The sequence below is a fragment of the Eublepharis macularius genome, chromosome 3, assembly GCF_028583425.1.
Source record: "Eublepharis macularius isolate TG4126 chromosome 3, MPM_Emac_v1.0, whole genome shotgun sequence".
NCBI classification, from domain to species: domain Eukaryota; kingdom Metazoa; phylum Chordata; class Lepidosauria; order Squamata; family Eublepharidae; genus Eublepharis; species Eublepharis macularius.
The window spans coordinates 142,074,001-142,193,526 of record NC_072792.1 but is presented as its reverse complement, the minus strand read 5'-3'; the positions used below and the strand labels follow the sequence as shown (position 1 = coordinate 142,193,526).

Below are 119,526 nucleotides of genomic sequence, written 5' to 3'. Positions count from 1 at the left end.
GATGTGTGTGTATAAACTGCCATCAAGTCACAGCCCATTTATGGTGACCCCTGCTGGTGTTTTCAAGACAAGAGACTTCAGAAGTGATTTGCCTTTGCCTGTCTCTGCCTAGCAACTCTGGTCTTCCTTGGTGGTTTCTCATTTGAGTACTAACCAGGGCTTCTGAGATCTGACAAGATTAGGCTAGCCTGGGCTCTTCAGGTAGATGTGTGTGGCATGATAGATGTGCATGCTCATTTATAAAGGAGAATATACAGTTATGCAGTCACATGAAAATAGCTTTGGTTGAAACTGGAATCTTAGCAGAACTCAGGTTTGTGGAGGAGAAAAAAAGATAGTCATCCATACAGACATATATATAATATATAATCCAAACAAATTGTGTATTTCTTTGGATATACCATGTCAATCCTTAAGAGTTTTTTTTCTGCCTGTACAGAAGACCTGGTTGTCTCTAAATATTCAGTATTCCCCCAAATCGTATAGGGTTGCCAATCTCCAGGTGAAACTTGGAGATCTCATGGAATTACAACTAGTCGTCAGACTACAAAAATTAGTTCCCCAGGAGAAAATGGCTTCTTTGGAGAGTGGATTCTATGGCATTATACCACACTGAGGTTCCTCCCCTCTCCAATTTCTGCCCTCCCAAGGCTCCACCCCCAAATTTCCAGGAATTTTCCAACCCAGAGTTGGCAACCATATTTATAAATGAAATTGCAGTATATTAAAGTCCTATTTAAGTCCTACACAAGTTTACTGATTCCATCGGAACACAATGGGGTGGACCACCCATTCTTCAAGTAGCCTTCCTCCAGCCTACGGAAAATTCCCCCAACTTAAGTGGTTCTTCTTCCAACAGAAGAAGAAACTTGCAAGAAGAAGCCTTGCAGGAAGCCTTTTAGCAAAAGAGAAAAGTAGGGGTATAGAGTAGGGGGTTTAACGAAACAAATAAACTTTGCTCAGTGAAGTGGTAGGATTGGGATAGGATCTACCACAGTGCCTTACACGGTCATCCCCCCCTTCCCCACCACCACTATGGCTCTATTATTTCATTCTCATCTTTGCTTCTTTATTCCTTTTCTTGTACCTCCCCCCTCGGAACTAGTACACACTCCCACTGTTATTAGTCTCTTTCACTACCTTATCCCTTTCCATCCCAGTAATACTTTTTCAAAATTCACATATTCTTAGGCCTACACTAGATGAAATCTACATCTTTAAGAATAGGTCTGCCTGCCATACCTCTTGCAGCCATTCCCTTCAGACACTGTTCTCCCATCCCCTTTTCATGCATCAGTGGGACTATGAGACTACCATGGTCACATGTAGTTGGACCTTATAATCATTAACTAATTTCTGTTCTCATCTTACCAGCATGTTGTTATAACCTAAAGATGTTTTCCATAATTCTAGATGACCATGGCACTAAGCCCACAATGAAACCAGAGTGCTGATTCCCATATAGGGAAGAAAGTCATCACCCTTAACCATCTTCTTATAGATTCAAGTACTGTGATAAAAGCTCAATCAACTAGATTTTCAACAGCAGCTGGCAAACAGTCATAGAGAAGAAGAAAGACTGATAATGAGATTGCGTGAATGTCCTAAAGGTGCTTCTCCATTATTTTCATTCTCCTATTTGTCATTTTAAAATACATTTTATTTTAAAGTAGAAACGTGGTGTAATCATTATCTTCTCAGAAAGATTATTTTAAAAATAAATATATTATTCTGTTTAGTAAGATTATTTTTGTTTTGAAGAGTGATAAAGTGGTAAGTTTCTTAGCAAAGCGCTTTGGTAGCTTCTGTGTATGCATTTTCACATTTACATGATATATTTCAATTTTAATAAACAGTTTAAAAATTAAATGTGCCGTATCAAATTCCAGCTGTCATGGTAGATTATTTAATTAAATTGATTTTAGTACAAAGATTTTCAAAGGAATTTTAGAAAGGAAGATGCATATTTGAAGCACCTTTACCTGGCAGTTTTTTTCAATGGAACTTATAATTAAATAGCCTGGGATCACAATCAGGGTTTCATAACAGATTCCAGGTTCCACTTTTTATGGATTAACTTCTGTCTTTGTAGGATTACAAACTTTCAAGGTACATAAAACATTGCGTTAGACTTATTGGAAAGGTGGCTAATTATGAGTTATATAGAATCATAGTATCATAGAATTGGAAGGGGCCATACAGACCATCTAGTCCAACCTCCTGCCCAGTACAGGATCAGCCTAAAGCATCTCTGACAAATATTCATCCAGCCTCTTCTTGAAAACTGTCAGTGAAGTCAAAAAGAGTCCAGTAGCACCTTTAAGACTAACCAATTTTATTGCAGCATAAGCTTTCGAGAATCAAGTTCTCTTCGTCAGATGAAGGGGAGCTCACCACCTCCCTAGGCAGCTGATTCCACTTTTGAACTACTCTGATGGTGAAAAAGTTTTTCCTAATATCCAGTCGGTACCTTTGTGCATGTAGTTTTAGCCCATTGCTTCGCGTCCTACCATCTGCTGCCAACTGGAACAGCTCTTTGCCCTCCTCCAAATGACAGCCTTTCAAATATTTAAAGAGAGCAATCATGTCCCCCTTCAACCTCCTCTTCTCCAAACTAAACATTCCCAAGGCCCTCAGCCTTTCCTCGTAGGACTCAGTCTCCAGACCCCTGCTCATCCTCGTCGCTCTCCTCTGCACCCTCTCGATTTTGTCCACATCCTTTTTGAAGTGAGGCCTCCAGAACTGCACACAATACTCCAGGTGTGGCTTGACCAAGGCAGTAAAGAGAGGGGCTATGACCTCCTGCGATTTCAACGCTATGGCCCCTTTGATACAACCCAGGATTGAATTGGCCTTTTTTGCCACCGCATCACACTGGCTGCTCATATTTAGTTTACAGTCCACTCTTACCCCAAGATCTCTTTCACATATACTACTGCCCAGAAGTGTATCCCCCATCCAGTATTTGTGCTTCCTATTTTTGTGGCCCAGATGTAATACTGTGCCATTATCTATGTTGAATTGCATCCTGTTCACAACCGCCCACTTCTCCAGAGTATGCAGGTCTTATAGATATTCAGGTCTATATAGATAACAGAGTTGAGAAGAAAATACAAATATTTGAAGTACTTCAAATTCACACAACAATTGAATCACAAATAAATCATGCACTGAAAAGTATGTAGTTTTTTCCCCCCATGATCCTTCATGGGATCCTCAAAGCACTGAATTTTATTTCCCAAGAATGGCTGTTACTAGCATTATGTAAGGTTTCTTCTTAAGGTAAGGGACCAAAGGTTTAGCAATGGATTGATTATCTTGGGGAAAATGCTAGCCCACATACATCAACGTATTCTGCCTCTATTAATTTCTACTAGTCTTCCAGTGATGAGTTGTTCATATAAATGCTTCATCTCAACAAATGTAATTCTTAATGAGGAGAAGCCAGCAGTGTGAAGTAAATGAAGACAACATCATCAGTGAGATAAGGTATAGATATCCCCGTGTCATGCTTTTCGTCTTGATCCCTACACATTCCAAACCAAGTCTGAGCACTAGGGACTCTCTAATTGTGCATATGTATGCAGCCTTCTCCCACTCCAAGTTTTCTGCATTATATCCACATACTTTATAGTATATAAATGAATCACAGCCTTCACAATGTAGCATTCAAATAAATTAGGCTGAGAACATGTGACTGGCCCTAGTCATCCAGCAAACTTCCCTGGCAGAGTGAGGATGCAAACCTGGTCTCCCAGATCCTAGTCTATCACTATTATGAATATTAAGTATTTCATTTAAATATTATGAGGCACTATGGTAGTATGTATGCCTTGATTCAAAGGCTAATTTTTTTAACTCTAATCAGCAAGGATAAAACTGTTGTGCAAAATGAGGTCACAAGGACCTTCCTTAAGCACTTCTCCAAAGTTCTATTTAACTTACAGAAGATAAAAAAAAGCAGGGAAATGTTTCAAAGCCTTCTGTTAGTGGCTACAATCTGGCTCCAACAAGCATAGCTATCCAATCTGGAAATCAATATTAGAAATCAACAATGGCTAAAAATATCTAAACTGCCCTGCATTTACATCCTTGCAATGCAGCATGCAGAAAAAAGGAAGAAAAAATATTGGTTTTCCAAATGTAAACAGTTGCACACTTAATATAAAATGTATCTAATTTATTTGTGTTGAATGGATAAGATAGTAATTGTGTGCTCTAAGCACATTTTAAAGTGCACCCTGAGAAAATCCATACATTAAGCAAAGCTTTGGAATGAAATTGATGATCAGTGTAAATAAATAGAAACTTGGGTCAGCTGACATGCCCAATAAAGTCCAGCAGCAATTCTCTCAGTCAGTGCTTGCCTTTCTTTCCCATTCAGTGACTTTGTTTAGATAAGAAATGCAAGTCAGTTGACTGAGCTGCAGAACTAAATATGCAGCGGCAAAGCATCTGGAGTGGTTTATTTTTTAACCGTAAGGAATTTCAAGAAAGTGTATTGGCAATACTATTCCTTTAGCAGCTGCCTGTCACTTCAGCTATAGGCCTTCACCAACTCTCCTCTGCTTATCAAAAAACAATCAACAGTCTTTGATGGGCTGCTCAGTTTGTACCCCACCATTCATGCCCCCTGCAGAGAAGCACATTATAAAGTTGACTTGTGCTAAACTGTAGGACCAAGCATTTTTTTTCCTAATGGGATGAAGATGGCATCCTAACAATGTGAAGAGGAATGGAAAGAAACAGTATTTTTACCTTATGATATTATCAAAACTACAGATGGGCACAAATAGCAATACGCACAAAAAAAGCCACAAACAACCAAATCTGCTGTCTGAGAACAAGCTGTTCATGAGGCCCCATTCTAAATGAACAGGTGGACATTGCAAGCCTCGTTCGTTGCTGTTCGTCAAGTCAGACTGTCTGGCACTTGCAATCAATTCCCTTGGCAACGTAGGCAGGGATTGTCCGAACTCCTGCTGTTGCCCTGAAATCCCCAATCTAAGCCCAATTTAGCTTGATAGTAGAAAAAAACAGTGTGTAGACCACCCAGAAATCGTACAACAATAAATATACTGCCTCTCAAATCACATTAGAAAAATTCATGAAAAGGTGTATTCCAATAAATTGTGCAAACAGTGCAATAACAATATCAATCCATACACTCATATGTCTAATGCAGACAAAAAATTCCTGTACAGAATATTCTATAGAACCCCCACTAAGGTACAGAAACCCCAAGGACACTACACTCTATATCATTATTTTGTAGCAAGACAAAAATTCTACAGAGTATTCCATTGTGTCTTCTAGCCAGGAAAAAATTTCATAAAGAGTCTCTCATTGCTTCAAAAGACCATTCAGTAATACAACGTCTCTCATGAATTCAATAATTATAGGGGACCACAGACCCCCACCAGGTTTCTTTTTCAGTGTTGTTCCTTTAAATCAAGGTATGTACTCCATGGGCTATGAGGATGGTAAAAGCCTTCCAACAATTAGTTCTTCTGTTGTTCTAAATGCAGATCTCTCCAAGAATCTTCAGTTGGAACCCTTTCTCCGAGGAGATCAGCTACTCACAGTCCTAACTGCAGCCAGCTAAATGGCAGCTTTCGTCAGGACAGCTTCCTCTGGGACCGGTGGCTTGCTTGTTGTAGGTTCATTTAGGTAAACCCAAGGAGTGACATCGTTGGGGTTTCTGTACCTTAGGGGGGTTCTATAGAATATTCTGTACAGGAATTTTTTGTCTGCATTAGACATATGAGTGTATGGATTGATATTGTTATTGCACTGTTTGCACAATTTATTGGAATACACCTTTTCATGAATTTTTCTAATGTGATTTGAGAGGCAGTATATTTATTGTTGTACGATATCTGGGTGGTCTACACACTGTTTTTTTCTACTGCTTGCTGGATATTGAGCCTGTTTTTTGTCAATTTAGCTTGACAGGCAGGTCTTCCTTCCAAGTGTGGAGCTCCAAATTTGTTACAAGAGAGCAAAGACCATGGGGGAGGGGGGCTCCCAGCTCTGGCTAGTCTTTGCAGACAGTGGAGAGGGAGAGACAGCTCCCAGCTGTTGGCATTTTGATAGAGAGACAGGGGAGAGTGCTTTGGAGCTTGAATTTTCTTTGTGTGTGGTGGGATATGGATCTACCCCTTCAGGTTCCAGGGCTGCTGCCAGGCTCTGGGGCCAAGCTATTATTTATTATTGGTACCTTTCCTGGTACCTGCTCAGGTCAGGTTTCTGGGAGTGGTGCAGTAGGGATCCTGACCAAATTTGGATGATGGCTGAAGGAGAGCCTGCTGGCCCCTACGAACAGCCAACCACGAACATGTTCGTGAACAGGGTCATGTTCGTGGTTGTTCGTGAGTCCCTGTTCGTGGATGGCAATGAACAATGAACATCATGTTTGTTTTTTTTCTGTTTGTGCCCATCTCTAATCAAAACATGAATTTAAATATACTTTAGACCATCTGTATAAATGAAAGTGTGTAAAATGTACTAGGTGTCTATTTTTTAAACACCAATTCAGGTTTATCAAGCTTGCAACATCTGAGAAAGTGCATTACCAAAGACTCCTGGATAACCTTAATAGTCATGGGATAAGAGGACAAGTTCTCTTATGGATTAAAAATTGGTTAACCAACAAAAAGCGAAAAATAGGAATAAAATAGAGAGTTCTTGCAATGGAGGGAAGTAAGTAGTGGGGTCCTACAAGGATCAGTACTGGGACCAGTGTTATTTAATTTGCTCATAAATGATCTGGAACTTGGGTTGAACAGTACAGTGGCCAAGTCTGCGGATTACATGAAACTATTAAGGAAGGTGAAAACTAAGGCTGACTGTGAAGAGCTCCAGGAGGATCACAACAAATACAGTGAGTGGGCAACAATGTAGCCAATGAAGTGTAGGTAAGTGTAAGGAGATGCACACTGGAATGTGTGCATCTCCTTACACTGAATGGATGAACAAATTGTATGAATCCACATCAATGGCTATATTAACTTCATATGTGCATATTAGACTAATCAAAAAATTTCAGAAAAAAACTGAAAGCTTTTTTTATTATGATTACTGCTGGGTAGGTAAGTGGGGTTGAGGGGGAGGAGGTAGGAACAGAGGATCCCCCACCCTGGGCGAGGGATTGGCAGTCCTACATAAAGTTCATTATTAAATGCTTCATACAAAATGTTCGATGTAAAGTAATGAAGGAGAGAAAGGAGAAGTATGTAGTTTAAGTACTTGGTTATATAGTCTGTCTTGGTTACTTTATGTATTGTTTACTTTTTATTCCTTTTTTCTTTTATTCCTATTTTTCTCGTTTAATAAAATATATAGTAAAAATAAATAAATAAAAAGGTGCAATATTATAATGCCCCTGTATAGATTCATAATGCAGCCTCATTGGAATGCTAAGTACAGTTCTGATCATCGTATCTCCAAAAGGATGTTGTGGAGCTGGAAAAAGTACAGTACAGGGCAAACAAGAAGATTAAGAAGTTGTCACACTTTTCATATGATTAATGGCTGAAAGTTTGGGACTTTTCAATTTAGAAAAGAGACAACTAAAGGGGAACATGGTAGAAGTTTATACATGTGATGGAGAGAGTGGACAAAGAGAATTCTTTTTCCCTCTCTACAAACACTGAATCTGAGGGCCTCCAATGAATTTGATGGGCAGTACATTCAAGACAGAAAATGGAAATACTTCTTTATACAACAAGTGATTAAAATACGGAATTTGCTGCCAAATATGGTTGCCAACATCCAGGTGATGGCTAGAGATCTCCTGAAATTACAACTGATCTCCAGGACACAGAGATCAGTTTCCCTGGAGCAAATGACTACTTTGGAGGGTAGACTCTATGGCATTACATCCTGCTGAGATCCCTCCCCTGCCCACACCCCACTTTATCCAGGCTCCACCTCCAAAACCTCCAGGAACCCAACTTGGAGTGGTAACCCTACTGCCAGAAAATGTAATGATGGCCACAGGCATAGATGGCTTTAAACTGGTATTAAACAGATTCATGGAAAATAGGATAGGTCCATTAGTGGCTACTAGCCATGGTTACTAAAAGGAACCTCTACATTAAGAAGAAGCAAACCTCTGAATACCAGTGTCAGGAGGCAACTTCAGGGGAACCTTGTTGGTCCTCCATAGTAACTGGTTGGCCACTGTGTATGATAGGATGCTGGACTAGGTGGACCACTGTCCTGATCCACCAGGGCTCTTACTATATTTTTATGAAATAAATGTGGCTTTTTTGGTTGATGGTAACTGCGAGTTTGACTTTTTGTGAACTGCAGAGTGACTACCACTGTTGTAGAACCTAAGCAGCAGCTCCTTTAGACCAGGAGTAGGAGGTGGTGGAGGGGAAGTTTCTTACACTCAGCTTATTTTAATTTGTATTTAGGCCACATTCCTAATGGCATGTTAGTTACATGTCTCCTTACCATCCACAGTAGCAATACCTTTTCTTATTTTGTACAAGTTAAAATAATTGCTTTAAGAGATCAGGCATATTTCTTTTACCAAAGCAACATCTTTTAGTTGGTCAAATGTTGTCTTCAGAACCAACTGAGTATATTTGTTAACTCTTTTTAAATAAAGACCATTTTTCTACCTGAGGCTCCAGTTTCTGTATTGGCTGCTTAGTAGGTCTCTCCATCATCGGTAAGAATGGGTTGCATTGGCGTTTTGAATTTCAGATATTTCAGATTTACTCCACTACCATTTGTTGAAAGTATTCATTGTCTGCTTTCTCTTTAATCATGGTGTCCTTCCTTTTAAGAACTAAGTGAAACAGGCATTATGTTTTGTAAAGAAAAAAAAAGAAAACCAAAGATCAGAAAGCACATATTATTACTGAAACAGCTTGCTTCCAAAAAATATGAAAAAATGAGAGAAACAAAGAATGTATTTCAGAAAAAATGGCAATAAATGTGAAGTATATAGTGCGCTTAGAAGGACTGCTGACCACATACCATTTAAATAAGAAAAATAATAATCAGATAAAGCCGCTTCCTTCCATAATTCAGTAATTCATAATGCTAATGTATTGTAACACATTTTTTAAAAAATTGATAAACATTCTGGAATTACTTTTAAAATGAATCTATATTTCAAACGGTGTGTATGTGGGTAGATGGGTGTATACAAATATACACACACCATTTGTGAGACCATACAAAATCACTAAGCAATGCTAGCATGAGCCGTCTTATCCAGGAGTGGCTTCATCATTCTTCAAAGTGTTAAGGATGTCTTTAACACATATCAAAATAACCTATGTAAAATTCTATGGTTGCTTTCATATGGAGGTTTTGTTCTGCTCTCCCCCTCCTCTCCAATAGCAGCAAGGTTTTGGGGGGTGGAGTGGGGGGATTTCTGGATGACATCTCTGTGCAGTCACCCACCATTCAGGTTTTCCTCAGCTTCATTGAATTGTTCCCCAAATTACTTTGATATGATCTTCCTGAAAGATCATACTCAACATGGTTTGGGGAGGGTGTAGATGGGAAGATTTCTGCACTTCCACACCCACATCTGATGCCATTTCTTCTTGCATTTCCCCTTATGCCCACCATTTTCTATCTGTTACTTGTGGACTTTTTGCCATTTTTAAAATCAGCAGTTGGTATATATTGTTATAGAAGTGTAACACTGTATGTAATATTTTTGCTTATCTTTTGATTTAAACCCTGTAATGGTTCGCTTGTTTTTAAATCTTTGAAACTTCGTACCTTTGGCTTTGGACCTTAAATTCAGCTCCTCTTTACATTACCTTAAATTTACCTCAGAAAGGCTCTGTTCATAGCCAACACACTTTTTAATTCTGCTCACACAGATCCTAGGTGTTCTCTACTTTACTTCAAGCCTTTACCTCGAGGATACCTTCCCTTTTATTTGTGTGACTTATATATTGCTGCCTCTCCAAAAAGTTTTCACTGCCACCAAAGGCTTTCACCTTAGATCTCTTCCACTTAACTGGTTTTACGAGAAGGCTTTATTAGAGATAGTAGCTTGACAGAATGGTCAGCACCATTCTAGTGAGGGTGGCTGTGAAGTAAAAAAGGATGTTTTTTCCTTCAATAAAGTAGAATTTATTTGTAGGTACATAAGCTTGATGGTTGCATAGTTTGATTTCAGGTTAGTTCTTAAGCTTGGCGGTTTAAACAGAGTTATCTCTTCTTAATGTAGTTTCACAGACAAAATCACACAAAATAATAAGTTCCACATAGATTCATATAGGCCTTTCCACACAGCTTACTTGACTTACAGGGAAATCCTAAGCAGAGTAACTCTACTGCATAGGATTTCACTGTTAATTAGATCAGTCTCTCACTCAGATATCTCAGACTTTCTCTCTCAGGCATATACACAGTTTGCCTGACTTAGAATTCAGATATACATAGACTGCCCAAGCTCACATACAGTTTGCCTGTCTTAGAATAGGTTCTCTCTCAGAAATAAAGTTTCTTTGCACTTGGCAGAATAAATACTTTCTCTCAGAACCACACAGACATAAGTTACACACAGCTTGCCTGTTTTCACCAGAATCAAATGAAAGTTCAGGTTTCCACCCAGGTTGCCTGCTTTCCCCAAAATAAATATTTTTCTCAAAAACAGATAGTTCAGGCATCTCACAGCTCACCCATCACCCAAAAAACACTTAGCACAGTAACTAAAAAAAATAAGTTTACTCTGCCTGCTGGGTACAGCTACTGTTCAATCAGATTTCACTCCACTCACCCATCCAGCCCCTCTTCTTTGCTCAGAGGCCTGCATTTTAACTAACAGCAACAACTTCAAAAACTCCACATTAGCAAGCAGAAATAAAATCTTAACACTATAGCTGTAGCAGATCTATCTACTACCATTTTATATCTGCTATAGCAGATAGATCTACTACCAATTTTTTAAAAATCAGCAAAAGCAGTGAGCAGAAAAATGGTGGACATGAAGGGAAATAGAGAAAAGAACAGAGAACTCGTTTATGTGTAGACTCCACTGCAGTCACTGTGGCAATGAGAGTGTAACCCCCTCCCCCTCCCCGAGCTAGTTAGTTTAGCCAAGCAGGACAAAGTGAGTGTCTGTGTTACCCAAATATGCAGTCTCCTAAATAGTTGGGGGAATTAGCTTAAAAGAAACAAAGCAAGAGGAGGTAACTGGGATTCTCCTAGGGTTGCCAGCTCCAGGTTGGGAAATTCCTGGAGATTTGTGGGGGTGGAGTCTGGAGAGAGTGGGGTTTGGGGAGGGGCCTCAACTGGGTATAATGCCATAGAATCTACCTTGCAAGGCAGCCATTTTTCCAGGGAACTGAGTTCTGTCATCTGGCGATGAGTTGTAATTCCAGTTGCCAGCCACCAACTGGCAACTAGGCTGACAACCCTAGGTTCTCCACCTATTACAGGGATTTTCCCTTAGAGAACTAAATACACCAGCCAGATGTTCAACCAGAAAGATTTTTATTAAAAAAGAAAGGAATTTCAGGGAAGACAGTCTCAAAGACGGAGGTCTACGGAGGCAGCAGTGAAACAACCACTGTTTTACGGAGAGAAGAAGAGGACAAACGGGGATTTATGGGCGTGTGTACAGATCCAAAATGCATGTACACATGCAAACACACTCACACTGTCTCTTTCTTTCTGGTGGTTAGGGACTCCAGATATAGGGCAAAATGCTCCCTGTGGCAAGCGGACACCTTTGTCCCCAAAACAATGACTTAATGGATTTCTGGAGCTGGTTAACGAATTGAGAGAGGCTTGACTCCACCAGAGGTGGACTATAGGTGTAAATGGTTCTTGATGAATAGCTATCAGTTTTGGTGAATAGCATTAGGTGGTGCTTAATCAGGATAAATGGGTGAGGGGAAGTAAGACCAAGTGTGGAGGAGCTTAGTCAGGAGTTTCTTGGGATACTTCATTGTCCTAAATTATGCATCTCTTCAGGGTGTGGAGGGGGCTGTTAGTCAGCTGCTCTGACTCCCCTTCTAAAATATTTTTCCAGGCTCTTACCTGGCTGGCATCCCTTTTGTGCCAGGCAGTGCTTTGTTTCTGACATATGAGGGAGGGTGTTTATGATTTCATAGCTACAGACTGCCCCTCAGTGGGAGGAGGGGTCTGATGGCTAACATCTGGAGCTGAGCAGCCAAAAAGAAGCAGGCTGGTTGCTGGGGATCTTGGTAAAATTTTATGAGGTCTTATCTCCTTGTATAAGGTAACTGAAAAGACATTGTATGTAAAAATTAATGATTAAAAAGGAGGAGGGACTTAATTTAATTTGTTATTATTATTGGAATCATGTTGTTATTGCAGGGCTGTGGTTCCTAAGCTGAAGACAGAAGCCTGGGATCCAGATTGTTTCTATACTCAAGAGGACTGTAGGAAGGGACTCTGGCACTTGGTGGACCCAGAAAGTTGCACTTTGTTGCACCTATGCATTTGGTTGTAAAAAAATCTAGTTGCATTTTTCTGTCTACTGAAAGGTTTTGATTTAAATAAATTTCTTAACTTACATTTGTCTTGCAAGTTTGGTTCCTGATATAGCCCCATAGCCCCTTCTTGGATACACAGCTTAATATGGTGAGGGGGTTTGAGTGTGTCAGTGAAGCTGAGAGCATCACCACCAGGAGCACAGGCTTGGTCAAGAGTCTAAACTTCTGGAAGAGTCACTCAAGGCGGAATGGTCAAAGCTGAGATACCAGACTAAGATGTATCCACCCCCTTCAAGAATCAACAGCCACATCGGCAGAAGAGAATTGAATGTTCGAATGGTGATGGGAGTGGAAGAATCCTTGAAGGTTAGCTACTGGGCAGCAGCAGTAGTGAAAGGTGACACTGACGAAGGATGTCACTTCAACTAACCCTGGTTAGTACTGTGAAGTGGAAGAAGGCAATGGTAAACCACTTCTGCTAATCTCTTACCTTGAAAATCCTATGATGAGACAGTCCAAAATGAAAAAAAGATATAGTGCTGGAAGACAGGACCCCCAGGTCGGACGGCACTCAATTGGCTACTGGGGAAGAGCCAAGGACAAGTACGAATAGAACTATTCTTAATGATGGGACTGGATTAAAGCCGAAAGGACGTCCAGTTGTGGACGTGAATAGATGCAAAAGGAACAACCAAAGCTGTGTGACACACATAATAGGAACATGGAACATGAGAAGTATGAAAACAGGTAAGCTAGAAATTGTAAAACAAGAAATGGAATGTTTAAACATTGCAGTCCTGGGTGTGAGTGAACTAATGTGGACTGACTCAGGACATTTTCAGACAGAAAATCACACAGTGTTTTACTGCGGAAATGAACTCAAAAGAAACGGTGTTGCTCTAATAGTGAGGCGAGACATAGCACAAGCAGTCAAGAGCTACAACGCAAAGTCTGACTGAGTAATATCAATCAGACTTCAGGGAAAGCCTGTTAACATAACCATCATTCAAGTTTATGCTCCAACTACGGCTGCTGAAGAGGAAGAAATAGAAAACTTTTATGCAAGTGTCCAAGAAGAAATTGACCGCACATCTTAACAAGATATGCTGATAATCATGCAAAAGTAGGCGATAAAGCAGAATCAAACATAGTTGGAAAATTTGGATTAGGATCACAAAATGAAGCAGGAGAGCGGCTCATAGAATTTTATGAAGCCAACAACCTGTTCATTGCTAATACATGCTTCAGGCAACCAAAAAGACGATTGTATATGTGGAAATCACCAGGTAACCAATACAGGAACCAAATAGATTACATAATTGGAAGCAGTAGATGGAGAAGCTCTATTCTCTCAGCTAAAACAAGACTAGGAGCTAATTGCGATACAGATCATGAATTGTTAATATCAAAAATTAGAATAAAGCTGAAGAGAAATACTAAAAGAATCATAGTGCCAAAATACAATCTAAATAATATTCTTGAAGAATTTAAAGACCAGGTAAGGAACAGATTTGCAATACTAAGTTTAATTGATCGTGAGCCAGAAGAATTATGGGCTGAAACTAGAGCTATTATCAAGGAAGAATGTGCAAAGACTATCCCTGTAGCCAAAAGAAAGGAGAGGCCTAAATGGATGTCTGAGGAAACACTTAAATTACTCAAGATAGACAAGAAGCAAAAACAAAAGGCAACAGAAATAGGGTCAAAACTCTAAATGCAGCTTTTCAGTGACTTGCACACAGAGACAATCTATTATAATAACCAGTGCAAAGAAATAGAAGAGAATAACAATAAAGGAAGAACAAGAGATTTGTTCCAAAAGATCCGAGAAATCAAAGGGAAATTCAAGCCATGGCTTGGGATGCTAAAAGATCAACATGGAAATACAGTGTCTGATCAGTACAAAATAAAGGAAAGATGGAAACAATACACTGAGGAACTATACAAAAGAGATGAAAAGATGACAGATACTTTTGACGAAGAATCTTTTGATGAAGAACCAGAAATCCTAGAAAGTGAGGTAAAAGGTGCACTCAAAGCAATTGAGAGAAACAAAGCACCTGGAGTAGGTGGAATATCAATAGAGCTATTTCAAGCCACAGAAATGGAATCCATCAGAATCCTAACAAGAATATGTCAACAAATATGGAAAACAAAACAATGGCCCACTGACTGGAAATGCTCAGCCTACATTCCAATCCCCAAAAAAGGGGACGCCAAGGAATGCGATAACTATCGGACAATTGCGTTAATTTCCCATGCAAGCAAAATGATCCTCAAAATTATACAGCAAAGACGCTTACCATATATGGAACGAGAAATGCCAGATGTTCAAGCTGGATTCAGAAAAGGAAGAGGCACCAGAGATCACATTGCAAATTTACGATGGCTAATGGAACATACCAGGGAATTTCAGAAGAAAATCAGCCTGTGTTTTATAGATTACAGCAAAGCTTTTGACTGTGTAGATCATGAAAAGCTATGGAGAGTCTTAAAAGAAATGGGAGTTCCACAACATCTGATTGCTTTGATGCTCAACCTGTACTCTGGACAAGAGGCTACTATCACAACAGAATATGGGGAAACAGAATGGTTTCCAATTGGCAAGGGTGTCAGACAAGGATGCATATTATCTCCCTACCTGTTCAACCTCTATGCAGAGTATATCATAAGGAAAACTGGATTAGATCTAGAAGAAGGTGGAGTGAAAATTGGTGGGAGGAACATTAACAATTTGAGATATGCAGATGACACCACATTACTAGTCGAAAATGGTGAAGACTTGAAACGACTACTGATGAAGGTTAAAGGAGAAAGCGCCAAAGCAGGATTACAGCTGAACATTAAGAAGACAAAAGTAATGACTACCGAGGAACTACACAATTTTAAAGTTGACAATGAGGAAATTGAAGTTGTTCAAGATTTTCTATTTCTTGGTTCAATCATCAACCAACAGGGAGACTGCAATGAAGAAATCAGAAAATTGAGACTCGGAAGAGCAGCTGTGAGGGAGCTAGATAAGATCCTTAAAGATAAAGATGTCTCTCTGGGAACCAAGATCAAAATAATCCAAACTATGGTATTCCCCATTGCCATGTATGGATGTGAAAGTTGAACAGTAAAGAAAGCTGACAGGAAAAAAATTGATTCATTTGAAATGTGGTGCTGGAGGAGAGTTTTGCAGATACCATGGACAGCCAAAAACACAAATAAGTGGGTACTAGATCAAATCAAGCCAGAATTCTCCTTAGAAGCTAAAATGACAAGACTAAAGCAATCGTACTTTGGTCACATCATGAGAAGACAAGAATCTCTGGAAAAGTCAATAATGCTAGGAAAAGTGGAAGGCAGCAGGAAAAGAGGAAGACCTAAAACGAGGTGGCTTGACTCAATAAAAGAAGCCACGTCCTCCAGTTTGCAGGATCTGAGTAGGTCTGTTAGAGAGAGAACGTTTTGGAGGTCTTTCATTCATAGGGTCGCCATAGGTCGGAAACGACTTGACGGCACGTAACACACACACATAGCCCCATAGAACCCATACAGAAAAGTGGTTTTAAGAGCACAGTGGAGAATTGTCCCATACCAAGCATACATAGCTCAAACAATGTGTAATGACATAATAATAATCTGTAATAACATTTTAGTCACCATGGCTAGTACCTATTGATAGACCTATCCCCCATGACTCTCTAATCCTGTTTTAATGCTGTCTATGCCTTTAGCAGTCACTACATTCTCTGGCAGTGAATTCCACATCTTAATCACTTGTTGTGTAAAGAAGTATTTCCTTTTGTCTGTCCTGAATCTACTGCCCATCAGCTTCTTTTTTATCATATACTTTTTATTAATTTTCAATACAGATACGTACACATAAACATACACATAACATCAAGGGATATTAAACATAACATCATGGGATATCAAAGGAGATAGTATACAACAAAATATTTATTTTCCATCTCTACGATTCATTCCTCTTTATACCTTCTTTTCCTTATTCTAGACCTAGTTTTTCCGTAAGACTACTCTACTTAGTTCTAATAAATATTCTCTCCTATCCTCATATCATATACTTAATTTCTTGTTCCGTATTTTGATTTGACCCATCTATAGAGGGATGTCCATCTTTTCTGCGAGTCATCATGTCTACTTTGTTCTTTTATTAGTTCTGTTAACATGCCCATTTCTGCTGTTTCTAAGATTTTTTTCTATCAGTTCTCCTTTCGTTGGTACCTCTATCTTCTTCCAATATCTCGCATATGTTATTCTTGCTGCCGTAATTATATGAACCATCAAATGCCCATTTTCCTTCTCTACCCCCTCCGGTATAATGTTCAGTAAGAACAGTTCAGGTTTGAAAGGTATGGTCATGCCTAGTACTTCTTGGAGTAACCCATGTATCATCTTCCAGTATTTTGCCACCTTTTCACATGACCACCAAATGTGGTAAAACGTACCTATCTTATCTTTACATTTCCAGCATTTATTGGCCGTGTCCGCATACATTTTAGCCAATTTTTCCAGTCACATACCACCTATAGAACATTTTATACAGATTTTCTTTGAATGTAACTGACTTTGTTATTTTAATATTCATCTTCCATATCTGTGACCATTGTTCTAGATCTATATTATATTATACCCTAAATTTTGTGCCCACTTTATCCTGCAGTCTTTTATTACTTCATCTTCCCTTTTCAACTGCATTAGATATAAGTAGAATTTCTTAATTATTTTTTCCTTTGTCTCAATAGCAATTTATCAAAGGGAGACTGTTCCATACTAAATCCTTGTGGTTTATCTTTGGGGATGCCCTTTAGTATTATGGGAAAGGGAGAAAAAGTTCTCTCTGTCTGCTGTCTACCCCATGCATCATTTAATAAACCTCTACCATGTCCTCCCTTAGTTGTCTCTTTTCTAAACTGAAAAGTTCAAACTCTTCAGTCTTTCTTCATAGGAAAGGTGTTCCAACCACCTAATCATCTTGGTTCTCCCGTTCTGTACTTTTTCCAGCTCTACAACATCCTTTTGGAGATACGGTGTTCAGAACTGCACTTAGTATTCCAAATGAGGTCACACTATAAATCTATACGGGGTTTTTATAATATTGGCCATTTTAATTCGACCTCTTTCCTAATAATCCCCAGTCCAGAGTTTGCCTTTTTCACTGCAGTGGCACACTGAGCTGATACTTTCATTGTGCTGTCCACTATGACCCCAAGGTCTCTTTCCCTCCTCGTCTCAGCAGGTTCAGATTCCATTAGCATATATATGGTTCTCTCCTCCTCCATTAGAAATGTATAAACCACCACCAATGTACACAGTAATATAAACAAGCCAAAAAAAGATTAGTCTATACTCCCAGGTGCTTAACTTCTAGTATAGGAAGAGACACTAAAGGTGGAGAAGGAAGAGAGGAAAAGAGAAAGGTTGTGGTAACCAGGAACAAATGCGAGCAACTGTGGTACCTAAGGAAATACACCAAAGATTTATGCTGACTAGTAGATGTTGTTCATACTCTTCCTGTAGGCAGAATATATTTTTGAAGAACTTCTAAAAAGGATCAGTTTGCCGAAATCTTACACTTCCAAGCATTCCCTATGTCTACCCCCTATGAACTCCCCCCTTCTTCACACACCATTCAAAGTTCCATTTGGGGTGGAATCCATTTGGGGTTATGATCCACCCAGAGCAGGGCCTTTTAAACAGTCATCCCAGCATTGTGGGATTCACTCCCCCATATTGTTTTCTTGTTAGTTTCATTTGGCTATTTTTGGAGGCAGGTTAGAACTAAAAAATTTTTTCCAGTGGACATTTAAGATGTAGGGCTATTAGATCTAGGCCACTTTGCTGCTGAAGTCTGAGGTGTTGATTATTGGGTTGCTGCTTGTACATTGATTTTTATGATATGTTTATGATGATTTTATGGTTCTCCATAAACCACTATAAAAAGTATGACCATATAGTGGTAAAATAATTATGTAAATAAATAATATAATGTCCTATGAGAAAACTATGGCATATTAATATATCTAAAGCAATATGCTGTGATGGTTCTATAAAAGTACAGTTCATAATCTCCATCTGCCTCTCATAAGTAAAGGGATCCCCCTCTTTTAGAGTGTTAACTCTTACAATGGTACAGAAAATACATTGGTTACAAAATAAAAACATCCACAAGTTATTCAGGTATAGCCATTTATACCAAGCTAGTTTGTAAAGCCACCATATGATCTGAAAGCACAAGTTATGGGAACCTCACTTAAGTTAAGGAGGTCTGAGGCTGGTCAGTTCTTGGATGCAATGTTTCCAGGGAACACTGTATTGTATTTGCTGTTCTACAGATGAAAGGTGGAATAAAACTGTAATAAATATCACTTAGAGCACCTTTTTTGTAACATCCAGCCTGATGAAGAGTTCTTCACTGTGAGCCAGTTTGATGTAGTGGTTAAGAGCGGGGGACTCTAATCTGGAGAGCCGGGTTTGATTCCCCACTCTTCCACTTGAAGCCAGCTGGGTGACCTTGGGCTAGTCACAGCTCTCTGGAGTTCTCTCAGCCCCACCCACCTCGCAGGGTGTTTTGTTGTGGGGATAATAATGACATAATTTGTAAATCGCTGAGTGGGCATTAAGTTGTCCTGAAGGGCGGTATATAAATCGAATGTTGTTGTTGTTAGTGGTTAAGAGCGCAGGACTCTAATCTGGAAAACTGGGTTTGATTCCTCACTCCTCTACTTGAAGCCAGCTGGGTGACCTTGGGTCAGTCACAGATTCTATGAGCTCCCTCAGCCCCCCCCCCACCTCAGAGGGTGATTGTTGTAGTGGGGATAATAATGACATACTTTGTAAATCACTCTGAGTGGGTGTTAAGTCATCCTGAAGGGCAGTATACAAATTGAATGTTGTTGTTATTCATTTTATGGGTTATAATAAAAGAAAGCCAATAGTATCGTGGTTCAAGTGTCAGACCAAGATCTGGGAGACCCAGATCTGAACCCCCACTTTACCATGGAAGCAGTTCAGGTGACCTGCCAGTCGCACACTTTCAGCTTAAACTATCTCACAAGGTCATGAGGAGGATAAAATAGAGGAGACGAGGATGATATAAGCCATTTTGGGTTTCTAAAGGGAGAAAGGTCGTGTTCAAGAAATAAATGACCTCTTAGGGCTCAGCAGCATTGAGCCCTAGCTGCTGCATGGCATAGGGGGTATCAGTGGGGCTCAGCACTTCTCTGTACAATTCTGTAATGAAGTATTAAATGTTTTAGACCAGCCTATCTTAAGGTTGCTCATTAGAGACCAACAAGATATTCAGGGTATAAGTATTTGAGAGTCAAACCTTCCTTCTTCAGAAAGTATTTGATAGGATTCCTTTCTGGGGCTCCACAAAATACTCCAATGTTTCCATTGGGAAAAAAAGAAAGAAAAATAAATATGTAATCCCAGAAAGATCCTGATTCCTGATACTTCTTGGGTCCTGCCTATCAGAACCATTTTTACATCTTAGTTTCAAATAACCATTTGATTCATGATATTTTGAAATTTCAGTGGTATTTTAGTAATATATTAGTACAGTCCGTATTTTAGTTTAAGTGTTCTGAGCTAATATAACAGTGTATGCAATTTGTAGAGCTTCCCTCTCTGTTTCAATGAGAAAATAGCCCCTCTTATCGAAAATAAAGTTTACTGGGTGATCTTGCTGGGCTTAGTGAATTCTTTTATTCTCACTCCACTTTCACATACAGGATGTATATAAACAAATGAGATTACCTGAATGACAGTTTTTGTTTGAAGGCTCCTTATCTACTCATCCTCACTGTTAGGTGTTGCTGAAACATTCAAGTTCTTGTAGCATATATGAAAGATCATAGAAGGCCTGCATCAGCAGAATTATTAGCTCAGCAGTGATGTCATCAGACAACACACTTGTGCTAATCTAGTTTTTAGATTAAAGTGTTTTCAGCATTAGGGTGTCATAGTATCATAAATCCAATCTCTTTCTCTTGATTTAAATCTATATACTGACTCTTATGTACATATGTTTCATCGAGAGAAGGACCAAGAGAATATACTAAAAAGCTAGATTGTAGTAATATAGTCTGGATTTCAAGAAGGTCTAAAATAGTGAGGCATTCCTTTCAACATATACTGTAAATATGCACATTCTGACTGGATCATTTATTCTTTTGACTGGCTCATTTTCTTTTGTGGTCTGTGCAATGTAATGTGAGACAGGTATGTCTCGGGAAAGCTGGCCTCCTATCTCATTTCTGCTATTTGTAGCTTTGAGTATCTATCTATCTGTGCTAACAATGTAACATGTCATGAGAACCTAATGAAGTGGGCTCTGGCTCACAATAAATTTATTAAGTCTTTAATGTGTCATGAGACTCTTTGTTATATAAATGGAAAATAAGGTTATTTTTACTCCAGGCATGTATGTGAAGCATATATATATATATACAAATTATCCAAGCACATTAGTGCAAGTAACGATGTATAATTTGGGCTGACTTTTCCTATTCCAACATCCTTACCAGGGGCCTGGATTCTCCCCCCCAACACTTTTAGATAGGATTGTCTTTATGTTAAAAGCTTTTTTAAAATGCAAATTCTTTTCAATAACCTTTTTCAATACATAAAAATAACATATAATCATTGCCTATATGTTTAATCACAGAACCATATAAATGGCACATACTGCCATCTTTATCTGAGCAGAACAGATTTTTGAGCCCTGCTTTTGCCTATTGACCATTATCAGTAGGCATCAACAGTAATTTTTATTTCTTCATGTATTTATGAATTTAAAACTTCTGAGTAGACTTTCAGTGCAATCCTAAACAGTTACTCCAGTCTGAGTAACTCTGTTTAGGATTGCATTGTTTTTCAACTAAAAACACTCAAAGCAATACACTCTTGCTACCTGAGAAGCCAAAGAACTACATTGTGGATTCTTTAGCCAAAACACAGCCATCCTATCCCAAAGTTCTAGCATCATGGGATGAATTAAAGGTTTAGAATCCTTACTACTCTTGAAAGTCACTGCTTGAGATTCCCCCCACCCCCCTTTTTTAATGAGTTTGAATTGATCTAGCTTGGGAAGATGATTTGGCATATCCACGTGAACATATGCTACCACTTTTCTAACTTGTTCTATGTTCCAGGGGCAAACAGCCTCCTCAGTTGGTTCCCTTGGGTGGAGAGAACATTGGAGTCTCACTGGCTTTGTAGTATTTGCTTTATTCCCAAATATACAGGTTGGGCATCGATGGAATCTCACGGAGGCACACTTCTATAACAGTTCTATTACTGTTGTTGTTGTTATCAATTTATAGTCCGCCTTTCTCACTGAGATTCAAGATGGATTACATGCTGCAAGTAAATACAACATAATCAATAGCTAAGACATTCACAGAGCAAAAATACAATATAACCAACAGTTAGGACATTATAGATACAATAGGGTATGATAGCCACACATTTAAAAACTAGCATAAATAGATGAAATCTTTCTAAATTAAAGCGTAAGTAATTAACATGACATCTTCAGCAACAGTGAACTACTCAGTAGGAGTGTACCTACATCACCCCATATCTGATCTCCAGAAAAATGGCAAATGTTTCTTCAGCCAAAACTCTCAGCAATGGTTCCTGCTTGTCTCTTCTCAGTCTGAACATTGTGCCTTCCTTTCATTCTGATCCACATAAGTTTGGTGCGTGCGTGCGTGCGTGCGGGGTCATTCATTCCAATCCTGATGGCTGTTTGGCCAGAGCCATTCAAAGATACTAACACACACCGAGGGGGTGATGTCTCAGTTAAAAAGCGTATTGTCCTTTTCTACATGAATGACCGAGTCACGCTGATCAGAGACCAACTATATTGGACGGAACTCTTCATACGTGCCCTGTTTTAAGTAACAGTTTATTATGGGGAAGTATCAACTTCTTTGTGGCAACAGACCTACTTAGACATAACTACTGCGGAGAAGTTTTTACAAGCAGTTCTCAAGATCATCAAATTAACACCACGAAACATTCAGCTAGCAGTCTGGCTGCTGTAGATCGGCTTAGAAATCATGCATGGTTGAGGTCAACAGCTTTATCTAATGCAGTTCTAGGAGACCTGAACAGGAAACTTACAATTCAAGATGCTTTTGGATAAAGGAAACTATTTCTTTGCTAGAGAAAAAAAGAAACATTTTGGTTTGTAGCATCAGGAGAAATAAAATTTCGCTAGTCTTTCAGGTGTACCTTAAAGACTTCAGCTATCCTTCCAGAAGCGGATTTTGTGTTTCTGATTTTTTGAATCTCATTGTGAATTTTATTAATGCAGGATAAAAAAAATCAGTAGCAAAACTGGAAATAGTTTTGAAATTTTCAAACAGAATCCCCCCACTCTGGTCACTCTGCATTTTTCTTTAGCGCCAAGGGGCACATTAACAAGGTGAAAAGGGCTTTTTCGTTTCTGCCAGGGGGTGCTGCTGGGTCCTGCTGGGCGTCTGCAGCATCTCTGTCTGAAAAGATCTCTTTCATGGCTCTGAGTCCTGACCTGAAACGGCTGGCATACTTTGCTCTGAAAGGTATGCATCCGACAGTGGAGATTTTAGTCTGTGGCGGTAATGGACTCAGAAGGCCGTGTCTCTTTCGCCGGCCGAAGTTAGGAAACTGCTTTTGCAGATGAATCCTAGAGTTTGGATGACTGCTCAGGTCCGAAGAACTGACTTGATCGGAGGAACGAGACGAGAAAAGTCTGCTGTTTATATATTAAATGTTTTTCGTGTGGGGGCTAATTGGTCTCTGCAAAAAAACAAACCAACCCTAAAACGAAAGTCTTTTAGTAACTGGCACCAAATCAGAATTGTTTAAGGAATGTGATGACTAAACAGGAACGCGTCCAGCCGAAGGGAAAGCCGACCGGAGTTTCTTAAAGCCTAGTATGATGTGGTTTCCAGAAGTAAACGGCTCTTTGAAAAGTTCTGAACGGTCAGGCTCTCACTGAAGAGTGCTGCGTGCGGAACGCCTCGTTTGCTTCGGAAGCAGCAAGCCGAGCCTCCTGCCCGTCAAGCGGCGCCCGCTTTTTCCACGAGGGAAAGGCTGGCCGCCACACCCGGGCACTCCCCCCTCCTCACTCCCCTTCGGTGCCACATCACGGCAGCTTCTGCAGCCCTTCTCTCCCCCAGCAGAGGGCGGCAGTCAGCCTCCCGCCTCGGGAACTCTCGGGAAGACTGGCTGCTCCCGGAGCCCATCCGGAGGCCAAGCGAGCCCCGCGCCACCAATGGAAAGCGACGGAAGGCGTGGTGGAGGGCAGCCGCCGGCGTGACTGCCTCAGCCCTGGAGCCAGAGAAGGCGCATCTGGACAGCTGTCGGGAGAGGGATGGGGGAGGAGCCGCGCGGGAGCATCCTTCGCAGGCGCGAGGGGGCTTTCCTTGGGGGTCCCAGCCTGGGCTAGGGGGGAAGAGCAGCCGGGGCGCCTCGACTCCTAGGCTGATGTCAGTGGAAGTTCCCAAGTGCGCGCACGCACGCATACAAAAGTTGCAGAGAAACAGACTGACTGCGGTAAGCCTCTTCCAAAAAGTCCGCTAGAGAACAAATATCTACATTCGTTTTCACTGACTTGCGGCGGCGAAGGAAATTCGAAATGAAGCTCTGCCGCCCCCTCCCCCCCGGGCATAGATGTTTCTCCAGGTCTTTACAACCGGATCCTAAATGTTTCCCCCGAAGCCGAGTGTATTCAGTGGCTGTTTCTTCCCAAGAAGTCGCCTTAGGATCGCAGCCTTGAGAAGCATACGCGCATCTCAATGAGCATGCACGCTGGAGCGTGCGCAGGCCTTTTCGTGTCCTTGTTTGTGCGCGACCCCTCCGAGAAGTGCGCGCGTCCCACGGAGAGGACCCTCGAGCAGTTCCCATTCATTTCAGTGGGAAGTGGGCAGGAGAATTTCCTGGGGGGCGGATGTCCTTTTAGTACCTCTTGGAACGCTGTCTCCTTGGTAGTTTGGACCGGGGTGAAAAGGGGAAGCTCGGAGCGTGTTCTGCAACCAGATAGTCTTCTTTCATTTTCCTTGTTCCTTATTGGGGGCGGGGGGGGGGCGCGGGCGGGCGCTAGAGTGGGAACAGAATGTATTTAAAAATCAGGAAAACATATTCGTTGTTGTCACTTAACATGCTTTATTTGCCCATTTAGTGCATAAGAACAGTGTGTGAAAAGGGTGGACTTGATCATTCTGGAGGGATTACAGATTATTGGGCAACTATTTTCAGAGGGATTCATCCCTAACTAACAATGACATCATGCATCATATGGAGTATTTGTATTTTGTCATACGTGATTAGCTAAGGTCTTGTAATCTGGTTGCTTTTTAAACTGTCTGGCAGTAATGTTCTCCCAAAAAGTTAAACTTGGAAAAACAGCTTTAATTTTCTTTCACTGTAAACATTATACAATAGCTTTACAAAATTGTTTATACTAAAGAATACCTCTGCTATATATAGGATGCATGCACAAAACAAATATAAATATTGTGTGTGTGTGTGTGTGTTAATTGCCAAGAAGTAATGGCTTACTTAAAGTGAACACCAAATCAACTGGCCATAAAACAAGAACCAGGCAACACCTTATGATGAGGACTGTGTCCTTGAATAACCCCCAATAGTTTAGTTTTACACGGAACCTCCAAAAATAGTGGACTCTGTGAAAACTGTAGCAATAAACACAGTATATTTTACTGTGACCCTACCAGCGAGGAAAGAGAAAACAGTTTTAGGGAGATGCAGAGTTCCCTGAAGTTTATGACTAAAAGTTGAAAATGTATAATTTTAATTCTTAATCCAGGTCCATAACATACCTTTGATATTTCTTTTCTAGTAAGTCTAGCAGAGCAGCTTTTAAAAGATGCCTCTTCAGTAAGATTCTGTCATTATTAAAAACTTGCTTAGATGGACAGAAAATGAGAAGGAAAGCCTGGGAGATTTACTGAAGTTATCGGTTCCTTAAAAGCATCTTGGTTGTCTGCAATTTTGAGAATGACATCTTCCAGAATTTACTAAACCACCACAAGGAAGGCAAGCTATATTATGAGACAAAGAAGTTAGTATGCTGCCCTTACTTGAACGGCCCAGGGTAGCCTGATAGTGTAAGATCTCAGAAGTTAAACAGGGTTGGCCTTGGTTAGTAATTGGATGGGAGACCAAAGTCACTATGCAGAGCCAGACAATGGCAAACCATCTCTTGCCTTGAAAACCCCAATAGGGGTTGCCGTAAATTGGCTACAGCTTGTCTGCACTTTCCACCATCAGGTTAAAAAAAACCTCCTTCCATTTGATTGGCACCACAGTCTTTTGTGGAGTTGCCTCAGTCTGCCACTGAAATAAATGGGCTTAGAAGTAACTCTGCATAGGATCGTGCTGTAAAGTATACGTCCCTTCTGGCTTCCCACCTTATTGTTTCTTGTTATGCTGTCCAGCATGTTTTGTGGGGTGTCACTTTACAGGATGTTCATACCTCCTCTTCTTACAACTACTGGGCTGTTCTGGGTGACCTTTTAAAAAACCCATCGCATTTGCACCCATCCAGTTGTATTCTCCTCTTAGACTCTGTGAACCATGATGGAATAATCAAAATTAAACCCTGTGAACCTTGAGACATTGCTGCAGGATCACAGAAGTTTTGATGTGAAAAGCTAGTCTAGTGATTAGGTGGTGATTGTACTTGTACAACATAATTTTTAGAATCATGGTTGTTGTGGGTTTTCCGGGCTGTATTGCCGTGGTCTTGGCATTGTAGTTCCTGACGTTTCGCCAGCAGCTGTGGCTGGCATCTTCAGAGGTGTAGCACCAAAAGACAGAGATCTCTCAGTGTCACAGTGCCCTTACAGTGCCTGTGACACTGAGAGATCTCTGTCTTTTGGTGCTACACCTCTGAAGATGCCAGCCACAGCTGCTGGCGAAACGTCAGGAACTACAATGCCAAGACCACGGCAGTACAGCCCGGGAAACCCACAACAACCATCGTTCTCCGGCTGTGAAAGCCTTCGACAATACATTTTAGAATCATGTTGAAAGTGAGAGATGAAAGGATGGAACAATAGCTAAGACAAAATGTCAAATTCCAAAGGGGTAGCCGTGTTAGATTTTTACAGCAAAACAAAAAGGGAATCTTTTGGAACCTTGAAAACTAGCAGATTTATTGTAGCATTGGATGCTTTTTTACGGGCGTTTGACCGAATTCCTAATATTGAAGTCGTGTTAAGAAACAATAAACCATGGTTAGTATTTTATGAAGAACTAAGGTTACCAACTTAGGAGACTTGGAGATAGGGTTGCCAACTCCAGATCGGGAAATTCCTGGAGATTTTGGGGTGAAGGCTTGGGAGGGAAGAGTTTGGGGATGCCATAAAGTCCACACATTTTCTCCAGGGGAACTGATCTGTGGGAGAGCTCCAACCCCACCTGGTGGTTGGCGCCCTTATTTGGAGGCAATGCCTGGGAAAGGCGGAGGTTGGGGAAGCAGCTTAGTAGCAATGTGATACCATAGAATCCATCCTCTGAAGGTGCCATTTCCTCCAGGGGAGCTGATCTCTGTAATGGAGATCAGTTGTACTTCCACAGGTCCCACCTTTAGGTTGGTAACCAGATGAAAAACGAATATTAGCGCTAAACCCAGCATGAGAGGCAAATCAGGACAGCTTAGGTACCTTCCAAAGCTGCTAATGGCATTTTGCTCTTAAACCTGACCTAGTGTGGATGTGCTCTTTGCTTTGGGTGTCCTGATAGCTTTCTGGGACAATGCAGTAGTTTGGGTAGTTCTTGAGTTTGAGAGAAAAGAGAGAAGTGCCTTTTATTGTTGTTTTATGGAGCAATTAACCCTGCTGTTCAGAACACATAGGGTGCTCAGAGACAGACAAAGCAGTAAGCATACATACAATATGTCAGTGTTCGGGCAGCCGCTGAGTTTGCTCCTTATTTTGTTTGTTTGTTAATCCATTTCTTCAGTTTGCATTCTCTAAAAAAACTGCCTTTTGAATGCAAAAGATGACAGTGATAGGGAAACAGTGCCAGCAGTTCAAATGTTTTATCTAACTCTGATTTTTAAATTGGTTCCTTAAGATTTGTTTTAAATTTATTACCCACTTTAGTCCTGGATGGGGGCAGGCAAACAGTAAACAATAAATATCTCTACATCAGAGCACTTCTATTGGATTTCTTTTTTCCTTATGTCCCTTATTCTTGTCTACTAAACATTGCCACAATGTGCTTCTATGCCCTTTGAAGGTGATGTGCTGCAATCAGAATCACTTCCTGAACACAAAGTCTTTGTAGCCTGAATTTGCATTGCAAGGCAGTTGGCTTGCTTTGATAACTAGACACAGGGGGGAAATTTTCTGTCTAAGCTTTCTGCACCTGTGGCAAGTATTTGTGATAATGAATAAATTAATGCTATTGTTGCAAACCCTTTGCATTCTCTAGCTAGTGCTGACTTTCCCCTACTTTGAGGTAAAATCTTCCTCCCAAAGCATATGAAGCTGCCTCTTGGGCTGGGAAGCCTTCAGTAGCTTGTTTGTGTCTGTAACTTAACTTTCTTTATTGTCCCACTGTAAAGGAATGTACAGGGTGTGATGTCATCCAGCCAAGTTTAAGTAGAAGGAAAAATGGGGGTTTACGGTTCCCTTAGAAATGAAACAGGCACACGAGGCTTATTGAAGTTTAAAAAATAACAGAAGGTTTATTCTCAAGAAGGTTGGATAGGTAGAAGTGTAGGCAAGTACTTTAAAAAGCTTCAGTAAGTAGGTGGGGTGTTTTTTTTGCACATACTACTTCATTCATGTGAGGCACGAAACACTTACTATGGTTGAGTTTCTTATGGTTGCTGACTTAGGTGAGAGAGGTTGGTGTTATCAGACTTGGTCTCTTTAAAGTGCAGTTCCTCCTTTGTCACCGCTTTTCATATCAGGTGCTCCAATGTATGCCCACACAGCACTCCTTCCAGACCTCAAGGTACTCCACTGAGCTAAACCCCTCTCTAGATGCTGAGTAGGAGTTATATCGAAGCTATAACCTTGTTCCTTTGGCCGAAGGGGAGACTCTTTTCTGCCCACTTCCTGGTCCAACTACAAGTTTCCAGATCTCTTGAGTCTCAGTAAAATTTAAGACTGGTCATCCCACTCTAGTACTTAGACTAAAAGTGTGTCATAAACTTTGTGTTTTCACAGGAAAGGTATACCTTTCCCTTTCTTCCTTAGACACAGGACTTTCAGTCTGACCCTCTCGGATCAGATGCCATCCTCCAACTCCCCACCTCTTCAGGTTTTTTTCTAACTGTCAACCACCCCCTTCTGTTATTTTTATGCCGATTCTGTCACAGATACTTTCAGAACACATGGAAAAGAAATGTCTTTAGCAAAAAGATGTTATATAGTATTATTCAGTATTGTAGCCTCTATTTTTAATATACATCCAGCCTGATGAAGAACTCTGGTGAGCTCAAAAGCTTGCACAGTCTTTTGGTTACACCTAGTAAAATGTATGACACAGTTTTTGTTCTAGGAGTATACTGAGACAGTGTTGTATAGTGGTTTGACCAGAACTGGAGAGCTCTGTGGTCAAACTCCTACTTATCCATGAAACTTAATGGGTTATCTTGGACCAGTGAGGTTTCTGAGTGTAATGACGTTTACAGGGTAGGTCTGAGAATAAAATTATTTGGAGTGACCTGTGATTACAGTTTTCCACACAAATACAATTTGTGGATGGATTTAGTAGAAGTGATAGAATACATAGTTTGTATGAAGAAGATCCCAGTTTAAATTCTTGCTATCTCCAATTAAAACTACCTTAGGGAAAACCTCTGACTGACTGAAGGGCTGCTGTCATGTAGAGTAGACCGGGGTAGCCTTAGTGGTTCTGGGACCCTGGGCAGAAGTCCAGGATGGAGTCCCAGAATCATTACTGTCTCCCTGCTGTGCTCCTGTCTTCACCAGGGACAAGCAAGAGGCAGCCCTACCCCTGTGCAAGACAGGAAGAAGTCATTGCTGCTGCTGGAAGCCACCAGCCCATTCCCCCGATGGGCAGAAGCTTCTTTCCCCCCTGCTTCTGGGGATGCTGGTAGGGCTGTGGGGAGCCCACCCCCAGCATAGGGCTCAGAGCAGCTGCCCCCATTGGCTAAGGACACCGATGGAGTAGACAAGGCTAAGCTTGATAGACCTATAATCAAACTATCTGACCTTTGCAGATTCAGTTAAAGCCTAGGGGTTATACTGAGTCCAGTGCTACTACTAGAAAAAACAAGTTAAAACAGCAGGGTACAATGCCATAGAGTCTACTCTCCAGAGCAGCTGTTTTCTCCAGAGAAACTGATCTCTGTCACCTGAAGATCTGTTGTAATTCTGGGCAGTTTTAGAATATTGATAGAAAATAATTAATCATAAGGGTTAACTATAAGGATTGATTAACTAATAATATTTTCTTTTTGATTCCGTACAGTGTACCAAACTGAATATGTTTATTTGAAGTTGTATATGAGTCAAATTGATTGATATCATATATAGACTTATGATTGAAGGGGAATAGAAATACTAATGTAAACAAATATAACTAAAATAGAAAGAAGAAGATAGAATGAATAATATATAGAGTATAAGTTAAACTGGCTGAATTATATGAATGTATGGTTTACATAGTTTATGATATATAGAAATATTTGAAAGTGAAATAATGAAAAATGGGATAAATTGTTTATCCATTATGGAAAAAGGGACTCATAGTCAGGGGACAGAGTATTAAAAATAGTTAAAGAAGTATTGCTTAGAATAAAGGGAGAATATATATTTGCTAGATAGAGGAATATATAAAGAGTAAGGGAAAAGGGATAAAGGGTTGGAAAACTGTTGGAAGTCAACAAAATGGGGGGGGGAAGGGAGGGGGTTAGAAATTGGGAAATGGGAATATTGACTGTAATGTGTAAACATTTGATCCTAACCCAATAAAAATTTTTTCAAAAAAAAAAAAGTAATTCTGGGCAGTTTCCAGACCCTGCCTGGAGGCTGGCAACCCTAAACATTAGGAGAGTTTATTTATATATACTCTCAGGTAGGACTAGTCTAAACATAACTATGTGAACTTTTACTAAAGAACATTGTAAATTGTGCATACTGTTGTGTGAGAACTACTCTTCAAGGCTGATCAAAGAAAATATTTAAAGAAAAATAAAACATACCCTGTATTCATATGATGTTGAACTTCTTACCATACAGCGGGTTTAGAATTGCTGCAGTGTGCAGTATGTATAAGTGTGAATGGTAACATTTATGAAATGGTTATTCTTGGATGAATAACGAGGACGTCCCCATTACTATTTTCAACATAAGGTTAAGCCTCTCTTGCTGGAATCATGGGACAAAAAGGCATTCCTTTCCTGTTTTCAAAAAAATAAATTTCATTTTTCTGTAGTAATGTCCATAACCCCCACCCTCATCGTTTATTCTTATGGGAGAAAACAGATACCTGCAATCTTCATTGTTAATAAAAGTCAAGGCCAAGCATATGGCTTTCTGTTTGTTTGGTTTTCCCTCAGATAATTGGTTTATGCTCCAGAAAAGCAATTATGAACAATCATAATCTGTCTTCTGTCACCCTTGGTTGGTTATATTCCTATATTAGAAATATTTTTATTGAAACAAACTTTATTGGCAGAGGCTTTCATGTTTTGTAGAACTCTACATCAAAGTTTTGGTCCAGAAAATAGAAAAAAGATGTTAGAAATTTCTGGTACCAATATAGCAAGGGTTTGATTTTCCTCTAGAGAAATTTGAATTAAGAGGACAGCAAAAATGCTGCTATATGTAATGCAATGAAATATATATTTAGTATGATTTTCATTGTTACAAAGTTGCTACAGTTTAAACCATAATAATAATACAGTTGACAGAGAGAATGTGTGGACATTAGAGTTGCCAAGGCCTTAGGGACTAAAGTGGGGGTGCAGGGGGCTGGAGAGAAGGTGAACTTATCTCCTGTACTTCTCAGTTGTGACGAAGGGCTGTAGAGTGCATGAAGCCCAGTTTAGTAAAAATCATCTAAAGCGGGTGACATTTACTGAATTGGGCTTCAGCGTGCCTCATGGCTCTCCTCTATCACACTGGAAAATGACAATTTTCCAGCTTACTTCTCCCCTCTGTGCCTCTCCTTCTCACCAGCCAGGTGATCGAGGGTGGCAGGTGGGGGGTTCCAAGCCCCCGGTGGAGGGATAACCAGTCTGCCAGACATAAATCTATTTTTCAACATGGCCAGAACTGTGGATACTTAAATCCAGAAATTGTCATGAACAGACAAGACAGATCTTTCTACAAAACTGAAAAATGCTCCAGGATTTCAGAAAAATATGAAATCTAAAAAACAAAATGTTGAGGGATTAACACCCCCCCCCCATGAATAGAAGCAGTCCCTATAGTTCAAGAAATAAATATCCTCTGTGGAAATTGCTAGGCAACCCTAACAGTATTACCACACTTGAAGCCTTGGTTTCTATCACTAAAAGGCAGGTAGAGGGGGCTGTGACCTTTCCACAGCTGGTTTGGCCTTTGAGAGAGGACTCTTTGAAGTCAGGCCAGATAGCAACCTTTGGGTGACTTACTACTACATGTAGGGTTGCCAGGTCCCCTGACAGTCCTGGTGGGAGGTGGGAGACCTGGCATTCACCTTTTCTCTGTTGCTCCCGGGCTGCATGATGACATCACTTTTGGGGAGTGACATCATCATGTAGGGCATCATGCCGCCCCTGGAAGCACTCCTGTGCTCAGCAGCAGGCCGATTTTGGCCTGTTTGGGCCCAAATCAGGCCCAATTGGGCCTAAATAGGCCCACAGTGAAACACACAAGCTCTCCAGGGCCCTTCTGGGAGTGCCCCCTGGGAGGTGCGTTCCCCCTCTTCCTGCCATGGAAGCTCACTGAGTATCTTTCAACCAGTCACATACTCTCAGCCTAACCCACCTCACAGTTTTTTTGAGGATAAAATGGAGGGGAGGAGGAGGAGGAGGAGGATGTACGCTCCTTTGAGTCCCTATTGTGCAAAAAGATGGGGTACAAATGATGAAGCACTTAAATAATAAATATGGATGAAGATGGGGGGCAGATAAAGGGTAGGTTGGTTATTGGATGGGAGGAGAGAAGTAAGCAGGGAAAGTTGAGGATATAAGCAATGCCAGGCGGGGGAAAGAGGAAATAGTGTGGGGAAAAGGATGCAGGAAAAAGTGATGTGCCCCTTCCACAGATCCTTGCAGGTTCCATGCAACTGGGCCTAGCCCAGCTTGGCTGACACCATGCAACTAAACCCAGCTTGGAAGCTGACATCACATGACTTGGCCAGAATTTTCCCAGGGAGGGGCTGCTAGGCAGAAGGAAGGAGGGAAAGCTGAAGAGAGCAGGGTAGATAGGTTGGCTGGTGGGTGGGGATGAGAAAAGGAAGCAGGAAAAGGGGAGAGACTATGGGGGCTTTCAGGAAAAAGAAAGATGTAATAATGGGAAATCCCTCCCCAGTAATTGCCATTGTTAAAATAAATGTATCATCAAGGGATTTGATATGAACATAAGAAACTGAACTTTGCTGGATTAGACCTGTGGTCCATCTAGGCTAGCATCCTGTTTCACACCTACAGTTACATAGAGACCAAGATGAGGTTGTCAGGTCCCCCCCTGTCAGATCCAGAGGGTCTAGGGGGTGACTGCATATACATCCATATCCCCAGGCGATTGTGTTATAGTGTGACCCCAACGCTTCCAGATCCCATCAAAATGATATTGCTGGGGCATGCAGGTGCTTGAGTGCCCATATTCCCAGCCTACATTGAAACCTGTCCCCGCATTTCTCCTCTGTTTTCTTTGCTGGCCAGGTGAGTGGCAGCAGGGAGCAGCGGCTGGGCATGGGATGGCAACCCTGGACCCCCTCCCCTTATTTTACAGTATTGGCATTTTATTTTCATTCCCTTTCTTAATAATCCCCAGCATAGATTTTGCCTTTTTCACTATTGCCACGCATTGAGTTAGCATTTTCATCAAGCTATTCACTGAAATCCAAAGATCTCTTGTTTCTTTCTCAGTCTCAGCCACTTCAGATCCCATCAGCATATACTGAAAGTTAGGATTTATTTCAGTGGACATCATCGTATTACACTGAACTTCAGTCACCATGTTATTGTCCACTCACCCAGATTTGTGAAGATCCTTCTGTAGCTTTTCATACTTCCCCTTAGTTTTTACCATCCTGAATAATTTCATATCATCAGCAAATTTAGCCACTGCACTGCTCACCTTCAGTTCGAGATAATGTATGGAATAGCACCAGTCCCAACACTAATTCTTGTGGGACCCCCTGCTTACTGGAAATAATAGACATTCCAGAAGAAATGACACAGATGTAAAGCCTGGCTTGGCTTGCCACATAGATCTAGAAATCTAGAAAACAGACTCTGTAATATATGCATTTATATGGCAGCTTTGTAAACCCTGTGACTTGCTTCTTCATAGGGAAAATATATCCAGCTATCAAGGATGAGTGAGGCTACCTAGTGACTGTGAATTAATATAAGTACAAAGTGCAGAAGTTTCCAGACTTCAATTATCTTCTTTATGGGTTAATAGTTAATCTGTAAATTTATGATGGGTAGCCGCGTTAGTCTGTATGTAGCAGTAGAAAAGAGCAAGATTCCAGTAGCACCTATAAGACTAACAAAATTAGTGGTAGGGTATGAGGTTTCGTGAGCCACAGCTCACATTAGATACCTGTATCTGAAGAAATGAGCTGTGGCTCATGAAAGCTCATACCCTACCACTAATTTTGTTAGTCTTATAGGAGCTACTGGACTCCTGCTCTTTTCCAGTGTGAGATTATGAGTATTATTCAGTACAAATTACACACAGTGTTAACAACTCTTTAATACGTCTAGCAATTTTTAAGGATTTTTTCAGTTTATTAGGAGTCAAAAGGAGCAAGCAAAACTGTAGATTGCTTTAGTGAAAATGTCAGAGTTGCATCTATTTATTTAGTTGGAAATACTGTTCTTCATAAAATGGTTACCTATTTAAGTCTATACAATAGGGCTTACTCCCAGGAAAATGTTCTTATGATTGCATTGTAGGTCTCTCTGTAACGTTTCCAAGGCTGCATCTGTCCCACAGAGAAGATCCATGTGGCAAAATACACTAAATTTTTTATCAGCAGCAATTCTCTTCATATGGATAGAAGGGAATGTCAGTTAGAGCTATGATGAGTAATAGATTCTTCCTGGATATACTTTACTTAAGAATGTTCTGTGTCCTTAGATTTTTGCACAGTAGAGAAGGATGGGAAATTTTAAAGGTCACGCTCTTCCAGGGAGTTTTTTCCTCCTCTTTGGCTTGTGGTGGTCTGTGAAATATCCGTTGAAGTACGTTTGTCGAAAGAAAAAGAACACTTCTCCCCTTGGTTCCAAAGCAGGATTTCAGCGCTTAGAATTTACTGAAGGCATCATCAAAGCGGTATTTGCCCTTATTGGTAAGTGAGTTCTTTTGCATATGCTTTCAAATGTTGTTAGATTGAACTGTCTGTCTTTATATTAAAAATAAGCAACAATCTAAGCAGCTCATATGTTTGCTAATTTTTTAAAAAATTGTGTGTTAACAGTAAAGCAAATTATAGTGACAGACGAGGTTATAAATCACTCTTTGTCTTTAGAAATCAGGTTTAAAAGCCAGGCACTTCTTGGGAAATTGTAGAGTGGATTCAGCTTGTGTTGAATTTTGCATCAATTTGGCTGCTTTTTGTAAAAGACTTGAAAAATGTTGTTCATGAAATTGATTGAGTGCAAAAGGTTATTGGCAAACATTATACCTTTTAGTATACTCTTGAAGAAAAAAGTCATCTTAGTTTATCAATATATTCAGGTTTGGGGTGTGGTTTTTTGGTTTTTCTGGTAATGGTACTCACCACCAGTACTGAGCACTGGCAACGTGTCTTAGGGCTTTCCCAAGTACTGAGGGGAAGAATTGATGGAAATTGTCACAACTGTATATATGAGTACTGACACTTTATAAAACAAAAAAAGCACTGAATGTATCTAATTCTCAGTGCGGCCAAATCTATGGATATTTAAATCCAATGTTTGGATCCATGAACAAAAAAGACAGACCTTTCTGCAAACTTAAGAAATATCTTAGGTCTGGTCTGTGTCATTAAAAGGTGGCAGGGGTGGGGTGGGACAGTTCTAGGTCTGTTTTGGCCTTTGTGGGAAGACTCATTGGGGCCATGCCTGGCGGCAACCGCCAAACAACTTGCTGCCATGCAACTGGCATGTCTTATCCTGGGCAGGCTGTTTGCTACTGTTCAATAGCCACCACCCCTTGAAAGCCAGTGTGGTACAGTGGTTAAAGTATTGGACCATGAACCTTGATACCCAGATTTGAATCCCTGTTCTGTCATGGAGTTTTTCTGGGTGACATTGACCAGTAACACACACTCAGCCTAACCTACCTCACAGGATTGTTGTGAAGATAAAGTGGAACAAAAGGATGTAAGTTGCTTTGGGTTCACAGTTGGAGAAAGGCAGGGTACAAATGAAGTAAATAATAAATATAGATGAAGTTGGGGGCAGGTAAAAGGTAGGTTTGTTGGTGGGTGGGAAGGAGACCAAGACACAGGGGAAGAAGATGAGGATATGGGGACTGCTGGAGGAGGAGGAAAGAGTGTGGGGAAGGGGATGCAGAGGAAAAATAGGTGCCCTTGCAAGTCCTTGAGGATTCTCCACAACAAAACTGGACCTGGCCTGGCTACTAGCACTGCACAACTAGGCCATAGTCTTCCCTGGTAGAGAGTGCCCGAGGAGGGAAGGAGGGAAACTGAAGATGAGGTAGATAAAGGTAGTTTGGCTGGTGGATGAGAAGGAGAGAAGGAAACAGAAAAAGAGAAGAGGCTATTGGGGCTTTCAGGGAAGAGAAAGAAGAAATAGGAGGAGGGAAAATGAGATTCCCTACAAAAGTCCTTGTGCGTCCTTCATTGTTCGACTGGGCCGGGGCCATGAATTGATAGAGTTGCAGTGTCATCCCAAGTAGATAGAGTTGCCAGGCTAGACTTGGCAACTGACAGGAGAGTTGGGGATGGGGACATGGTGTGGGGGGCCATTGTAGACATGACAATGCCACATTTGGGGGAAATCCAGAAGTGATGATGGATAGCTGTGGGAATTGCTAGAAAGATGATTCCTACAGTCGCTTCCAGATTTTCCCTGGTAGGAGTGTTGGCACAACCACGACAGCCTTTTTTATTTTTCCCCAGCTGCAGCTTGGAGTAGCAGTTGGCAAGAGGAGCTTGGAACAGGGGAGTCCCTGCCCTATAGGGGGATAGGCAACTCCATAAGCAGAGTTATATCCTTCTAGGCCCATTGACTTATTTATTTCCCACCTTTCTTTCCACCGGGGACCTAAAGCGGCTCATACCATTCTCCCCTCCTGCATTTTAGCCTCATAACAACCTTATGAGGTAAGTTAGGCTGAGACTGTGTGACTGGCCCAAGGTCACCAAGCAAACCTTCATCACAGCCTAGGGATTTGAACCTGGGTGTCTCAGATTCTAGTCCAACACTCTAAATCCTATGCCACACTGGCTTCAATGCCACTGTTGGACTCTCTTTTTAAAAGAGTGTCCACAACTTTGTAAAGTTTCAGGCAAAGAGGCATCTGCACATCCAGCTATTTCATCTAATGTACAAGGACAAAAACATCATACCACATCCAGATGGTAAGATTTAAAGTGATTAATAAGAATCAAGAAGGCCACTGATACACTCATTATTTTACACACAGGTATGATAGCTGAGCAGTTTGTTCCTGATGGACCTCACCTGAAGCTATATAATTATGAAAAGAAACAATGGGATCACCTCATGAACTGGCAGCATGCTACCATGTATCTCTTCTATGGCATCTCAGGGCTGGTGGACATTGTGGCTCACAGCACTAATGTGTTACCAGTAGCCATGGACAGGATGATGCTTTCGCTAGCAGTTTTTGTGGAAGGTGAGTTTAGCATACTGTGTTCATAAGGTTTAGGACTGCAGATGTTATCAAATAGAAGAATGCTTGTCCTACAAAACTTCCATACTGTGAGGTTCAGTTTATTTCTCACTAACTGAATTTTTTACTTAAATGATCAAAACACCAAGTAACGGTTCTGTCTTTTACCACCATACTTTCTTCATACAAGTAATTTAGTCTTTCTCTCTCTAGATGCTTTTACCACAATGGTTATACAACTAGCATGTGTAACTGTCCTTCTTAGCATGAGAGTACTTAACACTGTTATCTCTACTGCAGATGTAAAGACAAGTAGGAAAATAGATTCTCCTCTCCCTTTGAGGTTCTAGGCGCCTGGCATCATTGAAATAGCGTACACACTTGAGCTACTTGACAGCCAGTTTGGTGTAGTGGTTAAGAGCGCAGGACTCTAATCTGGAGAGCCAGGTTTGATTCCCCACTCCTCTACTTGAAGCCAGCTGGGTGACCGTGGGTCAGTCACAGCTTCTAGGAGCTCTCAGCCCCAGCCACCGCACAGGGTGTTTTGTTGTGGGGATAATAGTAACATACATTGTAAACTGCTCTGAGTGGGCATTAAGTTGTCTTGAAGGGAGGTATATAAATCGAATGTTGTTGTTGTTATCGTTATCATCATCATCATCATTATTATTACTTGATACAAAATTCAGATTGCATATGTGACACTCCCCCCTGGCTAGATCCATCCATCCATCCATCCATCCATCCATCCATCCATCCATCCATCCATCCATCCATCCATCTGCTGTTGTGCAAGGTCAGGCATGAGATCCACAGGCCTCAGAATGGTTAGAGGAAGGGGTTGCACCAGCTGGTTCCTCTCTTTCTCTCTCTCCTGAAATTTTCCTCCCACAAGCTTGGAGCACTGAACAGTGCTTTCTCTCCAGCCTTTTGTGAAATCTGCCTTTTATAGGTTGTGTTGGGTTTGGACCCACCTCTTCCCAACCTTCCCCAACTTCTTACTCTCCCCCATTTCCTGGCCTATCAGAGAAGGAAAGCTTTCTTCTCCGTGATAGGGACTCTCTTTGATTTCCTGCTGGCTCCAGTTGGCTACCCCCAGAAGCCGGTTGGATAAAGCCTTCCCACCATTTGGCTTATGCTTGCTTTCTGTGGGCCTACCCTTTTCCCCCAGTAGGGTTGCCAGCCTTCATCTGGTGGGGGGAGCTCTCTCAGAATTATAACTGATCTCAGGCCATAGAGCCAGTTCCCCTGGTGAAAATTGCTGCTTTGAAGGGTGGACTCTATGACATTGTACCCTGATGAGGTCCCTCCACAAACCCTGCCCTCTCCAGGTTCCACCTAAAAAATCTCCAGAACTTTCCCATCCTGGAGCTAGCAACCCTACGTGATGCTGCTGGTTCTCCCTCTGGCCATCTGCTTCTCAGGGCAGTGTGGTGTCATTGTGGCTGCTGCTGCCATCTTTCTGCTGGGCTGGCCTTCTGGGGTTCCTGCTATACCTTGGCCTGCCATGGGAGAATGGGGCTGGAACTCCCATGGCCTCTGTTGGCCTCTTTCCTGTTGGGCAGGGCTCTTAAGGATCCCTGGAGCCCTCTGGCTTTCCTACTTGCCCGCCAGTCACTGACAACCAGCAGGAGGTTTTCAGCCACCTGGAGATTGCTTGCTGCTAGCAGGCACTTTGGGAACACGCGCAGTGCTTGTGCTCCCAGTGAACATGACAATGTCACTTCTGGAAATGACATTGTTGTGCCGGCTGTAGGAGTGCTTTAGCATGGGAGTGCTTCTGCAGTTGGCACAACAGCAGCACTTCCAGAAGTGATGTCATCATGCAAGCACCAGGGAAAAAAGAAACACAGAAGGCACGAGGTAAGTTCCAGGTCCCCCCGCCCTCCCGCTGGGAAGGTATAGGATCTGCCAACCCGACTCCCAAGGCTGGAGGGTGGCCTGGTGATAGGCTAGCATTGCCAGCCTCCAGGTGGTAGCTGGAGATCTCCCAGAATTACAACTGATCTCCAGGCAGCAGAGATCAGTTCCCCTGGAGAAAATGGCTGCTCTGAAGGATGAACTCTATGGCATTATATCCCACTGAGGCTCCTCCCCTCCCCAAACCCTGCCCTCTCCAGGCTCCATCCCCCCAAATCTCCAGGAATTTCCCAACCTGGACCTGGCAACCCTATGATAGGCCTACCAAGCCTCCAGCAGTGGTGAGGGATCCCCTGCCCTCATCTCCTGTTGCCCACCACTGCTGGAAATGGTGGTGGGAGAAAAATTAAAAAGAATAAGACCTCATCTACTTACAGGAAGTTCTTACCATGGAGTTCTGGCAATTTTTAGAGCTACCCAGAAGTCACACAGGATAGCTCTAGGAGACACTGTATGGTAATGCCAGAAGTTCTTATCATACTTCCAGGTAGCTCTAAGAATTGTCAGAATTCTATGATAATAACTTCCTATAAGTAGACAAAGCCTTATTTTTCTTTTTAATTTTTCTCCTGGGATGCTGCCCCCCCTTCAACTGTGCTGCCAATTGCCAGACACTGCCTGGCAACCCTAGGAATCTAGGGATGGGCCCATCACCAGACAGTATGGTTTATAATCAGGGTATCCTGTTTGATAAGCAAATCCAAGAGAAAAAACCTGATCCCTCTCATTTAATTACCAGGTTTTCTGTTTTATTATCATATTCATGGGCGAGTGATGTTGGATTTCCATGTTCATCAGTTACTCCTAGTAGCCATCTTTGGAGCAGCAGTCTGCATATTCCTGGAAATCTTCTTCCGTGGCATTATAGTCCTTGAGATGTTGCGAACAAGCCTCTGCATATTGCAAGGGAGCTGGTTTTGGCAGGTGAGTGTTTAAGCCACTCTACTGAGCAAAGTTAGGAGCCTTCCTCCAACTTAAATGGCTCTTCCTCCAAGTAAATAGCTACTTAAGTTGGCTGCTCTAGCTTAAGGTAGGATTTCATTTATTATGCCTTACTTTGTTAGGACCTTTTCTCATGGAGAACACTGAGGTAGTTAATTGGGAGGAGGGTGCCAAATGGGAGTTCGGGAAACACCATACGTGGGGGAGCAGGCTCAATTATCAGACTTTCAAATATTGGGAAAATAGACAGGCTCTAATACAGACAAATTTGGAGTCACTAATACACCATTCCTTCAAACACAATGCTATAAGTTTGGGTGGCCAAACTTGCTTAATGTAAGAGCCACACAGAATAAAGATCAGATGTTTGAGAGCCGCAAGACATAATGCATTGAAGTGACTTCAGATGAAGAGGTGGGTTTGGGGCAGTGTCCTGAAAGTGGCACCACAAGAAGGGGTGGGGTTTTGCTGCAGTATGCTGGAAGTGACATCATCAGAAGAGGTGAAGCTTGGGAAGAGCCATCACCTGACCTTTGACTTGGAAGTGACAACACAAAAGTGATGTCACATCCTTGCTGGGCTTCACCCTCAAAGTCCCCAGGTATTTTCTGAGTCAGACCTAGCAAGCCCAACATTTTTACTGAAAATATGAAAGACATGGAAAGAAAGAAGGAAATGGAGGAAAATAAACTAAACTAAAATAATATGTATGGCCACGGCGATACTCAGAGACCTCCAGGAGCTATATGTCTAGAAGAGCCACATGTGGCTCCCGACTGCCACAGTTTGGCCACCCCAAAATAACCAGCTCTGCTATCTGATCAAACTGTAACATGCTCTACACTTGTCTGCTCTGGAAATAACACTGGAGATTGTTTGTAACTGCCATGGGCTTCCCTGAGCATGAGAGGCCAAGTCTGAAATAACTTCATTGGCTGCTTGTGTGTTTGTGGGCTCTATTTAAGGTGCTGGTTCTTACCTATACAGCTTTTTGTGACCTGGGTCTGCATATTTGAACAAATGCCTTTTTCTTTTCGGTCCAGTGGTGTGCAAGGGGAAATGCAAACAGGCTCAGTACAGTTCATAGAATCATAGAATCATAGAGTTGGAAGGAGCCATACAGACCATCTAGTCCAACCCCCTGCCCAGTGCAGGATCAGCCTAAAGCATCTCTGACAAATATTCATCCAGCCTCTTCTTGAAAACTGCCAGTGAGGGGGAGCTCACCACCTCCCTAGGCAGCTGATTCCACCTTTGAACTACTCTGACCATGAAAAAGTTCTTCCTAATATCCAGCCGGTACCTTTGTGCATGTAATTTAAGCCCATTGTTTCGGGTCCTACCCTCTGCTGCCAACTGGAACAGCTCCCTGCCCTCTTCCAAATGACAGCCTTTCAAATACTTAAAGAGAACAATCATGTCCCCCCTCAAGCTCCTCTTCTCCAAACTAAACATTCCCAAGACCCTCAGCCTTTCCTCGTAGGGCTCAGTCTCCAGACCCCTGATCATCCTCGTCGCTCTCCTCTGCACCCTTTCGATTTTGTCCACATCCTTTTTGAAATGAGGCCTCCAGAACTGCACACAATACTCCAGGTGCGGCCTGACCAAGGCAGTATAGAGGGGCTATGACCTCCTGCGATTTTGACGCTATGGCCCCTTTGATACAACCCAGGATTGAATTGGCCTTTTTTGCCACCGCATCACACTGACTGCTCATATTTAGTTTACAGTCCACTTTTACCCCAAGATCTCTTTCATATATACTACTGCCTAGAAGTGTATCCCCCATCCAGTATTTGTGCTTCCCATTTTTGTGGCCCAGATGTAATACTATGCACTTGTCTTTGTTGAATTGTGTCCTATTCACAGCTGCCCACTTCTCCAGAGTATTCAGGTCTTGTTTAATTTAATTCTGTCTTCTTGGGTGTTTGCTACTCCTCCCAGTTTGGTATCATCAGCAAATTTAATGAGCAGCCCTTCCACTCCTTCATCCAGATCATTGATAAAAATATTGAAAAGTACCAGGCCCAAAACCGAGCCCTGCGGCACCCCACTGGACACCTCCCTCCAATCTGATGAAATGCCGTTGACCACCACTCCTTGGGTGCGGTCCTCTAACCAGTTCCCTATCCACCGAACTGTCCTATAGTCCAGTCCGCAGTCTTCCAGTTTTCCCATCAGAATGTCATGGGGGATCTTATCAAAAGCTTTACTGAAATCCAGATAAATCACGTCAACAGAGTTTCCTCGATCGAGTAAGCTGGTCACTCGATCAAGAAGGAAACCAGGTTGGTCTGGTAAGATCTGTTAGGGACAAAACCATGCTGACTTCCCCGGATCACTGAGCGGTCCTTCAGATGCTTACAAATTGATCCCTTTAAAATCTGTTCTAATATCTTCCCAGCAACAGAAGTCAGACTGACCGGCCTGTAGTTTCCCAGGTCATCCTTCTTCCCTTTCTTAAAGATTGGGATAACATTCGTTCTTCTCCAATCTTGTGCTGCTTGTGCCGCACCTAGCGTTTTGCTCTCTGGATTTTATAGTGCCCAGAAAGTGCTTGCACAACATCCTTATTTAGCTTAGCACAAGGGGCTAGTGTGAGCTATTTTCATGCCTGCTTATGCAAGGACTCTAGCACATGCAGAAATCTTCCAGTCCATCCAACCCTACTTACTCTGTCAGTGTAAGTGAGAACTCTCTCTCATACATCTGCTATCCAGTTACTAAATGCTTATGTATAAGTTCTAGGTCCATTCATTGTGTTTTCTGTTTGCAAATGTGTTAAGCATCTATGTATATTAGCATTAATGTTTTATTACAGGTGTCTTTTGAGTGTGGAAGTGCACTGTGGCTGTAAGACCAAAATCCGATGTCTATCATAAAGTGCAGGATGATTTGAAATGCAATTTCAAATGTTTTATGATTTTAACTGGTGTTTTAATTGTATATAAATTGTATATAGTTGTAATCTGCCCTGAGCCGGATTTAGTATTGTAATCCGCCCTGAGCCTGCTGATGTGGGGAGGGCGGAATATAAATAAAATAAAATAAAATAAATACATAAATAAATATAAATTAACGTCGCTGCTTAGCTACTGAAAAACTGAAAAATCCAATAGGTGCATTCAAAATGCCTGTTCTCCACTTGTTGGAAACCTAATATATGTGGTTTTAAAATGGCCTTTATGTTTTCTATATGTGCACCAATAGTGGGAGAAGGTCTGATAAAACATTTCAGGTAATGAAAGCTTGGGTTAAGCCTATAGGAAAAGAAAAACGCCACCAACACAAAAGAAAGTGGAGAAGATGGGCTTTTAATTGGAATTATGTTTAAAATTGGCTCTAGATAATTTTGTGTCTTTTGTGTTATATGTTTAAATTGGAATTACGTTTAAAATTGGTTCTAGACTATTTGGGGTCTTTTTTGTTATGTTCCCACAACTGATTTAGTTGATTGAAAAGCTCTCCCCAGAGCCGATCGTGGACACACTCTGCTGGGAAGGTGCGCACAGGAACTGCGCTCTATAGGCTGCTGTGGCTGGCCAGAGGCCCCCTGCAGCGATGGCTGGCATCCCCACACTGGGGCAGACCGCTGTTTTAAATGTTTATTGTGTTTTTAACTTTGTAGTGTTTATTTTGCTTATCTTCATTTCAATACTCCTGTGAGAAGGGGCCATTAATGCACCCACTTTATAGACAAGAAGCATAGACTAAGGGATAACGATTTGTTCAAGACCATGCGTAGTAGAGCTGAATCTTTAGTCTTAGCACCAATTTTCAATCCATGCCACCACAGTGACATGAGATACACATATGAGAACACAGTTCTGCAAACCACAGATACAAAATTAATTTTTCTAAGTAGATTAACACCTTGCCATTTTTAATTTGACAGATTGGATTTGTACTTTATCCTCCAAGTGGGAGTCCAGAGTGGAACCAAATGGATCACAATAACATGATGTTCCTTACAATGTGCTATTGTTGGCATTATGCGTTTGCGCTTCTAATAATGGCCGTGAATTATACGGTCGTGAGCTGGTAAGTTCCAATTACTGTTCTTAAGACGTCCATTTTACTTGCCGCAGTCTACAAGGCTCTAAAATCAATTTGGTTCAACAGAAGAAAAACGGCTCCCAATTACAGGTGTGATGTGAAAGACCTCTACTGGACACCCTAGAGCACCATTGCCAGTCAGAGCAGACTTTGATAGACCAATGCTTTGTCTCGATATAAGATAGTTATGTGTTGATAAGCGTACTTTCATTCAGCCTGTGGCTTTTCAAGCAAGTTACTGGGCTTTGCTGGTAGTCTTTACGGAAAAACAGAGTTTTAAAATTTAAGTTAAAAATGTTTCTCTCATTCTTCCCAGAGTGGTAACAACCCGTTAAACTTTCCTTGAGGTTCTGCTGGGTGCCTCACCTGTTCTCAGAGCTTAAAATAAGCCAAATATTCACCAGAGTTGAGCTCTAGGACCTGTTTGGAACATCAGGACATTACAACAAAGCCCCTGAGAATGCCCAGCATCCCCTTGTATCCCTGAATCATTACAAGCAAACCATACACACGTGAGATTAGGAATATGGGCTGGTGTGGCAAACAGAGGCGTACTGTGAGGCTTTGCACATCTTGGATCTGCAAATCACAGAACCTTCTCTGCCACTACAGAGGCAAGGGACTGTAGCTGTTCTGTTCCTGATCTACACACTGGTCTGGTTAACTAGTATATTAGTTCATTGCATGGCAGGACCAAGGTCTCTGCTCGTATTTCAAATAATGTTGACAGTGGAATGAATTAAACCTAGCTGTGTTATGACTCCACTGAAAAACATCCTCAATTAGCATTCACTGGCAGAGAACTATTATGCCACCTGTTATCAAATGTTGTTCACTGACAAAATGCTCATCAGTACGACAGTGAGGATATATGTAGATAGAAGGTCTGTATACTGCAAAGCCCTTCTCAGCTACCTCATGAGATCCCTGGCACTGGTCCACCCAGCAGTGGGGCTAAAGGGAACAGTGGCCCATTCCTCATGGCACAGTTAAGTCAGCGATGCTGAGCGTTCATGCTGATCGGCGCTGAAATGTCTTGAGGTTCCATCATTCTGCACTGCATGACCTCAAAGCAATTTGGTGTCTGCTGACGAGTTGAGATGTATCTGTTTGAAAACACTTTTTATGGGAGCTGGGCTGACATGATTTTTAAAAAAAAATTTGCATGTGTCGTAACGTTGTATTGTTGGAACCCATCTCCCCCTGTATTAGCTGATTGGGCTGTCCTGTGTCTGCTCAAGAGGCAATTGTTGGTGGAGTTCTGGGGGAAAACATGCACTTTTCATGCTTGTTCCACTCACATTTTTTTAAGCCAAGCCAGGTAAGGGTTAAAATGTTGCTGCTTCATTCCCTCCTGGCAGCCTCTCTGCTGCTTTGTTTCGCAAATGGCTGTGCAAAAGGCTCCCCCCCCCTTTGGCATTAGGAGAAGCCTGAAACACACAGGGAGGGAGGGACGTCAAAGCAGCCATTTAATCCTTTCCTGGCTTTTAAAGCCAGGAGGAATGAGAAGTAACATTACAACTCATTCCTGCTTTGAAAAAAAAAGAGTATGTGCATACCCAGAAGGAAGGAAGTGAATGGAGAAGCATCCTTATGACCCTTACCTCACTTTACTGATACAGACAGCCAAGAGGGTGGGGGTTCTCCTGACCTCTTCAGGCAGGCCGTTCCATAGGGTAGGGGCCACCACAGAGAAAGCCCGCGTATGGGCTGCTATTGATTTCGCCCATGTACAGGCTGGCACCTGCAAAAAAAACAAACCCTGTTCAGATGAGCGAAGCTTCCGTGGAGGGACATAGGGAGAGAGGCGGTCCTGTAGGTAACAAATACACCTGCTTCCCAACAGCTTTGAACCTGGGGCAGATAACCCATGTGAAACCAGTTGGGGCAGCATAAGAGAAAAATGCTTGGGCAGAAACTGCTTATTGACCCTGGGGTTGAGGGCTGTGTTTTCTGCCCCAGTGGCACAGCAACTGATAATCAACTCTGCTGTTTTTATGCATGCCTTCTGTTTTCTTTATCAAAATAGAATGTGACAGAATACTGAGAGAAAAGGATGGAATACTGAGCACCAACTCCAATACATGTTGTTAACATGGCATCCCATGTCAGAATGCTCAGCCCTGTACTTGTGCCAACATTGCGTAACACTCACTCCTCTTGTTTTTCCCTCTTCAGGGTAGTTCGTTCAAAAATGAAACAGGCCCCAACCATGGAAATCGGATTGCTGAAAATGTCTGAGCGTGACCAGGAGTCAGAAGATGAGATCTAGTTTCGCATACATATTTTCTTATAGCTGTGCTTTCTCATTAAGCTGCATTGGCACTCTATGCCAACCCATTTTGGCTTACAGCATCTGTCTGTATACCGTCTATCATGTACTGTAATTCCACTTGATATTATTTTTATATATAGTGAATTTCATGGACATTAATTTATAAAACTACCATTAGTACTTTGTTTGTCCCCTACTTGAAGTGGAAAGAAAACATTCTACTGTTGGGTTGGCCAGGGCTGACGTTGTCAGGTGAAAATCAATTCAGGTCTAGTAACAGAGAATGGGGTAAATGGAGAATTTTGACACATGGTGTTGAACAGAAACCCACAACTGTTGCAGACGACTGATAGTATACCTCTTAAAACCACATAGACTATTGATAAACTGTACAGATCTGTTTTGAAGTGTACCGAAAACGATTCCCTTCTATAACTTTCAAACTGTATATGTTGCAAAACTTGCAGCTATGTTACCTTATCCTGTATTATTTATTACCATGCTCTAACTGCCCAAAGGATAGCAGAAAAAGCCAGTGTGCAGAATCACTGAGCATCACTATTAAGATAATATATTGTAATTCTGGTTTGCCAAATAATTTAGGTGCCATGTGGGCTTTGTTGCTCATCTGCAGCAGATTCATTTACTTGTATATAAAAATTACATATTGCATACTTAATTTAGATGTCTATCTAAAGGCACCTTCTACTCAGAATCCACTCTGTGTTTAGTGGACAGAATGTTGGATTTAGATCAGAGAACCTGAATTAAAATTCCTACTTGACCGAGGCTTGGCAAAAGCTCAGTGGTAGAGACAATGAGACTGATTCAGTATAAGGCAGCTTTGTGTGTTCATGTGAAGCATCATCTGGAAGTGTCCTTATTTGTTTAATAAAATAAATGGTTGTGAAACTACACTCAGGCAAGAGCCCACAGCACTGTGTGTGTTTATGTCAGGAAGGCTATTCTCAGGTAGGAATAGCCAGTTTGGAATATAAAGTGGTATATAAGCATTAGCAAGGCCGAATCCACAAATCTCAAGTTTTCCGCTTTCCCCCCGCCCATTATTCACATCTCAGAGGGCTGTTCACATACTCTTACCTCAATCCCGCCATTCTCTTGCGTCTTTCGCGTTGCGCCTCAGACGAATTTGTCATGCATTCAAACGCTTCTCTTGTGTGGTTCTCACCGTGGATGTGGACAAATAGAAGCGTTTCGCAAGGAGACCGCCCCCTTCAAACCACCCCATTTCCGTGTTTGCAGCCTTTCCAGAACACCATCCCTTTTTGCCGTGCAATTATCAAGCTTTTCCACTCTCTCCACAGCATGCCTGCCTGCCTGCCCTTCCCCCCCTTTTTTTTTTTTAAAAAGGGGACTTTCCCAGCATTGTAGCACAATCCTGGCCATAAATCTTAATTGGGGTGCTCCAAAATCCCCGTGGAGACATCAAGGGGTGGTGTCATTTCCATTTCCGTGTCATTTTTAGGATGCCAAATATTGGTGGCTGTTAAAAAAAAAATTTCTGTTGAAATTACCGTTATAGCGGAAATCTGTCATTTTAACATTACTTTCAAGTACCAAATAATTAGTCTGCCCATTTGGAGAGTTTGGATCACCCTCCACCTTAAATATCAGTTCAAATTAGCCCACCAGAATAATGGTCCAATGGATTTCAAAGAAGGCATAGAATAACATTAACCAATCACAGGCATCATAGGGGTGTGGCCTCACCATAGCAATTTAGCAAAAAAATGCTATAGCGGAAATCTGATGAAAAAATGAAAAAAAAAAAGAACTTGATGTCGTCACCAGCGACGTCGGATCTAAACCCGCCCCATATTGCGCGATTCTACCAGGGATGAGGACGAACTATAGCGCAAGGCAGCGGCAGTAAGAGAAGGGATGTGAACACAGACTGGGAAATTGCGGGATAGAATCCAGTGCGATTAATGCACGTGAAAAGTGGAAGGTAGGGAAGTGTGGATTTGGCCCAAGATTACCAAGGCCACCTGCTGAGCTCATGGAAGTAGTGGGATTTGAACCAGCAGAGTGCTGACTTGCAACCGAACCACTTACAGCAGCTGCTAAGCCCTATTTGAGTAGGATTCTGAGTAGCCCTGTTTAGGATTGCACTGCTAATGCACTGAAGAGATTTCTGGCTGGTAAAGCATCTTTAAAATTATAAATCATGTTTTGCTTTTAAAGACAAGATGGCTATGTTTAAAGTGTTGTCAAGTTGTTTCCAACTTGTGGTGACCCAATCAGATTTTCAAGGCAAGAGATGAACGGAGGTGATTTTTGCCATCGCCTGCCTCTGTAGTGCCTCTACATAGCAACCCTGGACTTTGTTTGTGGTCTACCATCCAAATACTGACCAAGGCCAACATTTCTTAGCTTCTGACATCTTGTGATAGCCTCATCCATCTAGGTTAGAGCACAGTAAGGCTAGAAATAGCATGATATTTTGAAATAAAGTTGCTTTGGTTCCCTTTGAAACAGGAATTATTTGTAACGATGAGTTGCTTTTAGGCTGCAGACCTTTATCCATTTCCACCAATTTACTTGAGCTCAGTCTTTGGTGTAGAGCCTTCCTACTGCTGAGTACCAGTTCAAGTCTCCCCATCTCCCATAGTTGTACTTTATAGAAGTTTAAAGAGGGGAGATCAATTCATGGTGCTCTGATAGCTTGTCTAAACCTGCAGACGTCCATAAACTTCTTTCTACCTGTAAGGAGTGGCTAAATCTCTGGCTCTTTGACTTTTTGGATTGAGTCCAATAAACCTAAATGGAACGAGTACACAGAATGGATCTCCTTCCCCTCTGCACCACCTGAAAAACAGCTTCTGAGAGTTGGGGGAGGGGACCTTGGGAACACTGTGAAGGCTTGTAGCTCAGGTGAAGGGGCAGAAATCATGGCCCTCCCTATCTAGATGAACTCTTTTGCAAACTTAGCAATAGTTCATGTAAAGGAGGCAATATCTGCAAATTTCTCTTTGTTGCACCCCCACGTGCTGCATACCCCTCCATTCCTAAGAGTCCTCCAACCATCAGGAACAGCTCTTCCGTATGCACCAGAGGCGTCAGGGAGAAGGGGAGTACATCTCTTGTGCTACCTTGTTGTGCTCATATCATAATTCATTGGATTCTTTCTGGTGACTTAGACCTAGTTCATTAAGGTGATCCCAATGTGACCTCCTTGGATCTGTAGTGAGCTGCTGGCCAGCTTGTGACCTGTCTGTAATTGGATGGAAGCACTGTTTGTAAAAATGGGAACACTACATTGAGTTATTAACGCAGTTACCGTAATTCATGCAATCAAAACAGTTGAGCCAATAGCCCTGAAGGGGAGGTACCAGCTCTTACCAAATGGCAGGCTGGACCCAGACTAACATGTAAGGATCTAGACTAGACATATCTATAGGCGCAAAGATTTCTTCCTTTGGAGTGTGATTTTCCTGCCTCTTCCCTCCTGTGGCTGCTCAAAATCTCCCCTGAAATCTTGTTCTTGGGATCTCTTCTCTCTTAAAGACCAGAATGCGGGGGGCGGGGGGGGGGGTGCATTTCAAGATGCCCCAAGATAGAAGAGGGAAAATCACATTCTATAGGCAGAAATCCTTGAGCCTAGTTTGGATCCAGGCCATCACTTCTAAGTGAGTGCAGTTTGGCTTCTGGCTTGCTGGGTTTCTCACCTGCTCTCCAGGCACTTTAGCAGAAGTTCCATTATGTATGAGCAAAAGCTCTGAAATGATGGCCTTGGAAAGGCTGCAGCTACAGGGGGCTTCTCTGACATTTCAGTTCAATGCTCTGAAATCTTGGATTGCTTGCCATTTATCCAACAGACAATCTGCTCATGTGAGGGAGAACTGAGTTCGTTCAATATGACCTCTGCAGCTGCAAAGTAATGAGGTAAATGCTATTGCAGGGATTCTGCAGTCCCGAGTCCATCTTTTGAAAGTATTTTTGTGCAGTTTCCAGGTTATCTGTTTGCAGGACAGGGTTAGTACTTGCTTTGAAATGAAGCTCAGTTTTAATACTTTCCTTAATAGCTGGAATGGAACTTGAACATCTTAGGTACAGAAAATTGTGCATCAGTAAAAAGCATTCTGGCTTCCCATTCCTAAACACATCAATTTAGAAGAGTCATTGATTTTAAAATACGTTGATACGGGTTTAAGAGAGCACACATAAGGTTAAACTATACATTATATGGGCGATCTATCATTAGGTTCCCCAGTGCATCCTTGGTGTTAAAATCAGCTGCAGAAAGTCCCAGTTTAGAGCAGGGAGGGTGGCAAGGCTGCTATTAGCCAGAGTTGGGGGGAAAAGACAAATATCTGTGTTGAGCCTGTCTTCTTCACTTACCAGAGCTATGGGAGTTCTAGGAGGACAATTTCTATCAAGCTTAACCCAAACAAACAAAAACCCCAGCAACCCACATTCTTCTCCCCAAGCACCATGGTCTTTCTTGAATATTTTATTCCCTTCCCCATAGCTGCTATTCAGTGATAAAGTATTGAGATACTTTATCACAGATCTCCCATATAGTGTAGCCCAACTCTAAAGCCTTATTTAGATATATGTGTTTTTTTTTCCTTTTAAGAAGATCAGGTGCTTGTAACTCTTTATTTGTGGGAGAAACAAACAAGTCCTCTCACCCAGTAGTACCTCCATTGCTGTGTATCCAATACTCAAGGCCACAATATCATATTGTTGGTTACTTGCAAGTTTCTTTCCTTACTATTTGATAATGCTGGGACTTCAGTGACTACAGAACACAAAGTTCCTCAAGCCATACCTATATAAATAGGGATGGCTTGTTTGCTAGTTGGCCAAGCACTTCCCCATTGTTCTACATGAACAAGCTTAGGGAGCCTTTGAACAAAAGGGTGGCAGGAGAAACAGGGTGAACATGAACAAGACTTCCTATTCTCATACAACCATGACCTCCCATTCCATATTTCTTTTCCTTTGAAGGCATGCTTGATCACAGTCACAGGAACACAGCCTACGTGTTCACACTTTGTACAGACATACTTGGTGATCACAAGTCAGTGATCATGTATAGATGGGGGCAGACCTGGAGACAGTGCAGTCATGCCTCTATGCTCACTGAATTCAACACATGTAAATCCTCCTCTAGAGGGTTAGTATAAGGCAACTTATTGTGTTCGTGTGTACATGGAGACAAGTGCTCCAAGTCTCACATAGGATTGCCATGTTTGGGTTGGGAGATTTGGGGGAGGAGATTGAGGAAGCTGAGGTATGGAGAAGGAAGGAACTTCAGTGGTAGGGATGCCAGCACTGGGTTTGGAATATGGTTGCCAGGTCTCAGCCTCCTGGTGGGAGGGGGGACCTAGCACTCACATTTTCATTCACATGTGCGAGCTTCTCAGCAGGCTGATTTGGGTTCCAAATGGGCCCAATTTGATCCTTTTGGTCCACTGAGAAAAGCAGGGATGCATGATGATATCCCTCCCAGGACTGACATCATGGTGCTGCCCTGGGAGTGCAGCTGGGAGGTATGTTCCCCCTCCTTTCCCCTCTGCTAGCAAGGTGAGTGGTGGCATGGGGCAGTGGATGGGAGTGGGGGATCCCCACCCCCACCAGAGGCCCTGGTACCCTAGTTGAGAAATTCCTAGATATTTGGGGGGTGGAGCCTATACAGGGCAAGGTTTGGGGAGGTAAGGCACCCCAGCTGTGTATAATGCCCTAAACTCCCTCTTCTAAGGCAGCCAATTTCTCCTGTGTAACTGATCTCTTTCAGCTGGAGATCAGCTGTAATTTTGGGAGATCTTCAGGCACCACCTGGAAGTTGGCAACCACATCCAGTGGGTTATAATCCCATTGACCACTGCACCCTCCAAAGCAGCCATTTTCTCCAGGGGAGCATAAAAGGTTCTCAGGACTTAATAGTTTTAAAAATAAGAGGAAAAGGGACTTTCCACATAGTGCAAGCATACAAGGTACTATCATGGCAACATCATGAATTTCATATTATATATTACACTGAAGAGATGCTATTAGCTTGAATGAACTGTCCTAGAGTAAATGGATTAAAATTTCTCTAAAATGGGACAGGAAGGGTTAAATTTCTGTCCTTCAAGGTAAGAAAGGTAGTTAATAGATGATTGATCACAAGGAAATGAACAGGAATGCATTATGTCCCTTGACGGTACACAGGACAACATGCCTTCGCTGCAGCCTTATCTGAAAACACTGATTGGGGGGTTCTGTGTAGCGCTGACCATCGTGCTTTGGGCACTTTGCATTTGGCAGGTTATTCTCAGGTTTGCACCAGGTAAGCAACTTTTTTATATCTAATAACATTTCATATACCAGCTCGAATCATATTTATCTGAAATTTATGTCCTACTCAGTTGAATGGAAGTTATTTTCATTAATGTATCAGTTAAAGTATCATTAAAGTATCAGTTTTACTTGTTAGAACTGGAATTCACTACATTTCAACAAGCGAAGATGATAGACTTCTATACAGAATTAAATGATTGAACTATTAGGAAGAATTATGGTACAATGTGCACTGAAGATTACTCTATATACATACTTTATCTATTATGTGTATTAGAACTGTGTGATATTTTTAATCCATTAGTATCTGGAAAATATTTATTGAACATTTCTATGGTTAATAAGCCAGCTTCAGATCCAGGCTTGAGGTACTCAACCTAAACATAATTAGTGCTGGTGTGGTCAAAATTGGCTATGGTCAGTTTAATTACAACAAAGTTTTTGCATTACAGCTGAACCAGACCCTTTTGAGTCAAAATTCCTCTTGATAAGTGAAGTAACTTTCCCTCATTTTATCTTAAAGCTGGAACTGCTTTATGATGTCAGCAGTATTATGATTGGTCAATATATATATAACAGGATAATTGGGCTTCAGAGCCATCTTTAATAATAAAAGTCTTGTAGCACTTTAAAGACCAACCAATTTATCTTGGCACAGGCTTTTATTGTTGTATCGTAACTAGACATGGGCACGAACCAAAAAAATTTAACGAATCCACGGTTCATGGTTCGGTGCCAATGACGATCCTGAAGTCGCGAACCGCAACAGACATTTCCTGTTGCCGAACCGGTTTGCGGTTCGTGGTGCTCAGCATGGCCCCCGTTGCACTTAGAGAGCCCATATTCACAGGGAGTGTGTAGCAGGCTCTCCTCCAGCCAGCAACCAAGTTTGGTCAAGATTGCAATAGAGATCTTGGAGTTATACCCTCTCCAATCCGAGGCCCCCAGGAAACTCCCACAAAAATCCAAGCTCAATTATACTCTCTCTGTCTCTCTCCAAAGGCTAGCAAGTAGCAAGCAACAGCTCTCACACTCCACTGCTCGCTGAAAGTGAAAGCCAGCCTAGGAACGCAGTGCTTTTTATAAGCTGAGGTCCCATAGAACAAAGCAGGAGGTCTGTGTTTGGCCGTCAGAACTGCCTATCAGGGTTTGCAGGGATGAGATTGGAGTGCCCGTGGCTACAGAACACCCCCTCCCCCAGGTGTCTTCTCCTGACTTGTAACCACTTTGCAGCTCCATGGTTGGAAGGAAGACCTGCCAATCAAGGTAAGCTGGGCTTCGATTCGGGTTTCCAGGGCGACAGAAGGAGGGCAGACAGAATTCAATCATTCCCCCAGCTCCATTTCCAGGGTAATTGATTGATGGCTCCTGACTGTCTGGCTTCCCAAACCATGGCCAAACGCACCGAACCAGGCTTCTTCTGAACGCTGGTTCGTTTGTCGTGGACAATCATGAACTGCCGGATTGCAATTGCGCGATCGCCAATTTCGTGGGTTTTTGAAGTTCATAATACAGTTCGTGCCCATGTCTAATCATAACTACAACAACAACAGTGTCTGTGGAATTATATGTATATATTATTTTTCCTTCCAGACTGACAAAGGAAAGTTCATCTTCATGCAAGTCTTGTAATAACGATTTTCTCTTCCATCATTACATTTTCTTCAAACAGATATGACACCCTCTGAAAAGCCTCCATGCTTCTGCCAACACAATGGAATCTGTCCGGATGGCCTATGCCTTTGTCCAGAGGATTGGATAGGATCCTACTGTGAGATAGGTGGGTTCAACAGTCTTATTTATTGTAGAACTTGCATATTAAGGATTCATAATGAAAAAGAGCTCCAGCTGTGGTCCTTGTGGATTTTCCCCCTCATAATTTTCCTGACCTGAAAGGGCCTTGGTGAACTGTTATTTGCCTTGTTGAACCCAACAAATTTGCCTTCTCCTTTTAAAAGTAATCTCGTGGTCATAGGCTGCTTCCACACACGTTGGATAATCCACTTTCAATACTCTTTAGTGAACATTTGAAACTGATTTTCCATGTGTGGAACAAAAAATCCACTTCCAAAGGATTGCGAAAGTGCATTGAAAGTGCATTATTCAACGTGTGTGGAAATGGCCAAAATCTCCATCATACGGCATTCTTCTCAACAGGCTGGTAACAGAATCTTGTTTTAAAATATGGGATGTCATAACAAGCAATAGTGGGCCTGTCCAAGACCTGTCTTGCAAAGCAGAATGAAGAGTAAATGTCTGTTGAATCCTACCAGATACTGCATGTCCTAAGTTCACATCTGCTGCTTGCCTTGCAGTAATGACAGTATAAACTCTTGTTCTGGGCAAATTCATTTTCCAGTGAACTAGGTAGTTAAATGGAATAGAGTTCAGCATGGAATTGCCATAGAAAAATGCATTTGAAAATTGGATTAGAGGGTTTGGTATATGTGTTACTTTAGATAATCAACTTCCCATTTCCTTTGTGTGCCCTTCTGTAAGCAATGTACTGTGAGTGGTCATTAAATGAAATCATTACAAATGTAGTCAGTTATACATATTCCAAGAAATATTTTGCCTTGTAGGGGGCTTATCTTTCAATAAATGTTCCCATAAATGATGCAGGAGTTATCAAGTTCAGTTTTAAAGTTACCTCTCATTGTTCATTCTTTATCTTACCATTATCAATAAGTGGCTTAAGATTCAGTTCTCATCTACCACAAATTTTGATGAAGAGAGTATCTGTCTTCTCTAGGATTGCCCAATGTAGCTTGTTAATTTCCCCTCTCTACAGAGCCAGAGGGTTTGTGAATTTCCTCTTTGCCTCAGGAGGGCTCTGTCAGTTTCACTCCCCCTTTTAAGAGGCACAGAAGAAATAAACAAACCTTCTGAGCAGCAATCTCCCTGGCTCTGTAGAGAGGGGAAATTGACAAAGCCTTCCAATCCCTTTTAAAACTCAGCTTCCTGGCCAACATTGCCACTCCCTTCACATGCTCCTCATTGTGTAATTCGTCTCTTGTAGCTTATCACTTAGACTCTTGATTTCTGGGATTGCAGTTTTTCACTGTTCACTGACCAGCCCAGTCCATACTAACCTGTTTCTAGGTGGTTATATACTTACAGATACATTTGTGTGCAGGTATTTATTAGCACAAAACAGGCTTTATGTACATATGATTGATCCTGAATCGTAGTAAATAAGATGTCTATTAGAATAGGGTGGTTTTAGAATAATTGTTTTATTCAATTTAATAATTGTTTTATTCAATTTAATTATAAAGCAACAGTGTTTCATTGATTCTTTCCCCAACATGTGTTTTAGGAAGTACACCTAAGATTCCATTATACGTACACTTACAAATTTAAAGTATGAACACTTCAAAACATATTTGCAAATAAGGGTAGATGTAGTTATATAATGTACTATGGAATGTATGTTGAGCCATTCAATAAAAATTGTTTTAATAAAAAAAACATATTTGCAAACAAGTATACCATAAATCCGTTCATCAAATAACTGGGCTTTCCATGTTTTCCTCTCAAAATACATGCAGCAACAAACCTTGGTTATTGGTTGCACAATGAATTTACTGGCCATGAACCATGTCATGAGTCAATAGAAATTTAAATTGTACAGGTGTTACCCATTTTGAAACAATGTCAGAAGGGCAAGGCTGGCTTCATAACAATAAATGTTCTTTTTGGAATGGCACTCCACCCTTCTCTCCCCTTTCATTTGTACATTGGGATCTGCTGAGATGTTTTAGCCACAGCGCAGACTTAGTTTAAGGGTCTCACCACACGAGACAAAATACACTCAAATTACGCAGGTAATTCAAGTGTATTTTGTCTCATGTGGTTTGACCCTAAGTGCAGAGTAATAGACCAACCACCCATGTTTACTATGAGATGGAATGACATCTTACTGTTTTTCAGGTAGATGTCATCAAAAACTGTGTTTTCTACGTTTATATAATATAATGACAATTATCCCCATTTACTATTCTTTGTCTTTCTTGCTGTGACTTACTTTGAACTCCCAGACTCAATCTCCACTTTAGTACTGCAACACAGATATTACAGCAACAGAATACTCATTTTTAAGATGCAAGGGAACACGTTGAAGATTTGCCGTTTCATAATTTTGAAAGAATTAATAAGGAAAGAATTAACACGATTATCTTTTTTTCCTCCTGTACAGTTAACTTCTGTGACAAAAGTACTTATGTAGTCAACGCTTCTCAATATAACCTTGCATTTGAGAAAATTATTGTTGGCAAATACGGATATTCTATGGAGAAGTGTGACAATGGCACTGTGAATGGTGCGTGTAGATTTTTTCATTCTTTCCCCTTCTGTATTACTTTACAGTGAGTTTAAGACAGATTAAAAATGTATATCATGTTAAGTGAGAAAAGTCCCCAGCTGAATGAAAGGTGAATTATTTGTCTCGCATAAACGTAAGAGAGATAGAACAAGATGGTGGTAAGAAAGCGGTTAAATTTTAAAAATCGATTCTTGCATCTTCCACTTATCTAGATTGGAGTTTTAGAGTAAAAAATGATCTGGAGGAACATTGAAGTTGGCTGGAAATTACAAAGTGTGATAACCAACACTCAGTCATGCATACAGCAAGTGATGGATTATTGCACACATGCTGTTGTTTTTACATTTCTTCATAACTGTAACATAACTGTAAATTACTAACAGTGCAATCTTAAGTGGAATTACACCCTTCTAAGTACACTGTGAACCTACTGGGTTTAGGGTGTAGCTTTGCGAAGGATTGTTCTGTAATATTCTGAAAATGATTACTATGATGCTATATATTTCCCCAAAATATTTATGCCTGCAACACTGGAAAACAAGTATGATGAAGACATATTGAACGTCACTCTTAGAAACTGTAATAAACCATAATGGATGCTGCCATTGCAGGCAGGTAGACTGGAAGAAATACTTAGAATTAGAGATCTAGTCGCATAGATCTGAATATTATTTGAAGGTCCTCATACTGAGTGTGCAGGAAAAGTTAAAACATTTTTGAAAGCAGAATCAAAGGAATGATTTATGGGAAAAGAAATAGGATTAAAAATTATTTACAGAATGACATCCATCTTTTCAATCCAGGCATTTTTATTCAGAAAGGAAAATTGAAAATCTTCAAAAATATCACAACTACTTTAAGTCATATGAAAAATAATATATATTTTTTCCAATATATAAAGCTGGTGCTCCCAAAGCAACTCGGATGTGCACTAGAAAAAACGGAGTTCCTGTTCTTGAACCTCCAAGTGCAGTGAATTGCAATGTGACCCTGGTTGGCCTATCAGAAAAGGTAACCCAATATTGGAGCTTGATTTTATAGCCTACAGCATATGATAGGGTTGCCAGGTCCAGGTTGGGAATTCCTGGAGATTCTGGGGGTGGAGCCTGGAGAGGGTGGGGTTTGGGGAGGAGAGGGGCCTCAAAATGGTATAATAAAATAGAGTCTACCCTCCAAATTAGCCATTTTCTCCAGGGGAACTGATCTCTGTCACCTGGAGATCAGCTGTAATTCCGGGAGATCTCCAGCCACCACCTGGATGCTGGCAACCCTAGCATATGAGCATTATTTCTATAGAAGTGATTAATAATTATGACAATGAGCAGAACGGTTTTAGTGATTCTGAGGTCTCAGGCAAAATTCCAGGGTGGCCTCCCACACTCATTGCTACCAACTCCCTCACCTGAGCCCATCCCAGGCTCAAGTAAGGCAGGCCCCAGAATCACCAACCCAAAAGGGGGGTGGTGATGGCCACCAAGCTGGCTGGCAGCTTCCCAAGCCCCTGAGGGGCAGGCAGGTGTGTGCAATGGCCAGCCATTGCCAGAGCCCTGAAGGACATGGGTGGCTGCTTGATCTTCAGCTACTACTTGAGCCGAAGCACAAGGGCACAGCTAAGACAGCAGGCTGCTGCCTGAGCCCTGGAGATGGCAGGTATATGCACGGTAGCCAGCTATTTCTTCCCCCCTCTGTTGGGGGACTGGGACCTGCCCTTCCCAGGGCTCAGGGCAGTTGTCCTTGATGGCTGACCACCTCTGATAATGAGAGAGTCAAACTTTCACAATGTCCAAAAAATTAACTTCATTATAGATTTGCCTTATTTTAGCTATTATATTGATTTAGATTACATTTTAATCCAAGGAGTTTAGAAGAGTTTACATGATTATCCCTCCTCCATTTTATCCTCACAATCACCCTAGGAGGTAGATCAGGCTCAGAACAACTGACAGGCCAAAGGCCGCCCAATCAGAATCAGGACTACAAAAATAGCTCTGTTGGATCAGTTTGTCTGCAATCTCCCTATCTTTCTTCAGCAGTTCTTTCACTCCTTTGGCATAAAAAGCCTCCACCACCTCCATGGCTAGGTTTCTGCTTCTGATGAATTTAAAGAAAATATTTTTGTTTTGTCTCAGTGTCTTGAGAGGCTCTTCAAATTGTTTTCTATTGGCCTCATTGTGAACTTACATTTGTTTTGCTGCAACCTGTGCTTTTTCTCGGTTGCCTCATTTGCTTCCACTTCTAAGAGGAAGCCTTCTCGTCTTTTAAGAATTGACTTTGCTGACTATAGGTTGGATCAGCAACTGCAGTGGATCACACTACAAAAAGAGGAGAGGTATTTAGAGGTTAATTCATTTTTGAAATTTCCAAATAGATTATGTATGCTGTTTAGCAACTGATTGGACCTAGAAGTTTCTCTTCTAGTTTCTGGGTTGCTTAGCCCTGGCTGTTGCTGTACCTGCTGCAGAACAGGAGAGAGCTCTGCATTGTCCCTTCTCCAGAGGTGGACCTATGTAGCTATCTGTCCTCTGTGCTTAAAAGCTAAGTAAAGGTTTTTACTTGTTGAGACGTCGTAATCATTTTTAATGGCCACACCAATCACGATTTACGGCAGCCCCTTTGGTGATATCTTTCATAATCTGAGGCATATGAGTGTCATGGTTGAGCTGGATTGTGGCACCTCCAGCATGTCCCTCTTCCCTCCAGACTTTGATGGTACTCAATCGTCTACATGGGGCTCTGTCTTTGCTTTTGAATGTACCACCTTGTGCACTTTCAGTTTTGTCCTGCAAGTTGATCATACCTTATGCATACAGCCTATCCCTACATAGTCTGTACATGCATCAAGTCTGTAAAACAGGCAAAATCCATGTGAAGTTAGGGGGACAGAGCATTGATCCAGCTCTACACCATCACACCTTGGCTGATTCCACACACATTGGATAATGCACTTTCAATGCACTTTATCAATCGTTTGAGGTGGATTTTTTGTTCCGCACACAAAAAGATCCGTTCCAAATGATCTATAAAGAGTATTGGAAGTGCATTATCCAACGTGTGCAGAATCACTCATGGTTTGCACCAAGATATGAGTCATAGTGCGCAGGGCCCATTTGTGAGGGGGTTTCATGTGCTGCCCCCAGTGTGCACTGCATCTCTGACACCTACCCATTAATCTTTCAGCTGGCCTTGTGGATTCTGTAAGTCAAATTATCAAGTGTTGCCAACTGGCCAGAAAAAAATGCCTTCCCTGTGTCTTTGTTATGCAGGAACCAGAGCATGACACTTTCGTGACATGGTGATATAGACTACTGCCTTCTAATCTCTGCAGATGCACTGGATCTCTAGGAATCCTAGATAGGATTGACATCACTTCTAAGGGAAATCACTCCCCAATTCCCCCTCATCCCCGGTCTCCAGCTGGTTGCCAAAACTGTAACAAAACTGATCAAACTGCCCAAATAAAACACTACTGTCCTTAGGAACGAAGTGTTCCTCATAAGTAACACACAGAAGAACTCTTATGTCCATGTGGACTCGCTGTTCCTACAGGGTAGTTAGTGTGATGAAGCCATTAATATGAGAAATGTCTCGGGAGCTGCAAAAAAGCTTTCACTTCTGGTGATCTGCATACTGGTGCCCTTTATTCCGTGGGGTCCTCCTTATTCATGGTCCCTGAGAGCTGTGTTTATTGGCAGGAGGGTACCTTTGGTTCAGTACTGCATATCTATGTGCACTATGAGGCGATCAGAGGAGAAGAAGCAGAACATTCAGTTCCCTAAATTGGATCTGAAGCAAAAACTACCAACCAGCTTGAACGAGACCACCTAAAAACTGTATCATGGGGCTCCAAGTGGCAAGCTGTTTATCTTATTTATTTTTGTATTCATCTAAAGAGACTTTTTGTATGATATAAGTGTAATTCCGACTCCAAAAGGTCTGTTTGTGTAGGATTTTTTTGTTACTATTTTAAAGCATCCTTTAGTATTTTTTTCTTTGTATGGTGTTACGTGTAACAATTTAATTTCTGGAGCTACACTGCCATCTAGTGAACACTTCAGAAAGTATTTAAAAGGGGTTTGTTTTTTTTTACTGCTGGTAGCATGCTTTTTTTTTTTAAAATGAAAACTGCTACACCAGAAATCATATGTCCTTTCAGAAATATCTGCCTGTGGCATCCATACTCCACACTTTTAACCATTATGTATCTCTTAAAACAACAACAACAACATTCAATTTATATACTGCCCTTCATGCTGACTTAATGCCCACTCAGAGTGGTTTACAAAGTATGTCATTATTATCCCCACAACAACAAACACCCTGTGAGGTGGGTGGGGCTGAGAGAGCTCTGAGAAGCTGTGACTAGCCCAAGGTCACCCAGCTGGCTTCAAGTGGAGGAGTGAGGAATCAAACCCAGTTCTCTAGATTACAGTCCTACTGCTTGTAACCACTATACCAAACTGGCTCATGAAAGCTTATACTGGAATAAAAATAGTAGTCTTCAAGGTGCCACAAGACTCCTTGTTTATTCACAAAGTGGCTAATTGTATCCCATTAAATGTGAGTACCAATGCAGACCATTTCCATCTCTACTGTTCCCCCAAGGGCAACGAGAGTAGAAAAGAGCTGCCTCCCACTTGCAGTTAGCATACACATGCCATCAGGAGAACTAAATTAGTGTAGCGGCTACAGTGTTGAACTAAAATCTGGGAGACCCAGATCTGAATCCCACTGAAACTTGGTGGGCAACTTTGCATCAGTCACATGTTTTCATAGAGGGGTGTGTTTAATGTGGGAAATGAGCCTAAAATATACTCATAAATTGCTGGTTTGGTTTGTTAAAGTGACTTCTGGAATGGTGGAACAGATTCAGGAAATAAGGCTGAAAAGTTTGTGTGTCTTGTTTTGGTTCTTGCTGTGCAATGGCTGTGCAGGCAGACCAGGCAATGGTTGGCCATCTGGCAGCATCTTGTTTTCCTTAATGGCACGTCTGTCTGCTTTCATCATGCAACTAATGGGATCTGAAGGAGACAGCCTAAGAGCTAAGCTTACAAGTGACACCAGACACATTTTTTTAACATGTCAGGGATGCAATTTTACCTGGGAACTGTAGTTTTCAAATACAGTTTTCAAAGACAGATCCATATGGGATCGCTGGGGGAGAGGAATTTACAATTGTTTTCTTGCAATCTCAATGGAGAGATGAACTACCAGCTCTTCGCCTCCGCTCCCCTCCCCTGCAAAGTTCCTCTCCCCCAGTGATCCTGTGCAGCTCTGTCTTTGAAAACTACAGTTCCCAGGTAAAATTGTGCCTCCAACATGTTGAAAAATGTGTCTGGTGTCATTCGTAGCTTAGCTCTGAGCCCTCATCATTTGTTGGCAGGAAGGGGCTGTGCATGGCACACGAGAGTACATTTTTTTCTTCTGCACTTCCTGGACAATGGAATTAGCACTAAGTGGCTTCTAGGGATCAAATTGCAAATGATTTTGTTTGCGCCAGGGAGCAGCAGATGGAACGGTGCTGTTGATGCCAGTGTCACTACCGCCATCCCTTTCTATGCGTTTTTACACAAAGTGCAAGGAAAGGCTGGCAACATCCATGCAGATATGCACATGTGGATTTGAGGAGGGATGGGTCTCCTTCAGCCTCTGAACCCCCGGCTGCCATAAAGTCTCATGTTATGCATACTAGAATGAAAATTAGAAACAAAAAGCAATTATTAAAGGACAGCCACACTGAGGAGGTCCCCAGCATGTGGAACTGGTTCATGCCCATTCAGTGGCCTCCTGCTGTTGCTGTCCTTTGCTTAGGTGCCATGGTGCAAGTGCTACCACCAGTACTAGTCCTCCAAAAGATAGGGAGTCAAGGAGCACCAGGAGGAATCTCATCTTGCCCAGAAAACCACCTGGCTTTTTGAACTTTTCTGATTAAAACTGTTAACTCAGTGTTAAGTGATAATAATAATAACATAGTAACAGTCGGTTTATATACTGCCCTTCAGGACAACTTAATGCCACACTCAGAGTGGTTTACAAAGTATGTTATTATCTTCATGACAATCACCCTGTGAGGTGGGTGGGTCTGAGAGAGCTCTGAGAAGCTGTGACTGACTCAAGGTCATCCAGCTGGCTTCAAGTGGAGGAGTGGGGAATCAAACTGGGTTCTTCAGATTAGAGTCCTGCTGCTCTTAACCACTACACTAAACTGGCAAACTGATGTGGAGGTAGCAGTCGTGTGTCCTGTACACTTGTACATGCACGCACACTCAAGTCTTTCCAGATCAGTATTCCATGTGGAAGGACCAATCTGGTCAGATTTTTTATTTTCGGGCATACCAACAGGACTCTCTCATTACTTGTCTTCCTGGGATGTCGTCTTCTTCATTTTCATTCAACTCTGGGTTATCAGTTTTAGTTGGAAAGGGAGACTGGCGGCCAGCAACCTGTCCAGTCTCCCACTTCTACTAGTAAAAACGAGGGGGAAAAGAAGGCCATCCTCCCTCTACTTCCTTTCCTATGAAGGAAAAACCAATATCTGGGGCTGCTTTTCTGCAAGCTTTTCTGCTCAATGCAAGGACGAGCTGGAGGTCGTCGCTGGTGGCTTCAAAGCAGATTAGGGTGGGAATGAAACTACAAGGCACAGGGAAACATGGCATAATAGCAGGACTCAAAAGTAATAATTTATTGGCTTTGTCATTAAAGTAGGAATTTTAAAAAATTCACTGTGTTGTGCCAGTTGGCAATGGAGCGCTTTCCTGCTTGCCAGCACACTGTGCTGCCAGTTTGTTAGTAAGTTTTCTGCCGTTGTTTGTGCCCGCCAACACTCACCTTCTTTGGAATCCATTGTTGTGTGAGCTTTCGGGAGTTTGAAGAGAAACTCATTGGAACAATGGGTATTTGGACAATGTGGTTGTTGGTTAAGCGCAAATAGAGCCTCATTTCTCCAACTTCCTCCCTTGAAAAGAATAGTGTGTGTGCGTATGTGCAGCCACCCAATACTTGCCTTGACATGTGCCTTCCCCAAGCATTCTTCAGGGGAATAAACACACAACGCTGTTGTTGTGGGCTCTCAAACTCAGTGAGTCAATGGTTTAGAGGGAGGATTGTGTTCTCTGTGATTTTGGTGCGGTTGCATGCAAAAACAGCTGCCCCAGAGCGTTGTTTTCCCACCCCCTTTTGAAAAGAACAGCATCGGTCTGCGCATGTGCAAACAGCTCCTGCCTTCACATGTACGATGGGATAAAACTCATGATAACAAAAAAACTCAAATGGATCAGATCCAAGTAGACACTAGTCCTCCAGGAACACACCAATAACGGAATGGAATTATTCTGGAATCCCTGGAACCAAAACAGAAATTTTCTGAGTGCATGCCCCTACTGTCAGTTTAACCCATCTCACAGGGTTGTTGTGAAGATGGAGAATTATATAAGCTGCTTTGGGTCCTTACTGAAGAGAAAGGTGGGGTATAAATGAAGTAAATAAATAAATGAAACACATAAATAATAATAAACTTAATGTTTCAATCATGTCAGTCCCTGTAGTAATGGCCATGTCTGTGCTGTAGATGACCAATGTGCTGTATGGAAGTAGCTACTGCAGGCAGTATTTAAAGCTGCCATGACAAGTTGCTGATTTCAGAAATGCTGTGGTCAGTAGAAGGAACTGTCAGATCAGACTCATTTTATTTTGAGGCAAACACCTGCATTTTGGATGAATGAATATAAGCTGTTTCAAGGTATATAATTATACTAAGTAGCTTTTTTGATGCTCCAAAAAAACACTGGCTTTGGTTTTGATTTCTTGGATTCAAATGCCTCTTTCTTTAATAGATACAGTCTGTGAATGAGACCACACCAACAGATATAGTGAACATTGCCACCGACACACAGATTCTCACTTCCAGTCCAGAACAACTCAACAGTACAGATATTTCTATAGCTGCTTCAATTGCAGAAAAGATTCTAAATCTGTCTGACAGCAATGTACCAGGCGAGGTATGTGCCATGAAGACTTTCCACCTTTCATTCTTTCCCTACTCCAACTCTTCCAGTACTATCAAAGCCATGGAGATTTTGTTTTGTATTTGAAGGAGTTTTTGCTATAAAATACTGTTGTTCTTTATTTAAAATTTATTAAATACATTTTAATTTATTTAAAAACTGCAATCCATATAAATTAAGCTTCATTTTTTTTAAAAAAGATGTGTTTTTCTCTCGGTAGGCAATGGTTGCTGCAGTGACTACAGTAAGCCAAATTTTGGGTGCCAACAATACTGAATTTAGTTTAGCAGATAAAAATCTCACTAATGCTACAAAAAGGTAATCACAACTTTTTTGTTTAAATTTAAAATTCATAGGAAAAATGTGAATTCATATTTGAATCATGCTGTTGACTTAAGTGACATAATATACCTATTGCCTCAGAAGTAAGTCCTATTGAGTTCAGTGGGACATTTCTTATTGGGTATGCTTAGGATGCAACCTGAAAAGCAGTTTTTTATGTTATGTTAATTTCAGTATAAAGCCTGCATTAGGTAGTGTAGGCAAATGCATCATCTGTCTCCTTTGCTTCGTTCTGGGCCATGTAATACATCAGCGATCCCCAATATGGTGTCTGCCAATGTGTTTCCTGGCACCCACTTCCTTCTTCTCCAAGGTATCTCTTCTCAAAGGCAAAGAATCCATTCTACTCAGCGGAACAGAAGGCATTTCAGAAGAGCCTAGTTAGTTTTTTGTGTAATTGTATCCAGGGCTTTTTTTCTGGGAAAAGAGGTGGTGGAACTCAGTGGGTTGCCCTCAGAGAAAATGGTCACATGGCTGGTGGCCCCGCCCCCTGATCTCCAGACAGAGGGGAGTTTAGATTGCCCTCCACGCCGCTGAGCGGCACAGAGAGCAATCTAAACTCCCCTCTGTCTGGAGATCAGGGGGCAGGGCCACCAGCCATGTGACCATTTTCAAGAGGTTCCGGAACTCCATTCCCCCGCGTTCCCCCTATGTACATTTTTTTCTTTTTTACTATATAAAACTCTTAATTAAAAAAGGAGTAGAAGGCATTTCAGAAGAGCCCAATATACATCACTGTGATGGGAGGGGGTTTTGGCAGGAAAAATTGTGAAAGTTTTTATTTTGTGAGAATATACAACATTTAATAAAACCTAAAATGTATTTTGTGGTAGCGTTATTTATTTTGGTTAATTTGAAGGCTAACTCCCCACTATGTATCCCAGTTGCAGGGTATATTCAAATAAAAGAATAGCCAGAGGTGGTCTAAAAGTAATTGATAAATTCTCTGTCAGCTAGAAACCTGTGAGGTAAATTATGCTAATGTTCAAAAGTACTCACCTTTCTCAAGAGTGTTGTGGAGGCACATTTCATTTTACCCCTGCCTTAGTAACCAAGGTAGAATGACTTTGTCTACTCTCGGGGGAAAAAAGGAGACCAGAGGCAGCAAAAAAGAGAACTTTATTTATTTCCCTGGAATGGGAAACATTTTTTTGTGTGTTAAATCTTCTTCAGGAATATGAATGTATTTAGACCTATCATTATAATCTTACAAATGGCTTCCAAAGCCCTTCAGTGATGGTGGGAAATGGCAGCTGTAGGGATGGGGCTAAGGCAAGAAAAATGGTGCCAATGTGGGCCAAACTGGCGAAAAATGCACATCTTCCCATCCACATGATATACCAACATGATTTGACTGTGATCTTTCCAAACAGATAATACCAGACAGCTTTGGGGGAAATCCCAGAAAAGCAGAGGAAAATACAGAAAGAGGATGCTCCAAAAAACCCTGCTCTGGTTTGGATGCCAAACAGGAGCTCAGCCTCCATGAGGAAGCAGCCCATGTAAATGTACCTAAAGGGACAATTCAGATTCACTATGTTGAGGAAGGTTTAGACTCCATGAATTGGACTTTGGTAAATTAATATTGGCCCTGAACTTCCACAAACATTAATTCTTTTTTATAGCTGACATAATGACATTTTGCTACTTTATTGCAGCCTCACAATTGCACTGCAAAATTTCTCTGTGAGTAACAGTTCTACTCAGGAAGTGGTGCAGTCCAACATTGCAGTTCGCACAATTTCTCTCCGGGAACCCTTGGCTACAGTTCTTTTTTCTGCCATGAAGGGTGAGTTTCCTACATGTGTTCACCTAATTATCTAGCTATCCATTGATCAGTATTGGCAAAGTTCTGTGTAATCTAATACAATTTGGCACTATGTTGTATGTAGGATCAACTGACAGTTTAGTTTCCGACAGAATCAAAGTTGACGAACAGGCTACTGGCTTGAAAACTGATGATCGTACAGAAATTCAGATACTTATCAATATTACCAGTACCAGTAAGTATGTTCATCTCCTCTCTTGCAGGTACAGTTAATAAATCCATTAATAACAAACTACCTATGGAACATATGATGAGAAACATTTGCTTTATCTAGAGCTCTGCATGTGCTCCTGCGGCATACGTGGAGCTCTTGGAATTATGAGTTGCACCGTTCACTGCAGTGAAGGCAGTTGGTCTGCTAGACAATAAAGGAATTTCCATGTGGATCTTCTACTTCTATTGAAACTATGGTCTTCAATACATGGGACATTACTAAGTTATGGAAATATATCTAGTATGGAATGGTGGCTAAGAGAATGAGATATGAGCTGAGACATCACAAATGGGTTAGCAGTGCTGTCCTAAGCAGAGTTACACCCTTTGAAGTCCATTGATGCCAAAGGGGTTAGAAGGCTATCTCTGCTTAGGATGGCACTGCTGGTGATCTTAAGCAAGCTATTCTCTCTGAGACTTCCTTTAACTGCAATATGGGCATAATAATTAGTTTCTTACAAAGTTCTTGTAAGGATTACGTGATAGTGAATGTGAAGTGTTTTGAACACTAAAATAAATGCTATGATTACTATTATAATACGATTTTTCTATATTAACTGAATTTCATTTGCTACTTTCAGATTTAACTGGAACAGAAAGAGTTGGCTTTGTGCTGTATCAAAATGACAAACTTTTCCCATCAAAAACCTACAAAATTGAACTAGAAGAAAACTATAGTAATCGCATCATTTCTGGCAATGCTAATGGAATAATGGTCAATAATGTTAAGATAGCTTTAAACCCACAGGTGAGTTTTTCAAAAGCAAAAATGTACACCTGGGCCACAGTAAGGGTTCCCAGGTGCCTGCCAGTGGCGGGCAAATTCCTGCCACTGGCAGGCAACTCAGGAGTGTGCACTGCGTGTGTGCTCCCAACTGGCGCAGCAACATTATTTCCAGAAGTGATGTTGTTGCGCTGCCCGTGGGAGTGTTTCTGCACTTTGTTTGGGGCTGATTTGGTGCGTCTGTGTGGCTGGCATGGCGACATCACTTCCAGAAGTGACGCCATCATGCTGGCACCGGCTCTGGTTCATATACATAGGAAAATTGCCTGTGTGGTGCTCAACTAACCACTATTTAGGTGATAAAGTTGACATAAATTGGTATTTATGTGTTTTCAGCTTGAATCATGATGAATGCTCACAGATGTATCTTGAAAATTACTCTCCACTTGAGTCTCTTGAATGAAATCTTACAGTATAACTTGGATAACTGTTATAAGACGATCCTGTTTAAATAAAATAAATACAAGCAGCAGATGCAGTAGAAAACACTTCCTGGAATGTACTATTGAAGACTGCATATGAGGGGGTCAGATGACTGAATGCTTCGCCATTCATAAAAAGAGAGAGAGAGACCAAACATGCACAAAATCAGTATAAAAGTCTGATGACTGCACTAGAATTTTTCTTTCTGAGACCTGCTTTTTAATGCTGAAGGGAGTTGCACCACTTGCAAGCTGAAGTAGTAAAGTCCAGGTACAATCTTATCATCTCAGCTGCTCTTTCTATGAACTGGATGAGAGAGGTGACCTTGGGATAGTTTGGTCTATATGGGCTTGTTTTCTGTGAGAAAATGGGTTAATTGGTGGAAAGGCAGATACTATGTGTTGATTCTAGTGACCAAGATCTCCTACTTAATTTTTTCCATTCTGTCAGTTTACCTCTGAATGTGCTCATTATGCATTTGGTGCTGGTAATCCAAAATACAAATAACCTATTTAAAATGCAAAATTCTTTGACTGTATGTAGAAACTGTCAACTTGTCCATAGTATGTATAAAATAGGCACAAAGTAATTTAGAGGAAAGTGGTGAGATAGTGAAACATATTGTCTGGCTATGAGAAAAAAGGAGAACTTTTGAGCTTCATGTCTTCATTCTTAATGTGCTCTGTTTGATAGGATCTAGGTATTGTTGTGGGTTTTCCAGGCTGTATTGCCGTGGTCTTGGCATTGTAGTTCCTGACGTTTCGCCAGCAGCTGTGGCTGGCACCTTCAGAGGTGTAGCACCAAAAGACAGAGATCTCTCAGTGTCACGGCAATACAGCCCGGAAAACCCACAACAACCATCGTTCTCCGGCTGTGAAAGCCTTCGACAATACATCGATCTAGGTATTATTGCTATCAAAACTCTTGACAAAAAGAATTCCCTTCATATGAACAGGCACCCATGTTAACTTTCAGAAGTACAGGCAAAAAATAAGCATACATAAGGCTAAAGTTGGTCATCCATTATCTCAGGGTGATGGGAGGGCAGTTCTGAAGAGGTAGTGATCACTGTATTTTATTAAATATTATGATTATTTTAAATACTGGATATCTGCTCCCTAGCTCTGCCTCCTTTGTTGAATTATAAGACTAACACTAGGATAAACATTAATGACCTCAGTAAGTCTTGCATTGATGCAAGCTTGCCAACTTTCTTCTGCTCAGTCATCTTAGGGCCAAGCTACACATGACGAATGACACTTGAACGGCAAGTGGATTGAGTGGAGGGCAAGTGAACAGGGAGAAATACACTTGCTGTTCAAGTGTCATTCGTCATGTGTAGCTTGGCCCTTAGTTACCTGTCTGTTCTGTCTGGTAAGAGAGACTTTTGACCAACTACTTTTTTTTTTGTATCTTTCAATGGGACACTTCAATTTTTTTGTTTCCTCTTTCTGGCAGGCCAGGGGCACAATCTGATACCAGCTATCAACACCCTATGCCTGCTGAAGTCAGTTTAGCATCCAACAGACATACTAGGGGATGCAGACACACAGAGGCCTTGACACCTGTCCCTGGCCTGATGTGCTTTTCTCTCTCTCCCTTTTTTTGTTTTTAACATCCAATGACGAAGAATTCTGAAGAACTCAAAAGCTTGTATGCTGTTTTGAGTCATTTTGGTTGGTTTTAATAAAGGATATTATGTGGCTTTTGCTTTTGGATTATCCCTAGAAGCCCCCACCCATGTGGAGTTGATTATCATGTGCAGGTGAGGTTTCTGCTTCTCCCCAGCACTGCCACTGGACACACAGAAAACCTCATTTGCCTGCATCAGTTGACGGAATACTGACTTTAAAGGGAAGAAAGGGAACTGGCACTTCTGTGAAGCACAAATCCAGGCAGGAGCAGGGATGATGATAGCAATGGCATTTTCCCAGACCATGGAAAAGGCTTTCTGAATGATGGTACCTGATGGTGTGTTCAGCAAAGGCATGCGCCGGGCAAATGCTTTTTCAACCAGAAAATCATTACCATGAAACATGGCTGCTAGGTTGAAGCCTGAAGATGTATTCTTTAGCTTTAAATCTGCAGATGAATCTGAATTGGAGACTCAGCAGCCGGCCATGGCTCCTCTTAGTCCTGGTCCTGCTCTTTGCTTCTCCCTGCTCCTCATTCCCCAAACAACATGCCCACTGGCTCTTGTTGGAATTTAGGGGAGCATGCTGAGGTGGCGGAGGGGTGATGTAGGTAGAAGAAGTTTAAAGATAGAAGAGAATCTCTGAGTGGTGATCTAGCAAAGCTTACAGCCAAATGAACTTTGGCTGGAGCAAACTTGCAATATCTTTTGAATCTGTTCCTGTTAACCCCCCTTTTTTAAATCCCTAATTTGCAGTATAACAGATCAGAATTTCGGCTATACAACCATGCATGTGTCTTTTGGAATTACTCGTTAAATGACTGGGATACAGCAGGCTGCATAAAAGAGACAGATTTGCCAGAGTTACTGAGATGCAGCTGTAACCACGCAACTAATTTTGCAGTATTAATGGTAGGATACTCTTTTCATAGAATTACTACCTTGCAAGTATAAGCTACTTCCACCAACTGCTCCTACTTGTGGCATACTTCCACATGCATCTGAAGCGACAATCACTGGCCCAAAGTAATATGGATCTTTTTGCATGAAGGTTTCCCTGTTGTTGGGATGCTAAACAGCAGTGGTTTTCTCTGATCCTCATGATGTTAGTTTCCATTTCTGTGGTATCCTTGTTGTCTGATTTTTTTTGGAAGTTTTTTTATTTTTTAATTACTAGTACTACAAAAGGGAAAAAGTGGGAACAGGGAGAAGAGGAAGAAACAACATATAACAACACAAACACTACATCTACAAGTAATGCATTCCCTTCATACTGCAATTATTTAACATTAGAACTTTATAAAATGCTGTTAGATTGGTAGATCTGATAAAATACAGACTACAATCAGGATTAGGTCTTCTTCCCCCCTCTGGGTCTCGGTCGCAATTCTCTCTGAACAGCTACAGTCACTGTGCTCGTTCCCTCCTCCCCTCCCCCTTCAGGCTTGAAATCCTCTTCTTCTTGCTGAAAATCTTGGTGTTTACACACAAAGTCCCTTAGCTGATCTTCTGATGTTATCTTGTGAGCTTGATCTTTGTAGCTAAACCAAATACCTTCCGGAAATAACCATTTGTACTTTATTTCACGTTTCCTCAGAAGAGCTGCAAACCTTTTATATTTAAATCTTCTTTTCTGAGCTAAAAATGGAATGTCCTTCAATACCTTGACCTTATTGTCCAGAAAGTCCAAATCCGCATTGTATGAATTATATAGGATGGTGTCCCGGATCTTCTTAGATGAAAAGTCAATAATCACCTCGCGCGGCAGCTGACGCTTCGTTGCATATTTTGAAGAAGCCCGACGGACTTCCAAAATGGCGCTTTTTAACTCTTCTTTAGTTGCCTTCGCGGGTATCGCCAAAAGTTCCGACACCAGATCCTTTAAATTCCCATTTTCCTCCTCCTTTACATTCTGGAGACGCAATATTGTCTGAGCACGATCCACTTGCAACCCGATCAGTTGGTTCTCCAACAGCTTTAGGTCTTTGTTTATTGCCCTCATGAGTGCTGCATTTTCCCGAGCAGACTTTTCCGCCCCCCCCCGCTGCTTCCTTAATGGTTTTCACTTCACTCTCAATTAAGCCAACCCTTTGATCAGTTTCGTTTAACTTGTCAACAAAGGGCTTTATTGCTTCGATGACTGACCGCCTTACTAGCTCCTCCAGAGACTCTCCTTTCCCCTGCAAAGCAGCCGAGATAGATTTGCCCATAGCGGGGCTCTGCTTTTTCGTCGCCATCTTAGGGAGGGGGAATCCGCCAGCCAAGTTTCGATACTCAGTGAGGGGGAAGAAATCCGAGCCTTCTTAGCTTCAAATCCCACCAATCCTTCGCATACGCTTGTAGTAACAGAAGGGATTCGCTACTTACAGGTTTTCACCTTAGATCTGCTTTTTGCCGTTCTCCATGGCCTGGCAGCACACGAAGTGCTGCGCAAGTCTGCCAGCCTCCATAGGAGCAAACGGGCAATTTACCCCCCGCATCGATTTCGGGGGGTTCTTCCCGTCGCGCTCCGGACCCTGACACCCTCACTGGGAGTCTTGGGGGCTAACCTTTGCAGGTCAGCCACCCAGTCAGGCTGTTCGGGCGCTTCCTCCCGGACCTGCGGAGAGGAGCGTCCGACATGGCTGAGAAAACGACACCGAATTCTTGTTGTCTGATTTTAGAAAGCACAGAGGAGCCACAAGTAAACCATAGAAACAGAAAGCTCGGAGAAAACTACACAGTTCAGTGCCCAAACAGATGGAAAATCTCTGTGCAAAAAGACCATTTAAAGAAAGGTAAGAAATGGAATGAGGAGAAGGATGTTAAATAAATGGCACACTTCTAGCTATTCAAATCAATGTCAGTTTTACCATTAACCTCAATGGAATTAAGAGTGGATTCCATATAAATAATTAAGCATACATGCCAGCAAGCTTCATGGTAAAACAACCCTAATTTCCCCTTTACTCAGTGGAATTTGGAGAGTGGGGGTAAAAGGAAAAGGTAGTCCCCTGTGCAAGCACCAAGTCATTACTGACCCATGGGGGGACGTTGAATCATGAGTTCATGACATTTTCTTGGCAGACTTTTTACCGGGTGGTTTGCCATTGCCTTCCCCAGTCATCTACACTTTACCCCCAGGAAACTGGGTACTCATTTTACCGACATTGGAAGGATGGAAGGCTGAGTCAACCTTGAGCCAGCTATCTGAACCTGGCTTCTGCCAGGATCGAACTCAGGTCGTGAGCAGAGCTTGGGCTGCAGTACTGCAGCTTACCACTCTGCACCATGGGGCTCCTTTTTTGGTGGTGGGGGGGGAACAGTTAGGAAAATAGCTTTACTAATTTTTTAAAAATGATCACATGATTCTTGGCTAGTGGATTATGACTCTAGTCTATAGGCTTTCTGAGGACGTTACAAAGAAAGGCTTGGTAAGAGTTCAACTCAATTTTCTTACCCTAGTCTAAGGCTGAATAGGTTTTAGTGGGTTTATACTGAAGTAAATTTGTATTGTACTACATTGTTACTTATGTAGATGATGTACAGGAAAACCAACATATGAAATTACATCAGTTTATCCATATGTGCAAGGAAAATATATGAAGATTATTAATATATATGAAGATTATTAATAAGAACAAAATTATTTTACAGAGCTTCAGGATCAATTATAAGTATGCAAGACCTCTAGAGATTTTGTCATATATTGGTTGTGGTCTGTCCATCGCTGGCCTGACTTGTACCATTGTGTTTCACATTCTTATCAGGTAAGGAAAGAGTTGAGGAAGGGTTAGGATGGAATGGCAAAAAGAGACTTCTGGGGGAAACAAATCACTCATCAATCCTTTAAACTATAAATGGACATACCCTCCCAAAATATCTTGAAGGTCATTTATATTTGGGATTTGGGCAGAGGCAGGTGGGGGGATTTGTAAACCCCCCCCATCTTAATTGTTTTACCTGCAAGGTCAGAAAACAAAAATAACACATGACAATAACAGCATGCCACATACTTTTTTACGAATATAGAGCACGAAAATAAACATGCAGTACATGTTTAGAGAAGAGAAAACCTGTTCAAGGTGACTTCCCAGATAAAACATAAAACACCATAAAAGTTGTTAACAATTAAAAAGCCAGCATTAAAAGATCTGGCCAGAGCATAAAAAGAGTATAAAACATTCAGCAGCTTAAAATGAGTCTCATATGAACAGTTCTCAGACTAGACTCTAAAAAATGTCCTTCAAAGATTGAACCCATCAATCAAATCCTGGCTAAGAAGATATATTTTGGTATGGCACTTAAAACAGAATACAGTAGGCATCAATATGCCATAAGAGGAAGGGCAGGGCTTTTTTTCAGCTGGAACGCAGTAGAACGGAGTTCCGGCACCTCTTGAAAATGGTCACATGGATGGTGGCCCCACCCCCTGATCTCCAGACAGAGGGCAATCTAAACTCCCCTCTGTCTGGAGATCAGGGGGCGGAGCCACTGGCCATGTTACCATTTTCGCCTAGGGTGATTAAAACTTTAAAAAACTCCTCCCTTCTTCCAGCTGATCCAAAGTGACATCATTGTGCGGTCCTGAGTTCCACCACTGAGTTCTACCACCGCTTTTCCCAGAAAAAAAGCCCTGGGGAAGGGCATTCCACAAGCAAGGAGCCACCACTGAAAAAGCCTGGCATTTGTTCACCACCCATTTCACCTCTGATGGTGGGGGGAACAGAGTGTAGGTCTTATGAGGAAGACCTTAACTGGTAGGCTGGATAGTATGGGAGGAGATAGTCCTTTAAGTAGTAGTAGTAGTAGAAGTAGAAGTAGTAATAACAATAGCAACAGTGTGCTTATATACTACCCTTCTGGAAAGATTAGTTCCATACTCAAAGTGGTGAACAAAGTCCGTGTTATGATTATCCTCATAATACAGCTGAGGAGCTGGGACTGAGAGGAGTGTCTTACCCAAGACCACCTGCAGAGCTCATGGAAGTAGTGGGGGTTTTACCAGCAGAGTACTGATTTGCAGGCCAGCCACTTAACCAGTATGCTACAGCAGCTCTGTAGTACCCTGGCCTGCAGTCATTTAGAGCTTTAAAGGTAAGAATCAGTACTTTGAATTGCACCTAGAAATAAATGAACTGCCAGTAAAGATCTTTCTGCACCAGAGTGAAACAATCCATGTAGCCCACCCCTGAAGGTAGCCTTGCTACTGCATTTTGGACCAGACAGTTTCTAGACAGTTTTCAAAGGCAGTTTTCACTTCAAAATGCTCATTAATGAAAGCTGAAGGCATTTAATGTACTAGAATCTGAGGAAGAAGCAAAATATTGGGAGGAAGATCCCTTAGCCCACGGCAATGAATGGAAATAAGCAAATATAGCAGTCCTGATCTTCATCGTAATAAGGAAAAGTTTTCCAAGGTCACAATACAGGAAATCCATCCTCTATGGCCAGCATGTAGACGAAGCCTACAAAGTAGTACAGGAGTTAAAAATCAATATTGATCCTCTGTTTTTGTTTCTTTTATCCTGCAACCTTATAACAAACACCCATCAAAAGGAAAGAACGGAAAACTGCTATTACCTTGATGGTTGTGAGCCTCTGCTCAGCTATGCTGATTTTTAATATCATTTTTATTTCTGGAATTGAAAACACAAATGCCAACGTGAATGTTGATGAAAACTCTGCTGCCAACATCATGCTCCAGTCTGACAAGGAAGGCCCTCCTGCAAATGACTGGTGTACAGCTGTAGCTGCCTTACTACATTATTTCCTGCTGGCTACTTTTATGTGGACTGCGCTCAATGCTTTACAGGTGTACTTGCTATTGGTAGAAGCTAAGCGGCTTCTGTTTCGACACTATAATGCAATCATGTCATTAATTGGATGGGGTAAGAATGAAATCCCTCTTATTCTCTTGAAAGTCCTTCCTTAGTTAAATTGTAACAGCAGTTGAGAATAAACAGCGCTAGAGCTGGCTCAAAGATTTTTATCAGCCTATGCAGCTTTGGATGAGGACATTCCCATGCAAATTCAGAAATCTTTCCAATGTAACTGATGATTCCGACATAGTGGACCTTTTAATCAGGTTCTGTACACCTAACATATTTCTTTGCTTGACAGAAAATGAAACAAGTAATTAAAATACATGTCTACATCACTAGGCTCCCACTTACCTCTTTGTCAGGCTGCCTTCAAAATATTGGCATAACATTGTCTTCTGTTTTTGATGGAATTCTACTAGTTCTTCAAAATGTATAGGTAGTAAATTGTAACACCAGTAGCCAAAATCCTTTGCAGCTAGGACTCTGAAGGGCTAGGTGTTGATATGTTTTTGCAGTTACATTGAACAATAAATTCTTGGTTTTGTTTTTCTATTAGGAGTTCCAGCATTATTTGTTAGTATAACACTGGGAGCAACCTACAGTAACTCAAACTACCGTCAGGAAGAATTGTAAGTACACACACACACATTTATAACAATGATGCATACCCCTCACTTCCCAAGTGATAAAATGTTCCTGGGGTAATGCTATCATGTTTAATTACCTTTAAATGGGTCAGCACCAGAGACTTTTGGAACTGTTTATATAGGGCCCTGTTTATCCTACATAATTACTTCCTATCTATGGGGATCACTTACTGGTTTTTTATCTGCATTTCTTATGTGCGTTCTGTAAAACTAGAACATTAGATAATCCCTTTCATCCAAGAAAGTCTGTAATTTCAGAATCCACATGCACTTGCTCAAGCACTCTTCACCAAAAAGGGGGGTATTTGTAACCAGAGCATAATTATTCAAACTGTTTAGCTCCAGGGAAGGCCTGTTCAAGAAGGGTTTCACAACTACTTTATTCAAGGGGGCTGAAACTGCTGAATCTGAACAAAGAACCCAACTAGACAGCCCTGTTCTGCTAGATGTAATAAGTCAAGACGAGCAAGGCTAATGCACTGGTGTGGGATGCTGCACTTCACCAATCTGTCTACATCTTCAGGTCACACCAACTGCAATTCATCCAGGCAACTTTGACTATTCTGGCTATTGTTAACATCCTGATACTTACCAGCCCAAAACTATGATGTCTAGGTCCTGGTGATATGAGCAATTTTTTCTGCAAAACGCCTTGCAAATAAGTCAGAGTAAGTTATAACTTCTTGGCCCAGTGTATTATCTGAGCATGCTTCATCAAGGAAGCATTCTGAAAACTATCAGCTCCTTATAGATGAAATAGTTGTAGAGAGGTACTGCAACTTAACCCCCATCACATACTTTTATCCAGTTTCCCAACATACAAAGAATAAATTGCTCTATACAAAACATTGTTACAATCAAAAGCACTTCATAGCACAACTACAGGAATACTTCCCTCACATATAGATAGCCCCCTGTCCCCCAGACTTACCTTTATGCCCCAGGAGACAGTGAATGAGTGACCCAGCCATAACCATGTGTCTTTTCCCACGAGTTGGGGAATGTAGTGAAATGGCAAAAGAGAGGGGAGAGATTTGCAAAAGATTTGTTTCAGAGATCATTTTATGGAATCCATGGAAATGGCTGGCCAGAAAAGAGAGGGATTGGTGGCTGATGACTGGCAAGAGTGAAAGTGGGGCTGAGGACTGTAAAAAGATGAGTTTAAAAGTTCAAGACTTTAGTGAAGTATCTGGACAAAAGGGGAAGGGCGACAGTGAGAGAGGGTCCTTAACTAGCAGCAAGAAGGAAGAAGCTTGGCTTGCCTTTGATTTCTTCTCACCCCCCTTCCATTGAAGGCAGCTGAACAATGGAAAATGGGTTGTATACAAAGAGTATCTCTACACAGGGATGCTAAAGTGTAGGGAGATGTAATGTCAGCCTGGAAGCATAGGTTCAAAAGACAGAACTTGGTTTGTTAATTTCATCTTTGCCTCCCTAAAGGGGAGGTGAAATTGACAGAGCCTTTGGGGAGCTGAAGATGAAATTAACAACCCCCCCCAGGAGTGATCTTTGCCAGCTCTGTCTTTTTAAATTATGCTTCCCGGCTAACATTGCATCTCCCTGCACTTGAATGTCCCCATGTAAGATATGAAATTTTTCCAGCAGCCTGGCAATGCAAGGGAGCTTGGGATAGCATCCAAGGATTCTGATTGGAGATGGGAAAGGTTGCAAGCTGCAGACCAACTGGTGTTTATAAACCAACTGCAATCTGTTACATCTTCTGGTAGACTAACCAGAATTTGTGCAACATGCTATAACTTTAACAAATCACAGTTTATCTGCCATCTGAATGCAGCCTCACAAAATACAGACTACTTCCTTAAACCTGATTCTTGATCACATCATAGACAATTGTTGCCAGTTTCCTAGAAAACTTTAATGTGATTAACTGTATCCTCGTTCCTTATTTTTTTAAAAAAATGGTATAGAATTGTTGAAGATGATTGACTGTGATATTCATCCCTTACATGACAATATTATATTAGCAAAAACTGCCTAGGTCAACAGTTGCTGGGCATATACATTGCTATGGCTCTTTGAGATTTCTAACAAGAAAAGTTACTTGAATGATCTTTCTTTTATATTTAAGTTGCTGGCTTGCAGCCCTTGATTCGCATCAGAATTTCTCTGTTGAGAAACCTTTGCTATGGGCATTCCTTCTACCAGTGGCATTCATCCTTCTGTTCAATATCATTGTGTTTGGGAGGACCATTGTTTCTGTGATATGGAAGGAAAACAAAAAACTGATAAGGTATTGATATGAAACAGAAACTTATAAAGCCTTTCAAGTTATAGGCACTCTTAAAGCACTAGAAAGAAGGCTATTCCATTAAAACAAGGTGTATTTATGGAGTAGGTGCTCAGTGGGTACATGAGAAGTAAATGATTGAGAATGAATATCATCCTAGGTATTTTTCTAATACACATTCCAGTGCCATTCCAGTTCTTCACTGATGGTCCCTGTGATGTCTGTATTTGGTGGCCCTTCTTTTGGTGGTGGATAATACAGTCATTAATACAATAATGGCCCATCATAAGTGTTTGGCCAGCAATTTCAACAGGTGGAGCAGGATGTCAGGTCCTGCTTTGGGAGTCAGCAGCCTTGGTCAGTTGAGGTCCAGCATTTCAAGAGGGCACTACTGCTGCCTGCTTCCCAGCAGTAGGTAAAGGCACACACTTTCTTATTATGGGACTAATTACACGAAAAGATGTGGGATGAGAAAGCATCTGGGGATAAAATTTGAACTTGCAGGTGGGGAAAGAATGGACCTAAGTCTCCATTCCACATTCCTCCCTCCTAAAATTGCTTTTCATTAAAGAAGAGAAAAACTTACATCAAGGTAGGTTTTCTGGAACATGTATTTGCATATAAGTGAAAATCAGCCCTGAGTCCACCAAGTCCATTGTAATTGAGAATGTGTGAGTAGCTCCTCTCAGTAGGTCTTAAGACGAGAACCTGACTCAGAGTCTCTCTACACAAGTGAAAAATATTATAGTTATTCTCCTATTGTGGATGCACGTGTACTGCTAGGGAGAGTACACTTGAATATAAGACCTCACAGAAAGCAAGTCACTTGAGCATCCCCATGAAAGGTGTCTTGTGTAGAGAGACTCTCAACAGCTCTGTTTGGATATGGGGGATTAGATGGGAACTTGGGAGTGGAAGCTTCCTGATCCTCTGTTATATCTATATTGCCTAAGTCAATATTCTCTGATACCAAAAACAATAGAGAAGTCATAGCCTGCATATTGGTGCTTTTGTTGATGAAAAGCCCATAGAGTTTTGGACTGCAGCTGGCAAACCAAATAAAATGCTTAAGGTTTAGCAAAATAAGTAAATGCTAAGAAATATTCCACAGAATTTTGAAAAAATATGACCTGTTCATTTTTGCAGCACCAAAAAGAAGTCAGTTATGAAGAACATATTTGCAACTGTTTCTATAGCAGTAACCCTTGGAATCACCTGGATCTTGGGATATATGATGCTAATAGACCATGAGAAAACAAACATTGTTTTCAGTTATGTGTTCTGTATTTTCAGTGCTACACAGGTATGGTATAATATTATTCTCTTAAAATCTGCTGTTCATTAGAGCTCTCCCTCCCCTTTAAATAATGGCATCCTGATAAGGGTAGGCTTAGGTTGCTATTGAGGAGGGGAGATTAGCAACAGTCTTCCCTATCTTTGTCACCTCTGTGGAGTTTCTTGGTAGGTATGTCCATAAATTAACAGATATACTTTGAGTTACAGGTTCTACATAGAGCACCACTTTGTAGGAAATTGCAAAATGAACATGTTTTGATCATCCTGACTTCTATCAACATTATTTACTGTCTATAGATTTTTTAAAAATAGCCACACTTTCAGTAATATATACATTTTCTCAAGTAAGGGAAAATGGCAACCAGCCCTTTTGCTGGATGGCCTGGCTAACTAAATAATATTTTTTTGTTTGCTTGACAACTTTTTTTCCAGTTAAATATTCCAGTTTGGTATACAGGGCTAAGTTAGGCTTCTTTATGAATGCACAATGGCTACAATTACCCCCAAATTATACAAAGAAAAAATGTAACTGTACTGGAAACTAAAGCCATTAATTGCATAATGGAAAAACTTATAGTGAGCCAAATTAGTCTAAAATCTCCCAGGGGTGTGGGGGAGAAAAAAAATGAAAGATAAATGCAATAATCTTTTACGAGGTATACATTTTATTAAGAGGTAGGCAGAATGATCTTAAAATTACCACATTTCAGTTTCCATCTTTTGGTCACATACCTGAAGCCACACTTCTTTTTTCAGTTTGGCCTCCCAGCCGATCCCCCAGCCAGGGAAGATGGCTGTCTGGGGTTTTCTGCATGGGGTTTCCCCCATCAGTTATGGCCCCGTACTGCTTTGATTTATTCCGATAAAGGCATTTTTTTGCCTTTAGTTTTTGCTTCTACTTTCATGGTCCCCCACTCCGACATTGTTTTGAGACTATTTTTACCTTGACTGTTTTCTGGAAGACAATTTTGAGTTGAGTTTTCTTTGTTGATTTTTTCCTCATGTGTATGTTTCTTTCAGTTTTATTTGTCCCACCCATTCTAGCCCACCTCCAACCGAATTTTTGATGCTTGGATGTTGTTCATCATCACAGCATTAGAGATGAGCACAAACAGAAAAAAAAATGAACATGATGTTCGTTGTTCATTGCATCCATGAACAGGGACTCATGAACAACCACAAAGATGGCCCTGTTCACAAACTTGTTCGTAGTTGGCTGTTCGTGGGGGCCAGCAGGCTCTCCTCCAGTCATCATCCAAGTCAAGATCCCTACTGCACCACTCTCAGAAACCTGACCTGAGCAGGCACTAGGAAAGGGACCAATAATAAATAATAGCTTGGTCCCAGAGCCTGGCAGCAGCTCTGGAACTTGAAGGGGTAGATCCCTACCGCACCACTCCCAGAAGCCTTACCTGAGCAGGCAGCAGGAAAGGTACCAATAATAAATAATAGATTGGCCCAGAGCATGGCAGCAGCCACGGAACTTGAAGGGGTAGATCCCTATCCCACCACACACAAAGAAAATTCAAGCTCCAATGCACTCTATCAAAATGCCAACAGCAACTCTCTCCCTCTCCACTGTCTGCAAACTAAGCCAGAGCTGGGAGCCCCCCTCCCCCCTGCTCTTTGCTCCCTTGTAACAAATTTGGAGCTCCACACTTGAAAAGAAGACCTGCCTATCAAGTTAAATTGGGCTTAGATTGGGGTTTACAGGGCAACAGCAGGAGTTCTGACAATCCCTGCCTAAGTTGCCAAGGGAATTGATTGCAGGTGCCAGACTGATTGGCTTGACGAACAGCAACGAATGAGGCTTGCAACAACCATCTGTTCGTTTAGAATGGCGCCTCACGAACAGCTTGTGCGTGAACAGCAGATTGGGCTGTTCGTGGCTTTTTTTTGTTCATATTGCTGTTCGTGCCCATCTCTACACAGGATTCCTTCCCCTGCCTTCCTTCCCCCCTTTCCAGCTTTGTTTTACATCAATTTCATATTACTAGATTTCCTACCATTGTAATAACCAGTGCTGCAGGTTCTCTGAATTCCCAGCTTTCTTTTAAAAAATAAAAGTCTCTAACTCGTTCCATTGCAGAGATATGTCTTTTTCCTATTAGAAATACTTATATTTCATTTGGTAGCAGAGTTACCCAGTCAGTAGTGTTTTCCCAACGTGTAATAATTAATACTTCAGGCAATTAAATTGTAGAAAAGATAGAGCTTACAGTTTATTAAGGTAAATTCAATTCACAGTAATATCTTGGAATAGAAAGAAACACTCCTTGTCTAAAGCATTTCTAGCAAGGGTGCCAGGTCCCCTGGGGCCTAAACCAGGGGATTGGGGGGTTGGGGGGCATGCGCAGGGGGAACTAGGGTTGGAAGCCTTCACTTCCTTGTTGCGCTGGGAATGATGTCATTCCTGGTGTGACAAGGAAGTCCTCCGGATAGGGGTGCCAACTCTGGATTGGGAAATTCTGGGAGATTTGGGGGTGCAGCTTGGAAAGAGGAGGAACCTCAGTGGTGTATAATGCTATACAGTTTACCCTCTAAAGCTGCCATTTTCTCTAGAACTGATCTCTGTAGTCTGGAGAATAGCTGTGATTTCAGGAGTATCCAGATCCTACCTGGAGATTGGCATCCCTGCCTCTGGAGTGTGCAGGAGTGCACTCCGGAACTCCCAGGTCTGTTCCCCACACATTCCCCGCCCCGCCCCCCCCGGCCAGGTAAGCAGTGGTAGAGGCTGGGAGTGGGTGTTTGGATGGGACCTCCATGACAGGAGGTCTGAAAAATACATTCTTCCCTTAGGAAGGCCATGAGGCAAGAGAAAAGAATCTCCCAAAGGAAACAGAGTGAAAGGAAGAGTCAGGAGGTGTTCCCACCTTAGACAAAGAGAAGCAGTTTACTGATCAAGAGAGTAACACACACACATGCAGAGATATGCAGCACTTCCTCCCCAATGTCCTATTGCAACATTTCCTTACATCATCCAAAGGAATTTGTTTTAATCTGCTCTGTAAACCCCATTATATTTTAAAGATGTCTGTTCTTCTGATTTCCTACTTGAAGACCCCTTCATTGTAATGATAATATATAATTAAATTTGATCATTTAAAAAACAATTGTTCTGAAGAAAAAAGGCACACATCCTTTGCTTTCAGATTTTGTACTCGTTTCTTGGATAAGAATGAAGGATTAATTCCTTTTCCAGCATGACAATCGCTCTCTGTAGAATTTCTATATACATGCTTTTTAAAAACCTGCTGCTTAAAAATGAAGGGCATCTTTTAAATCAATGAAAATATTTTAATTGACTAACTGAATAAATATTCCAGTCTTATTTTAACTACTTTTCTAGTGGCCAGGAAGGTGTCAATCAATTTGATGTCAGTAACAGATTTTTTATTTTAACCTACAGGGACTTCAGATCTTTATTTTTCAAGTTCTTACAACCACAATATTCCGAAACAAAGCTAGTGATGCTTTTGAAGCCTTTCAACGTTCTAGGTTTGGCAAATCCTTGAATCCAAGGTCTTATTTTCTTTCAGGAATCCTTGGTAAAGTGAACCCCTCTGAGTACTTTAAAACAATTCATTCCACAAGACACTTTGATGAGCTGCATCTGATAAGCAACTCCAACGAGTGACAGCAAAAATAACACTATAACATTACAGATTCCATCTCTTCTTTTCCACAGAAAAGATATTGGGGCTTTGGGTTGTTTTTCTTTCTCAAAAAGGAAAAGCTGGAAATAGAATTCGAAAGCTTCAGCAGTTCAAAGTATGACAACACTGTTAAAAATGTGTAATGTTCTTTTTGTACAGGTCTTGTTGCATGAATTCCTCAGGTGCTATCCCATTTGTTTTGGTACTGGTGTCCTGAGTAGAGATGGGCACGAACTGAAATACGACCCCCAAACCCCCACGAAACAGGCTGGTTTGGGATTCCCGAACCAGGGTTTGTGGAAGCTCCTTTTCCGGAACTTCCATGAACTGTATATGGGTTTGTTGGGTCGTATTTACAGGGGCAGTTTAAATGGCCATTTCCCCAGGGAAATGGCCATTTAAACTGCCCCTTTAAGGTCCCTTTAAACTGTCCCACCCCCAGCCCGCCTACCCCCAGCCCCAGTTTGAGGATTCCTGTGGCCCGTGGCGTCCTCCCCCTCCTCCTGTGAGGGGCGGCAAGGCTGTTTTCTGCCTCCTCTGTCCCTCTGTGGGCCTGTGCAGAGGTGGAGGAGGCCGAAAACGGCCTTGCTGCCCCTCGCGGGAAGAGAGGGAGGACCCCGCACCACAGGGGAAAGTAAGTGTGGAGGTGAGGCAGGGATTAGGGCTGGGGGGGTGGGGGAGTGGGGGCTGGGGTTAGGGCAGTTTAAAGGGCGGGGGGATCCCCCCTGCCGCCTGCCAGCTGATAATTTAAAGGGACTTGCTGCTTGCAAAGCAGGAAAGGGACCTTTAAACTGTTAAATGCCGTTTCCCTGCCGCTTCTAAGCAGCTGGAAAGGGGCATTTAAACCCAACAAACCACGAACTGGGTCGTAACTGGCCCCAGTTCCATGCCAGTTCGTGGGTTTGGGTCCGTTAAAATCCACGAACCATGAATCTCATGGTTCAGGGTTTTTTTGGTCCGTGCCCATGTCTAGTCCTGAGACAGTCCTCTACCCATGCAATGCTAAGTTCATTCCAATACATTAAAATGGGGATAATTATATTTAGCTCCTACCTCATGCTTCTCCAAATCATTGACAAAATGGTAGCTCACTGAGCTAACAGTAAAATAAAACAGTTATAATGAAATAGTATACTGAAATAGTTTTCTCAAGTATAAAAACCAGGGTTTATCTTCATGATATTGATATTCCATGCAATGTGGACATTAGATCATTTCTTCTTTACAAGAAGAAGTACAGATTCCAAGATATCTCCTTTGACTATGAGGAATAACAAGGAAAATATAAATTAATGACCAAGGTCTAAAAAGGAGTGAATATGAATGGAAGAGTTATTTTATATATTATTCAACTAGCATTTATGGCCATGTGTCAGGAAGCCAGACAAATCGTCGTTTCCCACAGTGCATATATGGTGAAAGAAAGGAATGTATGTTTAACATTATACAGTGCACCTAAATTATAATATCTGATTTCTAAAACTGTTATTTATATGGCATGGGGGGAAAAGCAGTAAAGGTCACAAGCAACAAGCTACTATTGAGGTTAAACTAGAAAAATAGTCTAGTAAAACAAGCCAGGCTAGTTAAAAAACACTGGAAATGAGTATTGGTAGTTGAGGAGCATTCACATGAATGCTGCTAAGTCTAGTAACTGTGAAATGTCTGGATATGTATTGAATAAAAGATTCCAACCAAGAAGAATCCTGATTGGCAAACTATAATACTCTTCTTTCAAGGAATATGTCATGGCAGAATTCTAAAGTATATTACTGTAGAGATGGAAAAATACTAGAGTAACATATCCTTCTGTTATAGATGCAGAGGAGTTAGCCGTGTTAGTCTGTGGTAGCAAAATCAAAAAGAGTCCAAGTAGCACCTTTAAGACTAACCAATTTTATTGTAGCATAAGCTTTCGAGAATCAAGTTCTCTTCGTCAGATGCATAGTACAGAACCTTTTGTTATGATCTCAAAGCACAACATGCACATGCAAGGAAATGGAGCTCAAAACAAATCTGTGTTTGACTGAGTGCTAGGTTGGGGGGGGGGCTGTTGAGGGGCAGTGGAGGTAAGTCCTGGGATGTACTTTGTGGGGATTTTTTCGCTGTACTGTCTGTTTTCAACATGACTGACAACTTGAGATTTAAACATACAAACAAATAAATGCATCTACTTGAGGTAATTCAGCTGCATCTTGATAACATGTATATGATATATTATCTAAATATTATTAAATGTTCTAAACAATGCAGTATAATATTTTCTAAATAAATATTGCAATGTAAATCTGTAATTTTTTGTAATTTTGTATTCCATCAATAGTGAATGATGTGTCAGCTTTTAAAGTTGTCTTCCCCCATCTGACATACAGAGATCTTAATCGGCTCACCTCAATCTAAAATATGGTGATGAGTCATCATGACAACAGTGAACATATTGCAAGTTTGTTATAAACATCTGTCTTCTGCCTCAAACCTTCCCCCCTCCAGATGAAAATGGTAACACTGGACTAGGCTCTGCCTTCCTGACCAACCTTCAATACGGATAATAGGCCCCGGCCTATGTCCAGGCTACAAAATGTTTGTCCTCTTTCTCAGCCTTCTCCTCCCTCTAAATAGGGGAAATAATATTGCCTCACAGCTGTGACAGAATCTGGATTTTTCTATTTTCTAGTATGAGCAGCTGCTAGCTTTATTTCCTCAATGAGAGAATGAGATCAAAATTATATGGAAGTCTTAACTCCAAAGAAAGGAATTGTCATTTGAGGGTTTTAAAAAATGTCTATGGATATCACTGAAGTAAGATTTGAACAAACAACCACCACTAGTCTCTATGAGAAAAATCAGAATTCATTACTAAATCTATTTTTGCATATAACAAAGATAAACCAGCACATATATATTACAAAGTTGACCCTTGCATATCAAGCCTCTAACATAACATGGGCAGAATTGTGAATGAAAACTACTACATGCTGAAGTCACTGTATAAATAATACCTAAGAAATAATAGTTTCCATGGCATTTCACAGAACGGATGACTAGTCATATCCATCGACTATGATGCAGTACTAGAACACCATAACGTTTTAGGGAGTGGGTAAAAGCAGGATCCAGATGATTTTAAACGGATACTCATGAATTCATATGATTTTTATGTTGAAATAAAACAAAAAGGATGTCATACTTTAGATCATGTCCTAGTCTACAAACAGCAACAAAACAATCATGCATCCACTAATTCGTGGTGCTACCACGGCACAAAAACATGCTAAAAAGGCACAGATCCTCATGGATCCTATTGATTTTTACATGGGGCCACCCAAAACACACCATACAATACTAGATCATGTCCATTGACACAAATTGGACCAAAAAAAACAGCCATCCACCGCTTTGTGGCACCACCACGGGGCAAAAACATGATGCAACAGCACGGATCCTCACGGATCCTCTTGATTTTTACGTGGGAACATCCAAAATCCACCATATAATAAAGATCAGGTCCATTGCCACAAATGGGACCCAAAGATTATGCTGTCCACCCCTTCGTGGCACCGCCACGAGGCAAAAACATGGTTCAAAAGCACGGATCCTCTCAGATCATCTTGATTTTTATGTGAAGCCACCCAAAATCCATCATACAATACTAGATCATGTCCATTGCCACAAATGGGACAAAAAATTCAGCCATCCACCGCTTCGTGACACTGCCACAGGAGAAAAACATGGTTCAAAAGTACGGATCCTCATGGATCCTCTTGATTTTTATGTGGGATTATCCAAAACCCACCATACAATAAAAGATCAGGTCCATTGCCACAAAATGGACCTAAAAATTCAGCTGTCCACCTCTTCATGGCACTGCCATGAAGCAAAAACATGCTAAAAAGCCACGGATCCTCATGGATCCTCTTGATTTTTATGTGGGGTCATGCAAAATCCACCATACAATACTAGATCATGTACATTGCCACAAATGGGACCAAAAATTCAGCCATCCACCGCTTTGTGACACTACCACAGGAGAAAAACATGGTTCAAAAGTACAGATCCTCATGGATCCTCTTGATTTTTACATGGGGTCACCCCAAATCCACCATACAATACTCAATCATGTCCATTGCCACAAATGGGATGCAAAAATTCAGCCATCCACCGCTTAGTGGCACCGCCACGGGGCAAAAACATGCTAAAAAGCACGGATCCTCACGGATCCTCTTGATTTTTACATGGTGTCAGCCAAAATGGATGATACAATACTAGATCATGTCCATTGCCACAAATGGGACCAAAAATTCAGCCATCCACCACTTTGTGCCACCACCACGGGGCAAAAACATGTCTCAAAAGCACGGATCCTAAAGGATTTACTTAATTTTTACGTGGGGTCATGCAAAACCCACCATACAATACTCGATCATGTCCATTGCCACAAATGGGACCAAAAAATTCAGCCATCCACCACTTCGTGACACTGCCACGGGGCAAAAACATGGTTCAAAAGTACAGATCCTCATGGATCCTCTTGATTTTTACATGGGGTCACCCCAAATCCACCATACAATACTCAATCATGTCCATTGCCACAAATGGGATGCAAAAATTCAGCCATCCACCGCTTAGTGGCACCGCCACGGGGCAAAAACATGCTAAAAAGCACGGATCCTCATGGATCATCTTGATTTTTACGTGGTGTCAGCCAAAATGGATGATCCAATACTAGATCATGTCCATTGCCACAAATGGGACCAAACATTCAGCCATCCACCGCTTCGTGGCACCACCACGGGGCAAATACATGGTTCAAAAGTACGGATCCTCACGGATCCTCTTGATTTTTAAATGGGGCCACCCAAAATACACCATACAATACTCAATCATGTCCATTGCCAAAAATGGGACCCAAAGATAAAGCTTTCCACCCCTTCATGGTGCCGTGATGAGGCAAAAACATGGTTCAAAAGCAAGGATCCTCACGGATCCTCTTGATTTTTAAATGGGGCCATGCAAAATCCACCATACAATACTAGATCAGGTCTATTGGCACAAATGAGACCCAAAAATTCAGCCATCCACCTCTTCATGGCACCGCCATGAAGCAAAAACGTGCCAAAACGCCACGGACCTCATGGATCCTCTTGATTTTTTCATGGGGTCACCCAAAAACCACCACACAATACTCAATCATGACCATTGCCACAAATGGGATGCAAAAATTCAGCCATCCACCGCTTAGTGGCACCGCCATGGGGCAAAAACATGGTTCAAAAGTACGGATCCTCACGGATCCTTTTGATTTTTAAATGGAGCCACCCAAAATACACCATATAATACTTGATCATATCCATTGCCAAAAATGGGACCCAAAGATAAAGCTGTCCACCCCTTCGTGGCGCCGCCACAGGGCAAAAACATGGTTCAAAAGCATTTATCCTCATGGATCCTCTTGATTTTTACATGGGGCCACCCAAAATCCACCATACAATCCCAGATCATGTCCATTGCCACAAAAGGGACAAAAACAATCAGCTATCCACTGCTTCGTGGCATCCCAAAGGTGCAAAAACATGGTTCAAAAGCACAGATCCTCATGGATCGTTACACCGTAAAGGCGCAAAAACATGGTTCAAAAGCATTGATCCTCATGGATCCTCTTGATTTTTACATGGGGCCACCAAAAATCCACCCTACAATCTCAGATCATGTCCATTGCCACAAAAGGGACAAAAAAAATCAGCTATCCGCCGCTTCGTGGCATCCCAACCGTGCAAAAAAATGGTTCAAAAGCACATATCCTCATGGATCCCCTTTATTTTTATGTGGGCCACCCAAAATGCACCATAAAAAACCAGATCATGTCAATTGACAATGAATGTCAGCAACAATTCAGCCATCCACAAGTTCGTGGCACCGCAACGGCGCAACGGCGCTCATGAATCCTCCTGATTTTTACATGGTGCCACCCAAAATCCACCATATAATATCAAATCATGTCCATTGCCACAAATGGGACCAAAAATTCTGTCATCCACCTCTTCGTGGCACTCCCAGAGTGCAAAAAAATGGTTCAAAGGCACGGATCCTCATGGATCATCTTTATTTTTATGTGGGGCCACTCAAAATCCACCATAAAAAAACAGATCATGTCCATTGCCACAAATGGGACCACCAAAAATCCACCATACTATCCCGGATCATGTCCATTGCCACTAAAGGGGCAAAAAACAGCTATCCAACTCATGACCATTGCCACAAATGGAAATGAAAAATTCAGCCATCCACGTCTTTGTGGCATCACCATGGCGCAAATACATTGTTCAAAAGCACAGATCATCATGGATCCTCTTGATTTTTACATGGGGCCACCCAAAATCCACCATACACTCCCAGCCCATCTCCGTTGCCACAAATGACACCATGAAACCAAGCCATCCACCGCTTCATGGCACCGCCATGGCACAAAAAGTAGGTTCAAAAGCACGCATCTCATGAATCCTCTAGATTTTTTAATGGGACCGCCCAAAATCCACCATGCATTCACAGATCATGTCCATTTCCACAAATGGGACAAAGAAAAAGCCACCCACCGCTTTGTGGCACCCCCACGGTGCAAAAACATGGTTCAAAATCATAGATCCTCATGGATCTTCTTGATGTTTACGTGGGGCATCCCAAAATTCACCATACAATATCAGATCATGTCCATTGCAACAAATAGGACCAAAAAATTAAGCCATTCACCGCTTCGTGGCACTGCTTGGGAGCAAAAACTTGGTTCAGAAGCTCAGATCCTCATGGATCCTCTTGTTTTTTACAGGGGGCCACCCAAAATCCAGTATACTGTCCCAGATCATGTACATTGCCACAAATAGGACCAAAAAATTCCACCATCCACTGCTTTGTGGCACTGCCACGGTGCAAAAACATGGTTCAAAATCACAGATACTCCTGGATCCTCTGATTATTTTTTTGGGATCACTCAAAACTCACCATACAGTGGCATACTGTGTCCATTGCCTCAGATTTCACCAAAAACATGTCCCTGGCTTCCTGACACCACCGTTGGGAAAAAAGTCTGAAAAATCACAGATGTTCTTGGTTCCTGTAAATTTTTATATGGGATCACAAAATACTTGCCCTACAGACCCATACCATGTCCATTGCCACAGATTTCAATCAAAAAATCATGTTCCTACTGCTTCTGAGCACCGCTCTTCTCCAAAAACTCACTTGAATAGCATGGATTCTCATGCATCCTTTGGATTTTTATATGTGGCCACCCAAAATACAGCATACATTCCTATATTGTGTCCATTGCCATAGATTTCATTCCAAAAAATCCTGCATCCACCACATATTGACACCACCGTAGTGTATCCGCTTGCGATTACATAGTGGGATTCTCTGTCCCTTGCTTCAGTTAAGTTTGTGGGGAAGGGATGAAAGTTGATCCACTGGTATCATTTTTTTTCCTGGTGATTCTCGGATGTGAGATTGTTGCACTTGCTGTGGTTGGTTTATGGGTGGGTCCATTCTCCTGGTTCATATGTGTTGTGGAGTGGGTTCCGTTCCCTTGCTTGGGTGTGCCTCTTGTTGCAAGATCCCCCCCCCCCCGCATCAGTTTTGTTTGGGCGATTCTCTGTTGTGAAGTCACACCCCTTGCTCTGGTTAACTTCTAGATGGATCCATTTCCCTAGTTTGGTTCTGTCATTGGGTGGGTTCAATAACCTTTCCTGGGTATGCCTCTGGTTGCGAGATTGCCCCGCCTTGACTCTCCTTTGAGTGATTCTCTGGTGTGAAGTTGTTTTCCTTGCTCCAAGGAAGGTTGTGGGCGGGTCCATTCCCTAGGTTAAGTTTGCTTCAAGTGACAGGACTGTGCCTTGCTTAGGGTTAGTTGATTCTTTCAAGTGATGTTGTTCCTGATAGGGAAAAGTCGGGAGTGGCTGCTCAGCCTTAAGGGGTGCTGGGGTTGGGTGGTGGTCATCAGTTTATAATGACAACAACTACATTAGATTTATATACCACCCTTCAAGACAAGTTAACGCCCACTCAGAGTGGTTTGCAAAATGCAACCGCTATAATCTCCCTGTGAGGCGGATGGAGCTGAGAGAGCTCCAGAGAACTGTGACTAGGCCAAGGTCACCCAGCTGGCTTCAAGTGGAGGAGCAGGGAATCAAACCCAGTTCTCAAGATTAGAGTCCCGCACTCTCAACCAATACACCAAACTGTCAGAGCACGAAACCATCTTCCAGGCTACATTGAAGTTGAAAAGGAAGGGTTTTTGCAACTGTCTTGACTTCTTGTTTTAGTAGTAGCACTGGATCCTAGGATCTTAACCATGTCTTCAAAGGGTCAGATGAACAGCATCAAAGCATTACAACATGCTTCAAGATCTCTGCCTTCCCTACAAGCATCACTTCTGTCTTGGCCACTTTTAAAAATAAAGAGGATCCGTGAGGATCCGTGCTTTTGAACCATGTTTTTGCCCCCTGGCAGTGCGATGTGGTTACCTTGGATGTAGGTAGCTGTGGTTATCGAAGGCTTATACTACATAGGAATTGGATGGTCTAGCTATTTTACTGCTGCAAACTAACAGGGCAAACTCCCTTGAAGCCTCACTCAAGCCAACTGACCCCAAAAGGACACCAAAAGGAGATGTTTACATTTACTAGCAAAGGAATGTTTTGATTGCACCCTCCCTCTCTCCCCCCCAACTGCATCTTCTCTCTCCTCCCCTCCTCTTCTATATTTGACCAGTCTCTGTACCATGCATCTGACGAAGAGAACTTGATTCTCGAAAGCTTATGCTACAATAAAATTGGTTAGTCTTAAAGGTGCTACTGGATTCTTTTCTGGAAGAAGGGTAGAAAAGAAGGGAGGGGCGGGAGTGCACCACGTGACGCCACTAACCAATCAGAGTTGGCGTCGCGGAGCTTCTCCCCCCCCCCCTTTAACCAGCCTCCTCAGGGCAGCGGTGGACATTTTGTGTAGTGAATTTTAGCAGGGATGATCTTGAACTTACCTCTCGTTCTGTTTGATTTTTCTTGCCGCCTTCTCTGGCTAGGGTGGCCAGGTCTCTGAAACTGAGGGGGAGAATTTGAGAAGAAGGAGGCAGAGATTAGTGCGGGGCAGGGGAGAGTAGCACTTGCTTGGTTGTGGGGCAGAAAGGGATGAGAGTGGAGTCGCTTTTCCTCTGTGGAGACCTGCAGAAGGAAGTGAAAACAAACTCTTGAAATCTTTGAGTCGGGTTGGAAATCCTGCAGCCTAGTGTTTGAAGAAGGAGCTCTGGCTCGCCAAACCACTGAACTCCCAATCCTGCTGCAGCGTAGTGGTTTCGTAGGTAGAAGCTTGCCCATAAAATGCAGATTTGCATTTGTGAATGGCGTCCATGGGCAGGGGGGAGGGCTGCTTGTTAGGGGAATGGAACGTGATCAAGCTGCTGAACTGATCTTTTTCATGTTTCTCACGTTTTTATGCATGCAATGAGCATGGCCTTGAATAATTTTTTATTTTAAGTTTATAAGATAAGGAGCGATGCAACTCTCTTGTTGAAAGGAGCAAGAGTCCAGTAGCTCATATAACACTTTAACAAAATTTGTGGTAGGGTATGAGCGTTTCTGAGCCACAGCTCACTTTTTCAGATACTAATACAGACAAACACGGCTACTCATCTTGATCTCTCTGTTGTTGAAAGTATTGCAGAAGTTGGCTTAGATTTGGGATGGCAGATTGTCTTGGGGGGGGTCTCTATCATTTTACTAGATTTTTTATAAATTTATTTTGAGAATTACCCTTTCCAATTGAGGCAAACTCTTTGTATCTATCCACAGAGGCATTAAAATAATTGGTTTAGTAATGGTTCACCTAAAATCTTAGGTTAAGAAGAGCAGAAAGTGTTTGGAGCTTGGAGGGGCAGAATGGGAAGGAGTTTTAGAAGGAAAAGTGTAGGTAGGTAGCAAATTACACACCCGGATAATTTCTCCATGCCAAATTCTGTTACCAAACCAGCTTTTTTTCTTCAATTTTTAAAAAATGAGGCTTTGTAACTTGAAGCTAGACTCTCATGCTTCTATAAATCTCTGCCTTTTCTTCAAGATGATAGAGGAGGCACTGCAAGCCTGAAGTTTAGAAAGATCCCATCTTGTCTGATTTTGCAGCTGAGGTCTTGTGTGTGTGTGTTTTATATGCTATCAAGTAGTTTCTGATTCATGGCGACCTCATGAATTAATGATCTCCAAAACATCCTATCACTTATAGCATTGTTCAGATCTCTAAATCATACAAAAGAAACAAAACAAACAATTTAAATAATATAGGCACTTTTATTTGTCTTTATTCTACCTTTTTTGCCTATTTTTGCATCTAATAATTTTATTACAAGTATACATTGCCAATCTTTTTTTACTTTCCCCCCTTTGTCTCTTGTAATACTTTTTGCTTTAAATTTAAATTCGTAATTTTCAGCTATAGAATCAAAATACCCTCAATTTTTTTTTGAAATTCTGAGATTGTCCTATTGCGTATATAGGATGTTACTTTTGCTATTGTCACATATTTGGATAATTTATTCTTCCATATCTTCAGATCCAGACATCATTCTGCCTTACATTTTGTTGCAAATACTACTCTTGCTGCTATCACCATGCTCTTAAATAATTCACAATGCGTTTTTGTAATACGACTTTAGAAAATACTTAAACATAGTTTGGAGATTCATCACAATGTCTTTCGCGTTTCATATATTTTATCCAATATTTTCTTGCTTTCTTGTATGTCTGCTACATGTGGTAAAATGTGGTTTCCTTATTCTGACATTTCCACCACTTTCTGTTATACTCTTTATTAGTTTTCGCAATGTTTTGGGGAGTAATATACCATCTGAAAAATATTTTATACCAGTTCTTCCTTAACATTTGACATACTGTAAATTTAATTTCTTTAGCCGTAGGTTTTCCCATTGGCTCACGCCAATATTTTCTCCAAAGTTTACATCCTTTTTATCATGCAATTTTTTTTATTTCCTCTATTGTGTATTGTGTTACAATGTTTTATATATTTTTCCTAATAGGTGCTTTGAATCTCCCAATGATTAATTGTTCAAAAACGGGTTTCTCTCTTAACTGGCCTCCTCCATTGGCTATTCTTTAAATTTAGACACCATTTGATAATACAGAAACTATGGAATGTTTTTTCTATCTTGGATTTCTTGCCATGATTTTTTTTTTTTGCTTAGCCATCATATATGTATAATTTATACAAACAATTTTGGTTTTTATACTAATGTAGTAGGCATCAATTGGAGATACTCGGTTGGCAGACTTATTGTATTTTTACATTGAAACCATATTCTTAATAATTCCTCAGTATATGAGTGCCATCTTCTTTTTGAATAGTTTTTGATGTTTTTTTAATCATAATTAATTACATATTCCTTTAGTATCACTTATTTCCAACTTGATATTTTTTTCTATTTGGGTTTATAATCCAATCTGATATCCATACAAGTGATTGCTTGGCAGTATAATTTAATATTTGGTACAGCTAAACCTCTTTTTTCTCATCCTGTAGTACTTTAAGTCTTATTTTTGGTTTCTTCCCACTCCATACAAAATTATTTATCATTTTTCATTGTTAGGGAAAATTCTTTCAAAAGTACTCTGCTTCAGTTTTGTTTTCCATAACAGCCGTTACTCTCCCATTATTCAAGACACCAAACTGTGAGCAATGAAAAAGTATGAGTTTTATTACATTTATTTAATAATAAAGCTCAGATGCAATTTTTTAAAAAATTTAATTTGATTTATATCCTGCCCTCCCCACAAATGGGCTCAGGGCGGCTCACATCATAATTAAAACACAAACATGAACAATACACATAGACTACAAAAACTAACACACTTGGTATAAAAACAACAAAACGAAAGCAAGCAGTGCAAGCAGACCCCTGGCAGCAGCCTTTTTGGTTCCATTTGTGGCAATGGACATGATCTGGGATTGTATGATGGATTTTGTCTTGCCCCATGTAAAAATCAAGAGGATCCGTGAAGATCCTGCTTTTGAATTAACTTTTTCTGCCGTGGCGGTGCCACAAAGGGATAGATGGCTGAATTTTGGGGTTCCATTTGTGGCAATGGACATGATCTGGGAGTGTATGGTGGATTTTGGGTGGCCCCATGTAAAAATCGAGAGGATCCATGAGGATCCGTGCTTTCGAATTAACTTTTTGCACTGTGGCGGTGCCACAAAGGAGTTAGATAGCTTGATTTTTTGGTGCCATTTGTGGCAATGATAATGATCTTGGACTGTATGGTGGATTTTGGGTGGTCTCGTAAAATTCAAGAGGAGCCATCCTTTTGAATCATGTTTTGTGCTGTGGCGGTGCTACAAAGCAGTGGATGGCTTAATTTTTTGCTGCCAGTTGTGGCAATCGACATCTGGGATTGTATGGTGAATTTTGGTTGGCTCCATGTAAAAATCAGGAGGATCCACGGGGATCTGTGCTTTTTATGCTTGTTTTTGCTCCATGGCTATGCCACGAAGTGGTTGGTGGCTCAATTTTTTGGTGCCATTTATGGCAATGGACATGATCTGGGATTATATGGTGGATTTTGGGTGGCCCTGTGAAAAAATCAATCGGATCCTTGATAACGCATGATTTTAAAGCAACTTTTTGCACCGTGGTGATGCCACAATGCAGTGGAGTGGTCGATTTTTGCGTTCCATTTGTGGCAGTGGACATGATCTTGGACTGTATGGTGGATTTTGGGTGGCCCCATTTAAAAATCAAGGGGATGCATCAGGATTCATGTTTTTGAAACAAGTTTTTGCTCTGTGGTGGTTCCACGAAGCAGTGGATTGCTGATTTTTTTAATGCCATTTGAGGCAATGGACATGATTTGGAATTTTATGGTGGATTTTGTGTGTCCTCAAGTAAAATTCATGAGGATCCGTGCTTTTTGAGCTTGTTTTTGTGCCGTGACAGTGCCACGAAGCAGTGAATGGCTGAATTTTGGGTTGCCATTTGTGGCAGTGGACATGATCTGGGATTGTAGGGTGGATATTGGGAGGCCCTGTGTAAAAATCAAGAGGTTCCATGAGGATCCGTGCCTTTTTAGCATGTTTTTGCTTTGTGGCGGTGCCACGAACCGGTGGATGGCTGAATTTTTCGGTCCCATTTGTGGCAATGGACATGATCGGAGTGTATGGTGGATTTTGGGTGGCCCCATGTAAAAATCAAGTGAATCCTTGAGAATCCGTGCTTTTTATCATGTTTTTGCCCCGTGGCAGTGCCACGAAGCGGTGGACGGCTGAATTTTTGGGTCCCATTTGTGTCAGTGGACATGATCTAGTATTGTATGGTGGATTTTGGGTGGTCCCATGTAAAAATCAAGAGAATCCTTGAGGATCCGTGCTTTTGAGCCATGTTTTTGCCCTGTGGTGGTGCCACGAAGCGGTGGATAGCTGAATTTTTGGGTCCCATTTGTGGCAATGGATCTGATCTAGTATTGTATGTTGGATTTTGTGTGGCCCCATTTAAAAATTAAGAGGATCAGTGAAGATCCGTGCTTTAGAACAATGTTTTTGCAACGTGGCGGTGCCACGAAGGGGTGGACAGCTTAATCTTTGGGTCCCATTTTTGGCAATGGACATGATCGAGTATAGTATAGTGGATTTTGGATGACCCCACGTAAAAATCTAGAGGATCTGTGAGGATCCGTACTTTTGAACCATGTTTTTGCCCCGTGGCAGTGTCACGAAGCAGTGTATGGCTGAATTTTTGGTCCCATTTATGGCAATGGACATGATCTAGTATTGTATGGTGGATTTGGGGTGGCTCCACATAAAAATCAAGATGATCTGTGAGGATCCGTGCTTTTGAACCATGTTTTTGCCCTGTGGTGGTGTCATGAAGGGGTGGACAGCATAATCTTTGGGTCCCATTTGTGGCAATGGACATGATCTAGTATTGTATGGTGGATTTTGCGTGGGCCCATGTAAAAATCAAGAGGATCCATGGGGTTCCATGCTTTTTGAGCTTGTTTTTGTGCCGTGGCAGCACCACGAATTTGTGAATGCGTGATTGTTTTGTTGCTCTCTGTAGCCTCAGACATGATCTAAAATATGACAGCCTTTTTGTTTTGTTTCAATGTAAAAATCATATGAATTCATGAGGATCCGTGTCTCAGATCCATGTTTTTTCACCGTGGCAGGGCCAAATATTTTTGGATCTGTGTATTTTATATTTCAGTCTGTGGACCTGGCTGTGATATGTGATTTGATGTTTGTGTTTTTCCTATTTAAAAAACCATAGGATCCATCATCCGTGTGGATCCGTGTGGATCCTGGTTTTACTTTCTTCCAACGTTTTATTCAATCTGGAACAATCAGAGGCAAAGGGAAGGCAGCTGGTCAAGCAGCCTAGCACTTAACTCTTTGGTGCTTACAGAGAAACACAATAAAGCTACCGGATAATCGTATAAATGTGACGTTGCCCGATCATTCTACTAGGGAGGCAATACAAGAATATTTCCCCTTCCCTGCCCGTCTATGCATGGTTATAGCACCGACTGATTAAAAAAACTCTCTCTCTCTCTCTACTGGGGTAAAGTTTCAAGTCGGCTTGCCGTGTTAGTCTGTTCTACTAGAAAGACTTGCCAACACTTTATCATAAAAATCGTGTACTGTCAAGTTAACCAACTCGTGGCTACTCCTGGACGATCGGGCTTTCAATGTAAGAGATGATGATCACAGACGATATACTATTGCATTCCTCTTCGTAAGCAGCTCCAATCTTCCTTCGTTGTCGCCAGTCCTGCCTAACTTCCAAGATGTGAGAGATCAGCTTGTCTGGGCTACTAGCCAACACTTTATGGTCTTTTGCTTTTGCTGCAACAGCTACGAACAAGGAGAGCACTAAGATTTATTGGAGCATGCAACGAAGTGGGCTCTATGTATTGTCGAAGGCTTTCACGGCCGGAGAACGATGGTTGTTGTGGGTTTTCCGGGCTGTATTGCCGTGGTCTTGGCATTGTAGTTCCTGACATTTCGCCAGCAGCTGTGGCTGGCATCTCTCTGAAGATGCCAGCCACAGCTGCTGGCGAAACGTCAGGAACTACAATGCCAAGACCACGGCAATACAGCCCGGAAAACCCACAACAACCATCGAAGTGGGCTCTAGTCTACTAAACTTGATCTTTCAATACTCGTTCCGTCTTCGAGGTACTACACGACACGTTTTATTTCTACTCTGTAGTCTTCTCTGCAAAACCCATCAACCACCTGTAAGTAGGTGTGCTTCTTCCTTCACCGAGAAAAGCCCGTCTCTTAACAAGAGGGGCAAGCTGAACATACATATTCTGATGTTGCAAACCAGATTTGAAATAAGAAAACGTGGAGAAACTACACAGAGAAGACCCGTCGTTTCCCGACGATTTCGCACAAGCTACACGAACGACCACGTTCATCTACCGTGCCGTGTAAGGAGAACGCCTGCTTGACCGCCCCCTCTACGTGCGCCTGCGCAGTTCCGCTTTCCTATGTGGAAACGCGTCCTCTCGTTCTTCGGTTTAATGGTCTTCGCCGGCAAGTTGTGTGTGGACTGCGCATGCGTGGCGGCCCGGCGATAGCCGCAGCCGCCTAGGCTGCTTCCTTTCTCTTTTTGCCACGTACGGCTGCTACAGCGGTGTCGGGACTCGGGAGCGCCGGGGAAAGAGCGAGCCGTGAGGCGGGCGCCGCGGCTCCCATACCCTGGAAAGCCTAGAGTAAGTGGGGTGGCGGATTAAGTAGGAGAGGCCGAGCCTCCGCCTGGAAGGGGAGGAGACCCGGCGAAGGCGCCCCGAAAGAGGACTAGGCCGCGCCCCTCCCAGTCGTGGCTGAACGGCCCCCCAGTTTCCATTCCGCCTCTTGGATACTTCCCCATTATGCCCCACAGTGGCATAATAATTCGTAAGCTGGATTCGGGAAGCTGTTGCTCTGGGCAAAAAGGCTTTCTTCTCCTTTTGTCTTCTCCGGAGTTGAGGGCCTTACAGTAGATAAAAGGAAGTCTTTGCCCCAGAGAACGATACTCTCGGTATCTTCCTAAAGTGTGTGTGTGCTCATGTGTGTTGGAATGTCTTTGGAATTGACTGTACTGATCCACATTGTGTAATCCGCCTTGAGCCTCAGTGGGAAAAATAGACTGTAAACAATGTAAATAAATAATAAATATGTGTACAGATAGATATTCACATGTGCATACATGCAATGTTTTTTTCTGTGTCCTTTTTGTTTAGGGAAGGGGAAACAGGTTATTTGGTCAAGGCCACTCAGAGGCTAGTTTTCCCTTAAATCTGATTTAATGTGATTGGATTTATATTAACTGGGAGGGAAGCTATTTCCTTTTAGGTTGTTAAAAGTTGTAAAAATACAGTTTTTTTCCAATGCCTCCACCGCTGAGGAATCTCTGTTTTCCTAGCAATTTAGTTTTAAAAAATACTCTTTTCTGTTATCAGTGTTTAATCCTGTGGCGAAATAAAGCATCTCTCTTGGAAGTGACCCAGCAATTCTTCCTTTCAAAGCTTTTCTCTGTTAATACTCCTACAGTGAAGTTGGAGGATGATGACAACATCGTTGTTAATGCTGAAGAAATCTTTGATGATCTGATATCAATAAGTTTACAGAATGCAAATATAATTACACCATTCAGTGGAAATTGTCATTGAAACTATTAAAATAGCTCAAATGCTTATTCCTGTTAAGCCTATAGTCACTCAATATTTTGCTATCAAGTGTTGAATTAATTATGTTTGTTGTCTGATACTATCACCTTTATAAAGCAAACTTTATTCCATGAAAAAGATAGACTGTATGCCCTTGAAACAGTACATGGCACCCAGTATCGTAAACGTATTATACATGCTATAAACCTCTTTAATTAGTAATTTAAAGGCTTTGTCTTCAAGAGAAATTATCACTATAAAGATAATTCACTTTTCTTTGTGGTTGCCAAAGATACTGCCATTATGTGGTCAAAGTCTTAAGTACCTACAAGGTACAAAGTGGGTTGCTAAATAGAAGAAAAGTGCAAGATTTCTGACACAGTCACTATATGGGTCAAACCAGATGTGATGCTTCCAAGTGGGTTTTCTTTTATGTAGCTGGTACTTTGGACTCTGATATGAATTAGGACTGCCATGCTGAGAGGCAGTTATCTCCTCCCACGCAGTGGTCCTGATGTGGTTTTCTAACCTGAAAGGGCCTTGCAGTGGTGCTGCTCTCTATCTTGTTAGGATAAACAGGATCCGATACAGGCCCTGTATATTTGCCCCAAGTAATAGATTTGCAGGTTTTTTTCAGATGAGTGCGCTGGTGTAGGGAAAGCTTAAACCACCTGGATTATGGCCCCAATCTGACTTGGGGTATTTGAAATCCTATTTAAAAGGGAGTTGGCGGGGGTGGGGGGAGATGCTTGGGAGCTCACACAAACTGGATTGAGTCCCACCCTTGTTTTGTAGATTCTGTTCTTAGACTTATGTTATTAATAATGTTTTTCTTACATCATTTACAAGTACATGTTAACCTTCAAATGTAACATTTAAAAAGGATAGTTACAATTTGGTTTTAGAATTAAAATGTTTTTAGTACTTTGTGTTCTACTACAGGTTAGCTATAGTAAAAATTCTTCAGTAATTGCTTTTTTAAAATGGTAGATTAAACAGATGTCCCGCTTCATTTGCTGACAAATAATTATGTTATAGAATATATAGGTATTGGCTTGGATCCAAAGAAGGATATGCATGCACAGAGGAGAACCAGTTGTGCTGGCTCAACTTTCCTTGGCTATGTTCTAAAAAGACAAGTTGCTTGTAATACTAAACCATGGTTTAAGTCATAAATATGCTAATAATATGCAACCCTGTCTGTCATCCTTATCTGCGTGGGTCCTGCAGGTGCAAGTGTGTTATCTAGGAGCTACAAAACTCAATTCAGAGTGCTAATTTTGATTTCTAAAGCCCTGAATAGTTTGGCGCCTACTTTTTTTTTACATTCCAATATGATCTTTCAAATAAGGTGTATATTTCCTCTTGAGTATATGACATGTTTCATGATAGAAAAGATTTGATCTGATGGAGAAATCCTTGTTGGCTTCACCACAGCTGTGAATGTCTTCCAGGCACACTAATTTGTCCAATTTTGAACAGTTTTTGAAATCTCTATATGACATCCTTTTTAAAGTAGGTTTGAGGAAGCTCTAATTCAGTATTGTACATATACAATATTGAAGTAGTGGTATTTGTTCTGAGCTGCTGGAGTGGAATGGGTCATATCTAACATCAGGGAATTTGTAATCTGTTACAGTGCATCTAAGGATATGTTCTGATAACACTTAATTGGCACAATTGAGGTTCGTACCTACATCTTGTGGCTGGCAGTAGAGCATATTAAGGAATCACAGTTATAAGCTAATGCCAGCTATCCATGACATGCAAATGTTGGTGTGTGGATTAACTTGAGTTGCTCCCTTGCCAAGTTTGAAGGACCATCTCCTTCCATATGTCCCTTTGTGCCAGCTATGGTCTTCAGGTGGCTGTTGTCAATCCCATCTCTTACAGTGGCCCATCTGGCCACTTGAGCCTCTTCCATTGTGGCCCCTGCTCTGTGGAATGGGCTTCCTGAAGAGGTGCGGTGAGCTCCCACTTTGTAGAAGTTTAGGAAGCAATGCAAGGCCTGTCTGCTTGCCAGGGCTTGGGGGGTGGGGCGGGGTTGAATGAGAGTCATCTTGGGGTGGGACGGGAGGGATTGGGGATAGCTGTTTTATTTTGATTTTATCTGTCAGTATTTTTAATCTGTTATTTTAAGCTGCCTTGAATCATGAGAAAATGTGGGATAACATGTTTAAATAAATAAAATCCAGTTTTAAGTTTTTGGTTAGTTTCCTCCTCACTAACACCAGTTAACTTGAATGGTTGCATTAGTACATCACAAATATCTGGAGCTGGTTTCTAATAGGGATTTCCTCATTGTGCTTCATGCTAAAAAGGAAGAGTGAAGGGAGTCGTGAGATGTGTGTGCAGGTCCATCAGCAAGCAGGGTTCATATTAATTTTAATTTAACTTAATTTAAATTTGCTGTCTGAATACAGTTTATGATAGCTTAGCAAAGCAAAATAAATAGTTATTTTATGAGACTGTGTTGGGCCTGTTCAAGTAGTGTATTTTTTAAAGCTTCTTTTCAGTATCAACTGCACCTTAGGAGCCATTTAAATTTTTGTACATCTGCTTTGCTTGTTGATAGCTTTAATACCCAGATTCCTAATATCTGTGCAGTTCATGGTATGCCAAAAAGTTTATTAAATTTCATAAGTTTCAAAGTGTACTGAGTGATAAGATCTTGCTTCTTTATGGTCTCTCTGCTTCCAAACATATATGAAGTATGTTTACTATTGAAGAGTATGTGATGTTGAACAAGGCAGAAACTAAATGTCTTTGTGTTCTGATGCTGATTACATTACTGTCTGTTGTTCTCACTAATTTAACAGTGCATGGCGGACTGCTTGTCTCCAGTTGAAAGTGAAAGGAAGAATCCAAACAGCTACTAAATCAATAATTTGGGAAAGGTAATCTTTGCATTTAGTAATTTGCTTGAACTTAAATGATCGATAAGGAGGTACAAGGTTCATAGTGGTGCTGTTTGTGTAAAAACGTTGGGTAGTACTGGGGTGAGGTGAGGGGGTTGGCTTGATGAGTTGAAAGATAAAAACACTCAATTGAAAGGTTCTGAATTCAGTTACATATTTTACATATTTTAACTAATGGGTTTAAGTATGTCTGCTGGAAGCATGCTTCTTCTGTAATGCTACACTGTTAAAGAACATTTTTCTTTGTCTCTCCCTAATCAAAGACCTTTTATTAATTTCAGGGGAGATACTAACAGTCTATTCCGTTCCTAAGAGCTTGGTAAGAAGGCAAGAGGTAACCATGAATGGTCAACTGGACTTGAGTGGAAAGCTTATCATTAAAGCTCAACTGGGAGATGATATCCGAAGAATTCCCATTCACAATGAGGACATCACCTATGACGAATTAGTTCTGATGATGCAGAGAGTTTTCAGAGGCAAACTTCTAAGCAATGATGAAGTTACAATAAAATATAAAGATGAAGGTAGACTTTTATCTCCAAGCTTTTGATGTGGTCTAAGAATAACGTGTTCAGTGTGTTTCAGCTCTGTGTAACATTTTCTTTAGCTGATTGTGCATAAAGAAATACCCTTGACATGCCTTTACGTTGCCGGTGTTCTGTCAGGATCTCCGTCCACTACAGGAAATAGAGGCTTAACAATATGCAAGAAATCTTGTTTATGTGCATCTTATTTTGTATCATTTGATTGTGTTGCAGGCCTCTAGTGGTAGTGACAGTGCTATTCTAAGCAGCGTTATCAGTATGTTCATGGTAGCCTCATTGTCAAGCTCTTTACCTGGGTTAATTCAATCTTATGAGGAGTGTAAGCAACCCTAAGGGATTTCTCAGCAAGATTTACTTCCAGAGGCAGGACCAGCCAGACTCTGCTGTCAAGTTCAGAGAAGGTGCCCAGGCAGAGACAAATTGTGTGTGCTTAAGATAGTGTTTGTTAAAGGTTTCTTAGATGTTACAGGCAAGATGATGGTTACAACATGCAGCAAAAACACAGAAAGGCCTTACAGCAGGGGTTCTCAACTGTTTTGAGCCTGTGGGACCTTTGGCATTTTGAGATAGAGTGGTGGATGCCACTACAAAATGGCTGCAACAAGGTGACCAATGGGGGCAAAGGATCCAGGATCCTTCTTCAGTGAGTAGTGGGGAGGATCCAGGTGAAAAGCCCTTTTATTTCAATGATGGCAGCCAGTCACTGGTTCAGTTTTCATTATGGTCCCACCTACTTTCTGGAAGCACATGTAGGGCCCCTGGAGAAGTGCCTGCAGATGCCATAGTGCCCATAGGCACCATGTCGGGGAACCCTGCCTTACAACATCCCTTTAGTGTTCTGGGGACTCGTAAGAGAGACAAATGGATCCAGGGAGTTCCTGTGCAGATTCAGACCCATTAGTGGAGTCTGAAGTGCTCACGGGTGTGTGCAGGGATTTTACAGAGGCTAATAGCTATGTGCTGAGTATAGAATGAACAAGGAGTCTGGCATGTGTCTTGCTCAGGCAGAATGCCTGTTTCTGCTACTCCTCATCTGAGCTCAGCTATGCACTACAGTACTAGGCACAACTAACTGGGAATTGGCTTTGGCAGTCCACGCCTAACCCAGAGTGAAAGAGGGTAAACAAAGGGAAACATGGCATTGGTGAAGATTCCTTATTGTCTCCTAGTCGTGCAGTGGTCTGCAGCATGTACATTCGCTATGCATACATGTTGATACATGTCTGGGATTCCCCTAAGGAAAAGGGATTCCACTGAGCTTTTGAACTAGTCCAGGACAGATGACTGTCTTGGGGGACAAAGAAGTGGTAAATCCTCTAGAGAGTCTGGAAACTTTCTATTGATGATGCTTTATTACAATAATCTTAATTGTTTGATCTCATATTTGATTGTAAAAATACAGGAGTTGGGAGGTACTCCAGTATTCTGACCTTTTTATATGTATTGTTGACAAATAACTTCTTCCTGGTGCCTGCTATGGGAGAATTTCAAAAGCATCACTTATTTCTGCATTTAAAAATTTATTTTGTAGATCTGGACTTGACAGATTTTTATTTGTTTCTATGAAATGCTCATTTTTCAACCTCCCAGGATTCATGTTTATTAATGACCACAAATTATTGCTACCACAAAACCTAATTCTAACATCTTCACAGTTTTTGTAATGGTATTAAAACCATGACAAGTGTTATAGTTTATAAATACATGCAGTGATAACAAACAGGCTTCACTATACAAAAAACTAACTTCTAGCCCTAATCTAACTTCTCTTCAGTTTATCAAAATTCAATAAAGAAACAAGATTTTCATGAGTTTAGATAGTTTAAAGTGATAATGACGAGTTATGTCTATGTGAATTGGGTATGTTCAAGTGTACAGTTCATATTTTGTAGGTGTTTGTATGGCTTATGGCTTCGGCCGGAAAAGCAATAAACATATTATCATTATTATTATTAAATTCAATGATTGCTTTAAAAAGCTCAATTTAAGTATATATTGGAGTCAGTATAGAAAACAACTGTGGAATGACTTGTGAATGGTGCCTTCGTATGCAACCCTACTTTCCTGTGTAACAAGCTCTATTTTAGGATCTTCTCTGCTGGCCCACATATAAGCCAGGATTGTACTTTTTCTCTTAGTATATGCTGCCCTTCTTGGACAAATGCTAGTCTTACATTATCTAGAGCAAGAGACTAAGCAAGTTTCTCCGGTTTCTTTAATGTAATACAGGGCAAGGCACATATAACGCTTATACCTGTCCCCAATGAGAGATTATGTTGGCACCCACTTTCCAGATGTGACTTCTGTCTGGACAAGCCTAGAATAATTATCTGATGAATGCTTTTCTTGATCTGCTAGTCATCATGAGAGTCAGTGAGCCTCCTGACAGTATCTCATATGACACTCTCTTGCTCAATTTTTCATTCAGGAAGAACTGAGGTATTTCTTGCTGCTCTGGAATTCACTTGGAAGCTTTCAGTTTCAAAATAATAGAGCACACTCTAAAAATGTTTTAAATACTGGATTTTAGAGTTCATGTGCTTCGCATTTCTTTCAAGCATATTGATTAGATTCTGTTACAATGCATGCAGATGTATCTCAAGGGAATTGGGATAGAAGAGGCAAAATATTAGTGCCACAAACATTTTATGAGTGTGCAATCTAAAATTATAGTAGGCTTTCTTCATATATGTTAAGATTGATCTCTGTTAAGAAGTTGTTGCCACCTGTATACCTACAATTCCTGCTTCATGAATATAGCATCCCTTGGATTTTTCCCAGGTTAATTCAGTATGAAGTAATGCTTGTAAGATCTGTAAGTAATGCCCTAAAATGTGAATTGTTTATGTAGTTCTTGACAAGAGGTTTAAAAGGTAAGGAGCCTGGCTGGGAAAGGGGAAAGTGTGGTGTGTATGAAGTGGAGTGACTTTAAGTGACAGAATGCAAAGGGGAGGGCTGGGAGCAAAATGCTCTGATTGGATGAGAAAATGTGACTGAGGAGGTATATATTGGAGAGGATGGGTAGAGAAAGGGAGAATAGGGCAGGGCTTTTTGGAAAAGATTATAGGAAGGTCTAGGCTTGATGGTAATGATTTGTAAAGTGAGATAGTTATGAAAAGAAGATGATACTGATCTGACTGGGGCCAGGTTTATTATTGTGTTTGTACATTTTCCTTTGTTTTTTAATTTTTCCAGTATTGGGCTGGAAGTTGACAGAAGTGGTTGGATTTTCTGAACTTAAATGTTTTCTCAACAGTTCTTCACCTAAGATTAATGGTTTCAGAGGTAATACACACGCTAACCAGTCTTAGATACCTGAGAAGTGGATTCAAATAAATGAGGATCCAGAGTTTGTTGGTGTTGAGGGAGGCAGGAAAACAGACTGCCTCTCAGGTTCAAGAGTTCTGAGAAATCCTAAGAGGGAAAGGAAGCACAAATCTGAAGTCTGCCCCTATGCGTTCCACCTAGCCTTCCACTCCAAAAGCCTTAGGAAAAGACATACTTTGTAGTGTGTTTATTTTTTTCTGTGTGTTTAATCTATATAAAAATAGTAATGTGTGTGCTTCTAAAATGAATACCCAAGAGAGACTCATTATATTCCTTATTTTTCCAAATGTCTTGGATCCTACTCCAGTCAGTGATCTATTTTTCCTCCTCTGTATATAATGTTACTTGCACCACCGTAGCAGTATACAAGTGGCATGTTAGTGTTGCTATGGATTTTTTAATGCTAAAGAATCTGGTGAGAGACTGCAGAAGCAACACATACTCCCTCTCCTCTTGCCAGCAGTCTTGCATTTCCTTGAATAAAAGGGATCTAATTAAAGTTTTTGTTAGCTGCTTACCTCCTTTGTTATTGGGAGAACTGAATTGTACTCTTCATGTAAACATGTTCTAACTGAGCATTGTGAGTTTCTTTACCCAAAGTGTCTTTAAAGATTTACTACTTAGTTTGGATGCCTCTCTCACTTGAAATGGGTATGTGATTCTTGCTGTTTATGGTTTTCTGTCCTAAAAATAGGATTTAAATTATTGGACAAATGAGGCTGCATATTTCTCTTTGCTTTTTGGGGGGGGGGGGTTAACTCCAGTATATTGTTATGTGAACTACTTCAGAACTGAATTTAAAATTACTTGCTATGTAAAGCAGATAATTTCCTTTGTCATATCCTTTAGATCTGATTCATAATTCTTTTTAATTAACAGATGGCGATCTTATAACCATTTTTGATAGCTCTGATCTTTCGTTTGCAATTCAATGCAGTAGGATACTGAAGCTGACACTATTTGGTAAGTATAAATGCTTTTGGAATCATTTAACAATTCTTATTCTAAATAGAATAAGAATTCCTTTCAATTCCTTCATACTCTTTGGTAGTAATCTTTACAATTCTGTGGCAACTCAAGAAAGCAAACATTTTTGCTCCTCTCTGCAAGTGCATTAAATTTTAAGGGGTGAAGTTGTGAACTGTATGTAGAATTGGCTAGATTAATGTTATGCAATTTGTGGGATGTTTTCATTTAAGCTCTTTTTGTAAGGACAGGGTATTCAGAAGTCAGTTCTTGTGCCATGAAAGCTTATAGACATATGCATTTCACAGTTAATGGGCAGCCAAGGCCTCTAGAATCCAATCAGGTGAAATACCTCCGCCGAGAACTGATAGAACTTCGTAACAAAGTCAACCGTTTGGTGGACTGCTTAGAGCCACCTGCTGAGCCGGGACTTTCTACCAGCCTTCCTGAAAATGGTAAGTTACCAACAACTGGTATTGTTAAAGAATTACTGTAACTTTTGCTACTCTTTGTGTGTGCATGGATGTGCAACTGGCTTATGTACCCACACATCCTTTTTGGTTTTTCCCTGTGCTGCTGGTAGTTGTAGACTTGCTTGAGGTTGCAGCACTGAGGTTCCTTACTTTAAAAATGTCTAGGTGGGGCTTTTGTAGTGGGTCCCAAATAAAATTCATTCATGTTAGTTTCTATTGTATGCTGAAATGAAATAACCTGTTCAACTTATATACATGTTCCTTTTTGAACAATATCTCCCCTCCCTCTCTCAGGATTATGCTTGAGGAGAAATGGGTCTTGGGTTTGTTCAATCCCTCAACTGTGAGGTAAAAGGAGTGACAACCTGGGGATCTTATGTGACCACTGGGAGAGTGAACCTGAATATGAACTCCTATGCACTGTGCATAGCTTGAAAAGGACTCAACCATTCAGATACTTAAGAAACTGCTGAGTAGTTTTAAAGGTGTCTCTCAAATGATAAGTGTGAAATCTTGGAACCATTCTAGCTGTTGCAGTAGCATGTGTGAAGTCCTATTTTCTTTTTTGAGAAGAAGCACTATAGAAAAACATGGGAGGGGGTGTAGGCCCCAGATTTAATCCTGGCATCTCCAGCTAAAATGATTAGGGGTAGATGATTTGAAAGACCTTCACCTGCGATGCTGGAAAGCTGCTGCCAGTCTGAGTAGATAATACTGAATTGGTCTGATATCCGGTAGCTTCATGTGCATTCACACAAAGGTGGAGCATTTCATTTGGATAGAAAAGTCCTGGGGGTACCAAGAGAGACAGATGCCTGGGTTGTGGTCATAATATTACAGTTTAGACATGCAGCATTAAAAAAAAATCCAGTTACTTCCTAAATCTTGATTTACATACTGTATAGAACAAAGCGCATGTGGCATCTGAAACTCTCCTATGCAGCTGGTGAGATCTTGGCATCACTTTCCCCCTCCCAGATCTGGATTTTATTCCCCATCATGCCCCTATGTACAGGAGATAATGGTTCTGTTTTCTCCAGCTGGCTAGGATCCAAAAAGCGTTATCTCACTTTAATGTCCATTGGAGAGCCTTATTGACCATTACCTCTATTTTATAAGGAAGTTGATTAATTTTAGCAATTTGAGGGGCAGCAGATAGTGTAAATTAGTGGCATGTATCCGACCATGCTCTTCAGTTCAGCTTTCCTCCAGCTTAAGTGAAGGTTCTGCTGAAGGAAGAGTTACTTAAATTGGGGAAAGGCTTCAAAATGTGGTGAGTGATAGGATACAAGCCAATTTTCTTACAACTGCCAGTGCTGTTGTCTGCCTCATGAGGTTATGCAGTGCCAGTTTCAGGTTTAGGTCTTAGCCAGTTATTTTGTGTCATCTCTTAACGTTTGCCTAAACTAAGCCTAGAATTGGCATTGGTTGCTAAAAGTTTATTTAGCTTTTTTTGCCCTAAATGAGAACTTTCTGTATAAGACATCAAAATCTGATTTGAATAATATAGCTTATAGGGAAGCCTTTAGTGGTTATCTGTATAGCCAAGAGTTTCTGTTGGTTTTGTCTCATTGAAAATGACTTCTGCTTAGAACGATTTCTTGGCCCATCTCGTATCCCTTTGATGGTTCTATCCAAGATGAACACAATGTAGTCATTCTGGTTATCAGTCATTGGGATAGATTGCACATTCTGGTGTTCTAGTTTCTGCTCTGTGTTGTATATAATTTTTGCTTAGTGCTAAGGGAGAAATTGCTGCTCCCTACGAAGTAACCTTACCTTTTGTTGACTTGGACATAGCAGATGTGATAGGTAACATCTGTTCATTCAACTGAAACTGTTGAACGAAAATGAAAGCATATGGTGGTATGTACCCTATTGTATCTTGAATGTTTTGTGTGCCATTTGACAGAGTTACAGCCGTTTGAGTTTGACCCATTTGAATTTTGTGAATCCTAACAGTAAAAAAAACACCCTAGTGTTTCTAGATCAAAAGTTCTATTTTAATAGAATACAGCAAAATTTGTGATATGGCCCTTGATGAAGCCAGAGATTTTGTGGTAGGTTAACAAGTCAAAGTTAAGCCTCTAAAAGTTTCCTTCTGTTTTGCAGAAGTTGCAGATGGTAGGGAAGACAAGCCTGCTGCTACTGACTCTGCTGTCAAGCCGTCCACTCAAGTTATAGCAGCAAGTATGTCTGCTTTTGATCCATTAAAAAATCAAGATGAAATCAACAAAAATGTCATGTCAGCATTTGGGCTGACAGATGATCAGGTGTCGGGTAAGAATATATATTTTATTGAAAACCTTGTTCAAGTTTGACCCTTTCAAAATCAACCATACGTCATGAGGATCTGATCATGAACATAAGAGAGGAACTAGAAAGGAATGCAGAATTTTTATAAGTTAAACTATTTGCACCAGTTAAGTAATGTTTCCTTGCTATAATGCTAACAATATCGTTTTTGTCAATTCTGAAAGGAAAATAGTTTCAGGTGAGTAGTTGTGTTGGTCTGTAGTAGAAGAGCAATGTTTGGGTCCAATAGCACCTTAAAAACCAACTAGATTTTCAGGGTATGAGCTTTCAAAAATCAGAGCTCCTTTTGTTAGATACAAAGAGTGGAAAAAGGAAGGCGTCCTTAAAACCAGGCAGAGGATGGGAGTGGTATTGTAAATTAGTAGCTAGCTATAATACATATAGTAGTTAGCTTGATAGAGGTTGGGTGCGAAGTAGAGAAAATTAGCACTGGAATGTGAGAAATATCCTATCTCGTGTTGTAATTTTCCTTAGAAGATTCTCTGCTTGAGAACTGCTACTCTTCAGTCAGTGATGGAATGTCCTGGCAGGTTAAAATGTTCTCCCACTGGTTTTTGAATGTTTTGATTTTAAATACCAGATTTATGTCCATCTATTCTTTTGCAAATGAATTGACCTGTTTTATTCAATAGAGAGAGTTGAAGGGCTTTGCTGACACTTAATGGCATATATAATGTACAGTGTTTCACTGTACATAAATTTCTTATCCTTGACCTAGAGCAAATGATAGTGATAACCTGAACTTATACACATAATTTTCAAGTAGGAGAGCCAGTTTGGTGTAGTGATTAAGAGTGGAAGGACTCTAATCTGGAGAACTGGGTTTGATTCCCCACTCCTGCACCTGAAGCCAGCTGTGACCCCCTGGGTCAGTCACAGCTCTCTTGGAGCTCTCTCAGCCCCACCTAACTCATAGAGTGATTGTTGAAGGGATTATAATAGCATACCTTGTAAACCGCTCTGAGTAGGCGTTAAATTGTCCTGGAGGGCGATATATAAATTGAATGTTGATGTTATAAAATAGAAATTTGGCCACAGATTCATAGTTACTTTGGGCTGGTTTCCTGAATTTAGTGTAAATCTTGGGCAAGGCAAGCATATTACAGCTGTCCATGTGAACTGTACTGTAATGAATGTTGAAAATAGATCTGATTGTTAGGGAAAGCATTTGGATGGCCATCACCACACTATCAACTGTTGCATGATTTGTGTTTGCTGCATGGTCAGCCCTCAGATTCTATACAGTTTGGATATTCTGGAGGGCTTTAATCGCTGTAGCTGCATAATCTCTGTGGCTACATATAGATAATGACAGATTCTATAGAGCAGACGTGTGAAAGCCTGGGGTGAAAAAATAGAAAAATTCTGGGGGGGGGGGTCTTTGGAGCTCCCCCTCCTATTTTGTGAATGAAAAAAGGGAAATTTGGGGAGGCACTGGAAAAAAACTTTGATTTTTTTTTGGCAACAAGTGAAATACACTATAGGTCCTAGCATGGGATTACCTGTGATCTGGCTTAGGATGGTTAATAAGTATAGATTATAATAGAAACCTAAAAAGCTGTTCTGATGGTAGTAGGAGTGGATAAGTATGTTGTTCATGGTGCCAGGTAGTACATCCCTGTGACAGGCAGGCATTTTTTACTTTGGGTTGCACAGCTGGAAGCACAGTCACTGCATAAAGTGCTGTATAAAAGCCATTCCAGATTAGTTGGCTGAGATACTCGTTTTTTTTGTGCTTCCTCGAAGAAACCCATCCTGGGCTATGACAGCTTTACAGTATTAACTCCAGTTTCAGAAAAAAACTGAGATGGTTTTTCTCTCCTGTAAACAGAAGCAATTTGTAGAAGTGGGTCTTCCTTACCTTCCCATTTTCCCAGCAGTCCCTCTAGCCTCCCCCGAAAGCTTTTTCCTGAGGGGTGAAAATCCTCTTGCAAAAATAAACCATGTGATGGGGGGCAGCTGCAATAAGGAGGGGAAACTGGGTCAGACTGCTCTAATTTGCTCTTGCAGGTCTCCGTCACTCTCATAAGAGCAAGGAATGACAGTTTTGTCCAACAAGTGGGGGGACTTGCAAGGATTGCAGGTCCCCTCACCCACTATTTTCTCTTTTCTGTTCCCTGAAAGTCTCCATAGCCTCTCCCCTTTTCCAGCTTCCTTCTCACTCACCAGGCTGACCTTTATTTGCCCCCTTCAGCCTTTCTTCCCGAAAAACTATAGCCGAGTTGTATGGTGCTGGTTGCCAGGCTGGAACACCCAAGGACTTGTGGGGCCACGTCATTCCCCCCTGCATCCCATTCCCATACTATTTTCTCCTTTCCCTGCTTCGTTCTCTCATTCCCACCAGCCTGTCTGTCCCCATCTTTAGCTATATTACCATTTATTCCCTGCTTTTCTCACCCACGGGTACCCAAAGTTGCTTACATCATTCTCTTCCACAAATTTAGATATTTTGAGAATTACATCCATGAATTTCACCTTCCTCATGGCAGCCCTATATACTGGTACATTGTTCAGGAAGTGCAGAGGCTTCTTGTGGAGGGGATAGAGGGTGCAGGCAGCTGTAACTTCAGCAGAGGTTTTGGGGGAAGATGGGGAAGGTGAGCCTTTTCAGACTTCTTTGCAGTGGTTGGGATTTAACATGTAGTGTAACATGTTAGGAACTTCAATGTCCTTGAATGCTGTAGGGTTTTTTGAATGGTTGTAAGAGATGCTAAATTAAACACTGATTTTATTTATGGAAATTTACTGCTTTCTGCATTTTTCATATCACTGTTGTTTTTATTAGAAAATTGGAATGTAGTAGGCATTTACAGTGACAGAATGAACATCTACCAAGTGTATATGTTAAAATTGGCTCTAATTGGAGCACACTCCTGTAGGATTCTCACGGTCAGTTTGAATGTGAAGTACCATTCTAGTTGTCATGAATGTTTTAAAGCCGTCTTTGTATTAATAGGCATTGCTATTTCCAAGCTATGCATATTATGCCTCTGCAATGGTTATTTAAGCACATTTTGAATCAGATGTCCAGATTTCTTCTTTCAGTTCAAATAGCTAGCATTTAAACAGCAAGCAGAAACCAGAGATTTCCTACCAATGCCAGTTGCTGATCTCTCAATAAAATGAATAGACCAGTGTTTATAAGAAACCATATTTTATAACAAAACTAATAACTTTAAACTTCAGATTGTATACTAAATGATCTTACATTAGACTTTTCAGATGTTGAAACAAAAGATCATGCATTCAGCTCCAGGAATGAAAGAGATTTTGAGACTTCTGCTTCTGCATTAGTTTTTAGAATATTTTTTTTCTTCCCCAGGACCACCCAGTGCCCCTGTAGAAGAGCGTGCAGGAACACCTGATAGTATCACTTCCTCATCTTCTGTACCTCATCCACCTGGTGTTCAGCCACAGCAGCCATCATATGGAGGAGCTCAGCCTCAAACTGGTCAGATGGAAGGTGAGCAGTTCTTGCATCCTATTAATTTGCTGATGCTGTATGTATTCGTCTCCCACCCCTGATCGCCTGATACATGTCTGCATGTGACCTTGGGTTCTGCTGGAAGATGTACAATGTACCCTCCCCTCCAGCTTGTTCTTCAAAACTTGGCTTTTTCCAACTGAATGTGCTTGTGTTCATCTGGTGCTTCCTAAGTCTCTCCCTTTCCTCTTTTTGTTGTCTTCCCCACTGCCAAAACTTAGATTGGAAGCTCCTTGGGGGCAGGGACTGTTTTTATTATTTAAACAATGCTCTGTAAAGTTCCATGAACATTGATGGTGATAATATAAAAGTTTTGTCCATGAGCTGTTTTAATGCAGTAGACAACAAATAAAGAAGGATGCATGCTATTTAGCTAATTCCACATTTATGAGAGCTCAGATTTTAAAACACTAGATGGTGCTATAGTATTGAGAGTTGCAGTTCCATTTAAAAAACCCTGTTTTGCAGTATTATATTACAAGTGTTTAAAAGAGCTACAGTGGTGCAACTAAAGCTTGTTGAACTTAACAGTACTAACAAATTGTACGTTTTATCATGGAAATGTGTGAATTAAATGATATTCCAGAACAGTGAAATCCAGCCATACACCTATGTGTATGTGCATATAGAACTTTGTTTTGCAGAGCACTGCTTAAATTCCTATTTACAAGGTGATTTAAAGCTATAAAGTAATAATCTGTGCCTCACTTTTATAATCTGAAGTTTACAATTTAAAGAAAACATTCTGTGTGTCTTAAGAGCATACAAAATGAATGATGAGTTGTATATAGGAAGAAAGTGACTTGTACAGTAAAAGGACACGGTCTGTTCAAAGCCCTATTTCCTTCCACCGTTCCACTAAATACTAGATTCCCAATTCAGGGGAAATCTTCCCTTTGACACTACATTCCCTCTTAGTTCATGTACCCCTTCAACTGAACAACCAGTATCCAACAGCTTAAATTTTCACTGTTCTTTCTCTTCCTTTCCCTCTGCAACGTGGCTTATGACAGGCCATTGTCCTTTTTGCAGACAAATTCTGAGAATAAGCATTTTAAAAGTGGGAATGAAAATTTGATTAAATACCTGCTGCGTCTGTCAAAAAGCTTTCTGTAAGAAATAACTATTTCCAGTGCGTTTGTGTGTATGTGCGTGTCTGGGTTTTTCATTGTTAGTTTGTTTCAATCATCCTTGAGGAGAACTGCTTATGAGGCAGGTAAAGTTGAGGTGCTAATACTTTTAAAAATTAAAGTTTTTAAATTTAAATTGGTAGGCCAGATATATCAACAGTATCCACAACAGGCTGGATATCCTGCCCAGCAGCCACCAGCTCAACCTCAGCAACAATATGGTATGCAGTATCCAGGTAAGCAGGTGGTAGGTACTTAAGACTTGCCGTGGGGACAGAGTGTGATCACCTGGCTCCTTCTTGAAGATGTTACCCTTTATTGCCTTGTATTTCCATTCCCACAGTATCAGACTTCACTGATCTCTGAATGCTGCATTAGACTTTACTATCACTGCACAAGTGACCTCAGTGCTGCAGAGGTGCTGCTTTTCACTGGGGCAGTTCTGTGGGGGAAAGCAATTGGGTGGGACTCTTGAACATGTTTGACGGACAGTTGCATCAGTCGTGCAACTACCACTTTGGTTGCATTGTTCACATGTAGCCATATGGGAAAGTGGCTTCTTTGGCCAAAGGGGCACCTTGTTAGACACGGGTATTGTAGATTTCCTATACAAGTTATTGATCCATAGCCATTCAGTCCTTTTAGTTCTTGGTGAGGATTCTGCTCAAGAGTGTGCTCATGATGGGTCAACAGAATGCATTGCTATAAAGCTGGTTACTTTTTTGTGTGCTGATACAAGGGTCAGGAAAAGAAAATGTCTGCTCTAACTTTTGTTCACTCTCCCTCTCATTGGCCTCTAGAAAGCATCTGGAACTTTTCAGCTATAGTGAAACTACTCAAATACTCTCTTAAACTGCTAAATAAATTGGATGAGCTGTAAAGAAGCTTGATATTTTTCTTGTGAACAAACCTTGCATCAAAGTGTTTACATTTGGCTTGAACACTGAACTATTGTAGTCATTAATAGAAACATCTGTGTAGATTTATGTCCCTACCAAAACATCTTGAGGCCTAACCTCCCACAAATGCACAAAAAATATAGTTGCTGCATTTGCTAGAAGCTGGAACTAACTTTGTGTAAAAATGCCCTGCTTACAACTTTTGCCATTCTGTGTATGTGTTCACATATGCCCTCCCTAGGATTAGAAGGCTGCTGTTTTGTTGATAGCAGAGAATAGATTTTGTTTCTCTCCATCCCCACTTGTTGGGTGTCCTTAATATTGTTCTGTCTAGCCATACCAAGGAAAGCTACAAGTTTGCTCCTGTTTAAAAAGGTTTGGTTCCATAGTAAATTTTGAGCCCAAGTTCCAGGTGAGTTCAAAATTTACTCCAATGCATTCTTGAGTCCTGTCTTTCTATATTCAGGGTTGTGCCTTTTTAATAATTGTTATATATCTGGTGTTTAATGCTAACAGGATTCCAGTCAATGGAGAGGTTTCATTGCAAGTAGCTGCAGGTGTGTTTCATGCTAGAGATAAATGGAGATATCACTTTGTGCCAGGATTTATTTTTGCATCACCAATCTGTCTTTACAGCCAGTTTTAATACATCGAACTGATACCAGCCTAGTGCTTTTATCAACCTCTCTTTACTTTTGCAATTTCTGATAAGGATTTTTTTCTGTGAGATTTAAATATGATTAGCAAATCTAATCATAATTTCAAACTGAATAAAGCAATGTTTGGATATGCGTGCATTTGTAATTAAATCATGCAAATATATTCAGTGATGTCACTTAAGAAATATTAAAAACCAGTTTTTGGTCTGCTAAATTACTTCAAATAATGGAAATACTGTTTTAAATAGCATGATAAACCTGATAATGATGTTAGTCCCATCCCCACCCCCAGCCATGCTCCCTGATTTTCCTTTGGAAATAATCTAAAAATTGGTTCACATATGCATGGAAATAATTTGATTTACTGATGACTGTGAATTTATTTCACTGAGAATCTTTGTACTTACCCTGATGTCAAATTATAAGAATAAAATCTGTCTGTGGCAGTTAATCTTTGGTTGCTCATTCACATCTGCAAGTTAGCACTCTACACTGCAAGTCCTTCAGAACACTGCTGTTTGAGAGGGCTGCTTTCTTTATGTACCAGAACCAGTTTTTGTGTATTCAGGGTGTAGAAACTGGGGTTTTCCCCACCTGACTGTAATGTATTTTTCTTAGCCTTTGCCAGAAACGTTTGCCTTTAAAAATATAGTCAAGATTACTGTGTGTATAAAGCACTTCACCGCATCTCCATTTCACCTAAAGTTGTGGCTGTTTGTGTCAATCTCTCAGCAGGCTACAACCAACAGGCAGCTCCTCAGCAAGCACAGCAGTTCCAAGGATACAGTCAGCAAGCATCACAGGCTCCAGCTCCTGGCTTTCCTGGCCCGGCGCAGCAGCTGCCAGCTCAGCCTCCTCAGCAGTACCAGGCAAGCTCCTATCCTCCACAGAACTACACAACACAAGCATCCCAATCTGCCAGTTACAATGTGCCCCCAGCTTCCCAGCCTGGAATGGCTCCAAGCCAGCCAGGTGCTTATCAACCAAGACCAGGCTACACACCACCGCCTGGAACTACTATGACACCCCCTCCTAGTGGTCCTAATCCTTATGCACGCAATCGTCCCCCCTTTGGCCAAGCCTATACCCAGCCTGGTCCTGGCTACCGATAAGGAAGCTGTGAGGTTGAAAGGCCCCAGATAAATCCAAGCAGCTGCTGCTGATGTTCCGTACATATAGACTCCAAGATTCTTTAATTGGTACTGAAACAAAAACTTACAAAAAGCAGAATATTCTTTGGTATCACTATTGCTGTTTAATTTGCTGGGATGAATGACCAAATGAACCTTGTTTCCTGCTTTAAATTGTATTGGCTTTCTAGTTCAATAGTGGTTCCTTTGGAAACACTACTTAAATGTTTGTAAAGTAATGACATTCTAGCTTGCCATATTGAACTGCTAGATGAAAATCTAGTTGACTTATTTGGCTTGTTTTTACTAATACAATGATGTACTAAATTAGATCCATTTGTTAAAAGCTAGATATAATGTATAAATTGTAACATGCACACTGAAATTGAATAAAACATTCAAACCATCATTTGACTGTTTAATTGCTGAGCAGTGTGTTTACATTACTAACATACACACCGTATGTCTGATTATATAGTCCTCTAGGTTTTCCCTTCTTGAAATGGTGCTGATTCAGATAGTCCTGGCTTTTCTCCAGGAATGCATGTACTTAAGCATATCATTGGATAGAATGATTAAAGAAATTGCTGATGCCCATAAGTTCAAACATTAAAATTGCCTTGATGAGGGCAGAGCCAAGAAAAATCATTATTTGAAAAGGAGGAAAAAGTGTTAATCTGTTCTTACAGGCTGTTGGTAAAATGATAGCTATTTGAGGTGAACCATTAAAGACAAGCATCTTACATGAGCAAAATGGCATGAGCGAATTAAGTAGAGTAAAGTACTTTTGTCCAGACTG

At 41.3% G+C, this 119,526-nt stretch overlaps 4 protein-coding genes across 6 annotated transcripts; all 4 read left to right on the top strand.

Moving 5' to 3' along the window:
- The first annotated feature begins 23,927 nt into the window (after positions 1-23,927).
- Positions 23,928-47,542, top strand: TMEM45A (transmembrane protein 45A). The gene is made up of 6 exons (XM_054974292.1): positions 23,928-24,005; positions 34,757-34,967; positions 37,271-37,483; positions 40,140-40,324; positions 44,238-44,383; positions 46,577-47,542. Exons 2-6 carry the CDS (start codon positions 34,778-34,780, stop codon positions 46,668-46,670), a joined length of 828 nt encoding a protein of 275 aa, XP_054830267.1. The 5' UTR covers positions 23,928-24,005; positions 34,757-34,777; the 3' UTR covers positions 46,671-47,542.
- A 5,290-nt stretch (positions 47,543-52,832) lies between these two features.
- LOC129326281 (adhesion G-protein coupled receptor G7-like) lies at positions 52,833-65,410 on the top strand. The gene is made up of 6 exons (XM_054974435.1): positions 52,833-52,971; positions 54,655-54,762; positions 57,181-57,303; positions 58,208-58,317; positions 65,136-65,300; positions 65,396-65,410. Exons 1-6 carry the CDS (start codon positions 52,833-52,835, stop codon positions 65,408-65,410), a joined length of 660 nt encoding a protein of 219 aa, XP_054830410.1.
- On the top strand, positions 58,281-84,473 carry LOC129326169 (adhesion G-protein coupled receptor G7-like). The gene is made up of 13 exons (XM_054974332.1): positions 58,281-58,317; positions 65,136-65,300; positions 65,527-65,624; positions 67,307-67,437; positions 67,541-67,651; positions 68,271-68,437; positions 71,286-71,441; positions 74,166-74,278; positions 76,068-76,399; positions 76,890-76,962; positions 79,070-79,231; positions 80,375-80,531; positions 83,934-84,473. The coding sequence occupies exons 3-13, from the start codon at positions 65,530-65,532 to the stop codon at positions 84,159-84,161; spliced, it is 1,725 nt and encodes a 574-aa protein (XP_054830307.1). The 5' UTR covers positions 58,281-58,317; positions 65,136-65,300; positions 65,527-65,529; the 3' UTR covers positions 84,162-84,473.
- Positions 84,474-99,766: 15,293 nt separating this feature from the next.
- TFG (trafficking from ER to golgi regulator) lies at positions 99,767-119,136 on the top strand. 3 transcript variants are annotated; one of them, XM_054973948.1, is made up of 9 exons: positions 99,767-99,944; positions 103,700-103,777; positions 104,080-104,322; positions 108,550-108,633; positions 108,945-109,091; positions 111,222-111,389; positions 114,748-114,888; positions 116,183-116,275; positions 118,333-119,136. In XM_054973948.1, the coding sequence occupies exons 3-9, from the start codon at positions 104,139-104,141 to the stop codon at positions 118,707-118,709; spliced, it is 1,194 nt and encodes a 397-aa protein (XP_054829923.1). In that variant the 5' UTR covers positions 99,767-99,944; positions 103,700-103,777; positions 104,080-104,138; the 3' UTR covers positions 118,710-119,136. The 3 variants fall into 3 exon arrangements, with proteins under 3 accessions (XP_054829923.1, XP_054829924.1, XP_054829922.1); XM_054973949.1 differs by having other exon boundaries at positions 99,768-99,944; positions 111,222-111,299; positions 118,330-119,136; XM_054973947.1 differs by having other exon boundaries at positions 99,768-99,944; positions 118,330-119,136.
- Positions 119,137-119,526: the final 390 nt, after the last annotated feature.

Coding starts and splice junctions, on each gene's coding strand:
- TFG (XM_054973947.1), top strand. CDS start 104,139: ATGAATGGTCAACTGGACTTGAGTGGAAAGCTTATCATTAAAGCTCAA. Junction 108,634..108,944: donor ACTGAAGCTGACACTATTTG/GTAAGTATAAAT, acceptor TGCATTTCACAG/TTAATGGGCAGCCAAGGCCT. Junction 116,276..118,329: donor ATATGGTATGCAGTATCCAG/GTAAGCAGGTGG, acceptor TCAATCTCTCAG/CAGGCTACAACCAACAGGCA.
- TMEM45A (XM_054974292.1), top strand. CDS start 34,778: ATGGGAAATTTTAAAGGTCACGCTCTTCCAGGGAGTTTTTTCCTCCTC. Junction 34,968..37,270: donor AGCGGTATTTGCCCTTATTG/GTAAGTGAGTTC, acceptor TTTTACACACAG/GTATGATAGCTGAGCAGTTT. Junction 37,484..40,139: donor GCTAGCAGTTTTTGTGGAAG/GTGAGTTTAGCA, acceptor TTTAATTACCAG/GTTTTCTGTTTTATTATCAT.
- LOC129326281 (XM_054974435.1), top strand. CDS start 52,833: ATGTCCCTTGACGGTACACAGGACAACATGCCTTCGCTGCAGCCTTAT. Junction 54,763..57,180: donor AGGATCCTACTGTGAGATAG/GTGGGTTCAACA, acceptor CCTCCTGTACAG/TTAACTTCTGTGACAAAAGT. Junction 58,318..65,135: donor TGGTTGGCCTATCAGAAAAG/GTAACCCAATAT, acceptor TTTCTTTAATAG/ATACAGTCTGTGAATGAGAC.
- LOC129326169 (XM_054974332.1), top strand. CDS start 65,530: ATGGTTGCTGCAGTGACTACAGTAAGCCAAATTTTGGGTGCCAACAAT. Junction 65,625..67,306: donor CTCACTAATGCTACAAAAAG/GTAATCACAACT, acceptor ACTTTATTGCAG/CCTCACAATTGCACTGCAAA. Junction 68,438..71,285: donor AGATAGCTTTAAACCCACAG/GTGAGTTTTTCA, acceptor CCTAATTTGCAG/TATAACAGATCAGAATTTCG.